The 144179-nt window shown below is 35.6% G+C and overlaps 4 protein-coding genes and 2 long non-coding RNA genes across 9 annotated transcripts; 2 read left to right on the forward strand and 4 right to left on the reverse strand.

The window, feature by feature from the left end:
* Nucleotides 1-20135: 20135 nt before the first annotated feature.
* LOC130614731 (zinc finger protein 420-like) lies at nucleotides 20136-20584 on the reverse strand. Its single transcript, XM_057436174.1, has one exon. The coding sequence runs from the start codon at nucleotides 20573-20575 to the stop codon at nucleotides 20147-20149; it is 429 nt and encodes a 142-aa protein (XP_057292157.1). The 5' UTR covers nucleotides 20576-20584; the 3' UTR covers nucleotides 20136-20146.
* A 13556-nt stretch (nucleotides 20585-34140) lies between these two features.
* Nucleotides 34141-34715, forward strand: LOC130614667 (uncharacterized). Its single transcript, XR_008975935.1, has 2 exons — nucleotides 34141-34396; nucleotides 34543-34715. It is a non-coding gene; the product is annotated as an uncharacterized LOC130614667 (long non-coding RNA).
* A 456-nt stretch (nucleotides 34716-35171) lies between these two features.
* Nucleotides 35172-44785, reverse strand: LOC130614666 (uncharacterized). 2 transcript variants are annotated; one of them, XR_008975934.1, is made up of 4 exons: nucleotides 43283-44709; nucleotides 42931-43068; nucleotides 36694-42261; nucleotides 35172-36652 (listed from the first exon to the last, which is right to left on the reverse strand). It is a non-coding gene; the product is annotated as an uncharacterized LOC130614666 (long non-coding RNA). The 2 variants fall into 2 exon arrangements; XR_008975933.1 differs by lacking the exons at nucleotides 35172-36652; nucleotides 36694-42261 and having other exon boundaries at nucleotides 42905-43068; nucleotides 43283-44785.
* LOC130614664 (uncharacterized) lies at nucleotides 37514-67007 on the forward strand. 3 transcript variants are annotated; one of them, XM_057436102.1, is made up of 10 exons: nucleotides 37514-37577; nucleotides 41639-41709; nucleotides 54477-55800; nucleotides 56348-56616; nucleotides 57080-59588; nucleotides 60003-60269; nucleotides 60368-60399; nucleotides 64867-65345; nucleotides 66298-66358; nucleotides 66447-67007. In XM_057436102.1, the coding sequence occupies exons 3-9, from the start codon at nucleotides 54488-54490 to the stop codon at nucleotides 66310-66312; spliced, it is 4884 nt and encodes a 1627-aa protein (XP_057292085.1). In that variant the 5' UTR covers nucleotides 37514-37577; nucleotides 41639-41709; nucleotides 54477-54487; the 3' UTR covers nucleotides 66313-66358; nucleotides 66447-67007. The 3 variants fall into 3 exon arrangements, with proteins under 3 accessions (XP_057292085.1, XP_057292084.1, XP_057292083.1); XM_057436101.1 differs by lacking the exon at nucleotides 37514-37577 and adding an exon at nucleotides 45167-45246 and having other exon boundaries at nucleotides 41624-41709; XM_057436100.1 differs by lacking the exons at nucleotides 37514-37577; nucleotides 41639-41709 and adding exons at nucleotides 44934-45062; nucleotides 45167-45246.
* LOC130614463 (uncharacterized) lies at nucleotides 47035-47955 on the reverse strand. Its single transcript, XM_057435890.1, has one exon. It carries the CDS (start codon nucleotides 47953-47955, stop codon nucleotides 47035-47037), a length of 921 nt encoding a protein of 306 aa, XP_057291873.1.
* A 25522-nt stretch (nucleotides 67008-92529) lies between the features above and the next one.
* LOC130614465 (uncharacterized) lies at nucleotides 92530-96592 on the reverse strand. Its single transcript, XM_057435892.1, has 3 exons — nucleotides 96329-96592; nucleotides 92829-92898; nucleotides 92530-92681 (listed from the first exon to the last, which is right to left on the reverse strand). Exons 1-3 carry the CDS (start codon nucleotides 96590-96592, stop codon nucleotides 92644-92646), a joined length of 372 nt encoding a protein of 123 aa, XP_057291875.1. The 3' UTR covers nucleotides 92530-92643.
* Nucleotides 96593-144179: the final 47587 nt, after the last annotated feature.

Below are 144179 nucleotides of genomic sequence, written 5' to 3' on the forward strand. Positions count from 1 at the left end.
TCAATTAAGTGCCACAGTCAATCGTTTCACTGTTAAAAGCGATGCAACCTAGCATTATCAAAAAAATATCCCTAAATACATGTGCGGGCGAATATGTGACACAACCGTTGTAACTCAAACGGACTCACACCGTTAGAAATTAATTGAAATGTAGTTTTTAAAACTGTCTCTATTTCTTCAGCCCGCGATAACGGCTAGGAGTCGTCCCACAGTAAAAAATAACTTATTTATCTAAATTTTTAAATGAAGTGCTCCAAACAGCGCCCAGTGTAATCGCTGAATTTCAGCAATCATGTCAAATTAAGAATAATGTTTTTTCTTGGAGTCCAATTGGCTCATTTATCACATTTATAAGGTCACAGTTCAGAATCAGTTCAATTAAGTCCCACAGTCAATCCTTTCACTATTAAAAGCGATACAACTTAGGAATATCGGAAAAAAATCACTAAATACATGTTGATACGAATTTGTGGCGCAACCGTTGTAACTCAAGCGGATTGACATCGTTAAAAAGTCAATGACATGTAGTTTTTGAAAATGTTTCTGTTTCTTCAGCGCACGCTAACGGCTAGGATTAGTCCCAAAGTACAAAAAGACTTATTTATCTAAGCTCTTAAATAAGGCGTTACCACAGCGCCCAGTGAAATCGGTAAATTCCAGCAATCATGTCAAATTAAGAAAAATGTTTCTCCTTGGGTCCAATTGCCTCATTTATCACATTTATGAGTTCAAAGTCCAAAATTAGTTCAATCAAGTCCCACAGTCAATCCTTTCACCGTTAAAAGCAATGCAACCTAGTAATACCGGAAAAAAATCACTAAATACATGTTGGTACGGATATGTGATGCAACCGTTGTAACTTAAACGGATTGACACCGTTAGAAAGTCAATGAAATGTAGTTTTTGAAAATATCTCTTTTTTTTCAGCGCGCGCTACCAGCTAGGATTGGTCCTACAGTACAAAATGACTTATTTATCTAAACTTTTAAATGAAGCGCTACCACAGCGCCTAGTGTAATCTGTAAATTCTAGCAATCTTGTCAAATTAAGACGAATGTTATTTCTTGGGTCCAATTGTCTCAATTATCACATTTGTGAGGTCAAAGTACAAAAACAGTTCAATTAAGTCCCACAGTCAATCCTTTCATTTTAAAAGCGATGCAACCTAGTAATATCAAAAAAATATCGCTAATTACATGTTGGTACGGATATGTGATGCAACCGTTGTAATTGAAAAGGACTGATACCGTTAGAAAGCCAACTAAATAGAGTTTCTGAAACTGTCTCTCTTTCTTCAGCGCGCGCTAACGGCAAGGGTTGGTCACACAGTGCAAAATGACATACTTATCTAAATTTTTATATAAAGCGCTGCCACAGCGCCCAGTGTAACTACTGAGTTCAGGCAATCATGCCAATATCTGAAGAATGTTATTTCCTGGAGTTCAATTGTTTCATTTATCACATTCATAAGTTCAAAGTCCAAAATCATTTCAATTAAGTCGCACAGCCAATTGTTTCACTGCTAAAAGGGATGCAACCTAGTGGTATCAGAAAAATATCGCTAAATACATGTTGGTACGAATTTGTGACGCAACTGTCACTCAAACGGATTGATATTATTAGAAAATCAATAAAATGTAGTTTTTGAAACTGTTCCTATTTATTAAGTGCGCGATAACAGCTATGATTGCTATCACAGTAAAAAATGGCTTATTTATCTAAATTTTTAAGTAAAGCGCTACCACAGCACCCAGTGAAATCGGTAAATTCCAGCAATCATGTCAAATTAAGAAGATTGTTATTTCTTGGGTCCAATTGTCTCATTTATCACATTTATGACTTCAAAGTCCAAAATTAGTTCAATTAAGTCCCACAGTCAATCCTTTCACTGTTAAAGGCGATGCAAACTAGTAATATCAGAAAATTATCGCTAAATACATTTTGGTACGAATATGTGACGCAACCGTTGTAATTGAAACGGGTTGATGCCGTTAAAAAGACAATGAAATGATGTTTTTGAAACTGTCTCTCTTTCTTCGGCGCGCGCTAACGGTTAAGATTGGTCCCACAGTAGGAAATGACTTATTTATCTAAATTTTTAAATGAATCGCTACCACAGGGTCCAGTGTAATCGCTGAGTTCCAGCAATCATGTGAAATTAAGAAGAATGTTATTTATTATAGTCAAACTTGCTCATTTACCGCATTTATAAGGTCAAAGTCCCAAATCTGTTCAATTAAGTCCCACAGTCAAACGTTTCACTGTTAAAAGCGAATCTACCTAGTAATATCAGAAAAATATCGCTAAATACATGTTGGTACGAATATGTGACGCAACCGTTGTAACTGAAGCGGATTGATACCGTTAGAAAGCCAGTGAAATGTAGTATTTGAAACTGTCTCTATTTCTTCAGCGCGCGATAACGTCTAGGATTGGTTCCACAGTAAGAACTGAACTTTTTATCTTAATTTTTAAATAAAGCGCTACCACAGCGACCAATGTAAGCGCTGAATTCCAGCAATCATGTCAAATTAAGAAGAATGTTATTTCATGTAGTCATAATGGCTCATTTATCACATTTATAAGGTCAAAATCCAAAATCAGTTCAAGTAAGTGCTACAGTACATCGTTTCACTGTTGAAAGCGATACAACTTAGTAATTTTGGAAAAAAATCACTAAATACATGTTGGTACGAATGTGTGACGCAACCGTTGTAACTCAAACGCATTGACACCGTTAGAAACTCAATGAAATGGAGTTTTTAAAACTGTCTCTATATCTTCAGCTCGCACTAACGGCAAGGATTGGTCCCACAGTAAAAATGACTTATTTATCTGAATTTTTAAATGAATCGCTACCACAGGGTCCAGTGTAATCGCTGAGTTCCCACAATCATATCAAATTAAGAAGAATGTTATTTCTTGGAGTCCAATTGTCTTACTTATAACATTTACAAAGTCACAGTCCACAATCAGTTCAATTAAGTCCCACAGCCAATCTTTTTACTGTTAAAAGCGAATCTACCTAGTAATATCAGAAAAATATCGCTAAATACATGTTGGTACGAATATGTGACGCAACCGTTGTAACTGAAGCGGATTGATACCGTTAGAAAGCCAGTGAAATGTAGTATTTGAAACTGTCTCTATTTCTTCAGCGCGCGATAACCTCTAGGATTGGTTCAACAGTAAAAACTGAACTTTTTATCTTATATTTTAAATAAAGCGCTACCACAGCGCCCAATGTAACCGCTGAGTTCCCGCAATCATGTCAAATTAAGAAGAATGTTATTTCTTGTAGTCAAACTGGCTCATTTATCACATTTACAAGATCAAAGTTCAAAATCAGTTCAATTAAGTCCCACAGTCAATTGTTTCACTGTTGAAAGCGATACAACATAGTAATATCGGAAAAAAATCACTAAATACATGTTGGTACGAATTTGTGACGCAACCGTTGTAACTCAAACGGATTGATACTGTTAGAAAGTCAATGAAATGTAGTTTTCGAAACTGTTCCTATTTATTAAGCGCGCTAACGGCTAGGATTGGTCCCACAGTAAAAATGACTTATTTATCTAAATTTTTAAATGAATCGCTTCCACAGGGTCCAGTGTAATCGCTGAGTTCCCACAATCATTTCAAATTAAGAAGAATGTTATTTCTTGGAGTACAATTGTCTTACTTATAACATTTACAAGGTCACAGTCCACAATCAGTTCAATTAAGTCCCACAGTCAATCGTTTCACTGTTGAAAGCGATACAACTTAGTAATATCGGAAAAAAATCACTAAATACATGTTGGTACGAATGTGTGACGCAACCGTTGTAATTGAAACGGACTGACACCGTTATAAAGACAATGAAATGTTGTTTTTGAAACTGTCTCTCTTTCTTTGGCGCGCGCTAACGGTTAGGATTGATCCTACAGTAGAAAATGACTTATTTATCTAAATTTTTAAATAAAGTGCTACCACAGCGCCCAGTGAAATCGGTAAATTTCAGCAATCATGTCAAATTAAGAAGGCGGTTGTTTATTATAGTCAAACTGGCTCATTTACTGCATTTATAAGGTCACAGTCCAAAGTTAGTTCAATTAAGTCCCGCAGTCAATCGTTTCACTATTAAAAGCGATGGAACCTAGTAATATGCGAATACTATCGCTAAATACATGTTGGTACGAGTATGTGACTAAACTGTTCTAACTGAAGCGGATTGATACCGTTAGAAAGTCAATGAAATGTAGTTTTTGAAACTGTCGCTATTTCTTCAGCGCGCGATAACGGCTAGGATTGGTCCCACAGTAAAAAAAGACTTATTCATCTAAACTTTTATATAAAGCGCTACCACAGAGCCTAATGTAATCACTGAGTTCCAGCAATCATGTCAAATTAAGAAGAGTGTTATTTCTTATAGTCATAATGGCTCATTTATCACATTTCTAAGGTCAAAATCCAAAATCAGTTCAAGTAAGTGCCACAGTCTATCGTTTCACTGTTGAAAGCGCTACAACTTAGTAATATCGGAAAAAAATCACTAAATACATGTTGGTACGAATGTGTGACGAACCGTTGTAACTCAACCGGATTGATACTGTTAGAAAGTCAATGAAATGGAGTTTTGAAACTGTCTCTATATCTTCAGCGTGCGCTAACGGCTAGGATTGGTCCCACAGTAAAAACGACTTATTTATCTAAATATTTAAATGAATCGCTACCACAGGGTCCAGTGTAATCGCTGAGTTCCCACAATCATATCGAATTAAGAAGAATGTTATTTCTTGGAGTCCAATTGTCTTACTTATATTATTTACAAGGTTACAGTCCACAATCAGTTCAATTAAGTCCCACAGTCAATCCTTTCACTGTTAAAGGCGATGCAACCTAGTAATGTCAGAAAATTATCGCTAAATACACTTTGGTACGAATATGTGACGCAACCGTTGTATTTGAAACGGACTGATACCGTTATAAAGACAATGAAATGTAGTATTTGAAACTGTCTCTATTTCTTCAGCGCGCGATAACGTCTAGGATTGGTTCCACAGTAAAAACTGAACTTTTTATCTTAATTTTTAAATAAAGCGCTACCACAGCGCCCAGTGAAATCGGTAAATTCCAGCAATCATGTCAAATTAAGAAGAAGGTTGTTTATTATAGTCAAACTGGCTCATTTACAGCATTTATAAGGTTACAGTCCAAGGTTAGTTCAATTAAGTCCCGCAGTCAATCGTTTCACTATTAAAAGCGATGGAACCTAGTAACATGCGAATACTATCGCTAAATACATGTTGGTACGAGTATGTGACTAAACTGTTGTAACTGAAGCGAATTGATACCGTTAGAAAGTCAATGAAATGTAGTTTTTGAAACTGTCGCTATTTCTTCAGCGCGCGATAACGGCTAGGATTGGTCCCACAGTAAGAAAAGACTTATTCATCTAAACTTTTATATAAAGCGCTACCACAGAGCCTAATGTAATCACTGAGTTCCAGCAATCATGTCAAATTAAGAAGAGTGTTATTTCTTGTAGTCATAATGGCTCATTTATCACATTTCTAAGGTCAAAATCCAAAATCAGTTCAAGTAAGTGCCACAGTCTATCGTTTCACTGTTGAAAGCACTACAGCTTAGTAATATCGGAAAAAAATCACTAAATACATGTTGGTACGAATGTGTGACGAACCGTTGTAACTCAAACGGATTGACACCGTTAGAAAGTCAATGAAATGGAGTTTTGAAACTGTCTCTATATCTTCAGCGTGCGTTAACGGCTAGGATTGGTCCCACAGTAAAAACGACTTATTTATCTAAATATTTAAATGAATCGCTACCACAAGGTCCAGTGTAATCGCTGAGTTCCCACAATCATATCAAATTAAGAAGAATGTTATTTCTTGGAGTCCAATTGTCTTACTTATAACATTTACAAGGTTACAGTCCACAATCTGTTCAATTAAGTCCCACAGTCAATCTTTTTACTGTTAAAAGCGAATCTACCTAGTAATATCAGAAAAATATCGCTAAATACATGTTGGTACGAATATGTGACGCAACCGTTGTAACTGAAGCGGATTGTTACCGTTAGAAAGCCAGTGAAATGTAGTATTTGAAACTGTCTCTATTTCTTCAGCGCGCGATAACCTCTAGGATTGGTTCAACAGTAAAAACTGAACTTTTTATCTTAATTTTTAAATAAAGCGCTACCACAGAGCCTAATGTAATCACTGAGTTCCAGCAATCATGTCAAATTAAGAAGAGTGTTATTTCTTGTAGTCATAATGGCTCATTTATCACATTTCTAAGGTCAAAATCCAAAATCAGTTCAAGTAAGTGCCACAGTCTATCGTTTCACTGTTGAAAGCACTACAGCTTAGTAATATCGGAAAAAAATCACTAAATACATGTTGGTACGAATGTGTGACGAACCGTTGTAACTCAAACGGATTGACACCGTTAGAAAGTCAATGAAATGGAGTTTTGAAACTGTCTCTATATCTTCAGCGTGCGCTAACGGCTAGGATTGGTCCAACAGTAAAAACGACTTATTTATCTAAATATTTAAATGAATCGCTACCACAAGGTCCAGTGAAATCGCTGAGTTCCCACAATCATATCAAATTAAGAAGAATGTTATTTCTTGGAGTCCAATTGTCTTACTTATAACATTTACAAGGTTACAGTCCACAATCTGTTCAATTAAGTCCCACAGTCAATCTTTTTACTGTTAAAAGCGAATCTACCTAGTAATATCAGAAAAATATCGCTAAATACATGTTGGTACGAATATGTGACGCAACCGTTGTAACTGAAGCGGATTGATACCTTTAGAAAGCCAGTGAAATGTAGTATTTGAAACTGTCTCTATTTCTTCAGCGCGCGATAACCTCTAGGATTGGTTCAACAGTAAAAACTGAACTTTTTATCTTAATTTTTAAATAAAGCGCTACCGCAGCGCCCAATGTAACCGCTGAGTTCCAGCAATCATGTCAAATTAAGAAGAATGTTATTTCTTGTAGTCAAACTGGCTCATTTATCACATTTACAAGATCAAAGTTCAAAATCAGTTCAATTAAGTCCCACAGTCAATTGTTTTACTGTTGAAAGCGATACAACTTAGTAATATCGGAAAAAAATCACTAAATACATGTTGGTACGAATTTGTGACGCAACCGTTGTAACTCAAACGGATTGATACTGTTAGAAAGTCAATAAAATGTAGTTTTCGAAACTGTTCCTATTTATTAAGCGCGCGCTAACGGCTAGGATTGGTCCCACAGTAAAAATGACTTATTTATCTAAATTTTTAAATGATTCGCTACCACAGGGTCCAGTGTAATCGCTGAGTTCCCACAATCATATCAAATTAAGAAGAATGTTATTTCTTGGAGTCCAATTGTCTTACTTATAACATTTACAAGGTCACAGTCCACAAACAGTTCAATTAAGTCCCACAGTCAATCGTTTCACTGTTAAAAGCGAATCAACCTAGTAATATCAGAAAAATATCGCTAAATACATGTTGGTACGAATATGTGACGCAACCGTTGTAACTGAAGCGGATTGATACCGTTAGAAAGCCAGTGAAATGTAGTATTTGAAACTGTCTCTATTTCTTCAGCGCGCGATAACGTCTAGGATTGGTTCCACAGTAAAAACTGAACTTTTTATCTTAATTTTTAAATAAAGCGCTACCACAGCGCCCAATGTAACCGCTGAGTTCCAGCAATCATGTCAAATTAAGAAGAATGTTATTTCTTGTAGTCAAACTGGCTCATTTATCACATTTACAACATCAAAGTCCAAAATCAGTTCAATTAAGTCCCACAGTCAATTGTTTCACTGTTGAAAGCGATACAACTTAGTAATATCGGAAAAAAATCACTAAATACATGTTGGTACGAATTTGTGACGCAACCGTTGTAACTCAAACGGATTGATACTGTTAGAAAGTCAATCAAATGTGGTTTTCGAAACTGTTCCTATTTATTAAGCGCGCGCTAACGGCTAGGATTGGTCCCACAGTAAAAATGACTTATTTATCTGAATTTTTAAGTAAAGCGCTACCACAGCGCCCAGTGAAATCGGTAAATTCCAGCAATCATGTCAAATTAAGAAGATTGTTATTTCTTGGGTCCAATTGTCTCATTTATCACATTTATGACTTCAAAGTCCAAAATTAGTTCAATTAAGTCCCACAGTCAATCCTTTCACTGTTAAAGGCGATGCAACCTAGTAATATCAGAACATTATCGCTAAATACATTTTGGTACGAATATGTGACGCAACCGTTGTAATTGAAACGGACTGATACCGTTATAAAGACAATGAAATGTTGTTTTTGAAACTGTCTCTCTTTCTTTGGCGCGCGCTAACGGTTAGGATTGATCCTACAGTAGAAAATGACTTATTTATCTAAATTTTTAAATAAAGTGGTACCACAGCGCCCAGTGAAATCGGTAAATTCCAGCAATCATGTCAAATTAAGAAGGCGGTTGTTTATTATAGTCAAACTGGCTCATTTACTGCATTTATAAGGTCACAGTCCAAAGTTAGTTCAATTAAGTCCCGCAGTCAATCGTTTCACTATTAAAAGCGATGGAACCTAGTAATATGCGAATACTATCGCTAAATACATGTTGGTACGAGTATGCGACTAAACTGCTTTAACTGAAGCGGATTGATACCGTTAGAAACTCAATGAAATGTAGTTTTTGAAACTGTCGCTATTTCTTCAGCACGCGATAACGGCTAGGATTGGTCCCACAGTAAAAAAAGACTTATTCATCTAAACTTTTATATAAAGCGCTACTACAGAGCCTAATGTAATCACTGAGTTCCAGGAATCATGTCAAATTAAGAAGAGTGTTATTTCTTATAGTCATAATGGCTCATTTATCACATTTCTAAGTTCAAAATCCATAATCAGTTCAAGTAAGTGCCACAGTCTATCGTTTCACTGTTGAAAGCGCTACAACTTAGTAATATCGGAAAAAAATCACTAAATACATGTTGGTACGAATGTGTGACGAACCGTTGTAACTCAAACGGATTGACACCGTTAGAAAGTCAATGAAATGGAGTTTTGAAACTGTCTCTATATCTTCAGCGTGCGCTAACGGCTAGGATTGGTCCCACAGTGAAAACGACTTATTTATCTAAATATTTAAATGAATCGCTACCACAGGGTCCAGTGTAATCGCTGAGTTCCCACAATCATATCAAATTAAGAAGAATGTTATTTCTTGGAGTCCAATTGTCTTACTTATAACATTTACAAGGTTACAGTCCACAATCAGTTCAATTAAGTCCCACAGTCAATTGTTTCACTGTTGAAAGCGATACAACTTAGTAATATCGGAAAGAAATCACTAAATACATGTTGGTACGAATTTGTGACGCAACCGTTGTAACTCAAACGGATTGATACTGTTAGAAAGTCAATGAAATGTGGTTTTCGAAACTGTTCCTATTTATTAAGCGCGTGCTAACGGCTAGGATTGATCCAACAGTAAAAATGACTTATTTATCTGAATTTTTAAGTAAAGCGCTACCACAGCGCCCAGTGAAATCGGTAAATTCCAGCAATCATGTCAAATTAAGAAGATTGTTATTTCTTGGGTCCAATTGTCTCATTTATCACATTTATGACTTCAAAGTCCAAAATTAGTTCAATTAAGTCCCACAGCCAATCCTTTCACTGTTAAAGGCGATGCAACCTAGTAATGTCAGAAAATTATCGCTAAATACATTTTGGTACGAATATGTGACGCAACCGTTGTATTTGAAACGGACTGATACCGTTATAAAGACAATGAAATGTTGTTTTTGAAACTGTCTCTCTTTCTTTGGCGCGCGCTAACGGTTAGGATTGATCCTACAGTAGAAAATGACTTATTTATCTAAATTTTTAAATAAAGTGCTATCACAGCGCCCAGTGAAATCGGTAAATTCCAGCAATCATGTCAAATTAAGAAGAAGGTTGTTTATTATAGTCAAACTGGCCCATTTACCGCATTTATAAGGTTACAGTCCAAAGTTAGTTCAATTAAGTCCCGCAGTCAATCGTTTCACTATTAAAAGCGATGGAACCTAGTAATATGCGAATACTATCGCTAAATACATGTTGGTACGAGTATGTGACTAAACTGTTGTAACTGAAGCGGATTGATACCGTTAGAAAGTCAATGAAATGTAGTTTTTGAAACTGTCGCTATTTCTTCAGCGCGCGATAACGGCTAGGAGTGGTCCCTCAGTAAGAAAAGACTTATTCATCTAAACGTTTATATAAAGCGCTACCACAGAGCCTAATGTAATCACTGAGTTCCAGCAATCATGTCAAATTAAGAAGAATGTTATTTCTTGTAGTCAAACTGGCTCATTTATCACATTTACAAGATCAAAATCCAGAATCAGTTCAATTTATTCCCACAGTCAATCGTTTCACTGTTAAAAGGGATACAACTTAGTAATATCGGAAGAAAATCACTAAATACATGTTGGTAGGAATATGTGACGCAACCGTTGTAACTCAAAAGGATTGACACCGTTAGAAAGTCAATGAAATGTAGTTTGTGAAACTGTCTCTATTTCTTCAGCGCGCGATAACGGCTAGGATTGGTCCCACAGTAAAAAATGACTTATTTATCTAAATTTTTAATTGAAACGCTACCACAGCGCCCAGTGTAATCACTGAATTCCCACAATCATGTAAAATTAAGAAGAATGTTATTTCTTGGAGTCCAATTGTCTCACTTATAACATTTATAAGGTCACAGTCCAAAATCAGTCAATTAACTCCCGCAGTCAATTGTTTCACTGTTAAAAGCGATGCAACCTAGTAATATGAGAAAAATATCGCTAAATACATGTTCGTACGAATATGTGACGCAACCGTTGTAACTGAAGCGGATTGATACCGTTAGAAAATCAATGAAATGTAGTTTTTGAAACTGCCGCTACTTCTTCAGCGCGCGATAACGGCTAGGATTGGTCCCACAGTAAAGAATGACTTATTTATCTAAGTTTTTAAATGAAGCGCTACCACAGCACACAATGTAATCGCTGAGTTCCGGCAATCACGTCAAATTAAGAAGAATGTCATTTCTTGGAGTCTAATTGTCTCATTCATCATATTTATCAGGTCACAGTCCATGGTTAGTTTAATTAAGTCCCACAGTCAAGCTAGAGTGGGGAGGGAATTTAGGAAGGTTTTTGGTTTTCCACGGTCAAAGCCCTATTAAAAAAACGCTGCTTTTAGACCCCTAAAAAATCTGTGACGTCACAGATTTCATCATGCCTCAAATGAGTAAACAAGTCACGTGAAATCATCAATAATGACGGCACTCGACAAAACTGCTGACATCAACAAACGCGCATGCTCAAATCTGTTTGAGTAGAAAGGGAAATTCCCTACTCAAATTGCGACCGCTGTTTTCGAGGTTAGAACCTACCTAAAATAAAGAGAAATGAGTTGGTTCAAGAATGCAATTAGTAAATTATATAGCGCTGTCTCAGCGCCAGTAGCAGCAACTCACGACGCTCTTACGTACGTACGAGACACTGTTACTTCTTATTATGAGAGAGCAAGGGAACAAATTGCTGGAAGGACGACGCTGCACGACGAAATCGAAACCGAAGCGCGAGAGGACTTTTACGATGCTGGAGACGAATACAGCGGAGTCGAAGACATCAAGCACATGTTCCCACAAGAGAAAAACCGATTCGAAGGCGTCGAAGACATTCAGCACATTTTTGACGAAAATGACACACAGATGTTGGAAGACGGAAATCGTGTCAAGACATGGCGGTTCAACAGAAACCTTAATCAGCCACTGACGGAGGCCATCATGCGAAAAGTTACGCCCTACATAGACATGAGAGTCAATGTAGTCTACAGTTTTGCTTGCACCATCTTCGAAGCAGGAGGTGGCACGGCTCCGTATCACAAGACCAAGGGAAGCGAAGGATCGCTTATGAGCCTAGCTGACATCGACGCCTTTGTTGAAAAATGCGAAATGCAGCGATTAGATTTAGGAGATAACGAGTTTTGGGGAAAGGTGTACTTGCTACCAGAAAGAACAATGGAGACCCCAGGATCGTACGAAGGGAAAATAGTCTTCCAGCATGTGCAGATCAAGATCATAGCAACGAGGGAGCCTTAACTTGGATGTGGACCTTTGCCAGACTGGTTGCGAAAAAAGAGGTGCATCTACAGCTTCGACAAAGAAGATGAAAGAACCGACAATTTGTGTGTCTGGAGATGCCTGGTCGTACACTCACGTGAAGATAAAAAGCAAAAATAAAAGTACATTACTCGGCCAGCTCTCGCACTAGCACGCGAGTACTACGAGAATCCCAAACTAAAGAGGGAAGATGTACGTGCTACGAAGCTCGTTGACTTTGAGGGGATAGCGAAGCGTTTCAAAATTAACACCAGAGTCTTTGAGCCCCGGAAAAACTCTGAAAAGGCACCCCGGAGACTCGTGTACGGTCAGAATCACTACAAAAAAGATTTAGACACGATCAACCTTGGCATGTTGGATGGACACTGTTTTTACATTAAAAAAAAGATGGATGTGTTAACCCAACACTGGGAATGCGAAGTCTGAAAACAGCGACTCACCAGAGCTGAAAATCTAACAAGGCACACAAAGAAGGAGTGCGAGGGAAAAAAGCCGACTATCATCTGCAAAGGTAAGAAGGTCAAGCGCATGCCTAGCAAGTCTGAGAAGGTCTTTTACGGTGAGGGCTTCAGTTATGACGCTTGTAAATGGCTCGAACACATGTCGAGGGAAACTGGAAGGCACATCCATCACGCGCTGTGTGGGGATGGAGGAGAACGAGTCATACGCTATGGCAAAAAGGAAAACCAAGTCTACCTTGTAGACGGCTATGAACCTCAGACCAAGACAGTCTATGAGTACTACGGCTGCAAGTGGCACGGATGCCCCTGCCAAGGAAGAAACACGAATAAATATCGATATACGGCCACCAAGTCTAAGGAGGAAGGCATCCGAAAACTTGGCTACAACCTCGTGACAGTGTGGGAGTGTGAGAGCCCACCCAAAGCCAAGAGGTACTTCAAGAAAAAATTTCGACCCTACCCTCACTACATCCTGTTTGATTTCGAGGCCCTCCTAGCACCTTTACACCAGCGGCAAACATCCGATCTAACATACATCTCGGAGCATGTACCGGTCAGCGTCGCCATTCACGATAGTCTGAACTGGGATCCAACGTTCCTGGAGGACGATGATCCCAAGATCTTGGTTGAACGATTTGTGAAACAGCTCGAAAATAGACACGCCCTCATCGTGAAAGAGGTGGAGAGAATGTTCCCGAGACCCGATGATTTTGATATGCTTCCAAATAAGACTCAGAAGGCATGGAACGAGTGGGTTAACCAAGTGGCCGTGATCGGCTTCAACAGTGGCAAGTATGACCTGAACATGATCAAGCGGCACTTTGTTGATCAAATTGTCAGAGACGATAGCGAAAAGATCAACGTGGCGAAGACAGACAACGACTACATGTTCCTCACGACCTCGAGGTTCAAATTTCTCGATATCAAAAATTTTCCCGCTCCTGGTCTGAGCTACTACCGATGGTGCAAGTCTCTGGATTGCAAGCTCGAAAAGCTGGTGTTCCCATACGAGTGGTTGACGAGCTATGACAAGCTAAACCACGTCGGACCCGTGGCGTACGAACACTTCTATAGTTGTCTTATTGGGAAAAACACCCTCTCTCTTGATGAGTACGAAACATTCCGTGCAGAGTTTTACAAGCGAGGCTGCGTCACCATTATGGACTGGTTGCGCGAGTACAATCTAGCCGACGTGGAATCCTTCATCGAAGCCGTGGACAAGACAAGGCTGCAGTACTACGACGACGAGATAGACATTTTGAAAGACGCGGTAAGCATTCCAGGCGTATCGATGCGCTACGTCTTGAACAAGTCTCTACGACTGAATCCAAAGCTAGAGCTATACGCGCCAGGAGAACCATGCAAGCACAAGTGTGAAAGCAAACCGTGCAATGGGGAGGGCTGCGAGGCGTGCAAGAAAGCTCGAGAACAGTGTAAAGAGTATGAGGGTAACGTTTGCGAGGTGTGTAACGGCAGGCCATGCGAGGGTTGTGGTGGAAAGAGAAAGAAAGGTGAGAATTGCGAGACGTGCAAGGGGAAAAAGTGCAAGACATGCAGGGGGAAAAGTGCAAGACATCCAAGGTAAAATGTGCAGGGGGATGCAAAGAAAAAAGTTGCAAGGCGTGCAAAAAGGTGCAAAAGGCTTGCACTGAGTGCACGAAGAATGAGGCCTACGAGCTCTTGCAAACGGGCATGGTCGGTGGGCCTGCCATCGTGTTCTGTAGGTACCACGAGAGAGACGTGACGGGTATAAGATCCCACATCTACCAGAAGCCACGGAAGTGCAAAACTGTTTTTGGGCTTGACTTGAACATGCTGTATCCGAGTACTTTGATGCAAGACTATCCTTGTGGGAAGGAGAAGCTGATCAAGGTGCCTACACCGACAGCGAAACACAATCTCGAGCTACTAACACAAGGTGTGCAAAATGGATCCCTCTTCGGTTTTGCGCAGGTCGACATCGAAGTGCCCAAGGAACTGCATGAAAAGTTTAGCGAAATGTCTCCGCTATTCGTGGTCAAGGAGATACCCTTTGACCAGATTCCAGAGCACATGCACGAGTACATGACCGCCACAGGGCGAAAGCTTATGCCTGGTACACATAAGCTCCTAGGGTTGATGAAAGCTGAAAAGATCTTGCTGTACACACCCTTGCTCAAGTGGTACCTTGATCATGGCCTGAAAGTGACTGCTTTTCACCAATTCATCAAGTACACTCGAGGTGATACGGCAAAGCTGAAAGGGAACTCGTTCTATGGAAAAATGATCGAAGATCTAGCGAGGCACGCGAACACCACCTTTACGAGAGATAAAAAGAAGTTGGATGCAGCGATGAGATCGCCATACCTCGAAGATCTTGAAGAAATAGGAGATGCGTACGAGATCAGAGAAAGCAAACACAAGGTGCATATTATTCAGAGCGTACCAGTGCGGTATTGCGGTGTACCAGCTGGCCAAATTGCGCATGCTTGAGTTCTATTATGACTTCATCGACAAGTACGTGGATCGTCGAGACTTTGAATATATTTACATGGATACAGACAGTGCCTATTTTGCCATCTCTGGAGAAGAGTTGCGAGATGTCGTTCGCCCTGAACTGCTTGACGAGTACTACAAAGACGTAAAAAAATGGCTCGTCACCGATAACTACTCGAGTCGAACAGGAGGTCTGTTTAAGCTTGAGTTTATAGGTTTCAGAATGATCGCTGACACAACCAAGTGCTATTTCGTCGAAGGGAAAGAGGGCACAAAGTTTTCGTGTAAGGGGATGTCGAAGAAGCAGAACGCTATGACATGGGAGAGGTATAAGAATGAATGGCTCTATTGGCACTGCGAAAAACGTAGGTTTCCGGGTGCGCAACCAGGGGATGGTTACGTACGAACAAAACAGGCTGGGCCTCTCGGCGTTTTATGATAAGCGGAAGGTACTCGAGGATGGTATACATACCGTGCCTTTGGAATTGTAAGTCGCGTTGAATAGTTTTTTTTTCTCTCGCAACTTCGAGTCACTCCTCTTCAGTATGAAGCGGTAGCAACAAGATAAATCTCATTTGCCTTATCCATTCAAAAATTTTTATCATTTTTGAATAAGCAAGAGGTTTTCTGCATGATGCGCAAATGAGCTAGCCGGTGATGCGTGAATTTTCACACAGGTAGTACTCAAGGTGATACTGAATAGCCTTTATACGAAGCTCGAATTATAGTAAAATTGTGGGAGCAGGCTTAGGTCCTGGCGGAAGGGTAGGGGTGCGCAGGCGAGAGCACGTCCTAACTGGAAGCGTCCGTCTCGCCCCGGTTTCTCCCACACTGTGCCACGACGGAAAAAATTGTGCCAGTCGGGAAAAAATTGTGCCAAATGCCGGTTAAGTGTCAGTGCTAGGAACGGCCTCTGAAAGTGCTAATTTAAAAAGGTGGGTTTCGTTAATGCGTAGTACAAGCACGACATTCTGTATAAAGAGCAAGTACGCTAAGCCTGCAAAGCAGGACAGCATTGAAAAAACACCTCGGATATGGTGAACCAAAGGCTCTGAGTGGTATACTCACAGAATCAAAAACCCTCTGGGTTCAAACAACAACAACAACAAAAACAACAAAAACCTAGAGGGTTCCCTTGCGACGGTTTTGTTTTGAAAAATAAAAATGATGAACGACATAGGCCTCACTGTAGCAATAATCCTTCCGTACGTCTTTATCGTGCACTACTTTTTGCGCTATAGAAGGGTATTAATAAAGATGAGTGAGATTACAGCTATATTTGATGTTGTAGACACACCTGCGGAAGCCTTTCAAGCCAAAGAAAAACCTATCGACAAACGCCAAACCTTAAAGGATGTGATAAGCCAAGGGAAATCGCATCTCTTACCCCAAAAAAGTACCGAAGGATTTGTCGACAAAGCTCCTGAGGAGGCGATCGACAAGGCGCACGCCGACTATGTTCAACGAGAGCTCCACGAAAAGGGAGGAAAAACCGCCAAGGCACTCTCTATGCATGCGATTAGCATGTACGCGAAGGCCGTAGGTAATGTTGTTCAACTCGATAGTGCGGAGGGTCTGAAAAAAGACATCGAGGAAGATCCGATTATCAAGGACTCCATGTCGGATTTAGGCATTCTCGTTTACTCTGCCTTTGGAAAATTTCTAGCGCCACTATTGGTTGCTGCTCATACAATTAATCACACTCAGCTCTCCGTGAAGCATGTGTCCAAGACAGATGAAAAGCGAGATGACGAACAGCAAGAAAAAGATGGGGAGCAGTCTATCAAAGATACGCATGAGCAATCGTGAAAATATTGATAGTGTAAGCAAGGGGAAAATAGGCAGATTAAAACCACGGTACACAGATTGGTACAGAATTTACGGTGACTCCCACTCACGCGCTTGGGTAATCCTGACACCAGAAGCTGATCGCTTTCCACCACAGGCGTGTAATTTTGCGAGGACTTCGTATAAGAACGCGATAGGATACGCTGGCAGAAAAGGTTTGAAGGCCTCCAGATGTATTCTTTGAATGATCAAGATCTAGCCGTCTTGATGTAAAAAAGAAGTGATTTTTGTACGTCTCACGACTTACAAGATAAATGAGTGAAGAACAAACACAATCTAGCCAAGTCATATCCAAGAAGAATGAGGGTCGTGTTGCTGCTGGCAAGAGACTTGCTGAATGGAATCGCAAGAACAAGGCTGAGTTACAGAAGAACGTGGGCAATAGTACTTCGCAAGATGATCAGGAACCTGTCGCAGGTCCTCACAAGTTCCCGGACAGTGCATATGTCTATGGCGCCGTACTTACCGCTTGCGTGGCAGTCTATTACAATGATCAATATCTTCTAGCCGTCTTGATGTAAAAAAAGAAGTGATTTTTGTACGTCTCACGACTTACAAGATAAATGAGTGAAGAACAAACACAATCTAGCCAAGTCATATCCAAGAAGAATGAGGGCCGTGTTGCTGCTGGCAAGAGACTTGCTGAATGGAATTGCAAGAACAAGGCTGACTTACAGAAGAACGTGGGCAAAAGTACTTCACAAGATGATCAGGAACCTGTCGCAGGTCCTCACAAGTTCCCGGACAGTGCATATCTCTATGGCGCAGCAGGTATTGCCGTACTTACCGCTTGCGTGGCAGTCTATTGCATACGTAAGCAACCCGTAGCGGCCGTGTCAGCGGAAGGGTGAAGCCCGTCTCCACAGGAGTACGTGCGCCCGTGTCAGCGGAAGGGCGAAGCCCGTCTCAGCAGCACACGCAAAAACAACGCAAAGAGCGTCAACCTGATATCGACATTTTCAAGATGCGATAACCTATAATAAATGACAACACCGTGACACCCATGCAAAAAGAAGTCCTCGACATGATCTATGAAACAGTCGTGGACCTAGGCTTTACGTTCACTTACGCCATGACCGGGAAGAAGTTCCTGAGCATCACGAGCCCGTCAACCAAGATGGACACTAACGACGTGCTGAAGATGTTGGCTTACTTCTTAGCGGGTCGAGGCTCGCGGGAACTGGCGGTAGCAAAGGGTTGGATTCCCGCAAATATCGTACAAAGCCTAAGTAAGTCTACAAGGTTCGTGTATGCCCCGGGGCATACACGAGTGAAATAAAATGACTCTAGACATTGTCAAAGAGCCGCATACGGCAATCTTCACCAGGCCGACAAGCTGTGGCAAGACGCAGCGTGTCCTGGATTTGCTTGAGAACGAGTATAGGCAGCATTTCGACAACATTGTCATTCTCTGCCCTACAATCCGCTGGAACAAGACCTATCAGGAGAGATCCTCGCTATGGAGGGATGACTACGTGTTCCTGGTGGAGCCCAAGGAGCAGCTGTTCGAGTGGATCCAAAAACTGTCGTCGTTGCTGGCGGGCGAAGAGACGTTGTTTATCGTTGACGATATGATAGCCGACAGGAGTCTCGACAAAACTCGTGGTGTGTTGCTAGAACAAGCTGTTTCGCGTAGACACAGACGACATAGCTTGTGGCTACTAACACAAAGATATAAGAAGATCCCAATAACAGTAAGGGATCAAATGAAACAGCTTTTTGTCTGGTATCCGAAGAATCGGAAGGAGTTTGAGCTCATTCATGAAGAGAAGGATGTAATTTCAAGTAGGAAAGAAATTTCCATTATTAAGGCTCACCTCAAGAAGTCCAAGCACGCTTGCTTGTACGTAAGACTGGAGCATCCTAGAACTTACAAGATTGTTGGATGCAAGTTAGACTCTTGATATACAAGAAAAGATGGATAATGAGAGCGTAATTAAAGCTGTGTATCAAGCTCTTTTAAGAGCCCATGATAGACTGATAGATGCAGTGAATGATGACGCTGACAGCAAACTGGTAAACACGACTCGGGATATTGAAGAGTTATGCGAAAAATATCCATGGCTTCCTCAACTTGGTGTTCATTATTGGATCCAGTAATTTTGTGACTTTTTTCGAATCACAAAAAACTGTGGTTGAGCCTTGGCGTGTATAGTGCCTGCGCTCGAGGACTAGCGAGACTCAACTTTTTTGTAGCTTCACGAGGCTACAAAAATATCGTCAGCTTACCACTCCTTAACATGCTCGGGATGTACCTGAACATCTTCCGGAATTTCCATAAGTTCTTCTGAAACAAAGCTCCGCTCTGGCCCGTCTTGCAAGTAATATAGCACACGGTTGTTTGGTTGCTGCTCGATACGGTCGAGTCTATACGTCTTTTTGCTCCACCAAGCGTCAGTAGCACGTCTTCTAGCATCACCATGCTCTTCTCCCGGTTGTAGCAGGTACAAGTAAAGACCGTCCTCAGGTAGAGGCTTTTCTTGCTCCTGCGGAGCCACCAGGCGATCTGGGTGCTGCCCGTCTTTCACAAGCGGTACCCCAACCATCTTGATCGCTTTTGAAGGTTTCATGCTGTGAGGATATATTTGTACACGTTGCTGTAGACTTTGTCATGAGGCATGTAGAGCAAGTCAAATTGGTGCATTTCATCAGGATTTTAATGGTAAAATGCGGGTAATCAATCCTTTTAGGTCCTACCTCCTTCTCTGTGGGAATATGTGGTACTCCTTTCGACATGTTTATTACATGTCGAAAACATTTTACATATAACCGCTGACACAGCCGCTAGGCGAACTTGTACGAACCAAGGAGGGCTAAGTATCCAACGATGAACGTCAGCTCACCGTCTTGTTGTTGCTTGAAAGGTGTGTAAAAATCGGATAGTTCTGGAGCTTTTTCGATCGTTGCGATATAGTACACCCTCATGCCTTCACCGAGCTCCTTCAAGCTCTCTCCAGCTTGCCTTTTAAGCTCTCGTTGATGGTTATACCAATCGATCTTTGCCTGCCGATCTCTTACCCACTGTTGCTGAGCTGCTTGAAGTTGTTCAATTGCTTTATCATGCCGTTTCCGTTCCTCTTCGCCATGGCCTGACAGCTTACTGAACACGAAATTTGATCCGCTAAAGGCTAATGCATTAATCGCAGCACCAGCCACAAGAACACCGATAGTTGCCATTTATTGTTTAACCTTCTTGCATTTCTTGCACCTGTATTTCCTTTTTTGATGTTCACAAATGCCTCCGCCTCCACATTCTTTACATTGAGATCTTATTCTTTCATGAGTGCAGATTTGACTGCCCTTGCACTCCTTGCAATAGGATCTTATTCTTTCATGAGGGCAGATTTCACAGCCCTTGCACTCCTTGCAATAGGATCTTATTCTTTCATGAGGGCAGATTTCACAGCCCTTGCACTCCTTACATTGAGATCTTCGCCTTTCATGAGGGCAGATTTGACTGCCCTTGCACTCCTTACATTGAGATCTTCGCCTTTCATGAGGGCAGATTTGACTGCCCTTGCACTCCTTACACTGAGATCTTATTCTTTCATGAAGGGCAGATTTGACGGCCCTTGCACTCCTTGCATTGAGATCTTCGCCTTTCATGAGGGAAGATTTGACGGCCCTTGTACTCCTTGCACCTGGATTTCCTTTTTTCATGTGCGCAGATTTGACTACCCTTGCACTCCTTACACAAGGCCCTCTGCTTTTTATGCGGCACTTTGTACGTTCCCGTGACGCTTTGTTAACATCGAGGCATTTGATGCATGTTTTTGTCGTTTTCGTCTCCTTGAATGCATCTAGTAAAAGGCTCCTTTTACACTTTGAACAGCTCTTGTTTTCCATATTATTTTGTATTTATCCAATAGGGTAAATACAAAATTGAGGTCACTACCATTTATTTTCAGTATTCCACAGAGTGATAACGGCCATCTAAGATTTTCAGCTGAGCATCCTGAAGTAGGAAAACGTAGCATTTAATATTCCCGGTTGTTCCGTCTGCCTTCTTTGTCATATGCAATGTTATACCGTCTGACAATCTCTGTAATTGCCTTCCGGAACCGTGGAGACTATGATCAGGTGATGCTCGGAAATCAACAAACAGGGCGTATCTCTCTGTGAAGAACTGCCCAATCGTCACCTCCGAGTCGTGGCTACCGAATAAGTTTACGATCTGCTCGAGGTGATCTTTCGGGAGCATCGCGTGCGTGTAGAGTTCATTAGGCTCACCCTCGACAGTGATCGAGATTTTTTCGTTCTTTGGGTTATAAAACACCTCGTTAGCGCCCGAGTAAGCCTTCACTTTTCCAGGGTCTACAAAGAGCAGTAAAACGCCTTTCAAATTTTTGCAGGCGTATCAATTTGCAAATTGTAGCTTGTGTCAGCCTTTTTCATCGTGACAACCTTGCTACGGAGAACCCTTTCATAGGGTAGCGCAAAACGACTATACCGTGACATCATAGCGCTCGCGAGACCCTCGTTATTAACCTTGTCAAACTCTAGTGTGATATTAGTGATCTTATACGCGGCATCCGGTGCTTTAGCTGCGGTATTTCCAACAGCTGCCGTACCTCCATCTTTGATAACGTCAACATATGATGCAAAATGTATAACGAATTGCAGCCTGTCGTATAATCCTGCCTGGCAAAACGGCAAGGCTCGTGTCAATTCAAACATTTTTCCTAGAGGAATACAAAAGGTGCTGCCATAGGCTGCGACGATCGCTTTTTCCTCGTCCGTGCCTGCATGATCAGTTGCTTTTACCTGTAGGGCGTGGATTGTACCGTCGTTGGGATTGATTCCCTCTAGGATCAAGTTGTTTTCCCGATCAAACTTGGGCAACCATAGGTCCTTGTAGGTAGCGAGCAACCTGTAGTCGCTAATATTTTGCACCTCGTTGCCATTCAAAGTGATACGAAGATTTTGAACCAAGGATTTACCTATATTGCTGACGATAGTGCGCTTCGTGTTTGTTCCCGTAAGTTCCAGATCGAAAAGTAGTTTGATACTGCCTGGAAAAATTACATCGTTCTGTCCCATGTTGGGGATGTCAACATACAAGTCATCGTTTTGATTAATCGTACTAGGCACATGACTTACTTTTACACGCTGCTTCTTCCCTTTCATAGCCATCATTGTTTTAATCTCCGCGTAGGGATCGAGCTTAGTTCCGAATATGTTACTCATGCTTTATTATTAGCTGATTTTCGTTTCAAATAAATGCAATGCCGGTTAATCAAATATACGAAGGAGACGACATTACGCCAGAGGAAAACATTCCAGACGAGGATGGATCTTTCAGTAGGCTTCAGCCTGATGCCAGCTCCACGCTAACGCCAGATCAGGAGCAAGAGCAGGGTCAATCGCCTAGCGGCTCAGCAAGAGCACGAGACACCGCGACAAGGCAGAGGGAAGAGCTACTAAAATCAAAGGTCGACGATCTTTACGAACACCTTGGTGAGGAGCTGGGGCAGCCAATCTCGAGACAATCTTTTCGATGGCATAGAGATCACGAAAAGGCATGGTGAAATGAGGAGCGTTGCCGAGATACGGAGGAGGTTAGGTACAAATCGCTTGCGAGCCATGGGGTTTACCGACTATACTACACCAAACAAAGTCAGTAAAGCAATGGCTCAGAAACTCCTTAACGAGATTGTTCACGTTGAAGAGAAGGCCGATAATATCGAAATGCTGCCGATGCTCGAGAACGTCCTTCATGAAACGAAGAGCCTGATCGAAGAAACTCCCTTTGGCGCCAGCGAAGCCTTCACAGAGCGTGAAAGAAGAGGGCTCAACCTCGAGTTTTAAACGCTAAGGGGTAACCTGAAGCACTTGAAAAGCAAGATGATCTTCTACGACAGCGAGATCGCAAAAGCAGAATCCAAGGTGAAAAGGCTTAAGACGAAGAAAGCTACACCTGGAGTATCAGAGGAACAGCAACCTATCTGGAACGAAGACATTGCAAGGGCTAGGGAAGATCTAGAACGACTTCAAGATCAAAAGAAAGCAGTACGAGAAGCACACGGTTTACTATCATCTGACATTCAGAGCCAACTGAAATCTATTAAGGAAACACTGATGAAAATCGCAGAAGGCGATAAATCTCTGGCTGAAAAGCTTCGAATCTTGTTAAAGGAGCAGGGGATTACTATAGCAAGCATCGTCTCGCCTGTTGGTCTACTGATTTCCACCATCGTACTCGCAGTTACAGGTGGTGGAGGAGCGGGTGCTGCTGCAGCAGGAAGTGCCGCAGGGAAGGGCTTTTTGCAAAAACAGCTAGAAAGGCTTGGAAAATGTTTGAAATACCTGGCAGGTAAGGCAGGTGCGGCGCTACCAGGGATTATTGGCACGGTTGTCTCGTTCTTTTTTAGAGTAGCAGCAAAAGTTGTTGAATACGCAGTCAAACACCTCTACATGACAATCGCTGCTGCCGTCGCTTTTGTTGTGGCGTACGTTGGGAAGAGAGGCAAACTATCGTAAATATTAGTCTAATGTGTTGATCAAAACACACTAGATCGCCTAGCGGCTCAGCAGGAGCACTTTTATTTCTTCAATCAAATGTACAGTAAAATAACGACTACCCCAGTTGTAATTAAGGCAGCTTTGTTGTCATCGTGTTTTTCGGCCTCTATTGCTAGCGTAGTCTGCGTCTCCACCCTGTGCTTCTCATGTTTAGGGATCACGTGGCTCACCTGTGGAGGGCGGCGCTTAATATCAACAATGATGTCAGCCTGCTTAGCGTTGATCTTCGGATTTATACCAATTGAAAAATAATCCTTGCTGATGAGAATTTTGTTCGTGAAATTCACAACATTTCCAATATGAAGGCTCATGTCACTTGGGATCATATAGACGCCATGAGCAACAATAAAATCCACCTTGGACCGCGCGTATTTCAGCACATTTTGAAATTCGGCAATTTCCTTACCCGTGTCGCTAGGTCTAATTATGACGTCCTCAAATGTCGTCAGGTACAGGTGTTGAGCATCAATTGCGCTGCCTTGGTTTCCAATGATTCCAGATCTTGCATTTGCCTGGCTTTCGAGAATTAGGTAGGCATAGAAGCGCACGCTTTGGGATAACCGTTTAATACCAATACGAGTGAGGCCCTGGGATTTTTCAATGATCCAGCGACTCCACGAGTCCTCGTCAAGATAGCTAGGGCCTGAACCAGGATAATCTTTGCGATGAAGTTGCCAACTACTGAAGATGGTTTCGTTCTTCCACTCCTGCTCACTACCAGGTACTCCAAAATCGCGAGCCAGTTGCTGGAGTTTTTGTTTGTTGAAGGGGTTGTTTAGACGTCGAAATCTAACTGAGCCCGGTAGACAAATGTCAAACTCCGATAGAATTTTACGGATTTGGAAATAGGCGTGAAATCGATACACGGCACAAACCATAGGCAACTCGGAGGTAAGATGCTGCATGGAAATACGGCAAGCTGATGTTGCACAGTAGGTAGCAAAATTAAGTTAAGTGGACCAGAGACTGAAAGGGTGGCTGTTCCACTCCTTCACTAGCCTGCTAGTGCCAGAATGGAATTCATAGTCGATAAGGATGTCTGGAAATTTCACTCTGAACGAGGACCCTTGAGCATCAATAACGATGTTCTGCACTGAAAGGTCATCCCCCTTAAGTCTCTCCAAATATCTCCCATGGTTGGGTGCATACTTTGCTTTCGGGTTGTATGAGTAAATGCTCATCTTTTCTTTAAGAATAAACATGAGACAGCTGTATGTCACGGATATAGAGAAGCCTACGATTTTTGACGATTACCTAGGGCAGGACACGAGACTTGCCCTGAAATCGATAAGTATCAGGCCCGTATGGCTGAACCTTTACAGCGACAATGAATTTGCTATTCGTAGGACAAGGCCTGATCAGACAGAGACTAAAATTGAAATTATGAACGGTCTACACAGGATAGAAGATTTGGCAACCATCGTCAACAGTCAGGCAGGGGACAAGATCAAATTGTTTGTATTAAAAAATGGACTCTGCAGGCTCCGTGTGAATGACGTGTATACTGTGGTAATCCATCGACAACTTTAGGAGCTTATGGGGCTACCCTACGACCCTGCAAAAAAGTACTTTACCAAAGGCGACTATGACAGCTTCTACAAAACTGACGTGTACCAAAGATTGAGACTCGTTTGCCCCCAGCTGGATGAAGACGATTGCCTACTGGATGGAAAGAAATCAAAAATGCTTGCTTTGCTTCCCACCAAAGAGTTAAACGCATGAGGAGACATGCTTACATGAAGTTTTGACACTCCAATCTACATTCCTTTGAAAGGCTCAACAGACAGACTAGAGTTCATCCTGACGGACGAGCATCATCATGAAAAGAACGTTTCGTTCGTTGGAATTACGATGCACTTACTCATAGAATAAAGATGAGTGACATAATGAAGTTATATCCGAGCTTACCGAGTGCTCCTGAGCATGAGCCTGAAGAAAGTCAGGTATACAGACTCAAGAAGATCGAGGAGGTGGAACAGTACTTGCGTGGTGAGATCAAAGAGCGTGACAAACTCGCCAAAAAGTTCAAGATGCATGGTACGTGGGTTAGATTCACTGATCATGGATTGCTAGCTGTAAGTATTATAACTTCAGGTGTTGGGATTGGTAGTATGCTGTCCGGGATAGGTGTACCACTAGCTGTGGCGATGGGTGGTATCACGATCGCTGAAGGACTAGGGCAGGCAGGTTTACGGAATGCGGGGAAGAGGCTAGACGTTAATTCAAAGAAGCATGAGGGCATCAGACTCTTAGCAGAGACTAAGTTGAACTCCGTTGTCGACCTCATCTCAAAGGCTGTGGAGAACGGTGTGATTAGTGATTATGAGTTCAGCCTAATCATGCAGGAGAAGCAACGCTACATGGTGCTGAAGGAGCAGGTCCGACAACGAACGAGAAAGATCGTAGAGTCCATCAATGATCGGGAGCGACAGCAGCTTGTCGCAAAGGGGCGTGAGGAGGCCAAAGAGGAGCTTATGAAAAAACTTCAATCTGCGCAGTATGTCAGCGATATTTAGAGTCTCCACCTGCTTATTCGTAGATCTAGTGTATTGTTCAAAACACTAGATCACCTACACAATCTCGAGCACTTCTCCCATATCTTGATCTATGACCAAGTCGCCATCATGTACGACACGTCGCTGTTTTTTAGCGAGATCCCTCAAATATTTTTCAAGATTTTTCTCCCATGCAATTTTAGCACAAGGCTTGCAGTAAGGTCCGTCCGTTTGTGTGTGTGTGTGTGTGTGTTTGTGTGTGTGTGTGTGTGTGTGTCGGTCTGTAACAGGCAAAGTGGATGTGCTCATTTTCCTTTGATGTCGTCGAAAAAGTTTTCTGAGAACCTTAATTTTCTGACGTTACGGCGCGACGTCAATAATACTACTTTAACATGAATCTCTTATAATAATAAGAAGTGTATGTGACGGTCATAGTGGATATCCTCATTTTCCTTTAATATCGCCGAAATTTTCTTTGAAGTCGCCGAAAAAATTATGTCTTAAATGTTAAACTTTATGACGTTACGGCGCGACGTCAATAACACTAGTTTAACGTCAATATCCTATATTAAATTAATGAAGCCATTACATGGCACTTAAAATTTGAGGCCAAATAACTTGGAAACAAGGTCGTGACATCAATGATTTTTCACTGCGTGGGTAACTAGGGACCACCTAAGACCAATTTGGGTAATTTTCCCCAACCTACGTCCCCAAATCCGTTTCGGAATAGGCGGGTTGATGACGTCATCAAAAAACCCTAATATCTCTGCAACCATTTGTCAAAGACGCATGGTGCATTTTCTTGATCAGCGTTTCAAGATCTATACGATGAAGGCAACAGGTATACAAATTCCTAAAAAAAATTTTTAATCCCTGATGACTCTCTTTTTATTGACCTTTTGCCTAAGTGGATTTCTCCACGGGCTTCTATAGACTAGTATTCTATATTAAATTAATGGAGCCATTACAGTGCACTTAAAACTTTAGTTGGCAGTAAAGCTTTTTTTTAAGTAGTTTCCATTTTCTGTTGGTAGTGAAGCTTTCAAACGTAAATATGTGGAAAAGAGAGTGAAAAACCGGATTTTAGAAGTGGAAACGTTGTCTAAAATTGGAGAAGCTTATCCGCATGCTGCTTACGCTGTCTGGATATTGAATGGATATGTTTGCAACGACTGGGAGAGATTATTACTCTCTCTTCCAGTTAAATATGGAGGATTAGCAATATTTGATCCGTCCAAACGTTGCGTCACTGAGTACAGCAATTCTAGGCTCCTGACAAGTAAAATGGTTGAAAAAGTGAAATGTCAAGACGATATTAATGACGAATTAATAGAGGACGTATTGAAGAAGCGAAAAAATGAAATTAAAACATAAAGAGGAAGACTTGTGAAATGACGTTAACATCAATAAAAAAGTCTTTGACTAACTAAACTAAACTAAAAGTAAGAGCGCTCGAGGCTTCTTTGGGAACTGGTGCTTCGAGTTGGTTGAATGCCTTGCCAATTAGAGAACATGGATTCGTTTTGGATAAACAATCATTTTGGGACAGTTTATTCATATGATACTGCATCCTGCTAAAGCGATTACCATCCAGATGTGTTTGTGGTGTTTCTTTTACAATTAAACACGCGCTATTCTGTCCAAAAGGTTGTCTCATAACATTACGACACAACAAAATCCGAGACTTCATTGCCGAACTACTTCAGGAATGTTTTAAGGACGTGAGAATAGAGCCGGTATTACAGGAAATCGCTGGTGAACAGTTTTCTTCATCAACCATAACTACTGACGACACACGAGTAGACGTAGCTGCTAGAGGATTTTAGATCAGAGAGCAAATGGCTTTTTTTGATGTGAAAGTTTTTAACCCAACGGCCAAAATGCACCTGAACCGTGATCTGAAAGCATGCTACAAAACCAATGAGTCAACTAAAATAAGATCGTATAATGCGAGACTCAATACTGTTGATCAAGGATCATTCAGTCCCCTAATCTTCACGTATTTTGGAAAGGTGTCTCGAGAATGTGCTACGTTTTACAACAAACTGTCTTGTTCGATTGCTGAAAAGCGAAATGAATCAGTGATTACCACGAAAAATTGGCTGAGAACTGGATCAAGTTTCAATGTGCTAAGATGAAAGCTACTTTGTATTCGTAGATCGAGAGGAGTAAAGTCTGAAGCATCGCTAGTTCGCGACACAGACGTAAACATTGTGCCGTTTGAAAGCAGATGGGTTTGTGAATAAGTTGAACTGTTAAATCATTACCAAGTTGCGTGCAATGTTTACTTTTATATGTTTCTTTGTTATCTTTCCACATATAACGTCTATGTACTTTTGTGTTTTTTGTTGTAGACAGGTGGATGAAAAAGAAAATTATACATGATTAAAACAAAAAAACAAAACAAAAAAAACTTAACATTTTGAGCTCAAATAACTTGGAAACGAGGTGGTAACGTCAATGATTTTCATCGTTTGGGTAACTAGGGACCACTTAGGACCAATTTGGGTATGTTTCCCAAAGCTGGGTCCCCAAATCCGTTTTGGAATGAATGGGTTGATGACGTCATCAAAACCCTTTAAACCCTAATATCTCTGCAAGCGTTTGTCACAAGTATATGATCCTATACATTTTCAGGATCAGCGTTTCAAGATCTATACGATGAAGGCAACAGGTATACATATTTCTAAAAAATATTTTTTTTCCGTGTTGACGGCCCATTGCTGACTTCAGCAAAATATTTAAACCCCAAAATCTGATTAAGCGCTCACCAAAACCACATGATCATATACATATTTTTTGATCAGCAGTTTAAGCTCTACAAAATGGAGGCAACGTGAAACCAACTTTTTTTGTGTGTGTGGATGGGTTGCTAAGGTCATCAAAATTCAAACAACGCTTCGGCCTTCCGTTTTGCCAACATTCACTGTTAGTATTTGACTATTTTTTAGATAGCTAACTTTTAGTGCCGCACACATGTGGCCCAATAACTAGCCAGTAGGCTGAAGGGAAATGGTCTTTAGCTAGCAAACATTACTTTTCTACTAGTGAGCTAGCTAAAAGTTACTGCATGCTATGCAAATATTTATTTATGCTGTAGGGAATTGTTTTTTAGTAAGCCAGGTGGAAATCACAGCTTCGTCTGGAAAGTATATATATAGCTATAGCTAACTAAATACTGTCACACTGCTAAACACTTATTTTCCCATAAAAATATAAATTGGTGTTTCCTACTAACGCTCAACGATAGGCTATTCTATTTTATATCTCGTGGAATAAGACGGGGTGGAAAAACGTGTATTTATAAATGTTGTTAATTAACTATATTTCATCCAACTTTAGGAGCATAAGCTTTTGCAAGTTTCAAGTACTTCGAGTCCTACTTATGTTGGAAATTGTGAAGCAATCTTGCAAAAGTTTATTCCTGAGAATAAATTTATAATCATTTCATTTGCATTAAAAGTTCTTTATGTAAGAACTAAAAATTGCGGCAGCAAAAAATTTGTTTGAAAATAAAAATAGTAAAAAATGTTAAAATTTTCATCGAGGTAATCCAATCAAGGAAAACACCCCACTTATGGTGGGGTATTTGTCACCACGTGCCAAGACAGGTTCAGAGCTAGCTTCGAGAGCTCTGGGGACAAGAATGGTGAAAAAGGTGATCCGATTAATCTTTAAATATTTATCAGAATCTTTTCAAAAGGACAGGTTAATACTGTGACTAACTTAGTATTACAGTATACTACTGAATACTACAAAGTATTAAAGTGTATTACTGAATACTACAAAGTATTACAGTGTATTACCGAATAATACAAGGTATTACAGTGTATTACTGAATACTACAAGGTATTACAGTATAATACTGAATACTACAAAGTATTATCGTGTATTACTGAATACTACAAGGTATTACAGTGTATTACTGAATACTACAAAGTATTACAGTGTATTACCGAATACTACAAGGTATTACAGTGTATTACAGTGTACTACAAGGTATTACAGTGTTTTACTAAATACTACAAGGTACTACAGTGTATTACGGAATACTACAAGGTATTACAGTGTATTACAGTGTACTACAAGGTATTACAGTGTATTACTAAATACTACAAGGTACTACATTGTATTTCGGAGTACTGCAAAGTATTACAGTGTATTACTGAATACTACAAGGTATTATAGTGTATTTCTTAATATACTACAAAGTAATACAGTGTAAAATACGGGATATTATTACGTACTACACCGTATTACTGTATATTGCAAAGATATTATGCTAGGCAGTAGTATGTATACCAGGCAGTATTATGTATTAACAACATTACGATGTTGAAAAATTGCTTAACGTCGTGTGTCGGATGCCGTTGTCGTCTTGGGAAGAATGCGACAATGTCGGATAGGACATATTCACAGACTAAATTGATCCTTTCATGAAGTGCTTCCCGGGGTAGCAAACGTGCTCCACAATTTCGCTTTGCTCTCAAAGCTCAATTGCTTCGCAAAAACACGTCGGAAAAAAACGTTGTGCGCATCGGAATAAACTAAAAGCACTATCTTCAATACGCACCATAACATTTACGAAAATAATACTTCTACATCCTAGGAGGTTTGTTAGATCATTATTAACCTTAGAAATCGGTGCGACCACTAACCAGAAGACTGTAATAAGAACATTTATTGCCGATAGCCTAGTTATACGATGGCCCCTATGGCTCACTTCTCTTCTCAATAAAAACACTTCTCTTCTTAGTCAAAACACTTCTCTTCTGTATAACAACACTTCTCTTCTGTACAAGAACACTTCTCTTCTGTTTAAAAAACTTCTCTACTTTGATACCCAAAGTTCTCTTCCGTTCGAAACACTTCTCTTCCAAGTGCGAAAAAATTCTCTTCCATAAGCTTGAAAATTTCCTAGACTGAATCTGGTCCCTAATATATGAATTTATCCAGATCTTGTTTATGAATAAATGGCACACCCCGGGCCCTGCGCGTTTAAAATAAGATTTTTCGCAGGAAAAACTTTGCGAAATTTCAAGCTATATTCTTATGCGGTCCCAGAAGCCTAATACGAGATTGTTTTTTTTATCTACTTTCCACTAACTTTGAACTTTTATAATTGCGATTCGGCGAAACTAGAACGTTTTGCGGCTTACAATTGACCTCACTTTGTCCGGGAATAAACATTGATTGTGATTTAAAAAAAACAAGATATTTTTTTTGTAGCAATAAACATTGTGATGTTTGTTGGGAAAAGAACTCGTGGTTTTCAAAAAACAAGATATATATATTTCTAAAATCCAAGCATTTTACATTGTTACAGGTGTTGTATTACATATATCTTTCTACTGCACAAATCAAGGCGATATAATAATCAACAACTTCATGAGCTGTATCTGTATCTGATCTGGTACAGATAGTTCGCTAAACTCTTCTAGCTCATTAAGATCTAAAGTTTTTTTAAAAACTCTCAACAGTGTATTTCTGGAACAAAGTACAATGAATCAGTCCTTCCGCGGGGAGCAGTAGCACCTTTGCTTGGTGCTAATTGATGTTGATGTTCTATCACTACTGCTAGCATGACTTGTGTTAGTTACACAAGACAACGAAGACTTTGTGGCTGATGGTTTTATCGTAGTTGCTGTCAGGGACGAGCAGGACATTAGATTTTCCTCTTTAACAATTTCACGTACTACAGACTTCATGTTCATGCTTGCTTGACGACGGTTGAAAAAAATATGTCACATGGCGAGGGGACTGGTCCCATGTAATAAACCTCACAAAAGGTTAAAACTACAGACCAATGGTGTAAAATTGCGGACCAGATTTTAGAATTCAAGTTGTAAAGATCCACATGCAGAGAAGTGTTAAGTGCAGAAAAGAAGTGTCAAAATACTGAAGAGAAGTGTCAAAATACAGAAGAGAAATGTTTCGTTATATAGAAGAGAAGTGTTTTTGATTTGGAAGAGAAGTGAGCCATAGTGGCCATGGTATAGTTAGAAGATAAATTTCGCCTAATTTGTCTTTCATAGCCTATTTAGGCTATTCAGTTGTCACGTTACCTACATATAAACATCGTTTAAAAATCCTGTGAAGTTTGCCGGTCTTTCGAACCAGTGTTGTTTCTATTAACTATGGTCTAATCAATAATATATACAGCGAGACTTAGTTATTATAGTTTATTTTGTTGTTTTATTTTTTCATTTTTCATTTCATTCATATTTTTTCATTTTCATTATGTTTTTGCAAGAACTTTGTAGCTAAGTATCGTCTATAAATAATAGAAACAACATTTTTATTTAGATCTACTGGAAACGGCAATTGTTTATATAATTCTAGAGCCTTTGCTATCTACTTCGAGCTGTCGATTCGATTGAGCTGCGTTTACATTCAAACTTCTATGCTTCACATAATGTTGATAAAAAAATTATGGAGAACTTTCCTCGTATTGAAAGAGGACTTTTTGAATCATTTTTTCCTCATGATGTTGCTGATGAATTTACAGGAAATAAAAACTTAGATAGAAAGTCATGTGTTATCAAGGAAGCCATTTATAATCCTAAGAATACAAGATTCTGCTCTTTAATGGATATGCTGGCTCTTGCAATAGTTATTGGGAAAAATATTGAAACCGTTTACCCTCATGATATAGATGATATCCATGGAAGTTATGATAATGGGTTGATTACCCCAAGAACAAGTACAGAATATACGAGCGAATGAATCACCATTAGTAGTCAAGAATGGGTGAGGTGAGAAAAATGCCATTTGGGTTATTTGAGCCAAACCTCTTTGTATATATCTCCTGCCACCATGAAAAAAGACAAAACGTCAGCAACAATGAATTTATATGACAAAGGTTTAAAGGCCCGTAATCACCCTGTAGGCAACTTTTTTTAGGTGTGCCTATTTTCTTGTACAAAATGAAAGATATACATAAGAAAAATCCTGAAAACTTTATTGAAAACTAACAACCAGAACATGTTCAAATGTTTCATAGAAATAAACCCCAATTTCTCTTCGCCTACAGAACCGCCATTGCATTTCATTGCACGAATCATGCGATAATAAACGTACGGGAAAATCTATAACATGGTTGCTGGATTCATGACATTACAGAAAAAATAATGCATGAGGGAGTGTCTCCGTAGCTGTGTTTCCATCGTAATGCTTTTATAAATGTATCCACAAAGTTCCGAACATGATAAATCAGGTAAATCAATCGAAGTTTCTGTGTTATTCTTTATTATTTAAACGTTCTAACTTACTGAAATCAGACTTCTTTGCAACACTGACCACCTTTTGTTGCTGTTTCCGAAGACAGCTTCGCCTCGCTAGCTGTCTTACCTTTTGATTATTTTCCTTTGTTCAAACAGTTAGTCGTTTCCTTATGGAGACAGTCAGATCCAGACAACTAGAATACATAAATTTTTAGAATTTCCCCTTTGATGCTCTAAACTTAATTATCTCCATAGTGCTTCAACTATCTTCAACTATCACAATGAGCATTCTCCCCCGTTGGGTATTTTGGCTTATAATATGCAGTAATCCCGGTCATGATAATAAAAAAAGAGAGAGCGTGATAAGCATTAATTATCATAATTAATAACTACGAGGCAATGCTGTGATTTCTTCTTTCTGTTTTGTTTCGTCTGGTCTCCAAAAACAATGACGAACAGAATAGAAGAAAATTAAATCTGAGTGGAGAAAGTGATACGGATGTTTTTACGCGCGGCCACTTTTTTAAACAGAATTAAAATTTCTTTCCACTTTTTGATGCCATGTTTTGTAAAGATAAAACAAGCCAAAAAGAACAGCATTGTGATTCGGAGCCTACCATATTGCGATTTTATCGAACTCCATCTCAGAGCTCATTTAAAGTTAAGGCCGTTTGGTCACCTACGGTTTCACACGAACATTTTGTGACGGCCCGCTTATTAGACAAGAATAAGAGATCAACAAAATCGTTAAATATGGCGGCTCAAAAAAACAACAATAAAACTAAGATATTGATGTACCATTATTTCCATTTCTAATACGTTTTACATCCTCAAATTTTCAGGAAAGCCATAACTTCGTCTGAACTTTGAAATAAATAAATAAAATGTATATGTTAATTTTTTTTCGATAAGGGTGATTACGCGCCTTTAAGAGGTAGCTAAGAAGTAATTTATTGCTTGTGTTTTTAAAAGAGAAAGTTCTGAACATTGCAAGTAAACATTCAGCTTTATTTCTTAGAAATAATTAATAATGCATTAGCTGCACATATTTTGATGTTGTACCCAAATATCTTCAAGATTTTACATATTCTTGCTGTAGTGCTAGTAACGACAGGTTCTTGGGTGAGAGATCTATATCATCGTTACGACGAGTAAAGACATATTTAAGAAGCTCGATGGCCCAGGTATGTTTCTACAATATAACATTGCGTAGTAAGGAGAATGCAATATTTTTAATCTTGTCGTGTATCTTAATTTATTGAGTTATCTGTTTTGATTGTGAAACACCACATTAAGTTCATTTAATTATAATTTTAAAACTTTTGTTCAGGATCGATTTAATGGCTTGGTGTTGCTAAATATCCACAACAAGATGAAAATAAATTTAGATGACGTAATCGATATGCTGGCAATAAATTATCTAAAAAGACTTAAAATGTTAGATATCCTGAACGATGATTAAAAGTGTAGCAGTCTTGATAAAAATATAAATCTTGTATATTATTATCTGTTGTTTAAATGTCGCCGTACATAAATTCCCTAAAAGTAATAACGCATGACATCAAATTTTTTAAAAAAAAGAATTAAATTACTCAAGTTGTACAAAAAACATTCCAAAATATAATCTTTGTCAGCTAAAAAACTAAAAAACCCACCTTACACCTACTTAGCAAAGATGAGTCTGAGAGATGATTTTAAGCTATTTCAGCCGTTTGGGGGCGTTAAAGGCCCTTGGCTTCCAGGGCGCCGCACTGAATTCGTTTGGGGCTCACAACGCCCCTAAACCCCCAGTTGTCAGGCGGTGAAGCCTATTCGAAGTTTTTTTACACAAGTCAAAAAAAGCCCTGCACGCTAGTCATGTCGCAAATAATGCACTAAGAATTTTCTAGTCAACGGCAGTCTACTATCACCCCACCAGGGGACATATTATGAAAAAAGAAGTCCATATTCGATGGCACTACCAGCGTTCAACAAAACTTATTGTGCCATGTTGATACTGCATTTCTAAATGATGTCATTAAAATTTAACATTATTGTTATACATTGGAAGGTATTGTGAATTTGATTCTTCTGAGATTGAGATTGTGGTTTTTGTTTGACCTTTTATATTTTCAAAATGCAGACCTTTGTTTGTTATGAACTTATTATAGACAATTTAATTTGCTTTTATATCTAATATTTTAGTAATTAAATAGTTTTGTAAAAAAAGAACTTATGAAATAATGACTATCCGAATATGTTTTTGAACCATTACGGTGTCTTTAAGTCAATTTTCCTATTAAAACTCTAAAGTTCTTCGACCCAAGCTAGATTGCTTTTTTCTTAAAAAATAATTTCTTGTAGCTCAACCTTGGCCTGGTGATTAAACAATTATATTAAGTATGTGAAAGGATGGAGAGTGACATTAATGACGGAGATCTTACTTGAGCTGTTTCGTACCCTTTTAATCGGTCCCTATTTTTGGCAAGATTTAAAACCTAATGTTCCTACATAATTGGTTCTCAAATATAAGATAATGTGTCTTGTACAACTACTGTTTTTTTGTGACAACCAGAAAATTATAACTAAACAGCTTTGCCTTGATTAACACACCGTTAGGTTTTGCATCCCAATTAAAAAAAAATATAGTTGCTATCAGTTGTTGGATTTTTCGCAAATCTTATTAACAGTCTTTAGAAAAGAGGAAATGCAGTTAAAGTTAAGGTTACGTCGGCACTTTTGCAATGACGTCATTAGAAAATTATTATTCGACCAGAATAATCATGTCTACATTTTAGGTATTGTTAAGAACCACACGACGCTTTTTTTCTTACATTAACTTCGGGTCTGGTTAGTTCATTTATATTTGGTTCTAAGACAAGTTCTTAAGATTTTGTTCACGCAAAAAGGTATTTAAGGTTTATATCTTCGAAATCTTTGAATAAAGTAACTGGAAGAAGTTTACTCAAGTTTTGAAAGTAAATCGAAACACCGAAATCATAACATTTGCAAAACATATATTATTAAGAGACAAACAAAAAGATCTCTCCTATATATCTTAATGCACCAGTCAGGGTTAAACAAGACAAAAAAGTGTTAAACAAGACAAAACAGGATTAAACAAGAGAGAACAGGGTTAAACAAGACAAAAGTTGAAGAGGCTTTTGAAACTTTTACTTTCAGATTCTTAGGTTATTATTGCAAGGAATTTTACAAAATAAACACCCTATAATGTATTTTTGAAACAATCTGATAGATGTATTTAGAAGTTTGAGTGTTCATATTGAATGACAACTAAATGCGTCACTGTTTCTAATAACAACTTGATTTTAATGAGACTTCCAATTAAAGCTAAGGGACGGTAACTTGAAGGCAGCATATTTTTCCATACTAATTTCAGTGTGATTCTGGCTAATAAAGCTTTTCAAAGTGTTTAACTTTGTACAACTTAAAAAACGGATCTTTTATGCGCTGGTTTCCTAGATTTATTGAGATTAGACACATTTTAAATGTTTGTCTAATTTTGACAGCTAAGACCATTTCAAAATACATGGAATGTAAACATATATGTTGTGTTTACAATTGTGACGTTTGTTTCGGTCTTGTTGCGTTAAGTTATATGAATACAAATATGAATGACGATTCAGGTTTTTAAAAACAAAACAGAAGTTTGAATTTCCAATGATTTAAAACGTCTTTTTCCTCTATAAGAAGTTGAAAGAAGAGGACAATGAAGTCTGTCTATAAATCCGTCAATATTAATAATTAATTTTTCTTTTACTTTCATTTAAACATATTTTCTGCTTCCATTTCCCTCTGCTCAACTACACTCACTGGTCACGTTAGTTAGCACAGAGACTGATACTAATCTGTTTTTTATGGTTTTTTTATTGCTGTCATGGTTTCACATGTAGATACTGAATTGAAAAAGGGGCAAAAAAATTGGGCAGAAAATAAGAAATGCCAAATAAGAAACGGCAAAAACATTGGTTGCCTAGCAAACATGTAGTCACTTTTTAACCACCTTTCTTTATTGATAAGGTAAGTTAACAAAAGATATGATAACGGATAATGTACCATGGTAATCTTAATCATAGCAGAGCTAAAAAATGCTGCAATCATGTGATCTCTGTTTACAATAATATACGGATACCGTAAATATGAAAATGGATTGGATTGGTTATCACATTCACAATAGGTTTTGTATTACGTTACTAGGGAATGTTTTTATAACATTGTGAACAAAGAGATGGCTCTTTATGAAACCAATCATAGAACTCGTGACAATCAATAAAATTAGACGGGCTTGGTCAATTGTTAGAAAAAAACTTCACCTTTCAGTGAGGAAAGCCATACAGATTTTTGAAATAAATGACAGGTCCTAAGGCAAGTTTACCAATTTATTATTTTTATTTTTCTTTCTTTTTCTCTTCGTTTATTTGTTTTTTTTGTCTTTAGTCGTGACTGTACTTAAGCCTGAATATAATTTTTGATACTTTCTAGTCTTACAAGTTTGTTCTTAAGTTTTAAAAACTTAAGCTGTATTTTGTTTTTCAACCGAGAAAAGAGTGCAGTTTATACTTATATAGAGTGCAAAAAGCTTATATTCTTCCTTTCATTGGCTGATTTAGCGTGCAAAAAGCTTATATTTTTTCCTTGATTGGTTGAAAATTCGTAGGAAAAGCCTATTATGTTCTTAAAACCGAAAACGGTCGGTGAATAGGTGAATTTATTTTCACAAATATTCATTTTATGATTCGTAAATTTTGTTTTGTTTCAATAGTCATTAAATAGTCATTAATCATAGAGCACGCGCTCCCCACCGGCTATGAAAAAAAACAATTGAATTATGTTCAACTATTATAGTCAACTTAAAAGAATAATATTATAGCACAACGATGGAGTTCTGTGTTATTTGGCTTAACAATAATAATTTATTCTTTTAAAAATTAATAGTTTTTATTTCCATTCAGCGTGACATGAACATAACTTGTTATAATGATCTAAAACGCACGTGACTTCATAAACTCAAATAAATTCATGAATACAAATTAAATAAATTATCTTGCAGTGATTTTAGTGGCCCCCATAACAATGCTTGTTAATATCGCGAACATAATTAAGCAGTGTGCAACCGACTATGTGAAATTAACATCATATAAGACCGAGTACATGATAAACAAGATATCGCAGGTTAGTTTTACCCTACTGATGAAGTGTTGTTGCAATAGTAATTCTGCTCAGTACGAGAGGAACCGCAGATTCAGACAATTGGCATTTGCACTTGCTTGAAAAAGCAATGGTGCGAAGCTACCATCTGTTGGATTATGACTGAACGCCTCTAAGTCAGAATCCGTGCTAGAAAGCAATGATAATTAATTAATGATAATTAATTAAAATAATAATTAATTTGCCAAAACTTTTCTCGGCACTGTGCGATAACTAGTACATATACCTTTTTGAACTGAACAATGAAACATTAAAGCATGTCCATTATGCAGAATTGTAAAAAAACGTTATGAAAAATATTCGCCCATACAAATTTCAAACTTAGTTCGTGAGAAGAGTACTAGGTACAAAGTACAATAACTGCGTTGTCATTATCTCGTGACAAATGTTACGTAAGAATGCAAATCAACATTTATATATGTTTACATTCCAGACAACTTCTTTTATTTGTATTGAATTTTGTTTATGCTTAGTCTGTTTGGTCTAAGTTGACGTTGAAAATAAAACAAAAGTACAAACTTATTGTCATTGTTGTTGTCATGACGGTTATAGAAACTGTAACTATAGGATATTGGAAAATGAAATGGCAAGTTTCAATAAAATAGCGAAAGTTCGGTCAAGTATAGATTTTGATAAGAGAAATCGATACAGAAAGTACAAGAACTGACTCATGCCATCTTATGATAAGCTGTGTGCAATTAAACAAATAAACACTTGAATAGATATAAATTTCAAACAAAAAGTCGCCCTATTTATTGCTTAGTATAAACAGAGTACCAAAAATCCTTTTTAACCCTCTCAGAGTGGTATGTATTGACTATTACTCAAAAATACCCCTTACATTTAAAAGAAATTCTTATCTTAAAAACATTAAACTCTTAACACAACTATATTTCGTCAAGGGGAATAATCTTGTTTTGTATTTATTAACCCGACTTCCCGATTTTTTCGGATTTTCTTCGAAAATTAAAAAAGAAAAAATATTTTAAATAACGAGTTTGCCTATCATTAAAAATTAAAGGAATTAAATTTTAAGCAGGTACCAGTTGTTACAATGAGATACTTTATTATTATTATTATTATTATTATTTTTATTACTATTATTTACCCAGGATAGCCTCTTCAGTTCCTATTGGTACTGCTATCACCGAGGGTCCTGCGAAGGGGGTCCTAGCGCATTTAAAGCTCCCATTTGAGCTACGAAAGTCGTGCAAGCACAGCAATCGCTCAACTAGACAACCGCCTAAGATATCAATCCTATTCTCATGCTGAGCGCTAAGCAGAAAGAATAGATTCACACTTTTATAGTCTCTGGCATGACTCGGCCGGGGTTTGAACTGTACAAAACGTGAGTGAAAGCTGTCAAATAGCACAGTAATATAACAACAGGACGCTAATCGCTTGAACGAACTCGTTAGCATCATTCGGTATGTTGTAAATAGTGTATGATAGATTAGATTTAGTTAGATATAGAACGAGCTATACCGCGAACTGCTAGGTCAAGCCTTCCGGCTCGGCCGATGTCAACAGTGAGTGGTACGCTCTGGAGGCACTGCGTAGTTATTTTGGAAAGAACAGGGATTTGCCGCAATAAATATGGTGTTTTTCCTGTATCTATAATCATATGTAACAACAAAAAAGCACCTTTAACATTGGAGGCACTGCCCTGATACGTTAACTGGTTTAGGTCTGTATAGACTAATGATAACCAGCCGGAATCTCCTGTTATGAATTGCTGAAGCTGAAAGACGAAATTTTGATGGTGGCAGCTAATGCTAAAAAAAGAAATAATGATACGATAATATATGACTTTGTCGACCTTCACTGATCGTTAAGAAACACTATTTGGGTAATATTGAATAGTTAATACTTTTCGCCGTTCCGAGGCAGATATCGGAGAATTAGCCGTCCCGAGGCAGATATCGGAGATTTAGCCGTCCCGAGGCAGATATCGGAGAATTAGCCGTCCCGAGGCAGATATCGGAGAATTAGCCGTCCCGAGGCAGATATCGGAGAAGCAATTAACTATCTTATAGTGCTCAGAAATTATTTACTTGATGTTCAGTGATAACAATGACAAGATATAAATATTATTGAAACGTTTCTTTGATATGAGGCTGGAATTAAAAATCGTGATGACAGAAAAGCTGATGATAAACGACATTGAAACATTTTCGTTAAAGAGAAAAAAATGAAGCCGTGATACATGGGGATATGAACCCGTAATGTGGTTAATGAGAAAAAGAATGTTGTACATAGACTTCAGATTTTGCGTGACGTAAATGTCTTTTATTGGAGTCTGGGGACAGACTTATGTGACAGAGAGGGTAATGTTGCAATGAGATACTTCATCAGGAACTGTACATAACGTGAGTGAAAGCTGTCAAATAGCACAGTAATATAACAACAGGACGCTAATCGCTTGAACGAACTCGTTAGCATCATTCGGTATGTTGTAAATAGTATATGATAGATTAGATTTAGTTAGATATAGAACGAGCTATACCGCGAACTGCTAGGTCGAGTCTTCCGGCTCGGCCGATGTCAGCAGTGAGTGGTACGCTCTGGAGGCACTGCGTAGTTATTTTGGAAAGAACAGGGATTTGCCGCAATAAATATGGTGTTTTTCCTGTATCTATAATCATATGTAACAACAAAAAAGCACCTTTAACACAGTGCATCCATTTTGTATCAAGTTTAGTCGCACTTGGAAAAGAATATTAAAAGTTATGGAGGGGAGCAGAGTTAAAGCACTGGTACTGTATTTTCACATACGTTCCAAAAAAAATTAGTTGATGACAAAAACGTTATAGTGCGAAAAATTAAAAAATGATGACTCATTGTCATCTTATGACAATGGTTATGACAAGATGTGTAGCTAAATAAATAAACACTTGAACATGTTTGCATTCCAAACTTCTCCTTTCTTAGCATATACGAAGAAAGAGCACGTACTTCTATTGAAAATTGAAAATTTGTATTATATCATTAACGTATATTATTTAATATTATTTTTTATCCCATGTATCAGAAAATTAAAAAAGCTTGAAACCGTAAATGTTTAAATGGCTGGTGTCATTGTGATCATATAGACATTTGATCACAATGCGTATAATGAATATACGTCATTATATGGTCAAGTAGACGAAAGTGATAGCGATAAGTTGTCAGGGTAACCGAAAAAAAGTAATAGTGTTAGATTGTTTTTTTAATTACAGAGATTGGGGACTTGGATTCAATCGTAAAGAAGCCTAAATAATAGAAGCGAGCGTTCAATGAAAACAATAAGGTAAGTTTTCTGACAGATAAATACAAAATAGGTGTGTACTAAAAAAGATAAAAATTATTTTTGAATTATACGAAGGAGTGTGTTTACGCTAGATGATTTTACGCATAGACAATATCGTGGCCTAATACACGAAACTAAAAACAAAACATATTCAATTACAGCCATATGGGCTTTTACGTAAGTAAAGCGATATGAACTTTAAACATATCATGTGGTCAGGTAGACGAAAGTAAAAAGAGTTAAAAATATTATATAAAACAAATAATTAAGCTAACGACCCATCCCAAGCACTCTCGTCGGTATGATAATTGTTTATAGGAACATTCGTCTAAAAAGTTAATTTCACAGAACCTAACCTCTCCCATGTTCTGGTTTTATTTAACTTGCATGGGTGCGCACTCTTCTCGCAGTATTCTCTGTGACGATGAAGGTCGGACTGACTTGTGGCATGGTTCCAAATGGTCTGCCGTCTTTCGTTTGTAGATAGATAGTCAAGAATAAACAAGTGAGGAACAGTTTAGGATCAGCAAAATTTTTGGGTTGTTTATAAAACTAAAAGTTATACACAAAATACACGCTTCAGGTGTTTTGCTTTTCATAAACAAAAAAAGATAATATTTTAATAAGAAGGTTGTATTAAAACACTTTGAGATGAAGATTGTGTCAAAAATAAAGAACATGTTAAGGAAATTCTTAGCCAGAATTTCTTCATAGATAATAAAAAACAAAATAACGTAGTATAGAACTAACAATAACTTTGAAAATGAATTTCGCAACTGGCATTAAATTATGAAAATGGATTTTGCAATTTTTTCTAAAGAACACAACAAGACATTGAAGGCTGAAATAGTATAAAATAAAGTACATCCCTCCCCAAAAAAAAGTGTAAGCGAACTGCCAATTAATTTGCTCCTGCTATGAATGTAGGAATTCTCATCTTTTTCTCGTGACGCATTCTTGTTAAGTCTAAGATTAGTTTGAAAACAGGATCGATATTTCACTGTTTTTTCCATGTACCAAATTGAAAGCAAAATTTTGTTTTTAACTGATTCTCAAAATGTAGAAAAGAATTCTCGTCCCTAGGGTCTGTTGCCTATGTCATAGCCGCTAGCGCTTACTTAACGGTCTGGATATCAAACCAGCAAAACCCCCTAAGGACGAAGTTGGTAGAAAAGTAAAGTTAAATTAACTGGAATGTGGCGGGAAAACATCTTAGCTTACTTAACACATGACATAGATGCCTATTTTGTCGGATTTATTTCCACCCTTCAACTGTTGAATTAATCTTCATAAATCCTGGGACAAACGACAGGTCAAATTTCCAAACAGCGCATTTTACGTCCAACTTTGATTTGTTATCTAAAAAATGATATTGAAATACATCATGATAATTATACTCCAAGATCCTATTTCTTACTGTCATTTAGTTTCTTCTGATTAAGTAAGCCTGTAGAGCTTCCAGAAGTAATAAAAAAAATGCAAACAATAATTTATACTAAGATTCTTATCTTTTTATATATTTAATGACACTATATGACTATTGATAATCGTTAGGTAGATGAGAATTGCCCACCGCATTTAATTCGTGATTATGCGTGAATTTCTATGACTTCTTAAAATTGTCCAGATTCATCTACTCGCTAAGGAAGTGAAAACTTGCAGTCTTGCTTTATAGTACTAAAAAAAATATAAAAGTTCGGTTAGTAGAACAAAGTAATAAAAAAGGTCTGGAAACGAGGTTGGTAATTAATAAAAACAAAACATATACTGAACAGCTCGTTGTCAAGAACCTCTTCCTTTGAGTTTTCTTCCACCGTGAACACAAGAATATTTTAATTCGTAGTACTAAATCTCCGGTTTCATAATTTTCGTTAATCCTTTTTGTGGAGTTGTAATAACAGTTTGACTATCTCTAACCATAGCACTCTAACATAGACATCAACAAAATTATTTATTTGTATGTATCTAATTTTGTTTTCAATATCAACATAGCAACCACTTTTGTTCCTTTTCTTGTAAATACAATCCACAAAGTTTGTTGCTTTAGCAATCAATTGAGCAAAAATAAATATATATAATGAAAAAATAAGTTTTGAAACAACAATTGGAAAAAGGTATAAACATAACGGAATTGATGCTTGTTTGTTATTGTTTAGCTGGAGTTTAAAACTCTAAATTTGGAAAATTAATAAACAAACGGAAAAGAATAGTAACACGACTATTTCCGTTTTTTCTCGTCAAGAAAATGAAAAAGCAGTTCCATCGTACATTTTCTTTTGCGAATATTTTACTAACCTCGCAAAAAAGAAATTAAGCCCTTGTTTAGTCAATAGAACGGTATTTAAGTGCACCTTTGAGGTAAAAACCGGCGTCACCTAGTCCTAGTCGCAGTCTATATATTCCTGAAAAGAATCTTGGTATTGCTTTTACTCTAACCTACCGCTTTGACACATCTATGTTTACTGCCATGCTCAGTGATTAATGTCTACTATATAATGACAACATATGCTACAATCAATTACTTTTAGTCATGTTTTCACTTGTACACATAGACGAGTATAGTCCCAGGACACCCATCGGACATACTTGACTGCCAAATGTGTGCGTAACATTACTACATCGTTTTCTTTTGCTACTTGCAAACGACATACGAGATCGTTCTCTACTAATACTAGCGAGATTTTATACAAATAAGCAAATGCTACCTTATTTATTAACTTACCAGAACTGTTCATTGCAGCACTTCTTTTATTTACAACTGGGTCAAAATGAGCTACTCCCATGGATTATTAACAGAACAAGGGCAGTAAGCATCAGTGACTGCTACCTGCTGTTATATTTTCTTGTTCACGGGCATAGAAGCACCTTTCGCCGTGTTTCTCGCCCCGAGACATTCACGTAAACAGACGCGTCGCTCAGATCATAGTTCGTCCTGTAGGACGCAGTTAAAGTCTGCTGTGTTCTAGTTAAAGATTAGAATTAGAAAGATTTTCTTGTGAAAGTTCTAAGCAACTTAGTAGTCATGTGATTAGATTTACGTCGTTTAGAGAAAAAAAAACGCTTACGTAAACACGAAAAGAAATATGATTGGTTATTAATTACAATACTTTTTATATTACACCATGACTATATAAATAATTTGTTTTATGTTGAACAAAAGAATAATTATATGTGTAATCAATGTTGCATGACGATTACTAATAAGACAACATAATATATTTTAGGGTTGGTTTGTCATAAACTTTTAGATTTCAGCGAAGAAAGTTCAACAGCTTTTAACGTCAGCACATTTTTTAAAAAAAGATAAATATATATTTATATACAAATATTTATATATAAAATCTGTTTCACGGGTGAGTTTAGTCAGTTGTTCTCCATCTATTTTGATAAAATCTTATTGACTGATAATTTCGATGTTAAGTCTCCTTGTTTCTTCAAAGTTTCTTTTTTTTTTCAGCCGAACAGCATTTAACGTTGAAAGAATATCAGGACAGGACATAAAATTACATATATATATAAAATAAATCTGTTACACTGGTGAGTTTAGTCACTTCTTCATCTTTTTTAGTAATTTTTTTTTTGAAATATTATTGAAGTGATATTTTCGATTTTATACTGCTGTTGTCTGTTTTTCATGTTGTGTTTTTTTGGTTTCCTTATTTCCTTGTCTTTTTATTTTGCTTTCTTGCATTAAGTTTGTTCACTTGCATTTTTGTCATCTATAAAACAGATAGAATGTTGATGTAAGAATTGTCAGTCTGACTCAGGTTTTTCTTAACCTTTTATTTTAAAATTAATCACAGCGATCTAGTAGCAAATGTTCCTAATTTTTTTAATACAGAGACTCATATGTGAGTTTCCTATAAACATGTTTCATATAAAATAAATGCTAATTGAGTAAAATCAACCTCATCCGACAATATTTCTTCTTCTCATAGTCAGGGACAGCAATTAGAGGCCCTTGAACGAGGTTGACGGTGATGGCTACTAAAAATATAGCTTGCAAAAAAAATTAGAAAAGTAACCCTAAATGAGCAATAAAAGTGGAGTTGATGACAAAAACTTTGGTGAAGTATAGAACTTGGCAAGAGAGTGTAAAAAAGTAAAAAAATGATGATTCATGTTCTTCTCATGACAAGTTGTTTGTAATTAAATAAATAAATACTTGAAAATATTTGCATTCCAAAATACACTTTTGTAACAAAAACTCTCCTTCGTTGACGTTTTAAGTACTAATACTTTTAGTACTAATATAAAGGAATTTAATACATATACTACAATGCTTTAAAAACGCTCGGCTGTGTATCTTTAGGGGCGTCCAATTTAGAACTGGAGATGAAGGTTTAAGAGAGAAACTTTTAATAAAATTTTACAATTTTAATTTATCTCTATCATTATATTAAAAGTTAGTGCAGCATTTATCATATCTTATTTCTTTCTTATGTTTAAAGTAGGCTTCATGAATATCATTATTAAACAGCCCCAAACTCGTCCCCAGCGCCTTTTGTGTCTTTTTTTTAATGAACAGACAAAAGTTGCTGGGACGAGTTTGAAACAGCTCTTTAAAGAAAAAGGTGGTGGTCTTATTAGATGAGCGTTTATTAAAAGAAAATACCGAAAGGACAAAACAATAAATTGAGAAAGAGTTTAAATAAACGTAGCGAGCGTTTATCGAAAGCATTACAGTAGGTTTCTCACAAAAAATTAAAAATAGGGGTGTACTAAGACGATAATTTTTTTAATAATATCGAGGAGTGTGTTTGTGCTAGAAAATATTACATATAAACAATTTCGTGGTCAGATAGACGAAATTAAAAAGGAGATAATTTTAATACACCTATTTAACATTATGCGATTACGTAATCCCGGCCGGGAGTCTCGGTACCATTTGGGGGTGCCGCTAAGATTCAGTGCACTTGAGAAAACGAAGTATAAACATCGCGCTATAGCTATCAAATTATTTACCAACTTTTTAAAACATTTAAAACAAACATGGATTACGATTTAATATCAAAAATGTCTGTCGAAGAGTTGAACAACTACTTGAGAGTTAGAAATTTAAGGATAAGTGGAAGAAAGGAAGAACTAATTGCTCGAGTGTTTTCAGCAGCTGAGAACTTCGTCCAGCCTGTGAAAACTGCTCAAGGAGTAGAGAGTAATTTAAAAGAGGAGTATCAGAATATTAGAATGAGTGCGCATGTAAACAAAGGGAGATACGAGTAGATAACAATAATTAAAAAAACAGAATAACTCAGACAACTTTTTTTGGTAAAAATATTTACAAAACAAGCAAAAAATGTGAAAAAAGAAAATTTACAAAAGTGTTCAAGTAGTTTTTTCTGGTTTCTTTTTAATTAATACAGGCTTTAGGTTACATAATGCAGCACAGCATTTAACTATATGATCTGCATGTTGTAACATTGTAACAGGCAACACTCCCTTGAGTATGCGATAAAACTTAATTCTGTTAATTGCTCGCTCAACATGAATCCTTAAATTTGCTACATCTTTAGTTTTTTTACATTCAGCACTTGTCATCTGACTTTTTACACGTGCACCTGGTGGAACAACTAATTTGCAAAAACGTAACATTAATTCTTCTCTGATTTGAAATCCACGATCTGCCATAACTTCATCATCCCTTTCTAACAAATCGTAAAATCCAGAGTCATTTGTAATAAATTTATCAGACGCGCGCCCACCATAACAATCAGATAAAAAAGTTATATATCCAGAAGGGCTTATACCAACAAGAAATTTTAAAGTATTGTGATGTTTATAGTCTGACCAAGTAGATGCTTGATTTGTTAAGGATTTTGGTCTGTCAATGAACACCTCAGCACAATCAATTATAACCCGACATTTGGAATAACCTGCTTTGGCAAATGTTTTAGGCAAGTTATCACGAATGGCTTCTCTTGGCAGCCAGACAACAAGTGCATCACCCAAAACTCTACTTATAATTTTAATCCAAGTTACAAATACTGTGGAACATGTTGATGGTGATATTCCAAAACGATCTGCAAGGTCCTCTGTCAGTAAGCCCAAACGAAGTTTCATCAAAACTAACAAAAACTCATCACGCTGTGTTAACTTTTTCACATGTTTAGTTTGACGCTTTATTTTAGTACTTAAACATGCTCGTTTTGACCCCCTCCAATAATTCACTTGCTGTAAGTAAGGCTTTAATAACAATAACAGAGTGTTAAATAACATGATAGAAGATAGACCAGTGTAATAATTCATTTTGGAATCACTTTTAATGATTCTCTAAGTCATTGTTGTATTTTTAACAATTTCAAAGGCTTTGCCTCTATACTTCTTTACTTGTACAGTTTAGGAGTTCACTTTACTGACCAAAGATTTGATCATTTCGCTCTTGTCTTTGCATGATTCACATGTAGGCGGTGAAGAAATAGTGTAAGAGTGGTCTGGTATTGTCGGTGAAAAAAATCCTGATGCGTCAGAAATATTTGAGCAACAAGGTTCCTCTTCTTGGGCTTCATTGCTGGGAACATCTTCTGAATCAAGAGATGACTTTTCCAGAGAATGTCGAAATAGTTCCCTCCTAGGTTTTTTAGTAACAGGAGTGTCGTACCCCAATTCTAGTGTTGGGTCTGGATACTTTTGGGAAGTTGTTCCATCAACAAAATGAACAGAGCATACCCTGTCACTTTGTTTTGGTACCCAATCACTTTTATCTGGGTTAATTCTTCTCATAGCTTTTATCCAACGCTGTCTCTGTTCGTTATTTCTAAGGACGCTTGGAAAGCAATACAAACTAAACGGTCGCTGACATGAACATTCTTCATGGTTAACTTCGTGAATTTCACATCGTTCCTTCTTCCATTTTCGCAGCTTCTTAGTGCTATTAAAACAGCCAATAACAGCACAGTTTACACTTGGCATGATAAATAATTCTTGAAATAAAAGATTTTGTGCAGATAGATAAATGTAAGCGTGTTGTTTATACTTCGTTTTCATCAAGTTTAACTAAGAAGAACACAAGGAAGATTTTATCAGGCACCCCTTCTTAGAACCCAGTTCCCTTCCCTAGCGCGGAATAATAATGGCGCGCGTAATGTTAAATAGGTGGATTTTGTTGTTTACGAAAGTAGAGCGATATGAACTTTGGACATATCATCTGAGGTAGACGAAAGTGATAGCGATAGGAGAATGAGAGTAATTAAATAAAAATGAACGTGTATTGATTTATTGACGTCAAATGTTAAAATGGAAATAAATAAAAGACATTAAAATACAATCGTGCATTTCGGCCTTTATGTAAGTTAAGCCAGTTCGACTTCCTAACCTCCTGACTAGGAGCAACCTCGTCCCCAGGGCATCTTGTATCTTTCTGACATCACTTTTTATTGTTTACTGAAACCTTCTTCGGTGAAGAGACTATTTAAAGCTAGTCCACGGATTTGTTTGCCCTTTTTACACCGCATTGCGTGTGTCTTGCTACTTGCCGTACTATTTTGCGTAACAGACAGACGTAGACGGGTATTAATAATATAGATTAGTCGTGGATGAAGCTTTATATTCCATAAATTTAAGTTTGTAATTATGTCTATGCAGAACGACCTTATTTGTAATTAGATATAATCATTAATAATATATAATTGCATGTTATTTATGTATGTAAGAATATTTCTTTTACAAAAGCGACTATAAAAAACATCCCCCTAACAACTTCCATTTACATTCTTGATTGGTTAGAACAAATCACGTTACAAAATTAAAGTCATTTCACTTGCTAGGAATTTCATTGTCTGCCAATTTAATCTTACTGGCGGGTTGTGTAACTACAATGAATGTAAATACTTTGTCACAAATTTATGTTGGGACATATTCACGTTGCCTATTTTGTTAAAATCTTTTTCATTGAATAAACAAATGTTTTATGATAAGAAACAACAAATTAAAAAAAATTTCTGCACGTGGTTTCTTCCACGGGTTTAAAAATTAGTACATTACTACGCTAGTTCTAGTCTGTCTGTAACAAGCGAAGTAGATGTGCTGTTTTTGATTAAAAAAATAGCCGTAGCAACATTTCACATTTGCCAATTTATATTGTTTAAATAACACTTGGGGCACGAAGAAAAAAATTCGGTAAATTCGGACTTGCTATGGATTCCAATTGTTTTGTCAAATGAAGAAATTATCTACAATTAAATCCATGATAAAATGTCTGTTCCGCCTGTAAGTGCAGTTTTGCAGACTTGATTCATCCGTGCTTCGTCGGCGCTCACCTCCGCATTAGTTAAGAACCGCATGGCTGGATTTCTTGTGTAAGACCTGGTTACCAACGACGAAGGGGTCAGGCAAAAGAGATTCATGTCTACGTAGTTCTTTTAACTAAGTCAGGAGTCGGTGAATTAGCTAGGATGGTCAGGTTGGCTATGAATAGGCTTGCTGATGGATAAAAAGTGTTCGACCAAGACGGAAATCTATCGACGTTTTGTCCGATGAGCGTTCTAAACGAGCTAAGGACATCTCAGAACAAGCTGGAAATGTGGCGGGCATTTTGTCTGACGAGTCTCCAAAAATTATTTCGAAGGGTGCCATCGCACGTGTTTTACGCGTGTGCCAAGGCATGCGCGTGCGATCGCACGCCTCTTCTGAAAAAGCCTGTTATTTTTAATTTACAATCAAATATTCTCGTCGTCAACTTAATTTGTGTGAGAAAAATCAATTTCAGGTATTTATTCACTTTCTTGGAAGCCAGTATACACCACTATTCGGACCTGGATATTCTCTACGTATCCTAGACACGACACAAGATGGCATCACCCGACGAACACCTTTTCCCAAGTGGTTATGAACAAACCAATAAAATTGGCGGTATGCCGCATATCGATAAGATCTAAAAATATCATCTTCAAAAAAGATTGGAAGCAAGAGTGCTAGCGACTTATTTGTTAGAAACTTCGTCCTTTTTTTTAAGTCTACGGCTTTCCTGATTGTGAAGAGCGACTATCGCTGTCCACAAAGTGTTGTTTAAAATCACAACAGCGTTGAAATCTTCGTGCTCTGTTATACATTTCTTATCAAAAACACAACAGAAACCTTATACGCAGGCGCTCATTTATAATACAACCAAAAGAAAAATGTGAGGTCAAATTTTATAGGTAGCTTAGCTGGAAGTAATTTATAGTGTCCACCTCGTTACAGCATAAACAGTCAACAGCTATAGGCATCCTCTCGCACTTTTACACATAGGCACCACTCACTGATCTGGTGTGTCTGCTTCATTGTCATTATAAGAGGGAATTTGTTGTTTGTTATTGAGTCGTTCTGGCTCAAACTGAAATTCAATTATGTTTACATTTCTGTTTGTGAACATGATTGATAATTGTAAAAAAATTCTATTGGAAATATCATTAACATTTTTTCTTTATTTTTCTAACTGCATGCGCCAATCTCTACACGGGGTAAATCAATGAATACGTCCTTGCATAAATTGCGCATATTAATGTTTTTACCCAGTCCTTTTCCGCTTTCGAAGTTCAGTAAAGATGAGGATTGAGAATGGCATGGTCAAGTAAACAAATTCTGTTTAAACTTAAGCTGGATTTCCATCAGTGCGAGTTCTCTTATCGCTCTGGCTTTTTTGACCCATTGATTTTTTTTCGCACTGGTGGAAATTCCAGAGCGACACTTTTTTTTGCTCTTATCGCCCAATTTCAGTGCGATAGTTAGAGCGACAATTATCACAAAGTTTTAATATTTATCGCTTTGAGTTTTCGCCCGAAAGTGCAACAGTGCCTTTTAAAGAAATTGAATAGATTCTATTGAAGTGTAACTTCAGCACATGCTTACACGTGTTGAGCACAAGAAATAGTTTCATATGTGTTATGAAGCAAGCAGTGTTGTAAAACAAGTTTTTATTAAATGGGAAAAACAAATAGGTGCAACTTAAAGGGAAGATGAGTACTTAGCAGAGGCTGTTCGAAATTTTATTATGTCTATACGAAAAAAGTTGCAAAGGAGTATCGAGAAAAAAGATCGAGTGGCAAATGCTTGGAGGGAGGTTGAGGATGAATTAGGATGTGAAGAGGGTAAAGTTTATCCTTTTTCGTCAGTTCAATGCGCTATATTTTTGCGCTGTTAAACCTTGAGCGTATTCAGCTTGTTCTATTACTTAATTGGAAAAAATGTTTTTAAATTCAACTGTTTTAAAGTTAAGCTTTTCAAAGATGAGACAACTTAAAAAAAGATACAGCAAGGAAAGGAATAACCTAAAAAGGAAATCTGCATCGGTGTCAGGTTTGGCTGACCTTGAATCGTGTGTCAAATTTTAAAGGAATACTCTTTTTTGTCTTGGCTTGATAAGTATTCAAATTAGAGACACAAAATCAAATATAACGGCTCCGGAGGATGAGGAGTATATTGATTCTTATTCGGAGGCGGCGGTTGAAATTATATAAATAACAAGAATGACCCTACAACAAAATCACCAAGTTTGGCCAAGATGACAACTATTGCCCTCATTGTGCAATTTCACTTCTTAAAGCAGTTGATTATGCACTCCTTTCAATTCTCTCTCTCTATAAATTTGACGAACACGAGAAAATGGCGATTTTCTTCGTCTCTTTTTTTTACTATTAAGGCCACAGCTTCTTCTTTTTTCTGAACTGTCTGCCATCTTGAAATGCGTGTGTTCACATCAGAAAATTTCGCACAAATAATAATTTGAATAATAATTTGAAACTCATTTACAGCGTAGAACTCCTGTCGCACTAAAATTTTGTGTAATTTTAGATCTATAGGAAGATTCGCTCTAATGGAAACCCACCTTTATGAGAGACACTTTTGGTTGTATTTAAAATACTTTTTTCTTTACTTTTCCATGTAACTAATATCAAGTTTTGATTTTTTACCGGGCAGTACCTTTATAACGCGTAAAAACCTTTTTGAAAAATTTTGCGTAACTTCGGTTTAAATAAGTCTAGTTTTGAATTTATTTTGCTTTATGATCATTTTTATCATTTACCAGTCAGCTATTTCAGGTTAACTGTCTATAAGTTTTTTTTATCACAAATATTTATATGTGGTTTACTTGCGAAGGTTTATTTTAATCACATGCGTCATCTGTAAAGAGTACTCACCAGACCGCAGACATTTGTGTCAACATTCTTTGATCTCTTTAATAAAAGCCGTATTCTATTTGTCTGCTTGCGCGCGAGAAAAAAAGTCGTGTTGCGGAAACATGAAATGCGAACAGTATAATAACTATTAAATAGTATTATTGTAGTTTTATATATTTTTCGAATTTTTATTAGACACCTTTTGAATTTTCATCAAATTTTGTGTTGGACGTGATAAAAAAGGGAAAGTGAACAGAGATGTCTGCTTTTTGTCGCAAACAGCGCTGGTTAATTAATCAAGTTTTGAATGTAGGTAATCCCCAGTTATCTAGGGTGGAGCAGCTGATGCCAGTTGCGTCAAAAAGATATCCCTTTTTTAGCCTCACACTCAAAAGTGCAATGCAATGGCTTCGCTAATTTCATAACGGATTGACGGCAGTCTAAAAGGCTTTAACGTCGTGACGTAACGTCGATAAAGTTAACAAATTAGACATAACGGTTTTAGCGGCTTCAAAAGAAAATGAAAACAACCCATTCTTTTTATACACTGTCACCATATTATGATAAAGGATTAAATAAGTAAATTAGTTCTCTCGAAGTGTGCTTGTTACTACAAACTAGTCGTTATCCCGTGAAAAAATTTACAAGAATTCATCTGCCAGGAATATCCACGAAAATATTCCCGTCACTATTTGCAGCTACCATTTGACACAGTGAGTATCCTAATATGTCGTTAACCCATAAAAAACACACATTTCATGACTAACTGTAGCGAATGCTGTGCTGAGATCAATAAGGTTTGATATATCTCTTGACTCAACTGAATGATTACATGATCATTTGACTGGCCTGCCAAATAGCCAAATGTCTTATTATACTCGCACTTTGACGGAATTTAAGTTTATGTATATTTTTAAAAGCCTTGGGCTGTTTTCCTTACTGATAACGTTGCGTAAATAGACTGTGGTAACACATGGGTGTTAAAGCACAAGCTGGAGTGTTTCCATTCAGACTGAAGAAGTAAAGAGGGGTAGAGTGGAGCAAAATTCGAAAACGGACTTCAAATTCCAATCTTATCTTTTGTTTTTTCAAACTATTCAAAAATCAGTTATACAGAACTTTAACCCGCAAAATTATATCTTAAAAACAAATTGGGACACTGTGAAGTCTTAAGTTGTAAAGAATTCGTTATATAGTCACCCTTTCTCTAATATTATTGTAAGAGAAAGTAAAAAAATGTGATCTCACATCAGTTTTAAAAAGTTGTGATGAAAAACAAATAAAGCAATACGGTAAAAGTAAAAATAGCCATTTTACAAATTGTTTATCGGTATACTACAACCTATACGCTGAATAATTAATTTAATAGTATTAAAACTATGATTTGTTTCGTAGAAACAACGAACAAACGCACTAATAAACATTATATGTAGAAACAGAAGAAACGTTCTGTTAAGAGCATTTTTGAAGAAAGAGCGTCAACGCGGGTGTGTTGTTGTTCTTTTAATTAATTGATCTAATGTTGCTACAGGACACAAAATAACAAATGCAATGTATCTCTATCGACTTTGTTGCGATAGGCGAATTTCCATGAACTTCTAGTAATTTTGTTGATAAACAGTATGAAAAACTTTTATTGATATTTCTTGAATTGAAATTGAAATTATCTTATAGATATTATAGTCATGGCAACGGCAGTACCTCCAACAGGATCTTCTCACCACGCATTGATCACTAACAATGAATATCAAATTAAATTGGTCACGCTTCTCAATGAATGTTGTGACCACTTACGTGAAATTTTACATGACCCAGCCCGTGGTAATATGCCAAGGGATAAGAAACAATTATATTTGTCATTGAAAAAATATAAGAAACATTTAAACCATCTGAAAAGAGATCAGCTGGAAATCGTTTTTCCGCAAGATAAGGAAACAGATTCGGAATTGTTTGACATCACTATTTTATGTGACGTTCTAATTAATTGTTGTCACGGTATACAAGCACCAATTGGTGGATGGAGGACCAGAACACCGCAACCAAATGATTACAGTGTCGGTGCTGACATCATTCGAATCAGAAATGAGCGCAATAATGTTATGCATGGAAGAGCAATGAGTTCAGGACAATATAATCAGCTATGGAATGCCATAGAAGGTATATTAAGAAGACTCGGATACGACATAACGAAAATTAAAGATTTGAAATCTGGTTGCTTGAATGACTTAGACTTATTTAAAATCGAAGTTATAAAAGCAAAGATTGAAATTCAATATTTTAATCAAAAAGACAACCAAGAAAATATAAAACAAAATCAAGATGACATCAAAGCAAATAAAGACAGTATTCAGCAAAACGAAGATGGTATTAAACAAAATCAAGGTGACATCAAAGCAAATAAAGACAGTATTCATCAAAACGAAGATGGTATGAAACAAAATCAAGATGACATCAAAGCAAATAAAGACAATATTCATCAAAACGAAGATGGTATTAAACAAAATCAAGATGACATCAAAGCAAATAAAGACAATATTCAGCAAAACAAAAATGGTATTACACAAAATCAAGATGACATCAAAGCAAATAAAGACAGTATTCAGCAAAACGAAGATGGTATTAAACAAAATCAAGATGACATCAAAGCAAATAAAGACAATATTCTGCAAAACGAAGATGGTATTAAACAAAATCAAGATGACATCAAAGCAAATAAAGACAATATTCAGCAAAACAAAAATGGTATTACACAAAATCAAGATGACATCAAAGCAAATAAAGACAGTATTCAGCAAAACGAAGATGGTATTAAACAAAATCAAGATGACATCAAAGCAAATAAAGAAAATATTCAGGAAAACAAAGGTGGTATTAAAGAGAATAAAGAGAATTATAATCGATTAGCAGCCGAAGTGGAAATAGTAAAGCAAACAATTTCTTCATCATCATGTGATCAGAAGAGTTCTCAGTTGGAAGAAACTATAAAAGAACAACCCAGGTGTGTAATTCTTTTTCTATATTGTTCCATCATTAAATTGATTCTGTCAACTTAACATAAAAGGCAAATATGGTAAAGTAAATAAATTACCATTCAATTAAATTCCACTTTATCTTTGTGTAACTAAATCACTTTTCTGTAATGATTTCAATGCATAGGAGAGTCATCAGCGATAAGAGTACAGCAGATTGAAATTATGACAGCACTGATTGAAATACAAAAATGTAAAGTAAATAAAAACAAAGACAACATTAAGTAAAATCTAAATAACTTAAAGAATGGACTATTTATATTCAAGTTGATGTAAAAAAAACCCAAAACGGAGTTAGGAACATTCAAAACAATTATAATTGAAAGACGGAATGGGAACAGTAAAGTCCTTTGTTGTCATCGTGTCGTTCAAAAACTTGTCACTTAAACACTATTGACTTAAAACGGCCTAGAAAGAAGATACCTTTCTTTCAGAAAATAAAATTTTATCGTTTTTTAGGACAATATTTCATACAGTTACTTATTATTCTAATTTATATTTTAATGTTTTTCTTAGTTATATACTATTAAAAAATTTCCGAGGAGATTTTCTAATACAATTTGAAGATGGCTGCTCCCACTGGTCTATGAAAAGTGTACAAGTCATCATTACTGAAAATTTTGCGATAGAATCAAAAGAACTTCATGTCGACAACGATTACATTGTGGAAGAAGAAGAAGGTACACTAATCCTGATTATTTACAATCACATTGCCAAATCGATTAATGGGTTATCAGTTACGTTAGTTGACAGTGAAAGTAAAACTCATTTGATTCCAATTGAAGGTGAGTAAATTTAGATAATGTATTCTATCTAGTACGGAAAAAATGAATAAGGAGTTGGAACAATAAAAACAAAACAGAACAAAAAAATACATTACTTACTAATGTAGCTGTGCATGGGGGCAGAGCACAAGTAAAAGAAGTTGGGAAAGCTATATTGACAAGTAGAACAAATTTAATCTTAAGGGTTTATTTAAAACATTATTCGAACCATAAAAAAAACATTGTCAAGATTTTGTTAGAATAGCAATCATTTCAACGATGCAAGCCACTTCCATCGACAAAAGTTTTACTTTGGCTATGCGAACGCAAAAATATATAAAAATTATTGCAAAGATTCTTGAAAAATAATGTTTAGTATTCTACACAAAAAATTTAATGTCTCTAGCGCGTTGTTTTGTACAGCACTTTAGATTAAAATTGGTTGAGTAGAAATGTTGCAAAATAAAATAATTTTTTTAATTAGATATTGCACTGGTCCGAGCACATAAGTGTACAACCAGCTATTTTGATGTTAGAACCCACAACAGTGGAAGAATATCTGAACAGATAAAATGCATTGTAGGAGCAGAAAGAGAAGAAACAAATATTGAATTTATATGTGGTGGTAGCCTGCAAACAATGGAACCTAAGGAGTACGAAGCATTTGAAAGAGATTACATCCAGCGTTATTTCACCGTCAATGGTAAATGCATGGAAGAACCACTCCAAATTCCACCCCCAATGCCAAAAGTCACACATTCCTTATTCGCACAAAAGATAAAGGATGTTATAATCGAATTACAACCTCGGTTGTTTACAATATTTACTCATTATAACACGAAGGAACATATTCGATTTCTAAAACTGGATAAAGAATTTTCTTTGAGTTTGGAAAGCACAATTAATGATAACAAAAGAATTCTACTTGTGTTGCCAAATTATATCGTCAACATTAGATACACAGAAACAACCGACGCAGTAAGACTACAAGATGAAGTCAAAGCGGGCGAAGAAGACTTGAAGGAGCTATCTATCATCACTAAAAAATATCTTACAAATGGTCACCTGACAATGGTTAATGTTGTAGCTGCACCACATTTCGAAGATATCGAAAATATCCACCTTTGTGTAGACTGCAACTTACTCTCCAAAAAAACTTTGGCTGAGGATAGAAATATGACGAAGTTCTTTTCAAATATTTTGCAAAGCTCACAAGTACAAAATAATGTTCAGGACAACAAAGAACGGTATATCAACATAGTTGGTAAAGTCATGTGTTTTATGGCTACAAGAAAAGCACTCTATTCTGTTCCTTCACTCAGTAAAAACGTCCACGAACAAATAAGCTCGTTAATACTTTCTCCACAGCAACTCCGTCATTTATACAACAACTCTTTAAAAAAAATTATAATCGGTCCTCTAGGCAGTGGTAAGACAGTGCTAGCTTTAGCACATTTGGAAGTAGCTTACGAGCGCTCTGAGAATAGATCGGTCATATACTACGTTATTTGGGACGGCAACACATTGCTTAAACGGGATATTGTCAATCACACTAAAAGATTTAATTACAAAGCCGCTGTCGAAGTTGTTGTAAAGGATAATGTCGAGTTAGCTAAGGATTTGAAAATGAATGAAGTGCCAACACCATACCAGTTATTAGAGTCATTGGTTAAGAAACATGTTGACCAAAACCTGCATCTAATAATTGATGAATTAAATGGAGAGTTATTTAACAAGGAAGAATCATCTTTGCTTAAACACTATCTGGAAACTGAAGACAAATTAAATAACTCTTTCATCATTTTTTTCCCACATTCCATTGAGAAACATAGAACATTAATTTCACACCAAAGAGTCACAATACATGACAAGTACAAGTATGAAGAAACAGGAATGAAAGTTTTAAAATTGAACAGAGCAATGAGAACAACCCGGATAATCTTTCAGTTTTTAAAGGCTTTTGAAAATGAAGTAGAACAAGACAAGGTAACAATGAAGCTTCCCGATCAGCAATCAAAAGAAGGAATGTCCACCAAACAACCACAACAGCAGCAAGAGCCACAACGGCGACAACAACAACAACAGCAGCAGCGGCAGCAGCAACCACCACCACCACCGCAACAACAAGGACAAACTACCAGTAGCAATGTCACGCCGATAATAAAAGGAGAAGAAGAAAGTTTTGAAACACCGGTTGATATTGATGTCGTTGCAGCTTCCATACCAGATGGGGATCTTTCGGGTAATGTTAGAATTGACACTTCATTAAAATTTAATACAGCGTATTCAATCGGTCATAATATCGAAGGAACAAAACCGTTATTGATACATCCGGCAAAAACTCCAACAACAGACAAAGAGTTTATACCAATTTTAGCACTTGTTTTACAAGATGTATGTTTACATCATGCCACTAAACGTTTGTTCATATATAACACATTTCCTCAAAAGGATATTTTTTACAGATTACTGAAACTGTTAAAAATTGATTGTCTTCGCTACGACAAGTACACTGACTGGAAAGTTTTAAATTGTGATGATATCACAGTTAAAAATCCCTTACAGAGTCAAACTTATAACCTGCTCACTACTATTGAGGGAAGTCGTGGAGTTGAAGCAGCCGAATGCATCTGTATAATTGAAAGCAATGATTGCAAGTTAAAACATTTGACGTTAGAAGCAATGTCCAGAGCAACACAAAATCTGGTCCTTGTTTCAACGTCCAACGTTTACCAATCAGATACAGTAAAATCATCAACTGGTCATATCATCAGTAAACTGTTAGATGAACATTTGGTTGAATACAATGTAGAAGTCTCAAACGATGAAGATACAGAAATACCGTTCACAAAGTCCATGGAAAGTAACAATAAAATAGTTTTTAACATAAAACCACAATATTGGAAATTCAAAGAAATGATAAAAGATTTGGAACATGTTGGTTTTTATGCAACGGCTGAACGCCTAAATGCGCACGAGATCGTTAGGAAAAAGTAAGTAAAATTTTTAAACAATAGAGAACAAATTCTCTTCTGAATAGTTCTTAAAAAAATTTAAATTTAGTGATTCATATTAAAGAATTGGATGGTAATGGTTGTGTTATATTAAAATAAAAAACTCCCACGAGATCACTAAAGTGTGATCATTTCACAATCCTCTCTCCTTTCTTTTGTGAAATTTGTTCTAGAGAGGCAAAAAAATCACGACATATGTGTCAGGGCCTATTCTGTACTTAATAAAAACATTGTAAGAGTTTTCTGATGTTAAAAATGTTAACCTGCTGCTAAGCATGAAAATAAAAAAAAATTATTAGACAAAATTTTGATCATTTTTTAATTTATTTTATTAAGTAAAAGTCATTAGTTTTGTTAAAAAATATGATATAAATGCAATATTAATAATTTTAGCCTTTATCCTCCTGGAAAAGTGAGCAATATAATTTGCTCATATTTGTCACGTAAATCATGCATATTGAGATGGCAACAGCACGCTATTAAATACACCGTTAGTAGACAAGAAAGTAAAAGTTTAACCTGGAATAACTTAGCAACTAACATTTCTTGCAATCAATACATCGTTGATGACATGGAAATTGGTGAATCGTGCAAGTTTTGTGTAGTTGCTAAAAATCATCTTGGTGTATCTGATGACAGCACTGTTTCTTATCGTCACGAGTAATATTTTATTTAACTTCTATTCAAAACATTTTATAGCTATGTGTTAAAAAGTATGTCAGGCTTGAGGAATATTAACATGTGCTCAATTTTTTTAGACTTCCAAAAGTCATGGGTGTCCAATTTGAAGGTAAGAGAAATAGTTATCGCTTTATCAGCATAATTTTAAGCTAGAAAATCACCACAACACTCTTTGTCACAAAATAGGCATAAAAAAATTAGCGTGACAAAATAGACAGAAATAAGTGTTGACTAATTGTGTGATTTAAAAAAATTAACATTTATTAAAAAATTTTCTTGTTCATGTTGTTATTTACCTGTTACAAAAAGAATGCGGAATATTTAAATATTTGCTTTCTTCGTTACCCATATTACAACAAACAAATTATTCTAATTATTTGTTAAACATTTATTTTATTACTGTACTTATACCATGGGACACGCAAAGTCAATTTAATGACACTATTGTCTGAAACGAATTTAGTCCTAGAATCTTCTAAGAATTTTTTTTCCATCTGGTGTTGCTTTTAAAACAGATCTTTACTAAAAACGTAAGAGGTTATTAGACGTTTTTGTTTTCCTTTTGTAAAATTTCGACAATGTTTTGTTTCTCGGTCATATGACATTAATTAAGAGAAACTAAGTGTTATCAAGTGAAAATAAAGCTACTCTGCACATTGGTAATATATATCCTAAAAGGAGGCTTTGGAGTAACAAAACATCAAAGGCAAAAACACTTCCGCTAAAATGTAGTTCGCTGATGTTGCTGTGGTGTCATAGACCAAACTAAACTCGCTTGTTTCTGTCATGATATTATTTATATTTTATGACGATGACTAAACTAATAAGTGATAATACTTTTTAGAAAAGAAAAAAAATCAATCAGTGTGTTTTTCTTGCTATATATGAATACGTGACAACAAAATATAAAGCTTATCATGTAGTTTACCTAATAAATTGTACGCATGTTCGTAAAAATTTACAAATCAACGTTGTTTTTTACGCACGCTGTCAATAAAAGTGATACAAAACTTCTCACTTGGTATTAATAAAGTTTTCAAGTTTTGTCAATAGAAAAAATTTTGTTCAAATATTGCCATTAATTTTATTACTATCTCGTGGTTGCCCGATTTATTCAAATCATTTGTTTAGCATAGATTAATAATAATTTAAAAGTAATACATATTTTCTGCATTATTTCTGGTTTAGTTTAGCCTAGTTAGCTAAGCTTTTTTCTCGGACATCTAATTCAGTTTTTCTCAAACGAAAGTTTAGACGCAAACAAATGTCAGAGCAAATCCCTAAAATTTAAATTCAAACCACGCATTATTTATGGCTATATCGTACTTTGCTGAGTTAAAGAAGATAAACTGCTCAACAAGTGTATGCAAAGTGAGAACGTCCTTTTGAGACCTACATTTACCTGCAAAAGGGGGATTTTTACGAGGCGAATTGGGAATAGCGAATTCGGCGGCTAATTACCAGCGAAATATCTATTTGATTTTCACGGGAAACAAAAAAAACATGTGACCAATTTAACATTCTGACTGTAAGCACTTTTTCTGGTATTAAAAACCGGATAGTTATTTTGAATTCTAAATAAACAGTTTTCTTATTGGTTAAAAGATATTTTATAAAATATTTCTACTTTTCGGGGAAGCGAATTTTTCAAAGCAAAATCAAAACAAACAAAACTTTGCATGCTCAGATATATTTAGTTGGCGAACTCGTTTAGCGATACAAACAATGAGGCTGGGGAAAAGAAAACAAAATAAGAACATCGGCAAGACTAAAACACCAATTCTCTCTCTACTCCCGAGAGAAATACATTTGACAAAAAGAAATTTTAGCAGAATCAATCGCAAATGTTTTTATGAATCTTTGAAATGAATAACAAAATAAAAACTACTTTTACCGGTACATGTTATAATAAGGAACATTTCAGGCTGTAACGAATATAAGCGTATATTTTGTAAATGTACCTTCAAGCTTCAAGTTTGCTCCAATACAACCACTAAAGCTTGCTGACATACCAAATTTCACACCAAGTTTAAAAAAACTATTCCCTTTTGCCTTTCCTTTTTGAACCCGTAGCTAGCTCTCGGTCATACTTAAATTTCGCATAATAATTTGAAAGTTGATCACTTTGTGCAAAGTTGGACAATGTTGTATGATGCGAATTCTCCCTGTAAGTCGCTTGGCGTACTATTTACAGTAAAACTCTTATAACGACTACAGCCTCGTTTCTATGTTATATGGACTTCGCAGAGGGAAAAGCCTGTTATTCAAGTTAGTAATGAAAAGCCTTGTTTTCAAGTTACCCACATTTGAAAAATATTGCTAATAGTAACCACCCGGTGAGAGAAAACAAACAATCATAAGCAAATCAAATCATTTCGTCGTAAAATTTAGACTGATTTTTTCTTTCCTTGTTCTGATTAGAACGAACAAACTCCCCGAATTTATAGTGTAGCGTGTGAGTCTGAGTTAGTGTTGGCAGTTGATTTTGATATTTAAAGCGCATATTTTGTAAATATACATCATAGATTCAATTTTACTCCAACACAAACTCTAAAGCTGGCTTAACATACCGAATTTTGCACCAAGTTCGGAAACACTATTTACATTTACCTTTCGTTTTTAAACACGTGGCTCTCGGCCATACTTAAATTTTGCTGAATACTTTTCAAGCAAGATGCCTCGTACCACTTTACTGTTCCATACAAAGTGGCTTCCCTGAAGTTGATCACTTTGTACAAAGTTGGTCAATGTTATATGATGCGATTTCTCACTGTAACTCGCTTGGCGTGCTATTAACAGCAAAACTCTTATAACGACTACAGCCTCGTTTCTATGTGATTTGATTTTTGTAAAAATTACATTAGAAATTTGCAGAGGGAAAGCCTGTTTTTCAAGTTAGTTACAATATAGTAATGAATAACCTCGTTTTCAAGTTTCCCACATTTTTTAAAAATTATTGCTAATACAAACCATCCGGCGGGGAAAAAACAATCATAAGCAAATCAAAAGTCATTTCATCGTAAAATTTAGACTCGGCTGGTTTTTTGTTTTAACAATAATTTTTTCCTAAAGCTGTTGAGTTTGAATTTTTGCAATATCTAAGGCTCGTGCTCTTTTTTGTTCTTATAAAGAAACCCGCACAGTTTTTAACCGATCGCGTGTCAGAGAAACATCTTTGAAATGTTCGTGCAGACGAAATCGAATATATTGAGTACAGTAGTTCTAATTTTACCACTATATCATACTCAACCAAAACGAATATGTTTAATTCAGCAAATAATGTTGATAAAATCTGATCGTGTGAGGTTAGAGAAAATTTAATTTTGATAAAAGCAGTAGCTAGTTTTTATTATACATTATTTTTATTCATGAGAAACCCGTTTACAATTGATGGAGTATTTACTAAGAGCTGTGTACCTAAGTCTCGTGTTCTTTAGAACTTGTTCTTATAAAAAACCGATCGCGTGTCGAAAAACAATCTTTGAAATATTCGCGCAGACGAAATCGAATATATTGCGTACAATTTGTTCTATTTTTATCACTATATCATACTCAACCAAAACGAATATGTTTCATTCAACAAATAATGTTGATAAAATCTGGTCGTGTGAGGTGAGAGAAAATTTAATTTTGATAAAAGCAGTAGCTGGTTCTTATTTACATTTTTTTTCATAAGACACCCGTTTAAAAGTAACGGATTATTTACTAAGAGCTGTGTAATTTTAATTTTTTTTTAGAACTTTAACTGAAAAAACTAACAAACTCTTTTTGCGTGCTTGAGATTATGCTCTGTCTTGATCCTGCAATTTTCTCCATACAATCTGAAAAAGCGTTATTTGTTCAATATTAATATTTAGTGAAGTTTTTTCTTTGTTCGTAAGAAACTAAATAAAGTCTTGGAATAAGCATACTAGCCAGCCTCGGTTTTAGGGATTCATCGCCGTCTTCCCACATGCCATATAGATAAAAAAATCCCTAGGGACAAGAGTGCTAGATTAGACAATACTAATATTTGGTAAAATTTTTCATTTGTTTTAAAAAGCTAATTGAAGACTCATGAAATAAGCAGACTATCCAGCCACGTTTCCAGATCTAGCCCAGATTTATCTTATTGTTATTTAATAAGAAATAGATAAAAAATCCCTGGGGACGAAAGTGTTAGACTAGGTTGGTTTCTTTTATAAAAACGCATTATGTTATCGTAGTGATTGTAGAAATACCTATATTTACTTCCGAGATTTTTATTAAAAATGTCATGTGAAATTATTTTAAGAAAAATTTTAGGGTCTCGACTTTAACTGAAACATTTCCGTGGTTCATACAAGTAAAATAATTTTCTCCTGATGCAAATTATCCTATACATGATGACGTCAACATATTAATATTAACTTGAATAAAAATAAATTATTACTATATTTTTTGTTTCTGTGTTTTCACAATTACTTTTTTTATGTTTAATACATTATAAAATGTTTTACATTAAAAAAAGTATTTAATGATGTCATAAGTTTTTCGTTATCATGTTTCATTAATTTATAAATTTATAATTTTTATTCATTTATTATTTTATTTTTAGATATCGTGAAAATTTTTACAACTAACGATATCAAGAAACTGAAAAAATTGCTATCCATTCATCCAAACATCGTTCACATGAGAGATGTAGTTGAACACACACCATTGATGTGGACAGTATGTTACACCAACAATACATCAATGGTGGAAATACTCATCTCATATGGGAGTGATGTTTGGGCGGAAAATAGATGGAAACAAAACAGTTATCATTTGGCTGCAATGTTTGATCGTCACACAATATTAGATATGTTATGTCAACATGATGTAACAAACATCAACCGTGTAGATGTTAAGAACCGCACACCATTACATTATGCTGCATGGAATGGTTACATCTCATGTGTTGATGTTTTGTTACGTCATAAAAATATTGATGTGACGATCAAAGATAAAGATGGATATACAGCTTATGATGTTGCTGGAGGATCGAGTGAACACAACCGGGAAATAATAAGACAAAAAATAAAAGAATACAAAGTAAGTTATTAAGTTTATTTAATAAATTATAAGAAGAATAAATTTGTATTTTATTTTAATTTGAAAATAATAAGGATTAAATAAATGTTTAAAAAAATATTTAGGTATGGAATGTTTTTATTTTTTTAAATTTTGGTGCGAAGAAATTAAAAGTTAAAAAATTCGAAAGAAGATTGAATTTTTATTTCTTTTAATTTGATAATAATGATGATAAATGAAAGTTAAAAAACGAATGAAATGATTCGCAATAATAAAAGGATGGATGATTTTTATTTGAGTGAAGTAAACTAATTAACAAATTGAAGGATATAATGAATTCAAATTTAAGAAACTTAAGAATAAAGTGTTGAATGTCAAAAATATTTTTTTATAACAAATTGGATAAAATGAATAAAATACTTAAGAATAAAATGTTGAGGTTGTCAAGTAGATTATTGTGACAGTCCAAAGTAGAAAGTATTTTTAATAAAAAACAGTGAATAATTATAGCTGTTAATAATTCTGACAGCATTAATTTTTATGTATGTAAAAATAATGAGAGGAGATACTGTGAGAGATAAGTATATATTATAACGAAATTAAAAATAATAAATTTTATAAGAAAAAAGAAGAAGTAAAAATAAAATTTCGTACCCAGACTGTTTTTTATTTTATATCTTCGGAAATTGAATGTTATTATTGTTAGCATGAATTAGATAATATAGATGTGAAAATATTTAAAATAAAAGATATTTAAAACATTTAAAATAAGAATGTCACGATGTTAAACTTTTTTTTCGTAATCCAAAATTATTTTATTTTTTGCATAGCGATTGTACAAATTTCGCGTTATAAAAGGATTTTATGAACAAATTGACAGATTGTCTCTCATTTAGAAGACATGGCCATGGCGATGGCTGTTCTAATACTTAAGTAGCTATACTTTGAAATAACAAATCTTTTTATCTTTCAGGACAGGACGAAGTAAACATTTCAAATGATTTTGTTTTGAAAAACAACAATCAGTTTGTGAGGTGAGACGGTAATTTATACAATTGGATATATTTCTCTTTTGTTATTTCTATTTTTAACTTTCTTTCATGAAATTTATTTATTTTTTAGATGAGGAACGAGTCCATTTTTTAGTTTTATTTTATATTGTAATAAATTTATTTGTAGTAAAACGTACTGAAACATTTTTCTGTTCAATTTTTATCAAGCCTTGTTTCGTTTATATTTCTTTGACACATGTCCAAGGTCACGTGTTTTTTTAACTGTCTGAAACTTGCCGCATGACAAACATCAACTGATATACTTTCTCAACCTCGTCCCCAAGTCTTGTTAGACCTTTTATATTTTAAAGGCCTGAACAAGGCCCTGGCCCTGGCTGGTCACGTGACGACAGAATACCCACGTATAGTGGGTATTTTGAAAATAATTATGTGTCTCGCTCTTCCAAAATATACACAAGCAGTCGAGAAGAAAATAAAAGAACTGACACAATTATTTAGAATGGTTAAAATAATATTAATAAAAAAAAAATTATAGATATTTTTATATAAATATTTTTATATAAATATTTTTATATTGTAAAAAATATTTTTATTTATTTATAATAGTATTATTTCATGTATAAAAGAACTGTTAATAAATATTGTATAATATATTAAACATTCACACTTGCTTACCTGTTTTTAATTTCCAGTACTTCTCCCCCTTTTTTCATAAACTTCCGCCCATTTTAAAAAAGTTCATCTTATCCTGATTATACTGAAGAATAGCAATTAACCATATATTAAGTAAAATTCAAAATAATAAAGCAAATATAAAGACACATTTTCTTGTGTTTACATGATACTCGTCAAAAGCCGCCATTATATGGTAATTTTTTTCGTGGGATGAAATCCAGATTGACGTCATCTCCTAGATGGTAAAAGAAAGCCCATGAATATGTTGCTGCAAAACTCATAAAACATTTTTGTGAATAATTATAAAATTAATGTCTAAGACAAATAGAAGTAGTGCCAAAAAGCATTCTTTCTTTTCAGCCTCCAAACAGGTAAAAATCAACGAGTTGCGTGAACCATCCTCGTCCCCAGGATTTGTTGCCTGATAAGTCAAATCCGCTAGCGCTCGGGCTACATCTCAATAAGGCAAGAACCCCTGGGAACGTGGTTGTGCGTGGACCCATGAACAGAGTAGATACTTTTTCAAAACGAGTATAATATAAGATGAACACTTTTCACCGGATGTTTTGATCAACGCTGTCAAAAAGCCTGTGGTAAATTTTAATCATAGTAAATGGAGTCCTGCGCAAATTTCAGCATAGATCCTGCGCAAATTTCAATACGCACTCGTCTTTTACGTTGCACCTAGGGCTTCCCTTATTATAATACAGGAATTTACGGACTTCTATTTTGATCTGCGCGTTATTTTTGCTTGCCGGAACCTTTGACCGTTTGCGTGAATTCCATCCTCGATCACAGGACATGTCGTGATGATCAACGCTTTCTGAATCAAAAACGCTTGCTGAGTTAAACTGTGTAATCAACAAAAACTCTGTCCATGTGGGCATTGCTATACATTTTCTACTCTTTTGCGGACTTTTCCGTGAGGAAAGTAGCAAAATAAGTTATTGCTCATCTCCAGTACCTGTTACAATCTCATTTTCAAACAAAACAAAACAACCGTATGATATATATAAAACCGCTTATCCATGTGGGTATGGTGACATGATCCATCGATTTGGGAGATCCGTTCTAGAACTACGTATGATTTCAAACTTCGTGTAAATTTGATTTATCAGCATTTTAAGTACAAATTGTGCGACCTCACTCAAAATTGGTTAGCTTTAATAAAGCTCAGAGAGTATGCTGATGCTGGTCATGAGTAAAATTCTGCTGGGGATTATTTGTTGATGGAACTATCCGTCCAATATGTCGAACCAAAAGATGTCAACAAGCTATATACAATGGCAATAAACAGATCTATTCTTTTAAATTTTAAAGCGTTGTTGGACTAAACGGTTAAATTGCGAGTTTGTATGGGCCTACGGAGGGTAGGAGACGCGATTGTGCTCTTTTGAATACTTCCGGATTACTTCAAAGTTGACAACATTCACATTCGCCTAATGAACAGTTATTGTGCATTTATGGTTATCTTGCATACCTCATTCGTCCACAAATAATATGGCCCTTTAACGATGCGAATATACTACTAATCAAAGACCGTTAAATGAGGCCATGAGCAAAGTGAGAATATCTGTAGAATGTATATTTGGTGACATTGTGAATTACTCGCATTTTTAGAAAAAGTTGAAGATAGGCTTGAGTGCTGCTGGAAAAATGAATTCACTTTGTGCACTTCTTCATGATGAATTCAGAATTCTTAAAGTTCTCTGGAGTTTATCGGTTCATGTTAAGAAAATTTTGTACCATATTCGTTTAAAATCTTTGCAACGTCAGTGCAAAAATAACTTTTATATTCCATGCAAAGAACACGAGTTCGTGTAAAGTATTCACAAACTTTCTTTTGCGTAAATTTTTTGAAATATCGCGATACAATGTAAGAACTGCGTTTATATTTTACACACAGAACACGAGTTCGTGTAAAGTATTCCCGAACTTTCTTCTTTGTAAATTATTTGAAATATCACGATACAATGTAAGAACTACGTTTATATTTCACACAGAGAACACGAGTTCGTGTAAAGTATTCACGAACTTGTGATGATTCGTCAATTGATTCTTGATCTTTTGACTTTTTCGCTTCGCTCTTTTTCTCTACAAAAAATAAGTAAAATACATTACAAAATCAATCTTTAACAGAGACAGTCTGTTTAGAATTTCGAGGTCGACAGAACAGGCCCTGTTTAAAATATCTCTGCCCTAGAACTGTAATTTCTAAAAGACAAGGAAGTAGCAAAAACATATCATAACTTATGTTTATTAACATCAAAAATAAATATGTATTCTAAATAACTATTTAGTGACAAGTATACAAATGTCGTCCACAGAACATTGTTTTTTTATGTTTCAGGAGTATAGATTTATAGCATGTGTAACAATATTTGTATAGTATGAAGAATAGAATTTTTATGATGATTTGTTATGGCTAATTTTATGTTGGTGAAGTTGATGTACTCTTTTTTGTGAGATAGCTCTGTCAAAACCATACTCTTCATATGCTTGAAATTCTTTTGAAATAATTTCTGAGAAAACATTGTCCTAGTTACTACATTTTCCAATGACTTTTTTAAAAGTTTAGTTATAAATTCTTCGTCAACTAGTTCTTCCTTTTGTTCATCTTCCTTTTTAGCCTCAAACTCATTATTATTGTGCTTCTTAATGAAGTTTTAATCCACCTTTAATTTTTGCACACTTTGTCACATACTTCACAGGAAAAATTACCAAGTTCGATCCTAAATGATAATAATGTGGTCATATCTGTGACATACAAAAAGGCTTTCCCTCCCTCCCCCAGCAGCCTAGCTTGTTAGTCTTACTTTTTCTATCAAACCAGCACAAACAAAACAAAAAATTACTTACGTCTTCACATAGATCGTTTGCGAATTCATTTAAATATTCATCTTCGTTTAAAACTTCAATAATATATTCAAAGTGTCATCCTCAAAAATATCTAAGGATACCAAAATACTATCATTTCCTCCTGCATTAGACGTTAGGGAGAACTGCAAATTAGATTATTTCTCATAAATAAGGTAGTAGCTAAATTAGGAGATTTTTAATAGCTTAACTTGGAGAGAATAGTCTAAGGAGATGGAAAATTTAATCGACGATATCTTCGCAATCTTTGTCGATCGCGCCATCATTTTTCCTGTACTACTTGCTGACTTAGTCATCTTTGCTTAGTTCAAATCTCATAGAATTTGCATGGCGGATATAAAAGTTATACATGTAAACGTGCGCACCAACCAAAATCGTTTTCAATTGACTAGAACAAGGTCCTGGGCAAGATTGTCCAAATAGCTTATTTTGTCTATGATAGCGTAATTAGGACATTATAGCCTAACCATCCGCCATCTTTTTTTAAATCAAAATAGTGTATTTAGGCTGTTTTTTACTAGAAATTAAAAAAAGGTTGCGAAGCATTACGCAATATGTTTTAGATATATACTGATTAATTTTTGTCATTTTGCAACATTTTAACGCCGTGTTACTTGTAAATTGTGTTTAATTAAGGTTGCTACTGTAAAGGTTTGACCGTGAAAAGTCTACCTTGTACCCCATCGGAGAGCAACTCCTTCCGACCGCAAGAATATACATATTGTTCCAATGATCTCATTTTGGACAACTGTGTTCTTGTGAGATGCAGCTTTACCATGTTTGTATATATACGTCAATATTGGAAGGATTGGAAATACGTAAATTTCGAATAGCTGCAACCTGGGGGAAATAAGATCGAAGTTTTATCATTATATAAATGCCATTTGTATAAACCTTTTTTGTATGATGTACCAAATTCATTATTTAGAGTCTATGTTTTGTCGAGCATGTGTCCAATGTAACAGGTGTGTCCATGTAAATATGTTATCTATTTAAGTGCTATTAAAGATTTCTGTAGCTACCATTCTCCGGAGAGAACACGCGGATGAGCTGCAATTTTCTTTGAAGTTTCAGAACGTATCACCTCTGTTTTCAACTTAACGTAACGGAGTTAACTGGGATAGGTAAAGAGGATTCTGGATGGTCAAATAAAATCTTAACATTTCCGTTGCTTTCCTTCCACTGCATCACTACTTCCAAGCAAGCTCTCGTCTGCTTCAAACTTCCCATGCTCCAAGTTTAATAGAGCAGCAGAAAAAACAATTCCATTAATTATTTTACCCGATCATTTACAAAGGAAGCTTAGAGGTGATGGCCAAAACAATATTCTTCTTATTCTTAACTGGAAAGAGATCAGCAAGTAAATGAAAAATAATTAATTTTCCAAATACATAGGCAAAACTGCCTTTAACAAAGCGATAAAATATATGATTTGCGTTGTTTTCAGGCAATATTCAAAAACATATACTTGCTTTAAAACAACAACATGTACTTTAGAGCCACCTCCACAACTACTTAGTCTTCACAGTGCAGTCTTCACTAAAAAGTTCCATTTTTAACGATCACGATAAGAAGTAAAAAATTCTGGATAAACGAGACACGAGTGCATTAATTAAAAATCTGCGAAAATCAAAGATTTTTGACCAGCCTCCACCAGGGCCATGTTCGTTTCGCCGTCCGATATGCAAAAAGAGACAACATGTCCTGGGATCGAGGTTGGTCCCTATCGCTTTTTGTTTCTCTTTGATATAATACGGCGAGGTTCTAACACCTTACTGCAGCTGATATCTGGAAATACACCAACACTGAATGTCATAGACGTAAAAAACCCTAGGGACGAGGTTGTAAAATAAACTCACCGCGGAACAACAACAACTTTTTGGCAAAAATACAATACAACTATATATATGCGGAATATTTCTTTTCAGAAAGTACGACAAGTTTAGATCGCGCGAAACTAAAGAAAAACGATTACTGAGAAATTTCGTAAAACCTCTTTCCACAGAATTATAAAATTAAATATTGATAATAATCACAATATTGTCAGTGTTGACCGACGTAGATCCAACATTGATGAAGCTTTTAGCGCCAAAAATCCAAATGGAATTAATGACTAACCACATAAAATATAGATCACTACTTTTTGTGGCCAAGACAACAGAATTGAAAGCACTGTTTTTCATTTGGAAAGTACAAATTGTATTTAAAAATTTGCCCAAGCTTGCCATCATACTTATGGCTTTTTTGGCCAGTTGACACGCATACTAATCTACCATACTGAACACAAAAGTTACGAAAAACAAGAAATTTGATTAAGGTCTATTATGTGGTTTCTTAAAGGGTCATTCAAGAGTAGTTTCATAACTTAACATTACCACATTATTGTAAGCTCATGAAACACAATGGGTTGTAAAGAAAATGATGAAGCCCTAAATATTTTTTATCCTTTTTAAATATTTTTATATGTCCAAACTTAATCTCCCAGAAACAATAATTACATTAACGGTCGCCACCATTGAAGTCCACTTGCTCATTCGTGACTTCACACGTCGTACATAGCTCACTTCTTGAAAAAATTATTGCAAGGTTCGAGTGTTGAAGGATTTAACAACATGCGAGAGTAGGTAAACAAAGTAGAACGTCCAGGTAAAGGCACCGTTTGATAAAATAGTTCAGATTTAGAACATATATCAGTAAAAAGATGCTAGTAGCAACAACAGTACAAAAGTTTTTAACCACAAATGAGCAAGTACCTTTAAGAATGAAGAGGTATATTTTCCCCTGTTAGTTTTGGATTGGTGACTTTTTATTTCCTCGATGCAACAATAAAAGAAGCAACTTGAGCTTTAGGAAATACTTAAAAATTGTATAATAAAATTTAAAAAGAAAGAGTTTTGTTAATACTTTATGGATTGAATTTTCTTCTTCTGACTGTAGCTAGAGGTAGCTAGCTAATGATTCCATTGAAGGATGACAACAAAAAATATTTGTCATGGTGGCCACAGGCACCAAAAAGTAATTTAGTTACCTAGCTACATCAAACCAAGGAAAAAACGTAAAAATAACTTCCAAATCATCCATACCTTTGCAAATCACTTTTCTTCTGCTGTATGAAAAGGATACCACAAACATGCCAATTCATGCTGATAATTTGGTACTTTAAAATCTTCTTTTTATTGAAGCCATAAATATAACACGTTTTTGCGCATTATAAACGTTCAAATTTCTTATAGTGTGCTTTCAAAAAAAAGGTACAACCTTTCCAACTCGAAATATTAAGTGAAAAAGCATACCAGCTAAGCCAATTATTATCAGGACTTGGTATGAGCTATGTATTTGTGTTAGGTCTGTAAAATACACGGTAATTCAAATTAGCTGATAGCCGTTTTCTGATTGCTTGAGTGTACTTCCCAGTATTTCGCTTCCAGCAAACGGTAAATCGGTAAATAACGGGGGAGGAGGGGGGGGGGGGGGGGGTAGCGGAAAGCACTTCATGGAAGGATCCATATAGTCTGTGAATATGTCGTATACTTGAACCTCCAACACAACCTCACCTTTACCCAACATTGTCGTATTCCTTCCCTCACGACAGCTCAACTGAATCCGACACGCGACGTTAAACAAATTATCAACGTCGTGATGTTGTTAATACATACTACTGCATAACGTAACATCTTTGTAATATACAGTAATACACTGTAGTACTTAGTTATATGCCGCATTGTATACTGTAGTACTTAGTAATATGCCGTATTACTTTGTAGTATCCAGTGATGCACTGTAATACCTTGTAGTAGTATACAGTAACATACTGTAATAATCTTGTAGTATTCGGTAATATACTGTAATACTTGTAATATTCGGTAATATACTGTAATACCCTGTAGTATTCAGTAATACACTGTAATACTTTGTAGTATTCAATAATGCACTGTAATACCTTGTAGTATTCAGTAATACACTGTAATACCTTGTAGTATTCGGTAATACACTGTAATACTCTGTAGTATTCAGTGATACACTGTAATACCTTTTAGTATTCGGTAATATACTGTAATGCCTTGTAGTATTCGGTAATACACTGCAATGCCTTGTAGTATTCACTAATACACTGTAATACCTTATAGTATTCGGTAATATACGGTAATACCTTGTAGTATTCGGTAATACGCTGTAGTACTTTGTAGTATTCAGTAATACACTGTAATACCTTGTAGTATTTAGTAATATACTGTAATAAGTAGTATACTGTAATACCTTGTAGTATTCAGTAATACACTGTAATACCTTGTAGTATTCAGTAATACACTGTAATACTTTGTAGTATTCGGTAATACACTGTAGTATCTAACTGTAATATTTTGTAGTATTTGGACACTGTAATACTTAGTAACATACTGTAATACACGTAATAGATCTTTCACGGTTGCGCAAAGCATTCTGGGTATTTTTCTTTCCCGGCGTGCGTTGGATCACATATCACATGAAACGTTGGCTGCAGATACAGATATGGATACAGATACAGATAATCTTTTCTGAGAAGGAAAGTTTACAAAAATGGAACTGAATAAATACAAGGAAGTATTAACAAACTATCACAACCGCCAGGGGACCTCTCAAAACAGCCCAGAGGCCAGTTAAAAGAGGCGAGTAGGACCTTGTAAAATCTCTGAACTAGTTCTGGGTTGCATGCAAAAAAAATGTACAAACTTCAATACTGCAAGAGCTCTGATTGCTCATGAGCAAAAAGCAGAAGTAAAAGCCACTGCTGAATATACAATTTGCTTCTGCGTAACATGCGAAAAGACATTTGAATCAGACGATGCGCTAATGCAAATGTTTGGAAGGGTAAGTCGGTTTAAAAAAAAATGAAACAAATACCCTTATTTGGTTGGTTCGTTTCTTATGTAATATTGAAAGTTTTTTTCTTCCTTTAAAATTCGAACTGTACATTCTAATTTAAGTAGTTGTGTAGGAAAATTTGTCATTGGTATTCCATCTATCATGTGTGAAATTTGATTATTGCTTTAAGACGAGAATAGAATCCATGTAATAAAATGGATACTGACTGGTTTTGATCCTGCCCTATAAAATACAAAGCCATTTGTCAGGGCACAGACCTTGGAGCATGTGCAGTAACTTTGACCTTCAGAAGGAGAAAATCCCTCTGACAACTACAACTACAACAAAAAAGCTTTAAAAACGTTCCTTTAAAACAAAACTACAAGAAAGAGTAAAGCTAAATCTGTAACCTTAAATTTTGATGAAGTTGGATTTAAAAGCAATCCAGTGCAAATCCCTAGAGACAAAATTAGGGGCCTTCCAAAAATTTTGGTCCCCATTAGTGGGATATCTCCGCTAAGATTCGCCCCCCCCCCCTCTTTTAGCGGATTTCCGTCCGTGAAATACATACATTCGGATAAATCTTAGAAGGCTCAGGGGCGTGTTTTGTAGATAAAAGTTATCGGAATTGATGACATGAGGAATTATGCTCGCGAACGACGAAGAATTTTGAGGCCGCAAACAAATTTTTGAAATTTCTCAATCGTTCGCGAAATCTTTTTTCAAACTTCAGACCCCCTTTAGCGCCGATATCCCACTAACGGGGCCCCAAAAAATTTTCAAAGGCCCCTTAGGGCTCAATTAGGAAACTCTGATTGTATTTTGGCCACAAGAACACAAATATTGCCCTCAACTGTTACTTACACAACTTCAGCTGCCATTTTCCTTTGTTGTCTTGCTATAATGGCAATGTTGATGCTATGCGCACTTTTTTCCCTTTAATCCGCCTACCCATCCTGTGCCCAAAAGGGACGTGGAAATAATTAAGAAGTGCGAGTATGTTAACTTTGACCTGCTTCTTCTCCTATGCCGAAGTGAGCGCAACGAAGGTAATTAAATACACAACAGTCGAAGACCCTACTTTCCACTGGCTATTTCGTGTACCTCGTACATGAACTAACGATCCTCGTACAGGTGAATTTTAAAAACTACTCTCAAAGTGTTATAAACTTCATTCTACGTAAAAAAAAATAATCACAATACAAAAAGTCGATCTTTTGTTATTCATTTCATAAAAATTTCCGATTTGAATTAGCAAGTAAAGTGTTGTTTTGTTGGGGTAACATATGTATTTTAGACGCTCGTTAAAAAAGATGGTCGTCGCATTACCGAGTAAACACTCCACACTCTTCCAAATTCTATGTTCTAGCTATTATCGTTAGTTATTATCATGGTAATCATTAGCATTCCTGATTGAAATTATTGAAAAGATTGAAATGTTGGCTTGTTATTTATTGCGTTGAAGAGTAAATTACAAGGAAACAGAATGAGTCTTGATTTTTTAATCCCAGAACGATATAATTGGATAATATTTCCTAAATATAGTGTATACTTTATTCTCAAAATTCCCGGAGATAAGGCGCGGGATAGTAAATTCTACCGAAATTTTGCAGTTTTTCTATTTTAAAGAATGGAGTGTTGTGCATTTACAGCGATCGCTATTCTAATGATTCCGTCAACTATTGTTTTTTCTCATCAACATTTTCTGGTGGTTCTCAACCAAGACTACTCGTTCTGTCATAGTACTGCCGGTTCACTGCTGGTTCTCTGGTTGTTCTACGGAGACTGGTGATTCGCTGCTTGTTCTGTGTTGGTTCTGCAGAGACTGGTGGTTACCTGTTTTAGTTATTGCGGAAGTGGGAACATTGTTCATATTTTTACAACATTTATATCTGAGGAATAAAAAAAGGGCATGGCATGATTCACATAACTTAGGCATAACCAAGGATCATTGGGCCTTGTTTAATGAAATAGGTATTCAGAAGTATAGATTTCATTGCAATTACAGTGGGACCACTCATCACAAGAATTGCTTAAAATTGCATGTCTGTTGTTTTTAACTGGTTTTGCAACACACTACAGGGAAACTGCATCATTTACACTTTAAACAGAAAAAGTAACAAATAAGAAATCGACAAAAAATCGAAAGTAAAAGCGATCACAGAAAATGAGGAAAAAAGAGAAGATAAAAAACATCTACTTGCAAGAATTACTCCTGGCACCATTTTAAACTGGAGTTATTACGATAGCAGAGAATCGGTGATGGGGCCGTCAAGATTGGGATCTATTAAAGATCAAAACTAAGGAGGCGTCCAGGGCCTCAATCTTGGCAACATATGCATATTGTACCAGGAATTCCATGAAAAAAACAACACGCATGAAGCTATATTTGTGAATTTGCGCATGCATTTTTTTATTTTTTATTATTCACTTATGGAGTGGTTTAAAAGTGTTAAATATATTAACGAAACACATTGCTTTGTCGTTAGAAGTAAGCTATAGTAAATATATGACAAAGAGAGGGCTTTGTTGTACCATGTTGTATTCACTGCGATCATCTACTCTTTTTTTTGCTATGTCAATCCGCCCCTCAACATGGCCGCAGACTATATTTTCACGGCAGGTTATATTTTCTCCATAACGATTCTGTTTTTTACTAAAATACATTTTTTTTAAACTCCAGTTCCATTTCGATCTTTTGCTGCATACAATTCTTTTTTTGTACGCAAGATGCGTGTCCATTGATGTTTGAAAAAAGATTATCATTCCAATTTCTTTTAATTTTTTTATAATTTGTTAGAATTTGTGCATATAATGTTTACAAAATTAAGATTTTTAATTTTAAAAATGTTACCACAAGATTTTTAGTTGTGTAAATTCTCGGTGATCTGCTGTTATAAGACCAAAAAATAACTTTTTGAGGAAAATTATGATTATTGGTAAAATTTTCATATAAAAATTGATTCTTCCAGGATACAATTTCTGGCAACAATAAATTTTTTAACTGTTATACGTCATAATACGTAATAAAGCCATGCTATTAAAAAGTTTAAATAGATATGTTTTTTTCAGTTATCTGTTGAATAATAATTTTATAAAAAAATTAAAAAAATATTTTTTTGAGAAAAACGTTAGTTTTTAAAATCTGATGTGGTGAAAAGTAAGCCAGAGTTGATTTTTTATATAAAGAGAATACTTTTTTAAAATATATTTTCTATTAACATGAAAGGTAGCTAATTCCATACTGAATACATGTTCCAAAAGAGCTAGTGCAATTGCATTTATTGTTGAAAAAAAGAGACAGTGTATGGCATCTTTTCAAAGATACCTGAGTTAAGCATATAATTAACTTTTTGTAGCCTTAGCTAGATTGGATTTTGTTAACTAATTATTTTAGTTTATCTTATTTTTTAAAGCAAAAAGAATAGTGTTGTGTGCTCACTTAGTAGTAAGAATGCTTTGTCTTAAAAAGTTATTTTTTACATTTATGATACATTTATCTTTGATGTTAACATGCTTTATTAAATAAAATACCGGTTATGCCACTTGAAATACAATTGCTCGGAAGATATTTTTTGTCTTGTATGAAAGAAATTTGTGAATACTTTAAGGCAAGAAATTCTATTGTTCTTTACTCACGTGATCATTATTGCGAAATCTTTCATGTTGGATGTGGTCTTGCTGGCTTTATGTTTATTGGTTGATTATAATTCGGGTTTGCACTGGAAAATTAATATATAAGAAGCTCAATTTTAATATCTCCAAGAGAACTTAGTTAACTAGGCTAGAAATGTCTGAAATCTGGACAATCCTTGTTAAGTTGAGACAGTGTAGAGATACTGTTAACTTGATACCATAATTATTCAAATAAATAGTCAAATTTTTATTTAGTACATTGACTTTCAGGAGGGGCATATTATATGTACAGGAAATATTGTCAGTTGAAACACCCTTAAGTTGAAGTGTATATCCCTCTCTTCAGTGAGCTAATTTCCTACCCTTTTTATTATTGACTTGTGCTGAAAAATTGAACAAGCAACACTAAATCTCGGAAAATTTTATGACCCATTTCAATTTATTACCACTCCTCATATTAAAACAAAATCGTGGAGTGGTGGAATTAGTTTTACAGTGTAATGATTTTAAAAACTAGGTAAATTTCTGTTGTTTTAATTTAATGATGATGCACAATGTTTTTTTTGTTCACAAACTCTTTTTGGGATTCTTCTGTTCTAATTTATACTTTGCTTTTTAATCAATTTGGTGGTAATGGCAGTTTGGTTTGATTTTTGCTTCTTTACCTTTTTTTTGTATTTCTAATGCAGGTAAAACCCAACATAACTTTGGTGATAATGATTCTTGGAAGAGTAGGATAAGGAAGTTTTCATCATCAACATCATCTTTCTTGGCTTAACGCCTGTTGGACGTTGCATAATGTATTATTGTTCTGGTAACAAAATTAGTTTTGTATAAATGCTGATATGTGTGACCTTTTGTATTTCTATGTTATGTTGTTTAAAAAATATTTCTATAGTTGTAAAACCATGAAAGTTATTGGTTCGAATCCAATCCATCTTTAAAAGGTGGTAGTTCAAATGGAAGAACAACATGGTGTGTAATTAGTTTCATACAGCAACAAACAATAATCCAAATCAATTCAAAATTTATTACAAACAAAAGTTTCAAGAAAAGAGGTAAAAAAGAAAGCAAGGAATTTATTTAGGATATACGTTCAGTTATTCAGGTTTTGCTGAGCTATAGTAACTAGTTGTTGCCATGTGAAAATCAAATCTAATAAGTAAAATTTAGTTAAAAAATAATTTTTTGAGGAAACTAATTTATCACACCGCCGTTTGTAACATGTAATTGGTAATAATGTAATAATGTAATTGAGCCTTCAAAGATGGATATGTTTTGGATAAAGTAGCAGATTGGATTAATGAATAAAAGATGCTGAGTAAAATTGCTAAAAGAGAGTCGCAAGGGGCGTAAAGTAGCTGGCTACAAGCATAAATTAACGTACTGTATGCGAACATACCACACATTAATTATCGGAAGAAGTACTCGTAGTTATTGAATTTGAATTAATACCAGCACTGACGGGATGTGTTAAAGTAAAAAAAAGAGAGACAACTGCTGTCACTCCCGATTAAACTTGGTGGTCTTACCAATATTCTAAAACTTGTCACCAATAACTGAATATCTTGGTAAACAAATAAAACAACAGACTCGACAATATGAAGAAGATCCAGAATTAAAACAAAAGAAAACCAATCAAACAAAATAAATTGCTAAGATTAGTGTCATTCTCGATCATGTCATGTTACTCAAATGAGTACGCAGGAAGTCAGAATGAACGACATCAACCAGGAAGCAGTGTATCTAGTCGACTGACTACCTTTAAGGAACGAGGAATACACAATTACCAAGCTATGCTTCTCGGCTCCGATTCAAATTTCAAGTTCACAATTAATTATGCTTTGTCGTGCAAAAAATGTGGCTTCGTTTCGCTTAGACATAATGAAATCCGTAATGTCACGGGGATGTAACTAAAAGAAGTTTGTCAGATGTACGCATTAAACCGTGTCTACAACAGTTACCTGGTGAGCCATTCAACGAGTGGACAGCGAATGTTTCTCAGGAATCGAGAGTTATGTATGCACAAGAGGTTTTTTTGGAACACTGGTCAAATGGCATTTTTAGATGTTACCAATAGCATATGATGTAAAAAAAAAGGAAGAAAAAGAAAAATTACAATCAGTGGATCCTAAAGTTAGCGAAACTACTTCCCGCATTTTTTACGACGTGTAGTTCTGCTACCTTTATATATCACCAGAATAGCATTTTTCTTTTGATAAAGCGGCGATATTTCGCTATAGAAACAGACCAACAAATTATTTTATTGGAATGTATGCATATACGTTTTAATTAAATATAATGTTTACAAAAGAAATGACCTTAAAAAATTTTTTGTAACATACTGTGTGCTTCTATGCTGCCTTCGTGTAGTATGGATGGAGCATGATGACAGGTCTATTCAGAGCAATACGCTAACTATCTTGTGAACTGCCTTGGTCTATTGGTATTACTAAAAAAACTTTTAGAAATAACTCAACAAATTTTCCTGTTTTGCAAAAAAATGCTAGAGTACTATTTCTTTTTAGGAGTCGAAACACACTCAATATTAGCTAAATCAAATTTTATTTACCCTATTATTAACTAATAGCTATTTTCAGCCGGTTATTATGAGAAAGTCGTAGCGTTCAATGGCTAGAGAGCTTTAAGAACGAGCCTTGTACAGCACAATATAACTTAACTTCGTAGCAACCATATCGTCGTTATAAATGTAGACAAGTAACATGGGAAACGTCGGTAAAACGTGAAAGATGCAGTCATAACTCAATTTTATATAGCTAGTTACACTATATTAATAACTATGTTCCTCCGAATAGTTTATTTATATTTATTTATTCATTTTTTATTCATTCATTTATTCATTCATTTACTTATAATGAATATTCATACAGTATAAAACATCGTCTGCTATTAAAATGTGTCCTATAAATATTAGTAGTATTAGTTTTTCTAACAGCTACGAACAAAAAAAAGTCTATATACATTTTTATCATTTTTTTCATGAGGTTTTAGTTTTAAAAATATTAAAAGTTCAAAATCAAATTACACTGCTTCCTATAAACAGCAAAAAAAAAACATGACACAATTATTTTTCTAAAATATTCTTTTTTTTGGCATTTATATATATATATATATATTTTTTTTTCGGTACCGGAATATTCCTTATCTATCCTTATCTATCCTTATCCTTTTTATTTGTGTATGGATAGTTATCCAAATCTACTGTTTGTTTCAATATCTCTCCTTTGATAAATGTATGGATAGGTGTCCCACATTCCAGCAAACTTACTGCGTTAAGATAAAAATAAAGTATTCCATGAATTGAGCTGTTAGAACATCTAATTTATTATTTCGTACAAGCGTATTTGCGACTTTTTCCAAAATCTCCTTCTTAGTGGTGTATGGATGGGCATCAAACATCACTACTTGTTTAGTGTCTAGCATAAAGTTTTCTACCAGGTTGGCGTGCTGAATATTTTAATTCGCGAGAAGGGTGAGTTAAAAAAATGCGTTTTTTAAATGATGCATGTATATCGATAGAATCTCTATTTTTATAAGGTATGGATTGATCTCTCATTTTCTTCGTTGTTTACCGAGGAGAACTAATGTTGTATACACAGGTCTGCTACGACATGCTGTATGTTTTTTCCGCCTGAAGGTATTTCACAAAATATCCTTTTAATATTGTATGGTAGTATGAATCGGTCTCCCCCGTTCCTGCTTCTTACTGAGTGGGATAAAGTCTTCCTGTAAATTTACATGTTAGGACATCTGATATTATCTAAATCTCCTTTTTAGTACTGTATGGATGGATATCTTACTTTTTATTTAGCGTGAAAGGAACTTCCAAAATTCTCATTTTAAATGATGTATGGATGGGTCTCACACTCTCGTCCCTATTTTGAGTAAAATAAAGTCTTTTCTCGAATTGGCCGACCAAGAGATTTAATACTTCACCTTTCGTCGCATTGCAGGATCTTTTGCTCCCTTGCCTGTTTACAGAGTAGAAGAAAGGTTTTTTTTATTCGCTTGCTAGAACATTGAACATTTCATTTGGTGCGACAGAATTTTAACAAAATCTTTGATGTATGCACATGCAATGATATACGCACGCGTGTGCTACTCGCTTTTTCGATTTTTGAATAGAAAAAAGTGATCGTTGGACGTTGTTTTATTCTGTTCTTTTTTATATTGCGTAAGGTTATTCCCCAAAATACATTTTTTAATGATGAATTGACAGGTTTCGCTACTTGTCTAATTGTTTTTTAATCAGAATAAGCTTTACCTTGTTTAGCTTCACAATACATTCAATATCGTATTTATTGCGGGAATAGTTTCCTAAAATTTGTTTTCAGTATTGTATGTGTAGGTATGGATGGGCCTGGCTACTTGCCTAAATATTTACCCTAACAGGACATCTTCCCCTATTGTTTAATTCAGTTCGCTTGCTTGTGTACTGACTAGAATAAAGTCTCCCCTTGCTTTTTGTACAGCATGCGTTTTCGAACAAGCTCGGTAAAATTTAGAACAGTTGTGCACGTTTCATGTGATCAAAACGACCTTAAATGTTAATTCAAGATATTTAGTAGGCCTTTGCGTTTTAATTCTCAGTATTTAACCAAAATTTTAAATTTTGTTCAAGGATGAGTTTCACGTTGCAAAAAATTAAATGCGTACGGCATGGATGGAGGCGTTGTTTTATAAATGGCAAGCATATGCCATATACCATTGGGTAATTCATTACTCTGCAGGTAATAAAAGAGAAACAGTTACAGTAATACATGCAGTCATGCTGTCGAGTATAGTGATACATAATAACTTTTTGTTGCCCTTCCCTGACCTCTTCCCAGGTTAACTTGTATTATGTTACATAAGTACAACGTCGTCCGTAGCGAGGTTATAATAACACAACCTCGTCCGTGGTCTAGGTTGTATTTAAATTAACGTGAATTTTTTAAAAAATTTGCCTAAAAAGCAAAAATAGCCGAATACCAGTTGGCTGGAATAAAGTTTTCAAATAGCTGGCTACACCCTTTACTTTAATAAAAACTTTGGCGAAAGTCTAAAGTTTGTTAATTCAAGGAGACAACAGTTTCAATAAACCTGTAATACTTAGCTAGGTTTTTCACAATTAATTTTGTAACAACAAGCTTTATGATGTGTTTTTATTTAAAGTGACATTAAATTTTGTGAATTCCAAGCAAATAATGTCCATTGTTGTAAAACCATGAAAGTTATTGGTTCGAATCCAATCCATCTTTAAAAGGTGGTATTTCAAATGGAAGAACAACATGGTAAGCAGTAATTAGTTTCATACAGCAACAAACAATAATCCAAATCATTTCAAAAAATTCATACAGTTATACCCTTATTCTGTGTGTGCAAAATTGCGGTGTGATAGAATAAGCTCCATTAATCTACAAAAAAATCGAAGGTTCAATTCGATATCGCGGTATTTTAATTATTTTTAATTGCTATTAATAATAAGAACCGCCGTACGCTTTGTTACGCAGTCTTTTGCAACCACATCATCAAGTTCTATCCATGCCAGTACCGATAAGTAACGATATGGATGAAATTCTTATTTATCTTTTGCAGCTTTTTTAAAATGGAAACAAATCAGAAATTTAAGCTCTTTCGAATTTTTCTACCGTGATTAATCAAAAGTTAAGGCTCTTTACATTGCTGTTTAATGGTTCGACAACGAAGATATGAACAGTCAGATTTGAATAGTAAAGTTGTTGGGTTTTGACAAGATTTAAAATGTTCTCCTTATGACTTTTTTGACTTCTAAGGGCTTTGTTTTTACAACATACTCACTATAAAAAACGGACAATATATTGATAATGTAGAATGGATATTATGTCCTTATGTACTGAATGAACGGGCTTCTAAATATTGATATATTGACCATATGTATAAAAAATGGATATAATGATGATTTTTTCAGGAGATCCGAGAATCCATATAATATAGAGACCTGGTGACCATGTCAGGACGGAGCGCATTGCTGCTGCGTCTATCCGCTGCACTGCAGGGCGCTCCGCGGTTTACGGACTACTGCATCCTTGTTCCCCACCCTCTTCCCTGTTTTCAGACAAGGAAATATATTCTTTATAGGTTTGCCTTTTCATTGTTAATTAGTAAATATTTCTTGGGTTTAAGGCAATAAATTGTTTCTTTAATGTGTTTGGCCATTCCAGAGACGTTTTCTTTATCGTTTTTTGCGCCGTTTTTGTGTTCTTTTATTCGTGTTGTCAATTTCCTTCCTGTTTCTCCTATGTAATATTTTCCACAATCTCCACACGTTACTTTATATGCAACACCTGATTCATTGTCTTGGTTTCCGTTTTTTAATATTTTGTTGCCTTTTACAACATTTTTTAGCGCTTTGTTTTTCGTATGTGTTAATTTTACATTAAATTTCTTGCATACTCTGGCGATTTGTTTGAGAAAATAGAAATTCTCTATAGGGAAAACAATTTTATTAAAAGAAAATTTAAAGAGGCATTAGCGATTAAACAACACAAATCGGATTTATTGAACAAAAAAGATAAAATAAGACAATTATCTGAAATTTGGGAAAACATATTATAATTTTTAACGACTTTTATTGTTAATAAACGATTTTTATACATTTTATTTTTATCAAGAGAATTTTTAACATTTTGTACATGCATGTTGAAAGACGTTTTTAGTTGTGATCTGAAGATGCTCTGACAAAGATCAGGGAGAAAATTTATCAAATTTAATTTGTTATTTATTGCCTTAAACCCAAGAAATATTTACTAATTAAGGAAATATAACACTAAGATTTATTTATTTAAGCCATCATCGGTATCTACAAACTTGAGAAGCCGCCACTTACGCTAGACAGCAGAGGCTGTAGCCAGGATACCCAGCTCAACGGTCCACAACATTTCATATTATAATTTATGGCTGGCCTAGTTATTTAAGCTTTCTTTGATGGAGAAAGAAAAAATGATTATAAGGGTGGTTTGAATGGACAACGCTGGGTCTCCTGGCCAAATTTATGGCTAGAAAGACTGAAAACCTTTGGAGATGGACAGCCAGTTAGGCGCGTACAAGAGTTATCTCACCTTCTTTTTTGCCTCCAGCGGCAAGTTAAGGGGCCACCAATTCATACTGTATATTTTACCGTGGTCACTCACAAACAGAGTTGTTTGCCATGGTATAGTCAACTGCACAGAACTAAATTGCTTAAAAAGGATAGCTATCATAACACAGGAACTCACAGTAAAGTACTAAACACAAAGTATAAGGCTAAGAGTATAAAATATCAATTGTTAATAACAGTCTATGAAGTTTTCTATAATGGAAGATCATTTGAGACTTGAGTAATCAGCATGAGATAGTTTGTTGTGAAAGGTTGCTGAACATTGTTCCATGATTTAAGGTGGTTGTTTATCTACGTAGCTTGTGAGTGAAGTACAGAAAAATTATATTTCGAGCTAAAAATGGTTCCTTCCTGACCAATATAGTAAATTTCAAAAGGAATAATTGAAACAAGAACGTGTTGAAATTTCAATAAACACATTGAGAATGTGTATGTACTTTTCATGAAACAATCACACAATGGTGCCATGGCGAAAATTTATCTCATGAAATTTAATTTCATTTTTCGAAATTCTTCTTCAATTCAATTCAATCTTGCAAAGTTTCTATGATCAAAGTAGGTAAGATATATTCTACCCTCTGGATATATCTTCTCTAGAGTGGATCTCAACGAAGAATTATCCTACTAGCAAAATGGGAAAGTTTCTCCGTGAAAAATTTAAAAATAACAACAGCTAGCAAAAGGACAACGACAGCAGATAATGAAAGGAGAATTGAATTACATATTTCTGAGAAGACTCTGATAAAAATTTTAAATGTTGAAAATTTAATTGTATGGTAGTAAAGCTTGCGAGCCAATACAGTTTATGTATAAAATTGAAGTAGAGGGTTTAAATTTTACAATTTTTAAAGTTTTTAAACATTACAAGGAATGCTTGATGCTGAAATATTTTGCTCAATGTGTTTTTATTTCTAAATGTATACAGTATTAGGATATGGTTATTAGAATTAGGTAACATACTATATATTATTATCTTAAAATATACGTCAAATCATTTGCAAATTTTTTTGGCTTGATATTCAAAAACATTTTGTTTGTTGTTTTGAATTTTGGATAGTGAAACAAACTCAAATACGTTTTTTGTTGATACATGTTGTGCCATCATGCTTTTTTTTCTACTTTTTCAGATTTGAAGGAACACATCAATTAGCATTGGATTTATTGGCTACAATGCCGCCATCACAAAACAGTTCTCAACTATGGGTAGACTTCATGAAGTGTCATCCCATGGATGGAAAATACCGGAATTGATGGTAAGTAGAATTGTTGTTAAATTTCTTGACACTTCGTATATCACGATTTTACACTTATTGTGAAAACATTCGGATAGAGGTACTGTAGGGCTTAAAAAATAGTGGCAACAACGAAAATGTTGTTACACAAAAATATCTCCCAATATATACTACATCGTATTTTTTAAAGGATTGTCGATGAAATTTAAAAGAGTTGTTCTGATTGAATTAGAGCATACTCAAAAAGATATGTCTAGCTACTTGCTAGACATTTCTTTATATTATGGAATAATTGAAAAATGGTCAATAGCTCCAACTTTTATGCAAATGAGGTATGGTGAATACTTCTTTTTGTGCTAGTTTATATTTATTATTTTAGTTTTGTCAAATGTACAGGATTCTTCTTTATTGTGTGCTTCTGATTGGATATCTTGACAACAGCTGTTGCACTTTTAAAACTTAGGATTAGATATAGTTTCTCAAATGCTTCGCTATGACATTTTTTTATATTTCAGTGCTTACCAATGGCGAAAAGGTTAATCCTGAAGAGAAGCATAGACTTCGCGGAAAGGGAACTGTTGGGAGGGTGTCAGGAATTTATTGTCAGGGTTTTATTTCCATCGATCAAAACATATCTACCATAGACAATGAAGATGATTTGAGCGACAAAAAAGTGACAGTGAAAGCGATTTTTCCTTGCTCGGCTCAGACAGTATTCCGGCATAATGTAGCATTTATCGTCCGTATTTATTATTTGAACCACCATAGCTTTTTTCCGGGATTACATATTTTTAAGATTTCGTATCGTATCCGAAAGTTTGTTTAAACGGGCTTTTTCCTCTTTCGTTTTCTCCTTCTCCTTCCCACTTACTCCACGCAGCATGTTCTATTGTTTGTAATCAATTTATATTATCAACTTGTGTCAAGTCATTAAAGTATGTTTCTGAACTACAAAGGGAATAAAGAAATTGAGTTTGTTCCAAAGTCTTTTAGCCTGCATTCATTTCATTCTACTTCAATCAAGAAGAGAAAAACTATTAGCTGTATACTATTTCAACTATTTGTAGAATATATATATTTTTAACAAGTACTTATTTGCTTCTTATAATAATACAAGACGTATAGTATACGTATAACTAGCTCACCTGATACGTGGCACTGTATTATATATATTCATTTGTGGAAATAAATTGAAATCAATCACAATGGGATATCAAACGGAAAGTGAATGTTTCAAAATATAATTCCGGGCATGCTATGTAATATATTAAAAAGGATGGCCACAAGCTTGATCATATTTGTTTTGAAATAATCACATAAAAAACTTTCTATATTAACAAAAAGCAATACATAAAGAAGTAGTAATCTTCTTGTGAAACATTCTGTGATGCCACGGATGCTAATGGTTTTGACTTTCGTAGTGCATGAGCATATTTTTTGAAAAAAATAATTATTTGAGGAAACTACAAAGAAAATTTGAGTTACTGTCAGTACATTCATATACATTATGAGAACCATCATAAAAACTATTCCATAAACCTGAAAGTATATTTCATAACTTTCAGTCTGTGAAATACACAAACACCACTAGATTTCATCAAGAAACTACAACTACAAACTACGATCGTTCAATATATATTAACAATTGTTTCACAAAAAACGGATTCTTCTATATTCGAAAGCATAACAGATTAATCCTTAACGAAGACGACGTGATAAATGTTTGCCTAAACTTCATTTCAGTATATGTTAACAAGTTTTAATGTTGTGAAACAAAAAAAGGTTTCGTTCAACCAAGAGATAATCGCTATATACAAAAGTATTCAGGGCTTAATTCAGCGAAACAAGACAAGTAGAGTTCGTATATGTGATAATACCTTAGACACAATTCATTTCCGGCCAAAATTATTCGAAACGAGAGAATGCATGTTATGAAAGGCCCAATTCATCAAAACAACTAAACCTGCTATGTATGGATTGCTTCTAGAAACAGGACCATTTTCCTAAACTTTTATCAACGACCTAGCTCACCGAAACAATCAAATCTATTATGTACGGATACCTTTTAGAAGCAGGATCCTTTTCCTGAATGTTTACCAATGGCTCAATTTACCGAAATAACCGAATCTGTGATGTATGAATTGCTTCTAGGAATAGAAGCTTTTTCGTGAATGCTTAACAATGGGCCAATCCACCGAATCAACTGAATCTGTGATGTATGGATTGCTTCTAGGAATAGAAGCTTTTTCGTGAATGCTTAACAATGGGCCAATCCACCGAATCAACTGAATCTGTGATGTATGGATTGCTTCTAGAAACAGGAGCTCTTTCCTGAATGTTTATTAAAGGTCTAATTTGCGGAAATAACTGTATCTCTTACTTATCAGAGGCTCGATTTACCAAAATAACTGAATGTGTTATGTATGGATTGCTTTTAAAATCGGGAATTCTCACCTGAATATTTTATTTAGGCAATTTTGCAAATGTTAGCCAACTTTATGTGTATGGATTGCTCCTGACTTGCCAATTCTTTCCTAAAGGGCGGAAGAAATTTACAGATGTAAATTTCTTCCGCCCTTTAAGGAAATAAAAGTCTGATATTAAAGTACCACATCAAATGCAGTTGATTAACAATTAATATTGAAAATCAAATAGAAGAATAATTTTAACAAAAGAGCTTTGGCTCTTTTGGGATAAGGCAGCTTAGAAGGGGATTAAACACAAGACAACGATAAACATTTGCGTAGATATTTACGTTCCATCTTATAATACAACCACTATGTATATAACACCAAATGTCAATAAGAAAACAAATTAATCAAGTTCAGAGAGCACAGAAAACGAAAACAAAAAGTTGTATTCACAAGGTTCCAACCCTGCTCAGTTTTATGGTACCGCCAAGGTTCACAAGATACCACCTAATTCTACAGTAGCTGACGATTTACCATTACAACCCATCATATCGAATATCGGATCTGCTACTTATAACACATCAAACTACCTCGCGAAATCTTTAACACCGCTGACAAAGTCAACATATACTACTGAAAGCTCTTTAAATTTTATATTATCATTGAAAGGAGAAAAGATACCTCATAATTACGAACTAGTACCTTTTGACGTCACTGGTTTATTCACCAACGTTCCGTTGGAACAAAAGATAGACATAATATTGCGAAAGATATATGCTGAAAAAGTTATAGAAACGACAATTAAGCGAGAGGAAATGAAACATCTATTAATCTCATGTACAAAACATGTACATTTCAGTTTTAAGAACCAACTTATATTCAGGTTGATGGTGTAGCAATGGGCTCGCCTCCAGGATCGGTCCTAGCATATCTTCATGATTGAGTTGGAGAATGAAATAGTCCCAAAATTAGAAAATTCAGTAAAATTTTGGAAGAAATATGTAGATGACACTATTGTTTTGTTAATGAAAAGCACATAAATAAAGTGCTGATCACACTTAATAGTTACCATTCGAATATCCAGTGCACATATGAAGTTAAAAACGATAACATAGCTTTTCTTGATGTAAAAACACATCCATTTATCGAAAAGACACGAACACTGACATATAAATGCACTAGAATTCACCTGCATTACGCCCATGGAAAGTTGAAACGGTTAAATCGTTGGTGTTGAGAGCGTTTAATATAGGCTCTTCATGACAAGATCTGAAATACGAACTAAATCACTTAAAAATGTGTTTATAAAAAACTTATCCAGAAGCAGTTGTATCTAATGTAATTAATAACACACGGCGAAATTTCAACATTCAAAATGCCGACACTGTTTCTGATGAAGACACCAATGAATCTCCAATAACACCTTTAATGGTTTTTATTCTTTCAAGTCTGGCTACGGGAAAAAAATAAGGTTAATTTCGTTTAAGAAAACAATTAGAAAATAGTGGTAACTGCTAAGTAAAGCGTCTAACACTTTTAAACAGTTTCTATCAGCCAATGTCAAGTCACGCATTGCTGATCAATGTCAAAAGTTATGTTTGCTATTTTCTGTGAAATAGAACCAAGGATGAACACAACATGGTGTTGTGTACAAATATACTTGTCCGGTGGAATCGTGCGATGCTACATACATTGCTGAAACAGCAAGGAGGCTTAATGAAAGATAGACTACCAAAAACGCGTTAAGAACTCTCACATTTTAATTCAGTCATTGAGAATTACCAACTTGCTGAACAAAAGAACTTCAGTATTTTGATAGATAATGTTCACCACTTTGAAAAGAAAAAAATAGCTGAAGCCATGTATATTGGTGATAACAGTCCCACGCTTAATGTACAGGGATTATCTGTTTCATTAAAATTGTTTTAAGATAAATATCATTTATAGTAAACAAGGGGATGAGTGCATTTGTGCTCCGCGCTGTGGACGTTACTCTTACCAACGGTATATAGTTTATATACCTTTGGGTTTGCCGTTATGTGTTTTATGTTTTGTTAAGTATTGTTTTATACGTCCTCTGTGTATTGCGTAGTTGTTAAAAGTTATATTTAAAAAACTTTTGAGATAATTATAACAATTTACGTTGATAATTGTCTTGTAGTAACAAGACGAAATATCCGTTAAAATAAAATAAAAAATGTCATCATCAATCAAACTTTTCGTATTTATTTTTATTGTGAAGTTATATACCGAATTGATATATAAGACTAATTAAGCAAGAACATATTTGTTAATATCGATCTGCTTGTGCTAAGGCATTTGCCATTGTTTAACTTGATGTCCATTGAGTTTGCTGCAATTTTTGGTCATATAAATTGGCAAAAAAGTAACAGCTAGTGGATTTCAATAAACAGTTTCTTCGCTAATAAACAATTAATCTGTAAGAATCTTGCTACTAGATCACAGAAGTTTTACACGAAAAAATTTTGGAAATAAATACAAGTAATTTGAAAACTATGAATTTTAAGAAAAGTAATAGCAAACAGAGAACTATATCACCTAGCAGTCATAATATGTATTGTAAAGAAACAAATAACAACAACATGATCAACACTAACATTTTATTCCAATACATGGAAAAAGAGTTTGGCAGTACTTTTAAGCTCTATCATGTGCACAGGTAGTGGTATAAAAAGAAACCCTGGTCATTAAAGTTACTGCAAAAAAACGTTCATAACAAAAGAACCATCCAGTATGTAAATTCTCTTGCAATTCTGCCTCAAACTGCTGATGGTGATTTATATTTAATGTGGTTTGTGGTCAATGGTTTTCAGGATGGACCAGGTTTCCAGTGTTTAGCTCCCATTGCTACAAAAGGTTTAATGAAATGTTAAACTAACTAGACAATGGGGGGGGGGGGGATATTGAACTTATAATCTCAAGTAGAGGAGATGATTTAAACGCTCTACCGACAGAGCTGCACTAAATCGATCATCTTTTTAAAAACTTATAGGAACACGACCTTATATTTTCTGCAATGATTTCCACAACATAGCTTGTGCACCTTTTTTGCTTGACATGGCATTCATACTCTTTTTGAAAGATTGCAGTTCCCGAGCATCTATAAATTTGTTAGACTATATGCAAAACGGCATAACCTTTTGCATTGATTATAATGTTTTGTTAGAAACAGCATCCATACTTTTACTAACAGCGCATGAAACTGCCACAGCATTGACGCAATTCTTATATTGATTTTTACCACACAGTGTTCTGTTAAAGACACAGAAGACGTATATTGGTTCCATGGTTACAGAACTCTCATGCACACATTCGCTAAAACTTTCAAGAGGGGAAAGCAAATACACAGTTTATGCTTGCTATCAACGACATAAATTCGGCAGATTTTTTTAAAAAAATTATATTTGGCGGACTTTTTTACATGTGTCGTAAACGACTCAGCATCCATACATTTCTTAGACTGCTTTTAGCTAATCATTCACTCGTTCGTTGTAATGTAATCAGTTTCTTCACTAAAAAACAAAATACAAAACAATAAAATATTAAAGCAATTCTCCTGAATTTGCAGACAATACATAGAGGTCTAATAGTATTCTAAAAAGATGTGTTCGGATATTTCTATTTAAGAAAGCTAAAGCAATAAAAAAGCAAGGACTTACATTCACATTGTATGGATCTTCGTTTGATATTATTCTTACGATTTTTCATATCAGTAATTGGCTGTCCGTTCTATATTACCAAAAATACAATTTAGCGAAGCAAAAAAATAACGTAAATATAACGAAAATATTTCTTAATAACCCTAGAAGGACACTGGTCTCTGCTTCATGTACAATAAATACATAAAGTAAAAGATCGTTTTAGTCCAAAGTAAAAATCTGCATAACTTTTTAAACAGTTGTGTGAAAATTAACAAACATTTAAGAAGTTTCCTCAAATAATTATTTTTAACGATGCAAAAATAAAAAATATAAAAACATTTATATATGTACTAATAGTAATGAATGGAAACATTTAAGAAGTTTCCTCAAATAATTATTTTTTAATCTTGCAAAAATAAGAAATATAAAAACATTAGTAATGAATGGAAACATTTAAGAAGTTTCCTCAAATAATTATTTTTTATTGCTGGAAATATATAAATAAAAAAACCCATCTATTTATGCATGCAGATAGTAATGAATGGAAACTCGTTGTTCTTAATTGAACAAATTTTTTTATATGCATTTTTGCTGTTTTTTAGGCTGAATTAAAAAGAAAAAGATTTATGTGGAGTATTTGTTCCACTAGTACTAGTGCCTTTATACCATTGGTTATAACTGTGCGCCGTTTTCATGAATACAAATAGGTCCAGAATTTTTAAAAGCCAATTGCTCTTTCCAAGTACAAGTTTCAGGAATTTCATAAAGTTTCTTAATTGACAGTATTTTTTGAGCTTGGTGATTTGTTAATTATATTTTCAGCCTGAACACATATGTATTGGTTTTGACGCACAATTAAACACTTGCAACACTGACACTGGTCCATTGTGGCCAAAAAGTAGCGATGTATGTCACTCACTAACTGCACATGCTTGTTGATTCTTTTTTCCTTATTGCTTTATAAAAATCCAAGCAATGTTTTCAATTCTGTTGACATAGTCACAAAAAGACAAATAGAAATAAACAGACTTCGTAGACTACACATTCATTGAGAAAATTGTATTACATCCAGACTATTACAGAACTCCATTCCAATTAAATTTTAACAAAGTTTTGTGATATATAGTATGATTTTTATTAAGTATATGCGGGAATATTGGAATACCATGCTTGACTCTGTACAGTTAATCAGCTAAAGCTAAGATGTTAATGGATAACAATATAGGACCACTGAATTATGTTTCACATGAATTAAATTCCATGTGGCCTATTTTTTTGTGGATGTCACATCGTCTGTCATTAGTTTGCAGATATATTTTGAGCTGACTAATTAATGTGAATAACTGTTTTTTGTAGACAGACTTACTTCAAATATCTCAAGTGAACTTAATTTGACAATTTTTTTTTAAACAACAATACCATGAATTTTACCCATGCTAAACATAATTCACGTAATATAAACACTGTGATCAGTGGGAAACGCATGTTTGCCCAATGTAGCTTTGATACACAAAGAAATATTGACATAAATTCTGTATTTTTTTCTTAAAAAAAAACAAAAAATGTTTCCTGATTTTTAAAATGTATGTTGGGTTTATAATTAACGGACTAGTTTTTATGTGTCTTGAGCCATCGTGTTTTTGCAAAATAGAAAATGTTAGGTGGCTAATCCTGCTGGAAAAAGTTTTAATATGGTGTAGTTATTTCGTGCTTTTTTCACCGCTACTTGCGAGATTTTAAAATATATAATCAGGTAGAGGGTACAGTACATCTGAATAAAGCGCTCCGCCATGATGTGTGACATGGTTTAAGTGATCTAACTGGCATTCAATGTCTTATAAATATCTCAATTTTATTTGAATCGCACTTGAAGAAAACTTCTTTCTATAACAACTCAACAGAGTTTAGCATAACGTATATCTGCACTAATCACTGCACTTCAACGCTCTAACTGTCTTTCAACATAGACATTGAGGTCAACATACCCATACTCATCGAAAAGGATTGGAATGAGTACTAGTACAGGGAGCTGTTACAATTCAGGCATGAGCCATCTAACGAGGTGGACGGAAATGCAATAGCAATAATAAGAACTGATTCTTTACAAAACGAAAGCATTGTGGGACACATGCCACAAAACAAATAAAAAATATGTTTCATGTTCTTGAAAGTCCTGAACAGTTCGATTACAGCTTAAGTTTGTGGATAGAGAGTTAATCGTGGAGGTGGATATGGTCTGGAAATACCAGTTGTGTATAAGTTTTATGGACAGCAAAAATTGATTGACTGGTTTGCGAAGAAAATTGAGACTGTAAAAGCAGACTTTTCCTGTAAAGTTTAAAAGTGTTTAAAATAGATATTTAAAATTAAATGCTGATCCCTAATTTTTTGGATTGTATGCTAATTGGAGTGGATTGAAAGTGTCCGCTAATTAGAAAGTTTTTTATAAGACTTTGACCAGAAAACGGCCAGTGCATGGACCGGCCAGTGCAGTGTCCGCTAATTGAAGAGAATACTGTATACATTTATTTTCAGCAGCGTTTTAACCCTATTCGGTCCGGGGTTTTTCGAACATACTATGACCGGGGGGGGGGGGGGGGGGGGGCGGATTCCGCTCCCTCAATAACTTTTTATAGAATTGCTCAAATTGAATCAAACTTGGCACACTTATAGTACGTCATAAAAGGAACAAAATGGCGGCAATAAGTTTTTGCTTGGGTCAGCACATTTTCTGTGACGTCATCAGAAGCTTGAACATTGTTAAAAATGCCACTATCTGCTTAAAATATAGTTACTTTTGTTCTAGAGCGAATTTTTACATTCTGTTTGAAGTTTCTGAAAGCTAAATAAATTTTGTTTAACATATCTTCCGGTTTTTACATGGATCGGATAAAAAAATGCCAAAAATTGCCCAAAAATACGTTTTTTTCGATTTTTGGATAAAATCCGACATAATTGGGAAATCGGATTAGTCACGTGTCAAAATTATTCAAAATGATTCTTCTTGGTGAAACAAAGTTGTGTTGCAAGTTTCAAGTTCTAAGGATAATCCTAACAGGAGTTATTATATTTTTCCCATTATAAGGATTTCATAGAGATTTTAGGGGTAGTTTCGAGTAATGGCCAATATCAAAGCTTCTGAAAGGAATGGGACCTACAAATTTAGCGTGCAGGTGTCTAATAGATAAATGTTGAAACTCAGCAAGTATCATAGCCATATAAGAAAGCAATCTGGAGTTATTAAAAAAACCCGTCAGAGGGGGCGAAATCCGCCCCCCCCTGACCGGATAGGGTTAAGCTCTACTCAATAAAGGCGACGGGAAACAAATCCCAAAAAAAATTTTTTTTGTGTATTCACTAAGTAGATTTTTCTACGGGCCTTATCGGCTAGTGTAGGTGCTTAACCGTAACTGAGTTAACTATTTTTACTCGCTAAACAATAAAATTACAAGACAAAATTTAAGCAACAAATCACACATGTAAGATGACATAAAATATAATAAGAAATAAACACTTACTAGAAATATAGTGGCGTAAGCCAAGCCAACTACAAGTGAGAGAAAACAAATAAAACAGATGCTGAGATACAGGACAACTCCTGTGATGTATGAAAGAAAAATTTCACTCAACAGCGAATTTATTACAAAAAATGTTTGTTCGACTCTGTCATTACATGTTGAAGACTGAATGCACAGAAACAAGATGTGCAAGATGTGCAGAAAATTTACTAAAAATAGTACCAAATTTACAATTATTCTCTTTACATAATTAACACTGGACATTACATCACAACACAAAACTAACAAAATGCATGTTGTTCTCCACCGCAGAGCGTCTCTACAGCAGAGCACATTCGCGACACCACAAGGACAATACAAATGACGTATCAAAATAAATGTCAATACAGCTGGAAATTCATGTAGACTGTTGTTTTGCGAGCTACTTTACGTACCGGCACCCTAAGCAACGTTCATTTACACATATGCGCGAAGAAAGACTGAACTTTCATTGTTTTCAGAAACTTTTATTAGAAAAAAAAGTACTTTCGGGATATTAACGTAACGAACTTTAAAAACATAAAGATATAATTATTACATTAATATGTTATCTTAAAATAACTCTAGTTATCTTACACTTAGGACATTAATGTGAATATCCACGCATTCCAAAATTACATTGATAGAGTTATCTTAAGATAGCACTTGTTATCTTAAAATAACTGTATTAATGTGACTTTTGAATGCCGTAGAGCTGAGCCGAAACCATCGCGCTATCGCAATTAAAAAAGTATTAAAATTAGAAACTTAAATTTAGAGTTAAAAACTCTAATTTAGTATTTTTAGAAAAAATAACTTTTCTTTTTTATTTCCAGATCTCCTTCCTGGTTATTCTTGAAGTTGGATATGTCAGGTTAACAATAACAAATTTTGAAGAGGTTTTTCTGTTTGTGTAAAATTTTTCTGACGCTAACGTTAATTATTTACTAAGGGTAATCAATTTCATTGTAGCGCGCTCTCAAAATGAGCCCTAAAAGAAAGTCAGCCCTTAGCAAAATAATGGCTATAAATATTTCATAAGTTATTAAATGTTTCAATCCAAATATTTAATCATTACGGTTCATGACATTTCTTTACATTTCGGGGATCGTGTGCGCGGGGTTGATGATGGATTGCAGGGCTACGTTACGGTAATCTCCTAAAAATGAGTTAATAAAAAGGGAGAACAAAAGCGCGAATGGTCTTAAAAAGATCCTGAATCTAAACGTAGATCTTGATAAACGTAGGTCTCTTTTAATGTGTTTCTTTGTGAACTAAAGAATCTCAGTATAGTAGTCTCAAAGGCTCTTTATAGGAGAACAGAGGTTTCTATTTTCACATGTATGTTATCAATTTATTATGTATAAATATGCCTCAGGGTAACATATCAAAGTTTCCAATAATCTGTTAGGTTTACTGAATTTTGTTTAATCTGACCTACATACTAACTATGAGTATAGCCTAACGCAACTATGACATCATAACCATTGAAATTTTAAATTGCTTCTAGTCAACATTAGAGTAAAAATAAATAATAAAAACATGTCTGTCATGTCACATCATACTTCATTTTAAGTGAAGAAAATAAAAATAAAAAGTTTGACCTTTGTTTCTCATTACTGCGAACGTTTATGTCTGTTTTATAAAAATAATGTTTTATTTGAGTAAAAAATTTTGGAATGAATTTCTCTACAAATTGTCATTTTGCTCGTTATTCAGCAAATTATAAAGTGTAACCTTTTTGGAGTATGGCATTGAAAAATAGGTGCAAATTACACTCGTCTTTCCGTAGTATATTTCGTGCATATTAACCAATCACAGAAAAACTTAACCACATAGGAATATAAAAACTATTTCCGTTAAGGTGGATTTCCACTTAAAATCAAACAAATTGGAAAGGAGCAATAAAAATACTGAAATTTGATTAAATATCTGCTAATTATTTTGTTTCAAAATTTTTTGTTCCTGAAAGTTGACTTGCTTTAAACCTTTCTGCTTTCTTAGCATTGAAATAAGCCACTCGGCCGCTATTCCTTTGCAGGCTTAATTTTGTTTTAAAAAGATTTAATCTTTAACGTCAGTTAACTAGAGAATTGATATTAAAACTGGCTGAACTGACTTGAACAACGCTCAATCAATAGTCATGACTATGCCAAACCTACAATCTTGGGCGGCGTTTCTGGTTATAAAACATGGTGGAGGTAGGACCAGCTCATACATGTTGTTAACATTTCTGAAAGTACGGAGAGAAAAAGATATTTTTATATTCCCATTTTTTGCTAAAATTGACCCAGTCCCAAGTCATTCAACGTACAAAACGCCTCAGATTATTCTGGAGCCTGTTAACAATCCTGTTGATAACTCCAGCATTCATTATATCAAATCACTTTCTCCAGTCTCTTGAACTTTCGTTAATACTTCATAGAGAAAGACATAAACAGAAAAATAACTGATACAAATATAATCTGATTTCTAACATATATACATTGTGCTTTTAAGCAATGTTAGCAGAGCTACATATCAGTCCAGAACCTTTAGGACTATGAAATATTTCTGCCAAGTAATTGTAAAAAATGTTTAGTAGAATAAAAAAGTAATAAACCTATGTAAATAAGCAAAATGGAAAGAAAACAAAACACTTCAACACTACCAAAACAAAAGTAAGTACAAATAAAAAAGATATCGTTCTAAATTTTAAACACTTTCTGGACAAAGTAGTGATTTTATATATGTCTTTTTTACTTTTCGACCAATAACAGCCTTGAAAAATTGTGCACTTAATAAAGTTCAGCATAATTAACGTAATATATATCTACGATATCTCCAAAATTACATAAGACATAAACTATATTTATAAAAACGTTTAAAATCGTATTTGTCCGAATCATGCTACTAGACACAAAAAGTTATTAAACAAAACAAAGATGCACGACATTTCATATTTTGTTACCACTTGCTATTTTAATATTACGCAGTAAAAGAAAGGAGGTAATTCAGCACGTCTTTTATCTCATTTTCTTTTCCGCTTCCCTTCCACCCTCTCAATAGCGCTCAGGCTGTCAAATAGTATAACGCTTTCTAAACGTAAGTGTAATACAGCTAGTTATTTATATACTAGTTTATACTTCATGCATCTTTAGCACAAAGTGTAGATTATGAACGATTAGTTAGTGCAACACCCCAGTTCTATAAAACATCGCCTAAAAATTTTCTAAAGAGATTCTATTTCGTCGGAATTTTTTTTATACGCCGGTTTTTACAACGGGAAATGTAATTGTTTTGTTATAAATTGGTGTATTGGTATTTTTTTGTTTCATTTAAAATGTTTTATCTGCAACATTTTTTAAAAAATTAGGGTGATAAGAATGCACGAAAAAAACGTCGATATTTCGACTAACAAGAACACCGTCAAGGAATATTGGAGCCAGTATTAAACACTGCAGGACCTCTGAGGCAAGTTATATATATCCTAACATGGGGAGCAATGATTGGCGCATATTATAGTATCAGGATACGAAATTGAAGGGATCCCGCAACCCCCCTTGCCTCTGCATTCCACCACGCCACACGCAGATCGATGTTAAAAATTCACAATTAGAAATATTGTCGTCCCAAAGTTTACAAAATTAAAGATAATCTTAGAAGCTCAAAAATAAACAACTTAGCTTTGGTCTCATTCAGGTAACACAGTAGTGTTCATCTTATTGGCGTATAGATATTTGAAAATATAAAAAATCAAACAAAAACAATAGGGATAATACTAATAATTTGTCAAATTACAAAGTGCCACTGTTTATTCAACATGCTGTCGTCGAGTGTTTAAAGTAGCCTCTTTGCAACGGTTATTGGTTTTCGACTAGTGACTTACACGAAAGTCAAGCTAATGGCGAGGGAAAGTGTATGATCACTGAGGACAAAAAAAACAAACTTAAATCATCTTAAATATCACACTGGACATCCAAATATAACTACAAATGACGGGAAAGTTCCATATATAGCTTTATTGCCCAGGTAAAAGGGCGGCATGTCATTGGTTACAACTTACGTCATAGCGGGCAGTAGCAACCGTGTTTAAAGTTTTAATAATCCATATAACAACGTCATTAACCCTATAATAACTGTTTATGAGGGCAATACCGGAGAATATTGACCGACGAAGTATTGCCCAAGCTTGCGAAGGCAGTACGCGACAATAGCAACCATTCAATATTCGAAGGTATTGCCCGAAATAAACAGTTATTATATGGATTATTATCCGGCTACTGCATTTTGCGACAAAAATATAACATTATAAGCAAGATGTAGAAATCATGTCTTTATAGAAACTATTCCCATATGGAACGTACATTCGAACTAAAAAAATTTTTTTATAAAATCGAATATCGTGTAAACATTACAGGTTTCATTGTGTAGCTACAACATAGAATTCTTTAAAAGATAAAAGTAAGTTTTACTTCTGTTTCGCTTTTTTGTTTACCGTTTTTTGTGTTTATTTACATTTAATGCTACCATATTTAAACTTTAAACATGGTTGCTATGGTAGCGGGCAATACCATGGAATATTGTTCGCTATGACGTAAGTTCTAACCAATGACATTGGGCGATTTTTGGAAATATTGATGCCGCCCTTTTACCGGTAATAATTTCAAATATCCCAGTTAACACGGACTATTATTACAACTTCATGGTTTTCTCTACGACTGCGAGATATACTAGGGACCTTACACAACTGAAGTATTTTAGTCGATATATTTTCTTTCAAAATTATCACATTCTCATAATTTTTTAAGAAAAAGGAAATTTCAGCAGAGGTAAATTACTCACTTCTTTTTCCGCTATCGCCGCCTAAAACAAAATTAACTTTAGTAGCTAGTAGCATATTTTAAAAAAAAGACGGATGAGGCCTCCTTTTACAACCATATATACGCCAATTCTGGAGGCATTTTAGAGTATTACTTAAAGTTTTAATTTGCTAGTAAATATACACATTACACACTCAGAAAGAAATAATAAATCGTGAATTTAAACCCTAGAAAAACAAAATCAAAACAAGGAACGGCCAACAAGGCACTCGCTAACTACCTATCAATTTTCTTTAATTTTGGAACCTTGATTAGCAGAAAAAAGTATTTATGTTAAAGTATTCATGTAAAGTATAGGTTAGAGTCCGTTTGTTAAGAACTGCACGCAAAAAGATTTTTTAATAGAGAACCTAATGGGTTCTTGTTGACGAGGTAATTGGGAAACCGAGTAAAGGGTGTTTGAAGAAGGTTTGTATAAATCAGTTGCTTGGAGCCAGCTGAATCACAACTATTGGATGTATGTTAGCTAGGTTAATTCAAAATCAAACAAATATCCCTTTTGGTCCCTATAGCTAGGTAGCCGAAATATTATAATTATTACAGTTGAAATTTGTATATTAGCGAAAAAGCATTCTCGTAGACTTGCATTCTAGTAGACTTGCGTGATGGATTCTGATTGGCCTATTATAGAAGTTTTATGTATTTCCGTGAAAGATTGTATTTAGCATTTAAAAATGTAAACAAAGATGGCGGTGGGAGGGACGAAGGATTGAAATATGCTCCCTTTGATTATGTCTTGACTGAATTTAGAGGAGATATCAAGGGCTAGCTATAATAATACGGAGACTGTGTGTGTGTGTGGTGTGTGTGTGTGTGTGTGTGTCGACGCATCCTTATACGTGACTTTGCGTATGGCTTTGCGTATGACAAGGTCTATTCGCTTTAACGTAAAGTACCTTTTGAGACCTAAGGCTTTAGCTTCTTGTCGCAGTTTGTCCATTTGTTTATGTGAACAGCGCCAGGCTACATTCTACATGGAGATATGACGGCTGCCTTTCGTTGTATGTGGTATGCGATCTAGAGTCCACCACCACCCCCAATCGGGACACTTCAGATAAAAGCTTTTTGTCTTCCCCATCTACTTGCTTGTTTCCCTTTTCTACTCAAACAGATTTGCGCATGCGCATTTGTTGATGTCAGCAGTTTTCTCGAGTGCCGTCATTTTTAATGATGTCACGTGACTTGTTTACTCATTTGAGGCATGATGAAATCTGTGACGTCACAGATCTTTTAGGGGTCTAAGTGCAGCGTTTTTTTAATAGGGCTTTGACCGTGGAAAACCAAAAACCTTCTTAAATTCCCTCCCTACTCTAGCTAGTCCATCGTTTCACTGTTAAAAGCGATGCAACCTAGTAATATCGGAAAAATATCGCTAAAAACATGTTGCCACGAATATGTGAACCAACCGTTGTAACTCAAACGGACTAACACCGTTAGAAAGTCAGTGAGATGTAGTTTTTGAAACTGTCGCTACTTCTTCAGCGCGCGATAACGGCTAGGATTGTTCCCACAGTAAAAACTGAATTTTTATCTTAATCCACAGCACCCAGTGTAATCGCTGAGTTTCGGCAATCATGTCAAATTAAGACAAATGTTATTTCTTGAGGTCCAATTGTCTCACTTTCACATTTATTTGGTGACAGTCCAAAATCAGTTCAATTAAGTCCCACAGTCAATCGTTTCACTGTTAAAAGCGATGCAACCTAGTAATAGCGGAAAAATATCGCTAAATACATGTTGGTACGAATACGTGATGCAACCGTTGTAACTTAGGCGGATTGACACCGTTAGAAAATCAATGAAATATAGTTTTTGAAACTGTCGCTATTTCTTCAGCGCGAACTAAGGGCTAGGATTGGTCCTACAGTAAAAATTACTTATTTATCTTAATTTTTTAATAAAGTGCTACCACAGCGACCAGAGTAACCGCTGAGTTCGAGCAATCATGTCATATTAAGAAAAATGTTATTCCTTGGAGTCCAATTGGCTCAGTTATCACATTTATAAGGTCACAGTCCAGAACCAGTTCAATTAAGTCCCACAGTCAATCGTTTCACTGTTAAAGGCGATACAACTTAGTAATATCGGAAAAAAATCACTAAATACATGTTGGTACGAATGTGTGACGCAACCGATGTAACTCAAACGGATTGACACTGTTAGAAAGTCAATGAAATGGAGTTTTTTAAAATATCTCTATTTCTTCAGCACGCGCTAACGGCTAGGATTGGCCCACAGTAAAAATGACTTATTATCTAAATTTTTAAATGAAGCGCTACAACAGCGCCCAATGTAATCGCTGAGTTCCGGCGTCAAATTAAGAAGAATGTTATTTCTTGGTGTCCAATTGTCTCATTTATAACATTTATCAGGTCACAGTCCAAAGTTAGTTCAATTAAGTCCCACAATCAATCGTTTCACTGTTAAGAGCAATGCAACCTAGTAATATCAGAAGAATATCGCTAAATGCATGTTGGTACGGATATGTGACGCAACTGTTTTAACTGAACCGGATTGATACCGTTGGAAAGTCAATGAATTGTAGTTTTTGAAACTGTCGCTATTTCTTCAGCGCGAACTAAGGGCTAGGATTGGTCCTACAGTAAAAAATGACTTATTTATCTTAATTTTTTAATAAAGTGCTACCACAGCGACCAGAGTAATCGCTGAGTTCGAGCAATCATATCATATTAAGAAGAATGTTATTCCTTGGAGTCCAATTGGCTCAGTTATCACATTTATAAGGTCACAGTCCAGAATCAGTTCAATTAAGTCCCACAGTCAATCGTTTCACTGTTAAAGGCGATACAACTTTAGTAATATCGGAAAAAAATCACTAAATACATGTTGGTACGAATGTGTGACGCAACCGATGTAACTCAAACGGATTGACACTGTTAGAAAGTCAATGAAATGAAATTTTTTAAAATATCTCTATTTCTTCAGCACCCGCTAACGGCTAGGATTGGCCCACAGTAAAAATGACTTATTATCTAAATTTTTAAATGAAGCGCTACAACAGCGCCCAATGTAATCGCTGAGTTCCGGCGTCAAATTAAGAAGAATGTTATTTCTTGGTGTCCAATTGTCTCATTTATCTCATTTATCAGGTCACAGTCCAAAGTTAGTTCAATTAAGTCCCGCAGTCAATCGTTTCACTGTTAAATGCGATGCAACCTAGTAATATCAGAAGAATATCGCTAAATATATGTTGGTACGAATATGTGACGCAACTGTTGTAACTGAAGCGGATTGATACCGTTAAAAAGTCAATGAAATGTAGTTTTTGAAACTGTCGCTATTTCTTCAGCGCAAACTAACGGCTAGGATTGGTCCTACAGTAAAAAATGACTTATTTATCTTAGTTTTTTAATAAAGTGCTACCACAGCGCCCAGTGTAATCGTTGAGTTCCAGCAATCATGTGAAATTAAGGAGAATGTTATTCCTTGGAGTCCAATTGGCTCATTTATCACATTTATAAGGTCACAGTCCAGAATCAGTTCAATTAAGTTCCACAGTCAATCGTTTCACTGTTAAAAGCGATACAACTTAGAAATATCAGAAGAATATCGCTAAATACATGTTGGTACGATTATGTGACGCAACTGTTGTAACTGAAGCGGATTGATACCGTTAGAAAGTCAATGAAATGTAGTTTTTGAAACTGTCGCTATTTCTTCAGCGCGAACTAACGGCTAGGATTGGTCCTACAGTAAAAAAATGACTTATTTATGTTAATTTTTTAATAAAGTGCTACCACAGCGCCCAGTGTGATCGCTGAGTTCCAGCAATCATGTGAAAATAAGAAGGATGTTATTTCTTATAGTCAAACTGGCTCATTTACCGCATTTATAAGATCAAAGTCCAGAATCAGTTCAATTAAGTCCCACAGTCAAACGTTTCACTGTTAAAAGCGATGGAACCTAGTAATATGCGAATACTATCGCTAAATACATGGTGGTACGAGTATGTGACGCAACTGTTGTAACTGAAGCGGATTGATACCGATAGAAAGTCAATGAAATGTAGTTTTAGAAACTGTCGCTATTTCCTCAGCGCGAACTAACGGCTTTATTATTATTATTATTATTATTATTATTATTCATATTTATTTACAGGTGTCCTAATCAGGGTTCATAAAGACAATCCTGGTATCAATAAGATTCCTGTATATACAAGTATATAATAAATAATGTTAAAAATTTTAAAAATGAAAAAAAAAATGTATTATCTATAAGACAAGAAATGAAATATACAAGATAGTAGAATAGGCGAATGTGCTGGGATAGATAGTTACGACACCACACTGAAAAAGACATGAAGAGGAAATACAAAACTGATGGAAAGGAAATCTAAGTGCGCAGAGGTAATTAGACGCGACGCTGTGTGGGAACAAAAGTAAAATTTAAAATTTAATAACCCTAATGCTTCTTTTAAATAAAAACAATGATGATTCTTTCTGCAGTACAGTTGGTAATTCGTTAAAAATCATACCACCTTGATGACCGAAAGATTTTCTTGCGAATTCAGTCCTAAGATGGCCAAGTTTGATGTTTGATTGATTTCTTCGAGTATTCATTGTGTGGTTGATTTGCTCGAAATTGAAGTGGTTTTCAGTGATGCCATTGATGCTTTTGAAAACTTCAACCGCAGCTCTTTGTTTCTTGATTGTTGCAATAGAATCCCATTGATGGGTACCACCACAAATTTTAAACGCTCGATTGTGTAAATATTGTAGCTTGTCTTCCTGGGTTCTCGATAAAGACAGCATTATTGGATAACAATAAAGTAAATTCGGCAGGATAAAAGTATTATAAACCGATTTTACTATGTCAGCTGTCAAAAGATATCGAATACTTTTGAGTAATTTGAGCTTTCCAGATGCCTTTTTGTACGTTGTGTTGAGATGTTCCTGTAGTATCAGATGGTTGTCCAGATTAACCCCCAGATAGATATAATTATCTTCTTTGTTAATGGACGTAGCATTTATCTTGATGGTACATGCTTCCTGTTTACGTAGGTTTTGATGAGATCCATACATGACAAACTCAGTCTTTCCCTTTTTAAGATTTATTATTAAACAGTTTTCATTTATCCAGTCTGCAATACGTTGGACTTCGTTATTAAGAACTGATTCAACTTCTTTGCTCGATTTTGATGAGTAATATACAACAGTGTCATCGGCATACAAAAGTACTTTTGATTTACTTAGTAATTGGTGTAAGTCGTTAACGAGTAGAAGGAATAGTAATGGACCCAGGGTTTAACCCTGGGGTACACCACAAGTAATCTGTTGAGGTGATGAATTTATGTTATCGTATGTGACATATTGGGTACGATTGAATAAATAATCTTCGAACCACTGCAACTCGATATCATGGATGCCATGAAGTTGGAGTTTGTGTAAAAGCCGCGAGTGGTTCACAGTGTCGAAGGCTTTTCGCAAGTCGAGATAAATCGCCCCAGTGCATTCTCCTTTATCTGCATTTTTGCGAATAGTTTCGACAAACAATGACACCGCTTGTTGCGTAGATCGCTGTTTACGAAATCCGAATTGTTGGCATTGAAAAAGGTTGTTTTCTTCTAGATAATTGTACAGTTGGTGATGTACAATTTGTTCAATAATCTTCGAGAATACATTTAGCGCGGAAATTGGTCGATAGTTATCAAGTTTTGATTTATCGTCCGATTTGTATACTGGAGTCACGCGTGCTACTTTTTCAGCCGATGGAAACGTATGAGACCGAAGACTCAAGTTAATTAGGTAGCATAATGGAAGTACAATTGCATCGGCGCAATCCTTTATGAGACGAGGCGGTATTCCATCCGGACCGGCACCTTTTGACACTTTCAGTTTCTTTAGTCGTTTTTTAAGTAAATCAGGAGTAACTGCATTAAATTTGAACACTGACATATTCTTGTTAAGGGAAAGCTTGCTCGACTCATAATACATCCATCTCCGATCACCAATGGAAGTAATAGTATTCGCAAGTTTGGAACCGATACTTGAGAAAAATTTACAGAAACAACCAGCTATCCTCGATTTATTACTTATTAAGCATCCATCAACATCGATAACATTACTAACACCTTTTTTTGGTTTAACCGGGTAAACCTTTTTAATCTCATTCCAAAATGTTTTAGAATCATTTACGTTTTCAGTAAAAATGTTTTGGTGATATTTCTTTTTACTTTGACGTATAAGAGTGGTGACTTTATTACGGATTCTTTTATAGCTTTCCCAGTCAAAACTGTTGTTATATTTCCTTGCTTTTCTCAAAAAATGGTCCCTTTCTCTCATTTTTGTTTTAATTTCACCAGAGAGCCACGGACACGACTTTCCTCGAATAGATATTTCTTTGAGTGGAACATGAATATTAATGATTTCGAGGATTCTTGATTTAAATGCATCCCAGCTTTCATTCATGGTATCTTTAAAGATAATAGAATCCCAATCAGAGTTTTTCATATCATCCTTAAAACGAGTTGCGTTGTAATTTTTATAATCTCGAATTTTAATTCTACGAGGTACATAGCGATTGACATTTATTTTTCTGTTTACACCAATTAAGTCATGATCACTGATCCCTAATGGTAGAACTATTGTTTCTTTGACATTGTTTTGATGCGAGGTAAAAATTACATCAATTATCGTTTTTGAACTTTCCGTTTCTCTAGTGAACTGTTTGATGCGTTGGTTGAGACCCACAATAACAAATAGGTCTTTTAATTGTTTATGATCACTGCGTTTATTATAATCTATATTAAGATCTCCCAGTAGTAAAGTTTCTTTATCTTCCGTTGAGCTAATTGTCAAAAAGTCGTTAAGACAAGTTTCGAAATTTTTTGTACCATGTAATGAACTATCCGGGGGTCGGTACATGACACAAACGATAAAAGATTTGGACTTTTCTACAAAGATTTCTACAACTATGGATTCGATATCACTCTCCAAGTCAAATCTACGTTGCCATTTGAGATCGTCTCTAATGTAAACAATAACACCACCACCAATTCCTGTTTTTCGATCTTTCCTTTCAGTACGGTATCCTTCAATTGAAACTAGTGAATCCGGAATTATTTCAGTTAGATGAGATTCAGTTATTCCAAATATGTGAATGTTTTTTCTAGTACTGAATAACATGTCCCGGATTTGGTCAATTTTTCCAAACAAGCCATTGACGTTCAGATGAAGAAGTTTGAAACCACGCTTTTCTGAAAAGGAGTTAATAGTGTCATTTTCAGTTCGACCCCCGTCGTGGTTGAGTCTGCATTGAGTGCAAAGAGATGTTGTGATAAAATCTTTTATGTTGATACAATTTTTGTGAAAAAATTGAGTACATCCAATACATGTTACCTTTTGTTTGTTATGCTTTATATTATTCAAGCAAGCGCCACAATTAGGACCCGGACAGATTTCAACGTCCCCGGCAAGTATTAAAATTAACCAAGTCGTTTCTCTGAGATCAAGATTAAGTTTATAAATGTGATTCTGTTTATAAACCCACAAAGATGAACTGTAATAACAATCTTGCACGAAATCAAACGATTCCATAGTAAAACCAGTATTTGTATCCATAATATCATAAATTGCAGGTCCAGCTGATGTAAAAGTAGGCCTTTTCACAGAAAATATAACAACAAGTAATAAGAGGTGGCGGAACACGTCCGTACACCGCAGCGCCATCTTTACTTTTTTACTTTTTTTTACTTTTTTAGACTTGGTCCTACAGTAAAAATGACTTATTTATCTTAATTTTTTAATAAAGTGCTACTACAGCGCCCAGTGTAATCGCTGAGTTCCAGCAATCATGTGAAATTAAGAAGAATGTTATTTCTTATAGTCAAACTGGCTCATTTACCGCAATTATAAGGTCAAAGTCCAAAATCAGTTCAATTAAGTCCCACAGTCAAACGTTTCACTGTTAAAAGCGATGGAACCTAGTAATATGCGAATACTATCGCTAAATAAATGTTGGTACGAGTATGTGACGCAACTGTTGTAACTGAAGCGGATTGATACCGTTGGAAAGTCAATGAAATGTAGTTTTTGAAACTGTCGCTATTTCTTCAGCGCGAGATAACGGCTAGGATTGGTTCCACAGTAAAGAATGACTTATTTATCTAAATTTTTAAATGAAGCGCTACCACAGCGACCAATGTAATCTCTGAGTTCCGGCAATCACGTCATATTAGGAAGAATGTTATTCCTTGGAGTCCAATTGGCTCATTTATTACATTTATAAGGTCACAGTCCAGAATCAGTTCAATTAAGTCCCACAGTCAATCGTTTCACTGTTAAAAGCGATACAACTTAGTAATATCGGAAAAAAATCAGTAAATACATTTTGGTACGAATGTGTGACGCAACCAATGTAACTCAAACAGATTGACACAGTTAGAAAGTCAATGAAATGGAGTTTTTTAAAATGTCTCTATTTCTTCAGCACGCGCTAACGGCTAGGATTTGTCCCACAGTAAAAATGACTTATTATCTAAATTTTTAAATGAAGCGCTACCACAGCACCCAATGTAATCGCTGAGTTCCGGCGTCAAATTAGAAAGATTGTTATTTCTTGGTGTCCAATTGTCTCATTTATCACATTTATAAGGTCAAAGTCCAAAATCAGTTCAATTATGTCCCACAGCCAAACGTTTCATTGTTAAAAGCGATGGAACCTAGTAATATGCGATTACTATCGCTAAATACATGTTGGTACGAGTATGTGACGCAACTGTTGTAACTGAAGCGGATTGATACCGTTAGAGAGTCAAAGAAATGTAGTTTTTGAAACTGTCGCTATTTCTTCAGCGCGCGATAACCGCTAGGATTGGTCCCACAGTAATAAATGACTTATTTATCTAAATTTTTTAAATGAAGCGCCACCACAGCGACCAATGTAATCTCTGAGTTCCGGCAATCACGTCAAATTTAGAAGAATGTTATTTCTTGGTGTCCAATTGTCTCATTTATCACATTTATCAGGTCACAGTCCAAAGTTAGTTCAATTAAGTCCCGCAGTCAATCGTTTCACTGTTAATAGCGATGCAACCCAGTAATATCAGAAGAATATCGCTAAATACATGTTGGTACGAGTATGTGACGCAACTGTTGTAACTGAAGCGGATTGATACCGTTAAAAAGTCAATGAAATGTAGTTTTTGAAACTGTCGCTATTTCTTCAGCGCAAACTAACAGCTAGGATTGGTCCTACAGTAAAAAATGACTTATTTATCTTAATTTTTTAATAAAGTGCTACCATAGCGCCCAGTGTAATCGCTGAGTTCCAGCAATCATGTGAAATTAAGAAGGATGTTATTTCTTATAGTCAAACTGGCGCATTTACCGCATTTATAAGGTCAAAGTCGAAAATCAGTTCAATTAAGTCCCACAGTCTGATGTTTCACTGTTAAAAGCGATGGAACCTAGTAATATGCGAATACTATCGCTAAATACATGTTGCTACGAACATGTGAACCAACCGTTGTAACTCAAACGGACTAACATCGTTAGAAAGTCAATGAAATATAATTTTTGAAACTGTTGCTATTTCTTCAGCGCGAACTAACGGCTAGGGTTGGTCCTACGGGAAAAAATGACTTATTTATCTTAATTTTTTAATAAAGTGCTACCACAGCAACCAGTGTAATAGCTGAGTTCCAGCAATCATGTCATATTAGGAAGAATGTTATTCTTTCGAGTCCAATTGGCTCATTTATTACATTTATAAGGTCACAGTCTAGAATCAGTTCAATTAAGTCCCACAGTCAATCGTTTCACTGTTAAAAGCGATACAACTTAGTAATATCGGAAAAAAATCACTAAATACATGTTGGTACGAATGTGTGACGCAACCAATGTAACTCAAACGGATTGACACTGTCAGAAAGTCAATGAAATGAAGTTTTTTAAAATGTCTCTATTTCTTCAGCACGCGCTAACGGCTAGGATTTGTCCCACAGTAAAAATGACTTATTATCTAAATTTTTAAATGAAGCGCTACCACAGCGCCCAATGTAATCGCTGAGTTCCGGCGTCAAATTAAGAAGAATGTTATTTCTTGGTTTCCAATTGTCTCATTTATCACATTTATCAGGTCACAGTCCGAAGTTAGTTCAATTAAGTCCTGCAGTCAATCGTTTCACTGTTAAAAGCGATGCAACCTAGTAATATCAGAAGAATATCGCTAAATACATGTTGGTACGAATATGTGACGAAACTGTTGTAACTGAAGCGGATTGATACCGTTAAAAATTCACTGAAATGTAGTTTTTGAAACTGTCGCTATTTCTTCAGCGCGAACTAACGGCTAGGATTGGTGCTACAGTAAAAAATGACTTATTTATCTTAATTTTTTAATAAATTGCTACTACAGCGCTCAGTGTAATCGCTGAGTTCCAGCAATCATGTGAAATTAAGAAGGATGTTATTTCTTATAGTCAAACTGGCTCATTTACCGCATTTATAAGGTCAAAGTCGAAAATCAGTTCAATTAAGTCCCACAGTTTAATGTTTCACTGTTAAAAGCGATGAAACCTAGTAATATGCGAATACTATCGCTAAATACATGTTGGTACGAGTATGTGACGCAACTGTTGTAACTGAAGCGGATTAATACCGTTAGAAAGTCAATGAAATGTAGTTTTTGAAACTGTCGCTATTTCTTCAGCGCGCGATAACGGTTAGGATTGGTCCCACAGTAAAGAATGACTTATTTAGCTAAATTTTTAATGGAAGCGCCACCACAGCGACCAATGTAATCTCTGAGTTCCGGCAATCACGTCAAATTTAGAAGAATGTTATTTCTTGGTGTCCAATTGTCTCATTTATCACATTTGTCAGGTCACAGTCCAAAGTTAGTTCAATTAAGTCCCGCAGTCAATCGTTTCACTGTTAAAAGCGATGCAACCTAGTAATATGCGAATACTATCGCTAAATACATGTTGGTACGAGTATGTGACGCAACTGTTGTAACTGAAGCGGATTGATACCGTTAGAAAGTCAATGAAATGTAGTTTTTGAAACTGTCGCTATTTCTTCAGCGCGCGATAACGGATAGGAATGGTCCCACAGTAAAAAATGACTTATTTATCTTAATTTTTTAATAAAGTGCTACCACAGCGCCCAGTGTAATCGCTGAGTTCCAGCAATCATGTGAAATTAAGAAGAATGTTATTTCTTGGAGTCCAATTGGCTCATTTATCACACTTATAAGGTCACAGTCCAGAATTAGTTCAATTAAGTCCCACAGTCAATCGTTTCACTGTTAAAAGCAATACAACTTAGTAATATCAAAAAATATCGCTAAATACATGTTGGTACGAATATGTGACGCAACTGTTGTAACTGAAACGGATTGATACCGTTAAAAAGTCAATGAAATGTAGTTTTTGAAACTGTCGCTATTTCTTCTGCGCGAACTAACGGCTAGGATTAGTCCTACAGTAAAAAAAGACTTATTTATCTTAATTTTTTAATAAAGTGCCACCACAGCGACCAATGTAATCTCTGAGTTCCGGCAATCACGTCAAATTTAGAAGAATGTTATTTCTTGGTGTCCAATTGTCTCATTTATCACATTTATCAGGTCACAGTCCAAAGTAAGTTCAATTAAGTCCTGCAGTCAATCGTTTCACTGTTAAAAGCGATGCAACCTAGTAATATGAGAAGAATATCGCTAAATACATGTTGGTACGAATATGTGACGCAACTGTTGTAACTGAAGCGGATTGATACCGTTAGAAAGTCAATGGAATGTAGTTTTTGAAACTGTCGCTATTTCTTCAGCGCGCGATAACGGATAGGAATGGTCCCACAGTAAAGAATGACTATTTTATCTAAATTTTCAAATGAAGCGCTACCACAGCGACCAATGTAATCTCTGAGTTCCGGCAATCACGTCAAATTTAGAAGAATGTTATTTCTTGGTGTCCAATTGTCTCATTTATCACATTTATCAGGTCACAGTCCAAAGTAAGTTCAATTAAGTCCTGCAGTCAATCGTTTCACTGTTAAAAGCGATGCAACCTAGTAATATGAGAAGAATATCGCTAAATACATGTTGGTACGAATATGTGACGCAACTGTTGTAACTGAAGCGGATTGATACCGTTAGAAAGTCAATGAAATGTAGTTTTAGAAACTGTCGCTATTTCTTCAGCGCTAACTAACGACTAAGATTGGTCCCACAGTAAAGAATGACTTATTTATCTAAATTTTTAAATGAAGCGCCACCACAGCGACCAATGTAATCTCTGAGTTCCGGCAATCACGTCAAATTTAGAAAAATGTTATTTCTTGGTGTCCAATTGTCTCATTTATCACATTTATCAGGTCACAGTCCAAAGTAAGTTCAATTAAGTCCTGCAGTCAATCGTTTCACTGTTAAAAGCGATGCAACCTAGTAATATGAGAAGAATATCGCTAAATACATGTTGGTACGAATATGTGACGCAACTGTTGTAACTGAAGCGGATTGATACCGTTAGAAAGTCAATGAAATGTAGTTTTAGAAACTGTCGCTATTTCTTCAGCGCGAACTAACGACTAAGATTGGTCCCACAGTAAAGAATGACTTATTTATCTTAATTTTTAAATGAAGCGCCACCACAGCGACCAATGTAATCTCTGAGTTCCGGCAATCACGTCAAATTTAGAAGAATGTTATTTCTTGGTGTCCAATTGTCTCATTTATCACATTTATCAGGTCACAGTCCAAAGAAAGTTCAATTAAGTCCCGCAGTCAATCGTTTCACTGTTAAAAGCGATACAACTTAGTAATATAAAAAATCATCGCTAAATACATGTTGGTACGAATATGTGACGCAACTGTTGTAACTGAAGCGGATTGATACCGTTAGAAAGTCAATGAAATGTAGTTTTAGAAACTGTCGCTATTTCTTCAGCGCGAACTAACGACTAAGATTGGTCCCACAGTAAAGAATGACTTATTTATCTTAATTTTTAAATGAAGCGCCACCACAGCGACCAATGTAATCTCTGAGTTCCGGCAATCACGTCAAATTTAGAAGAATGTTATTTCTTGGTGTCCAATTGTCTCATTTATCACATTTATCAGGTCACAGTCCAAAGAAAGTTCAATTAAGTCCCGCAGTCAATCGTTTCACTGTTAAAAGCGATACAACTTAGTAATATAAAAAAATATCGCTAAATACATGTTGGTACGAATATGTGACGCAAATGTTGTAACTGAAGCGGATTGATGCCGTTAGAAAGTCAATGAAATGTAGTTTTTTAAACTGTCACTATTTCTTCAGCGCGAACTAACGGCTAGGATTGGTCCTACAGCAAAAAATGACTTATTTATCTTAATTTTTTAATAAATTGCTACCACAGCGCCCAGTGTAATCGCTGAATTCGAGCAATCATGTGAAATTAAGAAGGATGTTCTTTCTTATAGTCAAACTGGCTCATTTACCGCATTTATAAGGTCAAAGTCGAAAATCAGTTTAATTAAGTCCCACAGTCTAATGTTTCACTGTTAAAAGCGATGGAACCTAGTAATATGCGAATAATATCGCTAAATACATGTTGGTAAGAGTATGTGACGCAACTGTTGTAACTGAAGCGGATTGATACCGTTAGAAAGTCAATGAAATGTAGTTTTTGAAACTGTCGCTATTTCTTCAGCGTGCGATAACGGCTAGGATTGGTCCCACAGTAAAGAATGACTTATTTATCTAAATTTTTAAATGAAGCGCCACCACAGCGACCAATGTAATCTCTGAGTTCCGGCAATCACGTCAAATTTAGAAGAATGTTATTTCTTGGTGTCCAATTGTCTCATTTATCACACTTATAAGGTCACAGTCCAGAATTAGTTCAATTAAGTCCCACAGTCAATCGTTTCACTGTTAAAAGCGATACAACTTAGTAATATCAAAAAATATCGCTAAATACATGTTGGTACGAATATGTGACGCAACTGTTGTAACTGAAACGGATTGATACCGTTAAAAAGTCAATGAAATGTAGTTTTTGAAACTGTCGCTATTTCTTCTGCGCGAACTAACGGCTAGGATTAGTCCTACAGTAAAAAAAGACTTATTTATCTTAATTTTTTAATAAAGTGCCACCACAGCGACCAATGTAATCTCTGAGTTCCGGCAATCACGTCAAATTTAGAAGAATGTTATTTCTTGGTGTCCAATTGTCTCATTTATCACATTTATCAGGTCACAGTCCAAAGTAAGTTCAATTAAGTCCTGCAGTCAATCGTTTCACTGTTAAAAGCGATGCAACCTAGTAATATGAGAAGAATATCGCTAAATACATGTTGGTACGAATATGTGACGCAACTGTTGTAACTGAAGCGGATTGATACCGTTAGAAAGTCAATGGAATGTAGTTTTTGAAACTGTCGCTATTTCTTCAGCGCGCGATAACGGATAGGAATGGTCCCACAGTAAAGAATGACTATTTTATCTAAATTTTCAAATGAAGCGCTACCACAGCGACCAATGTAATCTCTGAGTTCCGGCAATCACGTCAAATTTAGAAGAATGTTATTTCTTGGTGTCCAATTGTCTCATTTATCACATTTATCAGGTCACAGTCCAAAGTAAGTTCAATTAAGTCCTGCAGTCAATCGTTTCACTGTTAAAAGCGATGCAACCTAGTAATATGAGAAGAATATCGCTAAATACATGTTGGTACGAATATGTGACGCAACTGTTGTAACTGAAGCGGATTGATACCGTTAGAAAGTCAATGAAATGTAGTTTTAGAAACTGTCGCTATTTCTTCAGCGCGAACTAACGACTAAGATTGGTCCCACAGTAAAGAATGACTTATTTATCTAAATTTTTAAATGAAGCGCCACCACAGCGACCAATGTAATCTCTGAGTTCCGGCAATCACGTCAAATTTAGAAAAATGTTATTTCTTGGTGTCCAATTGTCTCATTTATCACATTTATCAGGTCACAGTCCAAAGTAAGTTCAATTAAGTCCTGCAGTCAATCGTTTCACTGTTAAAAGCGATGCAACCTAGTAATATGAGAAGAATATCGCTAAATACATGTTGGTACGAATATGTGACGCAACTGTTGTAACTGAAGCGGATTGATACCGTTAGAAAGTCAATGAAATGTAGTTTTAGAAACTGTCGCTATTTCTTCAGCGCGAACTAACGACTAAGATTGGTCCCACAGTAAAGAATGACTTATTTATCTTAATTTTTAAATGAAGCGCCACCACAGCGACCAATGTAATCTCTGAGTTCCGGCAATCACGTCAAATTTAGAAGAATGTTATTTCTTGGTGTCCAATTGTCTCATTTATCACATTTATCAGGTCACAGTCCAAAGAAAGTTCAATTAAGTCCCGCAGTCAATCGTTTCACTGTTAAAAGCGATACAACTTAGTAATATAAAAAATCATCGCTAAATACATGTTGGTACGAATATGTGACGCAACTGTTGTAACTGAAGCGGATTGATACCGTTAGAAAGTCAATGAAATGTAGTTTTAGAAACTGTCGCTATTTCTTCAGCGCGAACTAACGACTAAGATTGGTCCCACAGTAAAGAATGACTTATTTATCTTAATTTTTAAATGAAGCGCCACCACAGCGACCAATGTAATCTCTGAGTTCCGGCAATCACGTCAAATTTAGAAGAATGTTATTTCTTGGTGTCCAATTGTCTCATTTATCACATTTATCAGGTCACAGTCCAAAGAAAGTTCAATTAAGTCCCGCAGTCAATCGTTTCACTGTTAAAAGCGATACAACTTAGTAATATAAAAAAATATCGCTAAATACATGTTGGTACGAATATGTGACGCAACTGTTGTAACTGAAGCGGATTGATGCCGTTAGAAAGTCAATGAAATGTAGTTTTTTAAACTGTCACTATTTCTTCAGCGCGAACTAACGGCTAGGATTGGTCCTACAGCAAAAAATGACTTATTTATCTTAATTTTTTAATAAATTGCTACCACAGCGCCCAGTGTAATCGCTGAATTCGAGCAATCATGTGAAATTAAGAAGGATGTTCTTTCTTATAGTCAAACTGGCTCATTTACCGCATTTATAAGGTCAAAGTCGAAAATCAGTTTAATTAAGTCCCACAGTCTAATGTTTCACTGTTAAAAGCGATGGAACCTAGTAATATGCGAATAATATCGCTAAATACATGTTGGTAAGAGTATGTGACGCAACTGTTGTAACTGAAGCGGATTGATACCGTTAGAAAGTCAATGAAATGTAGTTTTTGAAACTGTCGCTATTTCTTCAGCGTGCGATAACGGCTAGGATTGGTCCCACAGTAAAGAATGACTTATTTATCTAAATTTTTAAATGAAGCGCCACCACAGCGACCAATGTAATCTCTGAGTTCCGGCAATCACGTCAAATTTAGAAGAATGTTATTTCTTGGTGTCCAATTGTCTCATTTATCACATTTGTCAGGTCACAGTCCAAAGTTAGTTCAATTAAGTCCGCAGTCAATCTTTTCACTGTTAAAAGCGATGCGACCTAGTAATATCAGAAGAATATCGCTAAATACATGTTGGTACGAATATGTGACGCAACTGTTGTAACTGAAGCGGATTGATGCCGTTAAAAAGTCAATGAAATGTAGTTTTTGAAACTGTCGCTATTTCTTCAGCGCGAACTAACGGCTAGGATTGGTCCTACAGTAAAAAATGACTTATTTATCTTAATTTTTTAATAAAGTGCTACCACAGCGCCCAGTGTAATCGCTGAGTTCCAGCAATCATGTGAAATTAAGAAGGATGTTCTTTCTTCTAGTCAAACTGGCTCATTTACCGCATTTATAAGGTCAAAGTCGAAAATCAGTTCAATTAAGTCCCACAGTCTAATGTTTCACTGTTAAAAGCGATGGAACCTAGTAATATGCGAATAATATCGCTAAATACATGTTGGTACGAATATGTGACGCTACTGTTGTAACTGAAGCGGATTGATGCCGTTAAAAAGTCAATGAAATGTAGTTTTTGAAACTGTCGCTATTTCTTCAGCGCGAACTAACGGCTAGGATTAATCCTACAGTAAAAAATGACTTATTTATCTTAATTTTTTAATAAATTGCTACCACAGCGCCCAGTGTAATCGCTGAGTTCCAGCAATCATGTCAAATTTAGAAGAATGTTATTTCTTGGTGTCCAATTGTCTCATTTATCACATTTGTCAGGTCACAGTCCAAAGTTAGTTCAATTAAGTCCCGCAGTCAATCTTTTCACTGTTAAAAGCGATGCAACCTAGTAATATCAGAAGAATATCCCTAAATACATGTTGGTACGAATATGTGACGCTACTGTTGTAACTGAAGCGGATTGATGCCGTTAAAAAGTCAATGAAATGTAGTTTTTGAAACTGTCGCTATTTCTTCAGCGCGAACTAACGGCTAGGATTAATCCTACAGTAAAAAATGACTTATTTATCTTAATTTTTTAATAAAATGCTACCATAGCGCCCAGTGTAATCGCTGAGTTCCAGCAATCATGTGAAATTAAGAAGATTGTTATTCCTTGGTGTCCAATTGGCTCATTTATCACACTTATAAGGTCACAGTCCAGAATTAGTTCAATTAAGTCCCACAGTCAATCGTTTCACTGTTAAAAGCGATACAACTTAGTAATATCAAAAAATATCGCTAAATACATGTTGGTACGAATATGTGACGCAACTGTTGTAACTGAAGCGGATTGATACCGTTAGAAAGTCAATGAAATGTAGTTTTTGAAACTGTCGCTATTTCTTCAGCGCGCAATAACGGCTAGGATTGGTCCCACAGTGAAGAATGACTTATTTATCTAAATTTTTAAATGAAGCGCCACCACAGCGACCAATGTATTCTCTGAGTTCCGGCAATCACGTCAAATTTAGAAGAATGTTATTTCTTGGTGTCCAATTGTCTCATTCATCACATTTATCTGGTCACAGTCCAAAGTTAGTTCAATTAAGTCCCGTAGTCAATCGTTTCACTGTTAAAAGCGATGCAACCTAGTAATATCAGAAGAATATCGCTAAATACATGTTGGTACGAATATATGACGCAACTGTTGTAACTGAAGCGGATTTATACCGTTAAGAAGTCAATGAAATGTAGTTTTTGAAACTGTCGCTATTTCTTCAGCGCGAACTGACGGCTAGGATTGGTCCTACAGTAAAAAATGACTTATTTATCTTAATTTTTTAATAAAATGCTACCACAGCGCCCAGTGTAATCGCTGAGTTCCGGCGTCATATTAAGAAGAATGTTATATCTTGGTGTCCAATTGTCTCATTTATCACATTTATAAGGTCAAAGTCCAAGATCAGTTCAATTATGTCCCACAGTCAAACGTTTCATTGTTAAAAGCGATGGAACCTAGTAATATGCGATTACTATCGCTAAATACATGTTGGTACGAGTATGTGACGCAACTGTTGTAACTGAAGCGGATTGATACCGTTAGAAAGTCAATGAAATGTAGTTTTTGAAACTGTCGCTATTTCTTCAGCGCGCAATAACGGCTAGGATTGGTCCCACAGTGAAGAATGACTTATTTATCTAAATTTTTAAATGAAGCGCCACCACAGCGACCAATGTATTCTCTGAGTTCCGGCAATCACGTCAAATTTAGAAGAATGTTATTTCTTGGTGTCCAATTGTCTCATTCATCACATTTATCTGGTCACAGTCCAAAGTTAGTTCAATTAAGTCCCGCAGTCAATCGTTTCCCTGTTAAAAGCGATGCAACCTAGTAATATCAGAAGAATATCGCTAAATACATGTTGGTACGAATATATGACGCAACTGTTGTAACTGAAGCGGATTTATACCGTTAAGAAGTCAATGAAATGTAGTTTTTGAAACTGTCGCTATTTCTTCAGCGCGAACTGACGGCTAGGATTGGTCCTACAGTAAAAAATGACTTATTTATCTTAATTTTTTAATAAAATGCTACCACAGCGCCCAGTGTAATCGCTGAGTTCCGGCGTCATATTAAGAAGAATGTTATATCTTGGTGTCCAATTGTCTCATTTATCACATTTATAAGGTCAAAGTCCAAGATCAGTTCAATTATGTCCCACAGTCAAACGTTTCATTGTTAAAAGCGATGGAACCTAGTAATATGCGATTACTATCGCTAAATACATGTTGGTACGAGTATGTGACGCAACTGTTGTAACTGAAGCGGATTGATACCGTTAGAAAGTCAATGAAATGTAGTTTTTGAAACTGTCGCTATTTTTTCAGTGCGCGATAACGGCTAGGATTGGTCCCACAGTAAAGAATGACTTATTTATCTAAATTTTTAAATGAAGCGCCACCACAGCGGCCAATGTAATCTCTGAGTTCCGGCAATCACGTCAAATTTAGAAGAATTTTATTTCTTGGTGTCCAATTGTCTCATTTATCACATTTATCTAGTCACAGTCCAAAGTTAGTTCAATTAAGTCCCGCAGTCAATCGTTTCCCTGTTAAAAGCGATGCAACCTAGTAATATCAGAAGAATATCGCTAAATACATGTTGGTACGAATATGTGACGCAACTGTTGTAACTGAAGCGGATTGATGCCGTTAAAAAGTCAATGAAATGTAGTTTTTGAAACTGTCGCTATTTCTTCAGCGCGGACTAACGGCTAGGATTGGTCCTACAGTAAAAAATGACTTATTTATCCTAATTTTTTAATAAAGTGCTACCACAGCGCCCAGTGTAATCGCTGAGTTTCAGCAATCATGTTAAATTAAGAAGGATGTTATTTCTTATAGTCAAACTGGCTCATTTACCGCATTTATAAGGTCAAAGTCCAAAATCAGTTCAATTAAGTCCCACAGTCAAACGTTTCACTGTTAAAACCGATGGAACCTAGTAATATGCGAATACTATCGCTAAATACATGTTGGTACGACTATGCGACGCAACTGTTGTAACTGAAGCGGATTGATACCGTTAGAAAGTCAATGAAATGTAGTTTTTGAAACCGTCGCTATTTCTTCAGCGCACGATAACGGATAGGAATGGTCCCACAGTAAAGAATGACTAATTTATCTAAATTTTCAAATGAAGCGCTACCACAGCGACCAATGTAATCTCTGAGTTCCGGCAATCACGTCAAATTTAGAAGAATGTTATATCTTGGTGTCCAATTGTCTCATTTATCACATTTATAAGGTCAAAGTCCAAAATCAGTTCAATTATGTCCCACAGTCAAATGTTTCATTGTTAAAAGCGATGGAACCTAGTAATATGCGATTACTATCGCTAAATACTTGTTGGTACGAGTATGTGACGCAACTGTTGTAACTGAAGCGGATTGATACCGTTAGAAAGTCAATGAAATGTAGTTTTTGAAACTGTCGCTATTTCTTCAGCGCGAGATAACGGCTACGATTGGTTCCACAGTAAAGAATGACTTATTTATCTAAATTTTTAAATGAAGCGCTACCACAGCGACCAATGTAATCTCTGAGTTCCGGCAATCACGTCATATTAGGAAGAATGTTATTCCTTGGAGTCCAATTGGCTCATTTATTACATTTATAAGGTCACAGTCCAGAATCAGTTCAATTAAGTCCCACAGTCAATCGTTTCACTGTTAAAAGCGATACAACTTAGTAATATCGGAAAAAAATCAGTAAATACATTTTGGTACGAATGTGTGACGCAACCAATGTAACTCAAACAGATTGACACAGTTAGAAAGTCAATGAAATGGAGTTTTTTAAAATGTCTCTATTTCTTCAGCACGCGCTAACGGCTAGGATTTGTCCCACAGTAAAAATGACTTATTATCTAAATTTTTAAATGAAGCGCTACCACAGCACCCAATGTAATCGCTGAGTTCCGGCGTCAAATTAGAAAGATTGTTATTTCTTGGTGTCCAATTGTCTCATTTATCACATTTATAAGGTCAAAGTCCAAAATCAGTTCAATTATGTCCCACAGCCAAACGTTTCATTGTTAAAAGCGATGGAACCTAGTAATATGCGATTACTATCGCTAAATACATGTTGGTACGAGTATGTGACGCAACTGTTGTAACTGAAGCGGATTGATACCGTTAGAGAGTCAATGAAATGTAGTTTTTGAAACTGTCGCTATTTCTTCAGCGTGCGATAACGGCTAGGATTGGTCCCACAGTAATAAATGACTTATTTATCTAAATTTTTTAAATGAAGCGCCACCACAGCGACCAATGTAATCTCTGAGTTCCGGCAATCACGTCAAATTTAGAAGAATGTTATTTCTTGGTGTCCAATTGTCTCATTTATCACATTTATCAGGTCACAGTCCAAAGTTAGTTCAATTAAGTCCCCCAGTCAATCGTTTCACTGTTAATAGCGATGCAACCCAGTAATATCAGAAGAATATCGCTAAATACATGTTGGTACGAGTATGTGACGCAACTGTTGTAACTGAAGCGGATTGATACCGTTAAAAAGTCAATGAAATGTAGTTTTTGAAACTGTCGCTATTTCTTCAGCGCAAACTAACAGCTAGGATTGGTCCTACAGTAAAAAATGACTTATTTATCTTAATTTTTTAATAAAGTGCTACCATAGCGCCCAGTGTAATCGCTGAGTTCCAGCAATCATGTGAAATTAAGAAGGATGTTATTTCTTATAGTCAAACTGGCGCATTTACCGCATTTATAAGGTCAAAGTCGAAAATCAGTTCAATTAAGTCCCACAGTCTGATGTTTCACTGTTAAAAGCGATGGAACCTAGTAATATGCGAATACTATCGCTAAATACATGTTGCTACGAACATGTGAACCAACCGTTGTAACTCAAACGGACTAACATCGTTAGAAAGTCAATGAAATATAATTTTTGAAACTGTTGCTATTTCTTCAGCGCGAACTAACGGCTAGGGTTGGTCCTACGGGAAAAAATGACTTATTTATCTTAATTTTTTAATAAAGTGCTACCACAGCAACCAGTGTAATAGCTGAGTTCCAGCAATCATGTCATATTAGGAAGAATGTTATTCTTTCGAGTCCAATTGGCTCATTTATTACATTTATAAGGTCACAGTCTAGAATCAGTTCAATTAAGTCCCACAGTCAATCGTTTCACTGTTAAAAGCGATACAACTTAGTAATATCGGAAAAAAATCACTAAACACATGTTGGTACGAATGTGTGACGCAACCAATGTAACTCAAACGGATTGACACTGTCACAAAGTCAATGAAATGAAGTTTTTTAAAATGTCTCTATTTCTTCAGCACGCGCTAACGGCTAGGATTTGTCCCACAGTAAAAATGACTTATTATCTAAATTTTTAAATGAAGCGCTACCACAGCGCCCAATGTAATCGCTGAGTTCCGGCGTCAAATTAAGAAGAATGTTATTTCTTGGTTTCCAATTGTCTCATTTATCACATTTATCAGGTCACAGTCCGAAGTTAGTTCAATTAAGTCCTGCAGTCAATCGTTTCACTGTTAAAAGCGATGCAACCTAGTAATATCAGAAGAATATCGCTAAACACATGTTGGTACGAATATGTGACGAAACTGTTGTAACTGAAGCGGATTGATACCGTTAAAAATTCACTGAAATGTAGTTTTTCAAACTGTCGCTATTTCTTCAGCGCGAACTAACGGCTAGGATTGGTGCTACAGTAAAAAATGACTTATTTATCTTAATTTTTTAATAAATTGCTACTACAGCGCTCAGTGTAATCGCTGAGTTCCAGCAATCATGTGAAATTAAGAAGGATGTTATTTCTTATAGTCAAACTGGCTCATTTACCGCATTTATAAGGTCAAAGTCGAAAATCAGTTCAATTAAGTCCCACAGTTTAATGTTTCCCTGTTAAAAGCGATGAAACCTAGTAATATGCGAATACTATCGCTAAATACATGTTGGTACGAGTATGTGACGCAACTGTTGTAACTGAAGCGGATTAATACCGTTAGAAAGTCAATGAAATGTAGTTTTTGAAACTGTCGCTATTTCTTCAGCGCGCGATAACGGTTAGGATTGGTCCCACAGTAAAGAATGACTTATTTAGCTAAATTTTTAATGGAAGCGCCACCACAGCGACCAATGTAATCTCTGAGTTCCGGCAATCACGTCAAATTTAGAAGAATGTTATTTCTTGGTGTCCAATTGTCTCATTTATCACATTTGTCAGGTCACAGTCCAAAGTTAGTTCAATTAAGTCCCGCAGTCAATCGTTTCACTGTTAAAAGCGATGCAACCTAGTAATATCAGAAGAATATCGCTAAACACATGTTGGTACGAATATGTGACGAAACTGTTGTAACTCAAACGGATTGACACTGTCACAAAGTCAATGAAATGAAGTTTTTTAAAATGTCTCTATTTCTTCAGCACGCGCTAACGGCTAGGATTTGTCCCACAGTAAAAATGACTTATTATCTAAATTTTTAAATGAAGCGCTACCACAGCGCCCAATGTAATCGCTGAGTTCCGGCGTCAAATTAAGAAGAATGTTATTTCTTGGTTTCCAATTGTCTCATTTATCACATTTATCAGGTCACAGTCCGAAGTTAGTTCAATTAAGTCCTGCAGTCAATCGTTTCACTGTTAAAAGCGATGCAACCTAGTAATATCAGAAGAATATCGCTAAACACATGTTGGTACGAATATGTGACGAAACTGTTGTAACTGAAGCGGATTGATACCGTTAAAAATTCACTGAAATGTAGTTTTTCAAACTGTCGCTATTTCTTCAGCGCGAACTAACGGCTAGGATTGGTGCTACAGTAAAAAATGACTTATTTATCTTAATTTTTTAATAAATTGCTACTACAGCGCTCAGTGTAATCGCTGAGTTCCAGCAATCATGTGAAATTAAGAAGGATGTTATTTCTTATAGTCAAACTGGCTCATTTACCGCATTTATAAGGTCAAAGTCGAAAATCAGTTCAATTAAGTCCCACAGTTTAATGTTTCCCTGTTAAAAGCGATGAAACCTAGTAATATGCGAATACTATCGCTAAATACATGTTGGTACGAGTATGTGACGCAACTGTTGTAACTGAAGCGGATTAATACCGTTAGAAAGTCAATGAAATGTAGTTTTTGAAACTGTCGCTATTTCTTCAGCGCGCGATAACGGTTAGGATTGGTCCCACAGTAAAGAATGACTTATTTAGCTAAATTTTTAATGGAAGCGCCACCACAGCGACCAATGTAATCTCTGAGTTCCGGCAATCACGTCAAATTTAGAAGAATGTTATTTCTTGGTGTCCAATTGTCTCATTTATCACATTTGTCAGGTCACAGTCCAAAGTTAGTTCAATTAAGTCCCGCAGTCAATCGTTTCACTGTTAAAAGCGATGCAACCTAGTAATATGCGAATACTATCGCTAAATACATGTTGGTACGAGTATGTGACGCAACTGTTGTAACTGAAGCGGATTGATACCGTTAGAAAGTCAATGAAATGTAGTTTTTGAAACTGTCGCTATTTCTTCAGCACGCGATAACGGATAGGAATGGTCCCACAGTAAAAAATGACTTATTTATCTTAATTTTTTAATAAAGTGCTACCACAGCGCCCAGTGTAATCGCTGAGTTCCAGCAATCATGTGAAATTAAGAAGAATGTTATTTCTTGGAGTCCAATTGGCTCATTTATCACACTTATAAGGTCACAGTCCAGAATTAGTTCAATTAAGTCCCACAGTCAATCGTTTCACTGTTAAAAGCGATACAACTTAGTAATATCAAAAAATATCGCTAAATACATGTTGGTACGAATATGTGACGCAACTGTTGTAACTGAAACGGATTGATACCGTTAAAAAGTCAATGAAATGTAGTTTTTGAAACTGTCGCTATTTCTTCTGCGCGAACTAACGGCTAGGATTAGTCCTACAGTAAAAAAAGACTTATTTATCTTAATTTTTTAATAAAGTGCCACCACAGCGACCAATGTAATCTCTGAGTTCCGGCAATCACGTCAAATTTAGAAGAATGTTATTTCTTGGTGTCCAATTGTCTCATTTATCACATTTATCAGGTCACAGTCCAAAGTAAGTTCAATTAAGTCCTGCAGTCAATCGTTTCACTGTTAAAAGCGATGCAACATAGTAATATGAGAAGAATATCGCTAAATACATGTTGGTACGAATATGTGACGCAACTGTTGTAACTGAAGCGGATTGATACCGTTAGAAAGTCAATGGAATGTAGTTTTTGAAACTGTCGCTATTTCTTCAGCGCGCGATAACGGATAGGAATGGTCCCACAGTAAAGAATGACTATTTTATCTAAATTTTCAAATGAAGCGCTACCACAGCGACCAATGTAATCTCTGAGTTCCGGCAATCACGTCAAATTTAGAAGAATGTTATTTCTTGGTGTCCAATTGTCTCATTTATCACATTTATCAGGTCACAGTCCAAAGTAAGTTCAATTAAGTCCTGCAGTCAATCGTTTCACTGTTAAAAGCGATGCAACCTAGTAATATGAGAAGAATATCGCTAAATACATGTTGGTACGAATATGTGACGCAACTGTTGTAACTGAAGCGGATTGATACCGTTAGAAAGTCAATGAAATGTAGTTTTAGAAACTGTCGCTATTTCTTCAGCGCGAACTAACGACTAAGATTGGTCCCACAGTAAAGAATGACTTATTTATCTAAATTTTTAAATGAAGCGCCACCACAGCGACCAATGTAATCTCTGAGTTCCGGCAATCACGTCAAATTTAGAAAAATGTTATTTCTTGGTGTCCAATTGTCTCATTTATCACATTTATCAGGTCACAGTCCAAAGTAAGTTCAATTAAGTCCTGCAGTCAATCGTTTCACTGTTAAAAGCGATGCAACCTAGTAATATGAGAAGAATATCGCTAAATACATGTTGGTACGAATATGTGACGCAACTGTTGTAACTGAAGCGGATTGATACCGTTAGAAAGTCAATGAAATGTAGTTTTAGAAACTGTCGCTATTTCTTCAGCGCGAACTAACGACTAAGATTGGTCCCACAGTAAAGAATGACTTATTTATCTTAATTTTTAAATGAAGCGCCACCACAGCGACCAATGTAATCTCTGAGTTCCGGCAATCACGTCAAATTTAGAAGAATGTTATTTCTTGGTGTCCAATTGTCTCATTTATCACATTTATCAGGTCACAGTCCAAAGAAAGTTCAATTAAGTCCCGCAGTCAATCGTTTCACTGTTAAAAGCGATACAACTTAGTAATATAAAAAATCATCGCTAAATACATGTTGGTACGAATATGTGACGCAACTGTTGTAACTGAAGCGGATTGATACCGTTAGAAAGTCAATGAAATGTAGTTTTAGAAACTGTCGCTATTTCTTCAGCGCGAACTAACGACTAAGATTGGTCCCACAGTAAAGAATGACTTATTTATCTTAATTTTTAAATGAAGCGCCACCACAGCGACCAATGTAATCTCTGAGTTCCGGCAATCACGTCAAATTTAGAAGAATGTTATTTCTTGGTGTCCAATTGTCTCATTTATCACATTTATCAGGTCACAGTCCAAAGAAAGTTCAATTAAGTCCCGCAGTCAATCGTTTCACTGTTAAAAGCGATACAACTTAGTAATATAAAAAAATATCGCTAAATACATGTTGGTACGAATATGTGACGCAACTGTTGTAACTGAAGCGGATTGATGCCGTTAGAAAGTCAATGAAATGTAGTTTTTTAAACTGTCACTATTTCTTCAGCGCGAACTAACGGCTAGGATTGGTCCTACAGCAAAAAATGACTTATTTATCTTAATTTTTTAATAAATTGCTACCACAGCGCCCAGTGTAATCGCTGAATTCGAGCAATCATGTGAAATTAAGAAGGATGTTCTTTCTTATAGTCAAACTGGCTCATTTACCGCATTTATAAGGTCAAAGTCGAAAATCAGTTTAATTAAGTCCCACAGTCTAATGTTTCACTGTTAAAAGCGATGAAACCTAGTAATATGCGAATAATATCGCTAAATACATGTTGGTAAGAGTATGTGACGCAACTGTTGTAACTGAAGCGGATTGATACCGTTAGAAAGTCAATGAAATGTAGTTTTTGAAACTGTCGCTATTTCTTCAGCGTGCGATAACGGCTAGGATTGGTCCCACAGTAAAGAATGACTTATTTATCTAAATTTTTAAATGAAGCGCCACCACAGCGACCAATGTAATCTCTGAGTTCCGGCAATCACGTCAAATTTAGAAGAATGTTATTTCTTGGTGTCCAATTGTCTCATTTATCACATTTGTCAGGTCACAGTCCAAAGTTAGTTCAATTAAGTCCCGCAGTCAATCTTTTCACTGTTAAAAGCGATGCGACCTAGTAATATCAGAAGAATATCGCTAAATACATGTTGGTACGAATATGTGACGCAACTGTTGTAACTGAAGCGGATTGATGCCGTTAAAAAGTCAATGAAATGTAGTTTTTGAAACTGTCGCTATTTCTTCAGCGCGAACTAACGGCTAGGATTGGTCCTACAGTAAAAAATGACTTATTTATCTTAATTTTTTAATAAAGTGCTACCATAGCGCCCAGTGTAATCGCTGAGTTCCAGCAATCATGTGAAATTAAGAAGAATGTTATTCCTTGGTGTCCAATTGGCTCATTTATCACACTTATAAGGTCACAGTCCAGAATTAGTTCAATTAAGTCCCACAGTCAATCGTTTCACTGTTAAAAGCGATACAACTTAGTAATATCAAAAAATATCGCTAAATACATGTTGGTACGAATATGTGACGCAACTGTTGTAACTGAAGCGGATTGATACCGTTAGAAAGTCAATGAAATGTAGTTTTTGAAACTGACGCTATTTCTTCAGCGCGCGATAACGGCTGGGATTGGTCCCACAGTAAAAAATGACTTATTTATCTTAATTTTTTAATAAATTGCTACCACAGCGCCCAGTGTAATCGCTGAGTTCCAGCAATCATGTGAAATTAAGAAGGATGTTCTTTCTTCTAGTCAAACTGGCTCATTTACCGCATTTATAAGGTCAAAGTCGAAAATCAGTTCAATTAAGTCCCACAGTCTAATGTTTCACTGTTAAAAGCGATGGAACCTAGTAATATGCGAATAATATCGCTAAATACATGTTGGTACGAATATGTGACGCTACTGTTGTAACTGAAGCGGATTGATGCCGTTAAAAAGTCAATGAAATGTAGTTTTTGAAACTGTCGCTATTTCTTCAGCGCGAACTAACGGCTAGGATTAATCCTACAGTAAAAAATGACTTATTTATCTTAATTTTTTAATAAATTGCTACCACAGCGCCCAGTGTAATCGCTGAGTTCCAGCAATCATGTGAAATTAAGAAGGATGTTCTTTCTTCTAGTCAAACTGGCTCATTTACCGCATTTATAAGGTCAAAGTCGAAAATCAGTTCAATTAAGTCCCACAGTCTAATGTTTCACTGTTAAAAGCGATGAAACCTAGTAATATGCGAATAATATCGCTAAATACATGTTGGTACGAATATGTGACGCTACTGTTGTAACTGAAGCGGATTGATGCCGTTAAAAAGTCAATGAAATGTAGTTTTTGAAACTGTCGCTATTTCTTCAGCGCGAACTAACGGCTAGGATTAATCCTACAGTAAAAAATGACTTATTTATCTTAATTTTTTAATAAATTGCTACCACAGCGCCCAGTGTAATCGCTGAGTTCCAGCAATCATGTCAAATTTAGAAGAATGTTATTTCTTGGTGTCCAATTGTCTCATTTATCACATTTGTCAGGTCACAGTCCAAAGTTAGTTCAATTAAGTCCCACAGTCAATCGTTTCACTGTTAAAAGCGATACAACTTAGTAATATCAAAAAATATCGCTAAATACATGTTGGTACGAATATGTGACGCAACTGTTGTAACTGAAGCGGATTGATACCGTTAGAAAGTCAATGAAATGTAGTTTTTGAAACTGTCGCTATTTCTTCAGCGCGAACTAACGGCTAGGATTGGTCCTACAGTAAAAAATGACTTATTTATCTTAATTTTTTAATAAAGTGCTACCATAGCGCCCAGTGTAATCGCTGAGTTCCAGCAATCATGTGAAATTAAGAAGAATGTTATTCCTTGGTGTCCAATTGGCTCATTTATCACACTTATAAGGTCACAGTCCAGAATTAGTTCAATTAAGTCCCACAGTCAATCGTTTCACTGTTAAAAGCGATACAACTTAGTAATATCAAAAAATATCGCTAAATACATGTTGGTACGAATATGTGACGCAACTGTTGTAACTGAAGCGGATTGATACCGTTAGAAAGTCAATGAAATGTAGTTTTTGAAACTGACGCTATTTCTTTAGCGCGCGATAACGGCTGGGATTGGTCCCACAGTAAAAAATGACTTATTTATCTTAATTTTTTAATAAATTGCTACCACAGCGCCCAGTGTAATCGCTGAGTTCCAGCAATCATGTGAAATTAAGAAGGATGTTCTTTCTTCTAGTCAAACTGGCTCATTTACCGCATTTATAAGGTCAAAGTCGAAAATCAGTTCAATTAAGTCCCACAGTCTAATGTTTCACTGTTAAAAGCGATGGAACCTAGTAATATGCGAATAATATCGCTAAATACATGTTGGTACGAATATGTGACGCTACTGTTGTAACTGAAGCGGATTGATGCCGTTAAAAAGTCAATGAAATGTAGTTTTTGAAACTGTCGCTATTTCTTCAGCGCGAACTAACGGCTAGGATTAATCCTACAGTAAAAAATGACTTATTTATCTTAATTTTTTAATAAATTGCTACCACAGCGCCCAGTGTAATCGCTGAGTTCCAGCAATCATGTCAAATTTAGAAGAATGTTATTTCTTGGTGTCCAATTGTCTCATTTATCACATTTGTCAGGTCACAGTCCAAAGTTAGTTCAATTAAGTCCCGCAGTCAATCTTTTCACTGTTAAAAGCGATGCAACCTAGTAATATCAGAAGAATATCCCTAAATACATGTTGGTACGAATATGTGACGCTACTGTTGTAACTGAAGCGGATTGATGCCGTTAAAAAGTCAATGAAATGTAGTTTTTGAAACTGTCGCTATTTCTTCAGCGCGAACTAACGGCTAGGATTAATCCTACAGTAAAAAATGACTTATTTATCTTAATTTTTTAATAAAGTGCTACCATAGCGCCCAGTGTAATCGCTGAGTTCCAGCAATCATGTGAAATTAAGAAGATTGTTATTCCTTGGTGTCCAATTGGCTCATTTATCACACTTATAAGGTCACAGTCCAGAATTAGTTCAATTAAGACCCACAGTCAATCGTTTCACTGTTAAAAGCGATACAACTTAGTAATATCAAAAAATATCGCTAAATACATGTTGGTACGAATATGTGACGCAACTGTTGTAACTGAAGCGGATTGATACCGTTAGAAAGTCAATGAAATGTAGTTTTTGAAACTGTCGCTATTTCTTCAGCGCGCGATAACGGCTAGGATTGGTCCCACAGTGAAGAATGACTTATTTATCTAAATTTTTAAATGAAGCGCCACCACAGCGACCAATGTATTCTCTGAGTTCCGGCAATCACGTCAAATTTAGAAGAATGTTATTTCTTGGTGTCCAATTGTCTCATTCATCACATTTATCTGGTCACAATCCAAAGTTAGTTCAATTAAGTCCCGCAGTCAATCGTTTCCCTGTTAAAAGCGATGCAACCTAGTAATATCAGAAGAATATCGCTAAATACATGTTGGTACGAATATATGACGCAACTGTTGTAACTGAAGCGGATTTATACCGTTAAGAAGTCAATGAAATTTAGTTTTTGAAACTGTCGCTATTTCTTCAGCACGAAGTAACGGCTAGAATTGGTCCTACAGTAAAAAATGACTTATTTATCTTAATTTTTTAATAAAGTGCTACTACAGCGCCCAGTGTAATCGCTGAGTTCCAGCAATCATGTGAAATTAAGAAGGATGTTATTTCTTATAGTCAAACTGGCTCATTTACCGCATTTATAAGGTCAAAGTCCAAAATCAGTTCAATTAAGTCCCACAGTCAAACGTTTCACTGTTAAAAGCGATGGAACCTAGTAATATGCGAATACTATCGCTAAATACATGTTGTTACGAGTATGTGACGCAACTGTTGTAACTGAAGCGGATTGATACCGTTAGAAAGTCAATGAAATGTAGTTTTTGAAACTGTCGCTATTTCTTCAGCGCGAACTGACGGCTAGGATTGGTCCTACAGTAAAAAATGACTTATTTATCTTAATTTTTTAATAAAATGCTACCACAGCGCCCAGTGTAATCGCTGAGTTCCGGCGTCATATTAAGAAGAATGTTATATCTTGGTGTCCAATTGTCTCATTTATCACATTTATAAGGTCAAAGTCCAAGATCAGTTCAATTATGTCCCACAGTCAAACGTTTCATTGTTAAAAGCGATGGAACCTAGTAATATGCGATTACTATCGCTAAATACATGTTGGTACGAGTATGTGACGCAACTGTTGTAACTGAAGCGGATTGATACCGTTAGAAAGTCAATGAAATGTAGTTTTTGAAACTGTCGCTATTTTTTCAGCGCGCGATAACGGCTAGGATTGGTCCCACAGTAAAGAATGACTTATTTATCTAAATTTTTAAATGAAGCGCCACCACAGCGGCCAATGTAATCTCTGAGTTCCGGCAATCACGTCAAATTTAGAAGAATTTTATTTCTTGGTGTCCAATTGTCTCATTTATCACATTTATCTAGTCACAGTCCAAAGTTAGTTCAATTAAGTCCCGCAGTCAATCGTTTCCCTGTTAAAAGCGATGCAACCTAGTAATATCAGAAGAATATCGCTAAATACATGTTGGTACGAATATGTGACGCAACTGTTGTAACTGAAGCGGATTGATGCCGTTAAAAAGTCAATGAAATGTAGTTTTTGAAAATGTCTCTATTTCTTCAGCACGCGCTAACGGCTAGGATTTGTCCCACAGTAAAAATGACTTATTATCTAAATTTTTAAATGAAGCACTACCACAGCACCCAATGTAATCGCTGAGTTCCGGCGTCAAATTAGAAAGATTGTTATTTCTTGGTGTCCAATTGTCTCATTTATCACATTTATAAGGTCAAAGTCCAAAATCAGTTCAATTATGTCCCACAGCCAAACGTTTCATTGTTAAAAGCGATGGAACCTAGTAATATGCGATTACTATCGCTAAATACATGTTGGTACGAGTATGTGACGCAACTGTTGTAACTGAAGCGGATTGATACCGTTAGAGAGTCAATGAAATGTAGTTTTTGAAACTGTCGCTATTTCTTCAGCGCGCCATAACGGCTAGGATTGGTCCCACAGTAATAAATGACTTATTTATCTAAATTTTTTAAATGAAGCGCCACCACAGCGACCAATGTAATCTCTGAGTTCCGGCAATCACGTCAAATTTAGAAGAATGTTATTTCTTGGTGTCCAATTGTCTCATTTATCACATTTATCAGGTCACAGTCCAAAGTTAGTTCAATTAAGTCCCCCAGTCAATCGTTTCACTGTTAATAGCGATGCAACCCAGTAATATCAGAAGAATATCGCTAAATACATGTTGTTACGAGTATGTGACGCAACTGTTGTAACTGAAGCGGATTGATACCGTTAAAAAGTCAATGAAATGTAGTTTTTGAAACTGTCGCTATTTCTTCAGCGCAAACTAACAGCTAGGATTGGTCCTACAGTAAAAAATGACTTATTTATCTTAATTTTTTAATAAAGTGCTACCATAGCGCCCAGTGTAATCGCTGAGTTCCAGCAATCATGTGAAATTAAGAAGGATGTTATTTCTTATAGTCAAACTGGCGCATTTACCGCATTTATAAGGTCAAAGTCGAAAATCAGTTCAATTAAGTCCCACAGTCTGATGTTTCACTGTTAAAAGCGATGGAACCTAGTAATATGCGAATACTATCGCTAAATACATGTTGCTACGAACATGTGAACCAACCGTTGTAACTCAAACGGACTAACATCGTTAGAAAGTCAATGAAATATAATTTTTGAAACTGTTGCTATTTCTTCAGCGCGAACTAACGGCTAGGGTTGGTCCTACGGGAAAAAATGACTTATTTATCTTAATTTTTTAATAAAGTGCTACCACAGCAACCAGTGTAATAGCTGAGTTCCAGCAATCATGTCATATTAGGAAGAATGTTATTCTTTCGAGTCCAATTGGCTCATTTATTACATTTATAAGGTCACAGTCTAGAATCAGTTCAATTAAGTCCCACAGTCAATCGTTTCACTGTTAAAAGCGATACAACTTAGTAATATCGGAAAAAAATCACTAAATACATGTTGGTACGAATGTGTGACGCAACCAATGTAACTCAAACGGATTGACACTGTCAGAAAGTCAATGAAATGAAGTTTTTTAAAATGTCTCTATTTCTTCAGCACGCGCTAACGGCTAGGATTTGTCCCACAGTAAAAATGACTTATTATCTAAATTTTTAAATGAAGCGCTACCACAGCGCCCAATGTAATCGCTGAGTTACGGCGTCAAATTAAGAAGAATGTTATTTCTTGGTTTCCAATTGTCTCATTTATCACATTTATCAGGTCACAGTCCGAAGTTAGTTCAATTAAGTCCTGCAGTCAATCGTTTCACTGTTAAAAGCGATGCAACCTAGTAATATCAGAAGAATATCGCTAAATACATGTTGGTACGAATATGTGACGAAACTGTTGTAACTGAAGCGGATTGATACCGTTAAAAATTCACTGAAATGTAGTTTTTGAAACTGTCGCTATTTCTTCAGCGCGAACTAACGGCTAGGATTGGTGCTACAGTAAAAAATGACTTATTTATCTTAATTTTTTAATAAATTGCTACTACAGCGCTCAGTGTAATCGCTGAGTTCCAGCAATCATGTGAAATTAAGAAGGATGTTATTTCTTATAGTCAAACTGGCTCATTTACCGCATTTATAAGGTCAAAGTCGAAAATCAGTTCAATTAAGTCCCACAGTTTAATGTTTCACTGTTAAAAGCGATGAAACCTAGTAATATGCGAATACTATCGCTAAATACATGTTGGTACGAGTATGTGACGCAACTGTTGTAACTGAAGCGGATTGATACCGTTAGAAAGTCAATGAAATGTAGTTTTTGAAACTGTCGCTATTTCTTCAGCGCGCGATAACGGATAGGAATGGTCCCACAGTAAAAAATGACTTATTTATCTTAATTTTTTAATAAAGTGCTACCACAGCGCCCAGTGTAATCGCTGAGTTCCAGCAATCATGTGAAATTAAGAAGAATGTTATTTCTTGGAGTCCAATTGGCTCATTTATCACACTTATAAGGTCACAGTCCAGAATTAGTTCAATTAAGTCCCACAGTCAATCGTTTCACTGTTAAAAGCGATACAACTTAGTAATATCAAAAAATATCGCTAAATACATGTTGGTACGAATATGTGACGCAACTGTTGTAACTGAAACGGATTGATACCGTTAAAAAGTCAATGAAATGTTGTTTTTGAAACTGTCGCTATTTCTTCTGCGCGAACTAACGGCTAGGATTAGTCCTACAGTAAAAAAAGACTTATTTATCTTAATTTTTTAATAAAGTGCCACCACAGCGACCAATGTAATCTCTGAGTTCCGGCAATCACGTCAAATTTAGAAGAATGATATTTCTTGGTGTCCAATTGTCTCATTTATCACATTTATCAGGTCACAGTCCAAAGTAAGTTCAATTAAGTCCTGCAGTCAATCGTTTCACTGTTAAAAGCGATGCAACCTAGTAATATGAGAAGAATATCGCTAAATACATGTTGGTACGAATATGTGACGCAACTGTTGTAACTGAAGCGGATTGATACCGTTAGAAAGTCAATGGAATGTAGTTTTTGAAACTGTCGCTATTTCTTCAGCGCGCGATAACGGATAGGAATGGTCCCACAGTAAAGAATGACTATTTTATCTAAATTTTTAAATGAAGCACTACCACAGCGACCAATGTAATCTCTGAGTTCCGGCAATCACGTCAAATTTAGAAGAATGTTATTTCTTGGTGTCCAATTGTCTCATTTATCACATTTATCAGGTCACAGTCCAAAGTAAGTTCAATTAAGTCCTGCAGTCAATCGTTTCACTGTTAAAAGCGATGCAACCTAGTAATATGAGAAGAATATCGCTAAATACATGTTGGTACGAATATGTGACGCAACTGTTGTAACTGAAGCGGATTGATACCGTTAGAAAGTCAATGAAATGTAGTTTTAGAAACTGTCGCTATTTCTTCAGCGCGAACTAACGACTAAGATTGGTCCCACAGTAAAGAATGACTTATTTATCTAAATTTTTAAATGAAGCGCCACCACAGCGACCAATGTAATCTCTGAGTTCCGGCAATCACGTCAAATTTAGAAAAATGTTATTTCTTGGTGTCCAATTGTCTCATTTATCACATTTATCAGGTCACAGTCCAAAGTAAGTTCAATTAAGTCCTGCAGTCAATCGTTTCACTGTTAAAAGCGATGCAACCTAGTAATATGAGAAGAATATCGCTAAATACATGTTGGTACGAATATGTGACGCAACTGTTGTAACTGAAGCGGATTGATACCGTTAGAAAGTCAATGAAATGTAGTTTTAGAAACTGTCGCTATTTCTTCAGCGCGAACTAACGACTAAGATTGGTCCCACAGTAAAGAATGACTTATTTATCTTAATTTTTAAATGAAGCGCCACCACAGCGACCAATGTAATCTCTGAGTTCCGGCAATCACGTCAAATTTAGAAGAATGTTATTTCTTGGTGTCCAATTGTCTCATTTATCACATTTATCAGGTCACAGTCCAAAGAAAGTTCAATTAAGTCCCGCAGTCAATCGTTTCACTGTTAAAAGCGATACAACTTAGTAATATAAAAAAATATCGCTAAATACATGTTGGTACGAATATGTGACGCAACTGTTGTAACTGAAGCGGATTGATGCCGTTAGAAAGTCAATGAAATGTAGTTTTTTAAACTGTCACTATTTCTTCAGCGCGAACTAACGGCTAGGATTGGTCCTACAGCAAAAAATGACTTATTTATCTTAATTTTTTAATAAATTGCTACCACAGCGCCCAGTGTAATCGCTGAATTCGAGCAATCATGTGAAATTAAGAAGGATGTTCTTTCTTATAGTCAAACTGGCTCATTTACCGCATTTATAAGGCAAAGTCGAAAATCAGTTTAATTAAGTCCCACAGTCTAATGTTTCACTGTTAAAAGCGATGGAACCTAGTAATATGCGAATAATATCGCTAAATACATGTTGGTAAGAGTATGTGACGCAACTGTTGTAACTGAAGCGGATTGATACCGTTAGAAAGTCAATGAAATGTAGTTTTTGAAACTGTCGCTATTTCTTCAGCGTGCGATAACGGCTAGGATTGGTCCCACAGTAAAGAATGACTTATTTATCTAAATTTTTAAATGAAGCGCCACCACAGCGACCAATGTAATCTCTGAGTTCCGGCAATCACGTCAAATTTAGAAGAATGTTATTTCTTGGTGTCCAATTGTCTCATTTATCACATTTGTCAGGTCACAGTCCAAAGTTAGTTCAATTAAGTCCCGCAGTCAATCTTTTCACTGTTAAAAGCGATGCGACCTAGTAATATCAGAAGAATATCGCTAAATACATGTTGGTACGAATATGTGACGCAACTGTTGTAACTGAAGCGGATTGATGCCGTTAAAAAGTCAATGAAATGTAGTTTTTGAAACTGTCGCTATTTCTTCAGCGCGAACTAACGGCTAGGATTGGTCCTACAGTAAAAAATGACTTATTTATCTTAATTTTTTAATAAAGTGCTACCATAGCGCCCAGTGTAATCGCTGAGTTCCAGCAATCATGTGAAATTAAGAAGAATGTTATTCCTTGGTGTCCAATTGGCTCATTTATCACACTTATAAGGTCACAGTCCAGAATTAGTTCAATTAAGTCCCACAGTCAATCGTTTCACTGTTAAAAGCGATACAACTTAGTAATATCAAAAAATATCGCTAAATACATGTTGGTACGAATATGTGACGCAACTGTTGTAACTGAAGCGGATTGATACCGTTAGAAAGTCAATGAAATGTAGTTTTTGAAACTGACGCTATTTCTTCAGCGCGCGATAACGGCTGGGATTGGTCCCACAGTAAAAAATGACTTATTTATCTTAATTTTTTAATAAATTGCTACCACAGCGCCCAGTGTAATCGCTGAGTTCCAGCAATCATGTGAAATTAAGAAGGATGTTCTTTCTTCTAGTCAAACTGGCTCATTTACCGCATTTATAAGGTCAAAGTCGAAAATCAGTTCAATTAAGTCCCACAGTCTAATGTTTCACTGTTAAAAGCGATGGAACCTAGTAATATGCGAATAATATCGCTAAATACATGTTGGTACGAATATGTGACGCTACTGTTGTAACTGAAGCGGATTGATGCCGTTAAAAAGTCAATGAAATGTAGTTTTTGAAACTGTCGCTATTTCTTCAGCGCGAACTAACGGCTAGGATTAATCCTACAGTAAAAAATGACTTATTTATCTTAATTTTTTAATAAATTGCTACCACAGCGCCCAGTGTAATCGCTGAGTTCCAGCAATCATGTCAAATTTAGAAGAATGTTATTTCTTGGTGTCCAATTGTCTCATTTATCACATTTGTCAGGTCACAGTCCAAAGTTAGTTCAATTAAGTCCCGCAGTCAATCTTTTCACTGTTAAAAGCGATGCAACCTAGTAATATCAGAAGAATATCCCTAAATACATGTTGGTACGAATATGTGACGCTACTGTTGTAACTGAAGCGGATTGATGCCGTTAAAAAGTCAATGAAATGTAGTTTTTGAAACTGTCGCTATTTCTTCAGCGCGAACTAACGGCTAGGATTAATCCTACAGTAAAAAATGACTTATTTATCTTAATTTTTTAATAAAGTGCTACCATAGCGCCCAGTGTAATCGCTGAGTTCCAGCAATCATGTGAAATTAAGAAGATTGTTATTCCTTGGTGTCCAATTGGCTCATTTATCACACTTATAAAGGTCACAGTCCAGAATTAGTTCAATTAAGTCCCACAGTCAATCGTTTCACTGTTAAAAGCGATACAACTTAGTAATATCAAAAAATATCGCTAAATACATGTTGGTACGAATATGTGACGCAACTGTTGTAACTGAAGCGGATTGATACCGTTAGAAAGTCAATGAAATGTAGTTTTTGAAACTGTCGCTATTTCTTCAGCGCGCGATAACGGCTAGGATTGGTCCCACAGTGAAGAATGACTTATTTATCTAAATTTTTAAATGAAGCGCCACCACAGCGACCAATGTATTCTCTGAGTTCCGGCAATCACGTCAAATTTAGAAGAATGTTATTTCTTGGTGTCCAATTGTCTCATTCATCACATTTATCTGGTCACAGTCCAAAGTTAGTTCAATTAAGTCCCGCAGTCAATCGTTTCCCTGTTAAAAGCGATGCAACCTAGTAATATCAGAAGAATATCGCTAAATACATGTTGGTACGAATATATGACGCAACTGTTGTAACTGAAGCGGATTTATACCGTTAAGAAGTCAATGAAATGTAGTTTTTGAAACTGTCGCTATTTCTTCAGCACGAAGTAACGGCTAGAATTGGTCCTACAGTAAAAAATGACTTATTTATCTTAATTTTTTAATAAAGTGCTACTACAGCGCCCAGTGTAATCGCTGAGTTCCAGCAATCATGTGAAATTAAGAAGGATGTTATTTCTTATAGTCAAACTGGCTCATTTACCGCATTTATAAGGTCAAAGTCCAAAATCAGTTCAATTAAGTCCCACAGTCAAACGTTTCACTGTTAAAAGCGATGGAACCTAGTAATATGCGAATACTATCGCTAAATACATGTTGTTACGAGTATGTGACGCAACTGTTGTAACTGAAGCGGATTGATACCGTTAGAAAGTCAATGAAATGTAGTTTTTGAAACTGTCGCTATTTCTTCAGTGCGAACTGACGGCTAGGATTGGTCCTACAGTAAAAAATGACTTATTTATCTTAATTTTTTAATAAAATGCTACCACAGCGCCCAGTGTAATCGCTGAGTTCCGGCGTCATATTAAGAAGAATGTTATATCTTGGTGTCCAATTGTCTCATTTATCACATTTATAAGGTCAAAGTCCAAGATCAGTTCAATTATGTCCCACAGTCAAACGTTTCATTGTTAAAAGCGATGGAACCTAGTAATATGCGATTACTATCGCTAAATACATGTTGGTACGAGTATGTGACGCAACTGTTGTAACTGAAGCGGATTGATACCGTTAGAAAGTCAATGAAATGTAGTTTTTGAAACTGTCGCTATTTTTTCAGCGCGCGATAACGGCTAGGATTGGTCCCACAGTAAAGAATGACTTATTTATCTAAATTTTTAAATGAAGCGCCACCACAGCGGCCAATGTAATCTCTGAGTTCCGGCAATCACGTCAAATTTAGAAGAATTTTATTTCTTGGTGTCCAATTGTCTCATTTATCACATTTATCTAGTCACAGTCCAAAGTTAGTTCAATTAAGTCCCGCAGTCAATCGTTTCCCTGTTAAAAGCGATGCAACCTAGTAATATCAGAAGAATATCGCTAAATACATGTTGGTACGAATATGTGACGCAACTGTTGTAACTGAAGCGGATTGATGCCGTTAAAAAGTCAATGAAATGTAGTTTTTGAAACTGTCGCTATTTCTTCAGCGCGGACTAACGGCTAGGATTGGTCCTACAGTAAAAAATGACTTATTTATCCTAATTTTTTAATAAAGTGCTACCACAGCGCCCAGTGTAATCGCTGAGTTTCAGCAATCATGTTAAATTAAGAAGGATGTTATTTCTTATAGTCAAACTGGCTCATTTACCGCATTTATAAGGTCAAAGTCCAAAATCAGTTCAATTAAGTCCCACAGTCAAACGTTTCACTGTTAAAAGCGATGGAACCTAGTAATATGCGAATACTATCGCTAAATACATGTTGGTACGACTATGCGACGCAACTGTTGTAACTGAAGCGGATTGATACCGTTAGAAAGTCAATGAAATGTAGTTTTTGAAACTGTCGCTATTTCTTCAGCGCACGATAACGGATAGGAATGGTCCCACAGTAAAGAATGACTAATTTATCTAAATTTTCAAATGAAGCGCTACCACAGCGACCAATGTAATCTCTGAGTTCCGGCAATCACGTCAAATTTAGAAGAATGTTATATCTTGGTGTCCAATTGTCTCATTTATCACATTTATAAGGTCAAAGTCCAAAATCAGTTCAATTATGTCCCACAGTCAAATGTTTCATTGTTAAAAGCGATGGAACCTAGTAATATGCGATTACTATCGCTAAATACTTGTTGGTACGAGTATGTGACGCAACTGTTGTAACTGAAGCGGATTGATACGGTTAGAAAGTCAATGAAATGTAGTTTTTGAAACTGTCGCTATTTCTTCAGCACGAAGTAACGGCTAGAATTGGTCCTACAGTAAAAAATGACTTATTTATCTTAATTTTTTAATAAAGTGCTACTACAGCGCCCAGTGTAATCGCTGAGTTCCAGCAATCATGTGAAATTAAGAAGGATGTTATTTCTTATAGTCAAACTGGCTCATTTACCGCATTTATAAGGTCAAAGTCCAAAATCAGTTCAATTACGTCCCACAGTCAAACGTTTCACTGTTAAAAGCGATGGAACCTAGTAATATGCGAATACTATCGCTAAATACATGTTGTTACGAGTATGTGACGCAACTGTTGTAACTGAAGCGGATTGATACCGTTAGAAAGTCAATGAAATGTAGTTTTTGAAACTGTCGCTATTTCTTCAGCGCGAACTAACGGCTAGGATTGGTCCTACAGTAAAAAATGACTTATTTATCTTAATTTTTTAATAAAATGCTACCACAGCGCCCAGTGTAATCGCTGAGTTCCGGCGTCATATTAAGAAGAATGTTATATCTTGGTGTCCAATTGTCTCATTTATCACATTTATAAGGTCAAAGTCCAAAATCAGTTCAATTATGTCCCACAGTCAAACGTTTCATTGTTAAAAGCGATGGAACCTAGTAATATGCGATTACTATCGCTAAATACATGTTGGTACGTGTATGTGACGCAACTGTAGTAACTGAAGCGGATTAATACCGTTAAAAAGTCAATGAAATGTAGTTTTTGAAACTGTCGCTATTTCTTCAGCGCGAACTAACGGCTAGGATTGGTCCTACAGTAAAAAATGACTTATTTATCTTAAATTTTTAATAAAGTGCTACTACAGCGCCCAGTGTAATCGCTGAGTTCCAGCAATCATGTGAAATTTAGAAGGATGTTATTTCTTATAGTCAAACTGGCTCATTTACCGCATTTATAAGGTGAAAGTCCAAAATCAGTTCAATTAAGTCCCACAGTCAAACGTTTCACTGTTAAAAGCGATGGAACCTAGTAATATGCGAATACTATCGCTAAATACATGTTGGTACGAGTATGTGACGCAACTGTTGTAACTGAAGCGTATTGATACCGTTAGAAAGTCAATAAAATGTAGATTTTGAAACTGTCGCTATTTCTTCAGCGCGCGGTAACGGCTAGGATTGGTCCCACAGTAAAGAATGACTTATTTATCTAAATTTTTAAATGAAGCGCTACCACAGCGACCAATATAATGTCTGAGTTCCGGCAATCACGTCAAATTTAGAAGAATGTTATTTCTTGGTGTCCAATTGTCTCATTTATCACATTTATCAGGTCACAGTCCAAAGTTAGTTCAATTAAGTCCCGCAGTCAATCGTTTCACTGTTAAAAGCGATGCAACTAAGTAATATCAGAAGAATATCGCTAAATACATGTTGGTACGAATATGTGACGCAACTGTTGTAACTGAAGCGGATTGATACCGTTAAAAAGTCAATGAAATGTAGTTTTTGAAACTGTCGCTATTTCTTCAGCGCGAACTAACGGCTAGGATTGGTCCTACAGTAAAAAATGACTTATTTATCTTAATTTTTTAATAAAGTGCTACCACAGCTCCCAATGTAATCGCTGAGTTCCACCAATCATGTGAAATTAAGAAGGATGTTATATCTTATAGTCAAACTGGCTCATTCACCGCATTTATAAGGTCAAAGTCGAAAATCAGTTCAATTAATTCCCACAGTCTAACGTTTCACTGTTAAAAGCGATGGAACCTAGTAATATGCGAATACTATCGCTAAATACATGTTGGTACGAGTATGTGACGCAACTGTTGTAACTGAAGCGGATTGACATCGTTAGAAAGTCAATGAAATGTAGTTTTTGAAACTGTCGCTATTTTTTCAGCGCGCGATAACGGCTAGGATTGGTCCCACAGTACAGAATGACTTATTTATCTAAATTTTTAAATGAAGCGCCACCACAGCGACCAATGTAATCTCTGAGTTCCGGCAATCACGTCAAATTTAGAAGAATGTTATTTCTTAATGTCCAATTGTCTCATTCATCACATTTATAAGGTCAAAGTCCAAAATCAGTTCAATTAAGTCCCACAGTCAAACGTTTCACTGTTAAAAGCGATGGAACCTAGTAATATGCGAATACTATCGCTAAATACATGTTGTTACGAGTATGTGACGCAACTGTTGTAACTGAAGCGGATTGATACCGTTAGAAAGTCAATGAAATGTAGTTTTTGAAACTGTCGCTATTTCTTCAGCGCGAACTAACGGCTAGGATTGGTCCTAGAGTAAAAAATGACTTATTTATCTTAATTTTTTAATAAAGTGCTACCATAGCGCCCAGTGTAATCGCTGAGTTCCAGCAATCATGTGAAATTAAGAAGATTGTTATTCCTTGGTGTCCAATTGGCTCATTTATCACACTTATAAGGTCACAGTCCAGAATTAGTTCAATTAAGTCCCACAGTCAATCGTTTCACTGTTAAAAGCGATACAACTTAGTAATATCAAAAAATATCGCTAAATACATGTTGGTACGAATATGTGACGCAACTGTTGTAACTGAA

The sequence above is a fragment of the Hydractinia symbiolongicarpus genome, chromosome 11, assembly GCF_029227915.1.
Source record: "Hydractinia symbiolongicarpus strain clone_291-10 chromosome 11, HSymV2.1, whole genome shotgun sequence".
In the NCBI taxonomy this organism is placed as follows: Eukaryota; Metazoa; Cnidaria; class Hydrozoa; order Anthoathecata; family Hydractiniidae; genus Hydractinia; species Hydractinia symbiolongicarpus.

Excerpts from the sequence above, each read along its gene's own strand:
- LOC130614731 (XM_057436174.1), bottom strand. The coding sequence starts at position 20,575 with ATGAAAGGCGAAGATCTCAATGCAAGGAGTGCAAGGGCCGTCAAATCT.
- LOC130614463 (XM_057435890.1), bottom strand. The coding sequence starts at position 47,955 with ATGAATTATTACACTGGTCTATCTTCTATCATGTTATTTAACACTCTG.
- LOC130614664 (XM_057436102.1), top strand. The coding sequence starts at position 54,488 with ATGGCAACGGCAGTACCTCCAACAGGATCTTCTCACCACGCATTGATC. Across the intron at positions 56,617-57,079 it reads TCATTTGATTCCAATTGAAG|ATATTGCACTGGTCCGAGCA; the intron begins GTGAGTAAATTT and ends TTTTTTAATTAG. Across the intron at positions 60,400-64,866 it reads CATGGGTGTCCAATTTGAAG|ATATCGTGAAAATTTTTACA; the intron begins GTAAGAGAAATA and ends TTTTATTTTTAG.
- LOC130614465 (XM_057435892.1), bottom strand. The coding sequence starts at position 96,592 with ATGTCCAGTGTTAATTATGTAAAGAGAATAATTGTAAATTTGGTACTA. Across the intron at positions 92,899-96,328 it reads CTTACGCCACTATATTTCTA|AACGGACAGCCAATTACTGA; the intron begins GTAAGTGTTTAT and ends TTGGTAATATAG. Across the intron at positions 92,682-92,828 it reads AAGATCCATACAATGTGAAT|TGAAGAAACTGATTACATTA; the intron begins GTAAGTCCTTGC and ends TTTGTTTTTTAG.